Source organism: Macrotis lagotis, chromosome X (genome assembly GCF_037893015.1).
Source record: "Macrotis lagotis isolate mMagLag1 chromosome X, bilby.v1.9.chrom.fasta, whole genome shotgun sequence".
Classification (NCBI taxonomy): domain Eukaryota; kingdom Metazoa; phylum Chordata; class Mammalia; order Peramelemorphia; family Peramelidae; genus Macrotis; species Macrotis lagotis.
In genome coordinates this window covers 74770920-74915098 of record NC_133666.1, presented here as the reverse complement: position 1 = coordinate 74915098, position 144179 = coordinate 74770920, and the positions used below count along the sequence as shown (strand labels likewise).

At 43.3% G+C, this 144179-nt stretch overlaps 3 protein-coding genes and 1 pseudogene across 5 annotated transcripts; 1 reads left to right on the top strand and 3 right to left on the bottom strand.

Annotated features, from left to right (window-relative positions):
- The first annotated feature begins 30792 nt into the window (after positions 1-30792).
- On the top strand, positions 30793-42505 carry ERCC6L (ERCC excision repair 6 like, spindle assembly checkpoint helicase). Its single transcript, XM_074200458.1, has 2 exons — positions 30793-30926; positions 36822-42505. Exons 1-2 carry the CDS (start codon positions 30817-30819, stop codon positions 40363-40365), a joined length of 3654 nt encoding a protein of 1217 aa, XP_074056559.1. The 5' UTR covers positions 30793-30816; the 3' UTR covers positions 40366-42505.
- A 2454-nt stretch (positions 42506-44959) lies between these two features.
- Positions 44960-46173, bottom strand: LOC141498703 (U1 small nuclear ribonucleoprotein C-like; annotated as a pseudogene).
- A 2926-nt stretch (positions 46174-49099) lies between these two features.
- On the bottom strand, positions 49100-58005 carry PIN4 (peptidylprolyl cis/trans isomerase, NIMA-interacting 4). The gene is made up of 4 exons (XM_074200779.1): positions 57807-58005; positions 55181-55254; positions 49770-49889; positions 49100-49280 (listed from the first exon to the last, which is right to left on the bottom strand). The coding sequence occupies exons 1-4, from the start codon at positions 57847-57849 to the stop codon at positions 49122-49124; spliced, it is 396 nt and encodes a 131-aa protein (XP_074056880.1). The 5' UTR covers positions 57850-58005; the 3' UTR covers positions 49100-49121.
- Positions 58006-62956: 4951 nt separating this feature from the next.
- Positions 62957-143081, bottom strand: NHSL2 (NHS like 2). 3 transcript variants are annotated; one of them, XM_074201675.1, is made up of 8 exons: positions 142490-143081; positions 89804-89959; positions 85861-85994; positions 85166-85361; positions 77702-77782; positions 73960-76119; positions 73335-73467; positions 62957-70421 (listed from the first exon to the last, which is right to left on the bottom strand). In XM_074201675.1, exons 1-8 carry the CDS (start codon positions 142530-142532, stop codon positions 70103-70105), a joined length of 3222 nt encoding a protein of 1073 aa, XP_074057776.1. In that variant the 5' UTR covers positions 142533-143081; the 3' UTR covers positions 62957-70102. The 3 variants fall into 3 exon arrangements, with proteins under 3 accessions (XP_074057776.1, XP_074057775.1, XP_074057777.1); XM_074201674.1 differs by having other exon boundaries at positions 77702-77833; positions 142490-143080; XM_074201676.1 differs by lacking the exon at positions 77702-77782.
- Positions 143082-144179: the final 1098 nt, after the last annotated feature.

Sequence of the window (144179 nt, the reverse complement as noted above, 5' to 3'; positions counted from 1 at the left end):
AATTTTCTCTGGCCCTACCAGATCAATCCTCAAAACTGTCTGGTATTGGCTAAGAAATAGAGTGGTAGACCAGTGGAACAGACTAGGTGCAATAGCAGGAAGTGATAATATAGATAAACTCAAAGAGTCCAGCTATTGGGATAAAAACTCTCTCTTCGATAAAAACTGTTAAGAAAATTGGAAGTTAGTATGGCAGAAAATTGGATTAGATCAACACCTCACACCCTATGCCAAGATAAGATCAAAATGGATACAGGATTTACACATAAAAAATTATTATAAGCAAGCTAGGAAATCAAGGAGTAGTTTACCTGTCAGATCTATGGAAAGGGGAGCAGTTTATGACCAAGGAAGAGATGGAGAACATCACCAAACACAAACTAGAGGATTTTGATTACATTAAATTAAAAAGCTTTTGCACAGACAAACCCACTGTAACCAAGATCAAAAGAAATGTAGTAAACTGGGAAACAATCTTTACAACTACTGTTTCTGACAAAGGACTCATTTCTAAAACATACAGAGAACCGAGTCATGTTTTTAAAAAAGTCATTCCCCAGTTGACAAGTGGTCAAAGGATATGCAAAGGCAATTTACAGATGAGGAAATCAAAGCAATCCATGAAAAATTGCTCTAAATCATTACTTATTAGAGAAATGCAAATTAAAGCTTCTCCGAGGTACCACCTCACACCTCTCAGACTGGCCAATATGACCAGAAAGGATAATTATCAATGTTGGAAGGGTTGTGGGAAATCTTGGACTCTAATACATTGCTGTTGGAGCTGTGAACTCAAACAACCTTTCTTGAGAGAAATTTGGAACTATGCCCAAAGGGTAACAAAAATGGGCATACTCTTTGATCCAGCAATACCACTACTGGCTCTATACCCTGAAGAGATGATGAAAAATGGTACAAACATCACTTGTAAAAAAGTATTCACAGAAGTCCTATTTGTGGTGGCAAAGAATTAGAAATTAAGTAAATGTGCTTCCATTGGGGAATGGCTTAGCAAACTGTGGTCTATGTATGTCATAGAACACTATTGTTCTATTAAAAACCAGGAGGGATGGGGATTCAGGGAAGTCTGCAGGGATTTGTATGAACTGATGCTGAGTGAGATGAGCAGAACCAGAAAAACACTGTATACCCTAACAGCAACATGGGGGTGATGATCAACCTGGATGGACTTGCTCCTTCCATCAGTGCAACAACCAGGGACAATTTGGGGGTATCTGCGATATAGAATACCATCTGTATCCAGAGAAAGAATTGTGGAGTTTAAAGAAGACCAAGGACTATTAGCTTTAATTTAGAAAAAAATACCTGATATCTTATTATGTAGTATCATGGGAACAATGTAAACACTGGCAAATTGCCTTCTGTGGGGGGTTGGGGGGAGTGAAGTAAGATTAAGGGAAAAATTGTAAAACTCAAAATAAATAAAATCTTTAAGATGAAAAAAATAAAAAATAAAAAAATAAAAAATAAACATGTAGATCATAACATTTAAAAAAACCCCTTTTCTGGAGTTTTTATTGCCTACAAATATGCCCATGTGACCCCTATCCTGAGGGGGAAAAAGATGAACTAGCTCACCAAAGGGGTCATGATGAAGAAGAGACAAGAGTATAGCTAGTGTAGAGGTGATAGCCTGGGAATGAACTAAGGGATTTAGAGGATGTGAGAACCAAGAAGAGGTAGAGGGAGACGTGAAATAACAATCCATTTTAGTCACATACAGGAATTTCAGAGTTCATGCACATGGAAGTATTAGGGTTAGCATTTGGATGGCAAGGCAAAGAGGATGACTATCTTTGTGTGTGGCTAAAGTGGGATGGAGGAATGGGTCATGGGAGGAGAGGAAGCTCAGGAACTGGGAGATTAAGGTGTTTGAAGGATTATTAGAACAGATATTGAAGTCCCCTACTGTGAGGACTGGAGTTGAAAGAGAAAGAAGAAAAGAAAAATGAAAAACAACCCATGAGGCATTCTGGATTGGATTCCTCATTCTCTCTCCCTGCCCCGCCCCCCCCCATCTCCAGTGTGTTGTCAAGGCCTTCCCACTTCACCTTTGCAGCATCTTTCACCTGACACTACCCCCACCCTGGGGGAGAACCTCATCACCTCACTCCTGAGATACCTGTTGCGGGCATTACTGCCTATCTCAAGTATCTCCCCAGTCCAATCCACCCTCCAGTTGGTAACCAAAGAGATTTTCCTAAAACACAGGGTGGATCATGTCGCATTCATTAACCTCCAGGTTCAAATACAACATTTTGTTTGGCATTCACAAAGTCCTCCATAACCTAATCCCCTCCTACTTTCCCAGTTTTCTTTTTACCTTACTCTCTGACACAAACTCTAACACTCACCTGGTTGTTCCACAAACAAGATACTCCATTTCTCCGTTCCAGACATTCTCTCTGGCTGTCTCCCTTTATAGGATTACTCTTCCTCCTCATCTCCAGACTTTGTTGGCTTCCTTTAAATCCCAACTAAAATCTCATTTATACTACAAAGCCTTTTCCACTTCCTAACTCAGTCTTCCCTTTTAAAATTATTTCCTATATACCTGTATATAGCATATTGCCCACATTGGTTTCCTTATCTTTTGCATTAGATTGTAAGCTTCTTGAGAGCAGGGACCCCATTTTGCCTTGTTTTCTATCTTTTCCACCACCCCCCCACTATCACTTAGCACATAGTGAATGCCTACCAAATATTTAATCACTGACTGAGAGTCAGGCATGGAACACATTGAGAAAAGAAGGGAAATGTGCTGGATGTCAGTAAACAATAGATATGACAATTTTGATTGGGTAGTAGCTATGGATTGAGTGAACTTTAAAGGAGGAGAGGTTGTTAGGTGATAGGGGTAAAGGGAAAACCTAAAAGTGTTCATGGGAACAAAGGAGGAATGATGGTGATGATATTTGTCCATCGTTCCCAAAGAAGACCATGAAATCAAGGTGTTGCCATGACATGCACATGAATTGGATTTAAGTGGAAAAGGGGGATGGAGAAGGGGTGTAGTGCTAAGTCACCAGCCTCACTTTCTCCTCCAGAGCCAGCTAGGTCCAGTGGCCAGATCAGGATGATCAGGAAATGGCCCTGGATGTGAGGCAGTCAGGGTAAAGTGATTTGTCTTAGGACACAGAGCTAGTAAATGTCTGAGGCCAAATTTGAACTTGGGGGGCAACCAGGTGGCAGAGTGGATACAGCACTGGCCTTGGAGTCAGGAGTCCCTGAGTTCAAATCCGGCCTCAGACACTTAATAATTGCCTAGCTGTGTGGCCTTGGGCAAGTCATTTAACCCCACTGCGTTAAATAAATAAGAATTTTTAAAAAAGAAAGACAAATTTGAACTTGGATCTTCCTGACTCCAGGGCTGGTGCTCTACCCACTGCACCACCTAGCTACCATGAGTGAACAACAACCCTAACCTCAAACCATGGAAGAATCAAAACTGACTGAGCAACAACAATCTGAGTGCTAGACTCCCCTATGACCATCAATGCTACCATATTCTAACAGTCTCTTCTTACTGTGTTTTACTGATTTATCCAACTTAAGCCTTAGTCTCTTTCTTTTTGCATCTTCCTGGATTGTACTGATTAAGAGACCAGAAAGGTATCTAGATAGAATCTAGTGGGCAAAAATACATTCCTAGTTATTAGAAAATCAGAAGAGAGAGAGAAGGCTTTCTAGATAGATTCAAAGAAGTGGCATCACTTATGGGGGCACTGGAAAGAGACAGGAAGCTTCAGTAGAGCTCTCTCTATCTTGGTGTGTTTCTTCCAGGCAGGGGGAATGAGGGCTGAACCTTTTGGCAGAAAGTCTAGTGGTGGTGAATGAATGAATAAAAAAAGCAAATCCTTGCTAGGATAAGTCAAAGATTACTAGGTACAAAGTACTGTACTAAAACTTGGGAAGATCAGCCAGTCCCGACTCTTAAGAAGCTCATATTACAAAGGGTCCCTATGATACAGTAACAAAGCAAATGGGAATACTTCTTGAATGTCATTTCAAATCAGTTCCTGTATCTCTACTTGTGCGGGGGTCCAGCCTCTGCAGGGTCCTTGGAACTTGACAGGAGGGATAGAGTCGGCAAAATGAGTTGAGTCAACAAGTGGGTAAAGGCAGGAGCAGGTTGACTGACTGTCAGCTGCTTAGATTTATTTTTATAGTCTTAGAATCATATGAAACAAGCAAATTAAAATCATTTCCTTGGTTACAAAAGTATACAATTTTCATCATTAATCACATAGTTCATATGGTTACAAGTTTGATCATGTAGTGGTTACAAGTGTGATTATCAATCATGTAATTAATTTTCTTGTCCCTGCTCATACCGTGATGACCTCAACCTGCCTGTTGCCTAGTTTGTTGCTGCATAGTAAAGTTATTGATTAAACAGAACTTTCCTTAGAATAATCTTTGATATAATTTGTTTGATGGAATGCTTTTATGTTTTTGTACCGCATATGTAATGTTTTCGATATGCTCCCTTAACAACCTATAGTGAGGGTAGCTATGCTTGTCCACCTGTCTGTTGACTCCTTCAATAACTAATTTTCCTTTCAGCCCTTGTTGGTAGACGCTATGGTTTCTATGACTTTTTATTCTTTGCCAATAAACTAATGCTGTTAGAGTTCACATATTGGTTACCTATACTAACTATTCTCTCACCATCTTTATCATATATTCCTGTGTATGATAAGGGGGGCAAAACTGTTAATTTCCCTGGAATTCTATCTGACCCATCTTGTATCTGGTTTCCCTATATATATTCTGACATCTCCCTGGAACTCCCAGTGCTGTGTCTTCCAAAGATTTCATAATGCTGAAGCCTTTTGTATGTCTCAGGGATAGGCAGTCCTGTTAAATTTAGACAGAGTTCACAATCTGTTTTATTCAAGGAATTTCTCTGAAATCCTTCCTTTATAGTCATTCCACTATTAGGATGAGTAAGTTTTGCAATCAATAATAGACCTATAAATATGGGTATACATGGAATCCCTATATATATTGAAGAAGGAAATGTTGTTCCATCAGGCAGTGTGACTGCCCTGAATCTTCTTGCCTCGACTGTGTCAAACAGCTTAGAGATCCTGGCTCCCAACATACTTGACAATCAAGGAGCTCTGATGGCAAAAATGTTATTTTCTTGATCCTCAGGAGCTGTGTCCATAGACCCTGCCAGGCTGCATCTTTCCAGGGTTTGCTTCCCAGGAGGATAGTTGAGAGCACAGGCCTGGAAGCCTGGCTCTTACCAAGGCTCTTGGGCTCAGAGGTCTGGGCTGTCTCTCTGGGAAGAGATAGAGCTCAAAGGGATGGTGGTAGTGGTAGCCTGACCTGATCTGTATATGTTACCTCTTTTTTCTGCCCCACAATGCCTGGTTGCTTCAGCTAGCCTGGCTTGCTTGCCCTATGTATGGCAGTTGGTAGGGTTGGCTGACCCCCTTCTCTGCCAGAGTTGTCTCCCTGAATGAATGCTGTGAGGACTGGGGCTGGAAATGGGGCTGATATTCTCTTGATATTCTAGACTTTTTTTTTCTCCTCCAAATAAATTTTATTACTATTTTAATGGGCTAATAAAGAATAATGACATGATAGTTTAGTTAGAAAAAAACAGAAAATCAGTTAAAAAAGAAAAGAAAAACTAATTGGAACAACTGAACTTCAACATTTTTGTAGGTTACAAAATAAACTCACAAAACTCAAGAGAATTTCTATTTCTAATAACAAACTTCAAGGGAGAATAATGGAAAAGGTAATTATAAAAATAGTAATTACAAAATGCACAAAATATTTGAAAGTCAATTTCCCAAATCATCCTCAATACTTGAATAGAATCAACTACAAAATTAAAGAACCTTCCTTAAAGAAAAAAAAAAGAGCTAGAGGGAATATTCAATATTTATGGCTGGGCAATGCCAACATAATGAAAATGACAGCACTACCAGAGTTTGTTTACAGTTTTAATGCTATACCAAATAAACTACCAAAGGAATAATATGCTAAGCCCATAAAAATAAAAATAAAACTCATTTAGAGGAACAAAAGATTAAGAAAATCAAGAGAAATAATTCAAAAAAGATAGAAATGAAGAGGGGGGAAAACATTTCCAGACTTTATATTATAAAGCAGTATCAACAAAACCACACACAGACAGAAAAGTAGACCAGCTAGACAAGGAAGAATCAGAAAGAATGGAACTCAATGACCAAATATTGAATAAACACAAAAGTATAAATTACCTAGGAAAAGGAAAAAAAGTTGGAATAAAAACTAGAACTCAATATGGCTTAGATCAACAGCTTATATCATGTTCCACAATAAATTCTAAATGAATATGTGACCTGAATGCTAAAGATTCTACTATAAAAACTTGAAAGAGAAATAGATCATATACCTTTCACATCTATGAATAGATGCTCTCTTAACTAAAGGATAGGTGCAATTACAAAAGTTAAAAGAAATAATTTTGATTACCTGAAACTGAAAAGCTTCTACACCAAGAAAATTAATGTATCTAGGAAAAAAGGAGAAGCATTAAAATTGGAAAATATCTTGATATAAAATTTCTTAGATAAGGATTGGGTATTTGCTGAGTCCGGTGGAGGGAACTCAGGCCGACATCAATATGATGCATAAGCTGGTTCGTAACCAATTACATAAGCGTTTTAGCAAGCATTTTTTTCACATGCATATCCTTGTGTATGTCTTAGGTGATTGTTTTGAGAACCAAACAGTGATTTGATAAACAGAGTGCAGAAGGTAATTATCTCAGAATGCGCTATCTATCTGAGCCTGGGAATACACCTCGTTAGCTCAGACATGCAGCTACTCCCTTATCTAAGCTCTGAAGTACATCTTGCTCCTTAAAGCACATAACTATTTCTGTGTTAACCCTTCAAAGCTCTTAGCCTGGAACATATAGAACACAACATCTCCCCCTTTTCGTTTAAAGGCCTGGGAGAGCATGTTTTCTAGAGATCTCTGACAACACAAAAGGATGCATGGTCCAAACAACAAGAATATAACAAGTATAAAGCAAATTACAATTATAGGTTTTACAATTGCCAAAAGCCAAGCAGGTAATCCTAAAGATTTTAACCAATCCTTAAAGAAATCTTCACGTACAGTTATTTTATCAAGATTTTCTTGTAATTTTTTGATTTTAGCATAGACTGAAGCACTATTATCTGAAATATTAAAGCAACACATGCCTTCAAATTCCTCACAACCATGATTATGTAATAAAAGCAAGAAATCTATTGCTGCTCTATTTTGTAGCGTAACCTTGCGAATGCTCTGTACATCCGTAATTATATCTATTAAAGTCATGGACGTAATGTCAGCCTGAGCTTTTGCCCAACATGCAAGTTTTTTCATGGTATTATAGTTAATAGATGCCATTACCCTGGTGTGAAAAAGGATGTGGCTACTGTTTCTGATACTGATAGAAATTTAACATTTTTATTACAGTTGGATGCCAGAGGAATGCTCCTTGTTTTCCTAGGGCTTCTGGAGAAATTAAGGTATGGTGTGGACACTAGTGCTAATTGGCCTAAGTAACAAGATCCTCCTATAGGATGCCATGGGATAGAGCTGTATACCTTATCTTCACATATCAAGAATACTCCAGGGGGTAATGAGTTCGCTCCCTCAATTTGTACTTCAAGGGGCCCCTGTTCTGTTTTTGATAAATTCCAATAATGAGAATGCCCTGATACATTAGTGAATCGTTCCCACTTAGGGGAATCCCAAGGCGCGTTTTCTATATAATACTCTAAACCTCCAAATATAAAAGCTCCTGTAGCATTATAAAGTTGTGGGGAGCTCACAAGACTACAATGTGGGAGATGAGTGATATTCTCTTTTATTCCAGGGGGAACGCTCCACAAGAGATTTATTTCCTGTGGTTTCTGTGTAGTTAGTTTATTTAAAGCCTTTAATATAGCTCTTAATCTACAACTATTTTTCAGGGATGGCCAGGTATAATTTTGCTGCTTATCACACACACATGCACAAGAACCATACTGCTGAAAACTCCTACATGTTCCCCTTAACTGTCCATAGTACCCTTTCAGTCTCTGATGTTCTCTGGGTCCAGGGGGATCCCTATGAAGCATGTCTTGAAGGGATCACCAGCTGATTTCAGGGAGATACACATTTGATGCTGTAGATACTTAGGAATCAGATGAGTCACAAGAGCCGTAGCGGGCAAAATGCAAGTGCCAGCAGAAGAAGTATCATTTTTCAGGTGAGGTTTTACCCACTTCGCAGGAACCCACTGTGGTTTCGATGAACCTGAAACAACACACGCATACCCTCGTCCCCAGGTTAGTAACCAATAGGAATTGTCCCACTGGGAAGTCTTAGGATCAAAAACAGAGACAGAAATGTCAACATCGGCAAAGTGTGCCGTGTTCTTTGAAAAGTGAAAGTAAAGAGGTTTGTTATCTGAGAAAGAGTGCTTAGGGTTAAGCCAGTTCAAAACATAAATCACTTTGCTCACTATGTTATGCGGTGATCCCCCAACCTCCCCCTTTTCTTTTAAAAACAAGGCTAAGTAGTTCTTAACATCCTGATGAGCCCTGTCAGCGGTGGTCGTGCCAGGCAGACTGAGGCGAATGAGACGCGGACATGAAGTGGGGTGGGAGGGGGTTAAATCCTCCTCCCGCCTCTGCCAGCCTAGGGATGATTCACGGCGGCTGCTGAGTCAAGTCCTCATTAAGCAGGAGAGTCGTTGTACTGCAGTCAGGGCAGGAGGCAACAATCATTCTCGTCTGTGTCAGGGGCAGGTTGAAGGTTTTCGCCAAAGCCTTGGCTGAGATGAGCAGGATGCTGGAGGGGGAGGGAGCGGAGGCATGGCAGCCTGATTAACGGAGCTCCGAAGGGCTGGGCAAAGCAGGCGGGGCTCTGTGCTCCAGCTGGAGCACCCAACTGCTGGAGGGAGGAGGGGGAGAACAGGATTGGCTTTCCTCCCCTCCGTCCACCCCCGCCCAGGAAGTGGAATGCAGGCGGCCCTGGGCTGCTGATCTGAAAAGCCAGCGAGAGACAAAGGTGGCAGCGGGAAGGCTCTGGGGTGGCCCACCCGCCTGCCCTCTTCCCAGCCAGGCGGCAGAGGGGATTAACACTTTTTCTGCTAGAGGAGGCACATCTGAACTTCCTCCAATAGCGGTCCTTTCAGCATCAGTCACAGCGGGGCAAGCCCACAAACTTTCAATGTCATCATAGACAATTTTGCACAGTGTGCCATACAGTTCTGCCAGTCTATGGGCTTCCTTGTTCTTAGTTTGGACTGCTTCCCATAAGCTTTTTCCCAGCTTATCCCATTTTTCCAAGGAGAAGAGTTCTTCAGTCTTAGTAATTATGCCCTCGTCTCTTCCCCAGTGTAATACCCTGGAAATTTCTGATCTCTTAACAGGCAGGTCATATTTTTTCGATAAGTCCTCTAAGGTATTGAGCGCGATGCGCTCCGTGGCTGATGCAGCCATTCCCATCCCAAATTCCCTGACTCACAGGTCAGTCGTGGCCAATTAAATCCACTTTTCTTCTAGTGCCGAGTGAGGGGGTATTTAGCACTTCCCTACCAACTCATACCGGGATGTCTTCTCCCCATTCGACTCACTTCCATCAGGTCGGGGTCACCAGATGTTGAGTCCGGCGGAGGGAACTCAGGCCGACATCAATATGATGCATAAGCTGGTTCATTTATTGATTACAGGATACATACTTTTATACTCTACATTTACGTAACCAATTACATAAGCGTTTTAGCAAGCATTTTTTTCACATGCATATCCTTGTGTATGTCTTAGGTGATTGTTTTGAGAACCAAACAGTGATTTGATAAACAGAGTGCAGAAGGTAATTATCTCAGAATGCGCTATCTATCTGAGCCTGGGAATACACCTCGTTAGCTCAGACATGCAGCTACTCCCTTATCTAAGCTCTGAAGTACATCTTGCTCATTAAAGCACATAACTATTTCTGTGTTAACCTTTCAAAGCTCTTAGCCTGGAACATATAGAACACAATGGGTATTTAAGATCTAAAGACAACAGATATATAAGGTGTCCCAAAAGGCTTAGTGTCATTTTAAGCTTTAACTTTCTTTTCCTATTCCCATGCATTTTATTTATTCTAACAGCCCCAAGTTTCATCAGACCACTGCCCAAGGCTCCCACGACACAAAAAGTGTTAAGAAGCTCTGTGCTAAACTTTAACTTCTAAAGTATAAAAGTTAGAAACTTTATAAAATATTTAAAAATTTAATTAAGTTTCTTTATTGTTTTTCAGGCTTATGAATTCTAAATAATAAAATTTAAATTTTTATAAGATGTGGTAGGTCCCCTATAATCATATATTTTGTGTAAAGGGAAAGGCAGGGCAGCTTGATTGTACAGCATGGGAGACACTGACACAGGACCACCCAACATGGCATGCCCTCATTGGAGAGGGAGCTGCACTCTATGAGGGAGGCAGAATTGAAGCAGCTCAAAGGAAATGACATATGTAAGTTTAGAGTACCCACCCCAGCTGTTCACATGGACTATTTGTGCCCAATCTGTGGTAGAGTATTCGGAGCTGGTATTGGTCTCATCAACCACAATTGGACACTGTGATTTGTATCAAATATAGTGATTTTATATGCCCAAAGGGCAATAAAAATTTGCATACCATTTGATTCAGCAATACCACTACTGGGTCTGTACCCTGAAGAAATGATGAAAAAGGGTAAAAACATCACTTGTACAAAAATATTCATAGCATCCCTGTTTGTGGTGGCAAAGAATTAGAAATTAAGTAAATGTCCTTCAATTGGGGAATAGCTTAGCAAACTGTGGTATATATGTGTGATGCAACATTATTGTTCTATTAGAAACCAGGAGGGATGTGAATTCAAGGAAGCCTGGAAGGATTTGCATGAAATGATGCTGAGTGAGATGAGTAGAAGCAGAATAACACTGTACAGCCTAACAGCAGCATGGTGGCGATGATCTACCTTGATGGACTCACTCATTCCATCAGTGCAACTATCAGGGACAATTTTGGGGTATCTGCGATGTAGAATACCATCTGTATCCAGAGAAAGAATTGTGGAGTTTGAAAAAAGACCAAAGACTATTACTTTTAATTTAAAAAAACCATTATCTTATTATGTAATTTTGCTATCTCTCATACTTTATTTTTCTTCTTTAAGGATATGATTTCTTTCTCGTCACATTCAACTTAGATCAATGTATACCATGGAAACAATGGAAAGACTAACAGACTGCCTTCTGTGGGGGATGGGGGAGGGAAGCAAGATAAGGGGAAAAATCGTAAAATTCAAAATTAATTAATTAACTAAATAAAAAAACATAGTGATTTTGATCTTTAATGATGAAGGGCAAGAACCAGAACATTTTGTGTATATCAATTTCTGGTAACTTTCTCAGCCCAGTGTATCAGAAAACAAGGTCCTCTTGTTTGGCCACATTGGTCATCCAAATACTGTACTGATGCTCTACCCAGTGTGACGATAATGTTATGGTGCCTTGATGACATGGGAAAGAACTACATTTAAAAAGTTCCGGGTCTAGGGGTGGCAAGGTGGCACAGTGGATAGAGTACCAGCCCTGGAGTCAAGAAGACCTGAGTTCAATTCCTGCCTCAGACAATAATTACCTTGCTGTGTGGCCTTGGGCAAGCCACTTTTAACCCCATTGCCTTACAAAAATTTAAAAAAGAGGTCCAAAGTCTTTCACTGTATCCAGATATCCAGACCAACACTGAAAATGCTGTTTCCTATACTGTCAGGCCACTGGGTTAAAGACAGGTCTGGAAGAGGCAGTGAGAAGGATGTTTACATGATATTCCCCTCTCTTTATTTTTATTTTTTTTAATTTTTATTAAATATATTATTTGAGTTTTACAGTTTTCCCCCAATCTTGCTTCCCTCCCCCCACCCCCACCACACAGATAGCACTCCGTCAGTCTTTACGTTGTTTCCATGTTGTACCTTGATCCAAATTGGGTGTGATGAGAGAGAAATCATATCCTTAAAGAGAACAGAATTCTCAGAGGTAACCAGATCAAACCATAAGACATCTGGGTTTTTTTTTTTCCGAATTAAAGGGAATAGTCCTTGTACTTTGTTCAAACTCCACAGCTCCTTATCTGGATATAGATGGTACTCTCCTTTGCAGACAACCAAAAATTGTTCCCAATTGTTGCGCTGATGGAATGAGCAAGTCCTTCAAGGTTGAACATCACTCCCATGTTGCTGTTAAGGTGTACAGTATTTTTCTGGTTCTGCTCATCTCACTCAGCGTCAGTTCATGCAAATCCCTCCAGGTTTCCCTGAAATCCTGTCCCTCCTGATTTCTAATAGAACAATAGTATTCCATGATAATCATATACCACAGTTTGCTAAACCATTCCCCAATTGAAGGACATTTACTGGATTTCCAATTCTTTGCCACCACAAACAGGGCTGCTATAAATATTTTCGTACAAGTAATGTTTTTACCCTTTTTCCTCATCTCTTCAGGGTATAGACCCAGTAGTGGTATTGCTGGGTCAAAGGGTATGCACATTTTTGTTGCCCTTTGGGCATAGTTCCAAATAGCTCTCCAGAAGGGTTGGATGAGTTCACAGCTCCACCAACAGTGTAATAGTGTCCCAGATTTCCCACATCCCTTCCAACAATGATCATTATCCTTCCTGGTCATACTGGCCAATCTGAGAGGTGTGAGGTGGTACCTCAGGGAAGCTTTAATTTGCATTTCTCTAATAATTAATGATTTAGAGCATTTTTTCATATGGCTATGGATTGCTTTGATCTCCTCATCTGTAAATTGCCTTTGCATATCCTTTGACCATTTGTCAATTGGGGAATGGCTTTTTGTTTTAAAAATATGACTCAGTTCTCTGTATATTTTAGAAATGAGTCCTTTGTCAGAATCATTAGTTATAAAGATTGTTTCCCAATTTACTACTTTTCTTTTGATTTTAATCAAAATGTAATCACATTGGTTTTACCTGTGCAAAAACTTTTTAATTTAATGTAATCAAAATCATCTAATTGGTTTTTAGTGATGTTCTCCAACTCTTCCTTAGTCATAAACTGTTCCCCTTTCCATAGATCTGACAGGTAGACTAGTCCTTGATCTTCTAATTTGCTTATAGTATTGTTTTTTATGTCTATGTCCTGTAACCATTTGGATCTTATCTTGGTAAAGGGTTGAGGTGTTGGTCTAATCTAAGTTTCTTCCATACTAACTTCCAATTATCCCAGCAGTTTTTATCAAAGAGGGAGTTTTTATCCCAATAGCCAGACTCTTTGGGTTTATCAAACAGCAGATTACTATAATCATCTCCTGCTTTTACACCTAGTCTATTCCACTGGTCCACCACTCTATTTCTTAGTCAATACCAAACAGTTTTGATGACTGATGCTTTATAATATAATTTTAGACCTGGTAGTGCTAAGCCACCTTCGTTTGCATTTTTTTTTCATTAAGCTCCTGGCAATTCTTGACTTTTTATTTCTCCATATGAATTTACTTACAATTTTTTCTAGCTCATTAAAGTAATTTTTTGGAATTTTGATTGGCAGGGCACTAAACAGATAGTTTAGCTTTGGTAGAATTGTCATTTTTATTATATTAGCTCTACCTATCCATGAGCAGTTGATATTTGCCCAGTTATTTAAATCTGATTTAATTTGTGTGAGAAGTGTTTTATAATTGTTTTCAAAAAGATTCTGAAGTCTGTCTTGGCAAATAGACTCCCAAGTATTTTACACTGTCTGAGGTTACTTTGAATGGAATTTCTCTTTCTAGCTCTTCCTGCTGTTTCTTGCTAGTCATATATAGGAAAGTTGAGGATTCATGGGGGTTTATTTTGTAACCTGTAACTTTGCTAAAATTGCTAATTGTTTCCAGTAGTTTTTTAGATGATTTCTTGGGATTCTCTAGGTAGACCATCATGTCATCTGTGAATAGTGAGAGTTTTGTCTCTTCCTTCCCAATTCTAATTCCTTTAATTTCTTTTTCTTTTCTAATTGCTGATGCTAACATTTCTAATACAATATTGAATAGTAGTGGTGATAATGGGCACCCTTGTTTAACCCCTGATCTTATTGGGAATGCCTCTAGCCTCTCCCCATTGAGTATAATGCTTGTTGATCGTTTCAGATAGATACTGCTCATTATTTTAAGGAATAGTCCATTTATTCCTACACTCTCTAGTGTTTTTAATAGGAATGGATGCTGTATTTTGTCAAAAGCTTTTTCAGCATCTATTGATATGATTATATGGTTTCTGATAGGTTTGTTATTGATATAATTGAGTATACTAACAGTTTTCCTAATATTGAACCAACCCTGCATTCCTGGAATAAATCCTACTTGATCATAATGTATTATCCTAGTGATGACTTGTTGTAGTCATTTTGCTAAGATTTTATTTAGGATTTTTGCATCTATATTCATGAGGGAAATAGGTCTATAATTTTCTTTCTCTGTTTTAACTCTTCCTGGTTTAGGTAGCAGTACCATATTGGTTTCATAGAAAGAGTTAGGCAGAGTTCCATCTTTCCCTATTTTTCCAAAGAGTTTATATAGGATTGGAACCAATTGTTACTTAAATGTTTGGTAGAATTCACTTGTGAATCCATCAGGTCCTGGAGATTTTTTTTAGGGAGTTCACTAATGGCTTGTTGAATTTCTTTTTCTGAGATAGGGTTGTTCAGGTATTTAATCTCTTCTTCATTTCACCTGGGCAACTTATATTTTTGTAAATATTCATCCATTTCACTTAGATTATCAAATTTATTGGCATAAAGTTGGGCAAAATAATTGTGAATTATTACTTTAATTTCGTCCTCATTGGTGGTGAGTTCACCTTTTTCATTTATGATACTAGCAATTTGGTTTTCTTCTTTCTTTTTTTTAATCAAATTGACCAGAGGTTTATCAATTTTATTGGTTTTTTCATAATACCAACTTTTGGTTTTATTTATTAATTCAATAGTTTTTTGCTTTCAATTTTATTAATTTCTCCTTTGATTTTTAAAATTTCTAATTTGGTATTTGATTGGGGATTTTTGATTTGTTCTTTCTCTAATTTTTTTAGTTGCATGTTTAGTTCATTGATTTCCTCTTTCTCCAATTTATTCATATAAGCATTTAGAGCTATAATATATCCCCTGAGAGTTGCTTTGAATGAATCCCATAGGTTTTGGTATGTTGTTTCATTATTATCATTATCTAGGATAAAATGGTTAATTCTTTCTATAATTTGTTTTTTGGTCCACTCATTTTTTAAGATGAGGTTATTCAGTTCCCAATTTGCTCTGGGTCTATATCTCCTTGGCCCATTATTGCATATGACTTTTATTGCATTGTGATCTGAGAAAGATGTATTCACTATTTCTGCCTTTCTGCAGTTGATCATTAGGTTTTTATGTCCTAGTACATGGTCAATTTTTGTATAAGTTCCATGTACTGCAGAGAAAAAGGTATATTCCTTCCTATCCCCATTCAGTTTCCTCCATAAGTCTACCATATCTAATTTTTCTAACAATCTATTTACCTCCCTAATTTCTTTCTTGTTTGTTTTATGATTTGATTTATCTAGATCTGATAGCGGGAGGTTGAGGTCTCCCACTAGTAGAGTTTTGCTGTCTATGTCTTCCTGTAATTCTTTCAGCTTCTCCTCTAAGAATTTGGGTGCTGTCCCACTGGGTGCATATATATTCAATATTGAAATGACTTTATTGTCTATAGTACCTTTTAGGAGGATAAAGTTTCCTTCCTTATCTCTTTTAACGCTATCTATTTTTGCTGCTGCTTTGTCTGAGATAAGGATTGCTACCCCTGCTTTTTTTACTTCAGCTGAAGCAAAATATATTTTGCTCCAACCTTTTACCTGTACTCTATATGTATCTCTCTGCTTCAAATGAGTTTCTTGTAAGAGCATATTGTAGGATTCTGGTTTTTAATCCACTCTGCTATTTGCTTACTTTTTAAGGGAGAGTTCATCCCATTCACATTCAAGGTTATGATTACTAATTCTTTATTGCCTTCTGTGCTATCTTCCCTCTGTTTGTATTTTTCCCCCTTTCCCCCCTTTTATCCATATTCCCCAGTATTTTGTTTTTGAATACCACCCCCTTCAGTGTGTTTGCCCTCCTATATCACTCCCTCCCCTTTCTTTCCCCTTTCCCTGTTCCCTTCCCTTCCTTTTGTTATTTCCCCTTATTTCCTCCACTCCCCTTCCCTTTCTCTGTCCCCCCTTCCCTTTTCCCCTTTTACTTCTTGAAAGGTTAGATGTTTTATAAGTTAACTGAGTATGTGTAGGTTGACTTTAAGCCAAGTCTGATGAGAAGAAGATTCAGGTGTTTCTCTTCTACTCCCTTCTTCCCCACTATTACCATAGGTTTTTTGTACCTCTTAGTGTAATGAGATTTGTCCCATTCAATCCCCTCCCTCCTCCTGTCTCTTTCCTGTCCCCCTTTTTAGGGAGGTAGTGTATTTTTTTTAGATCATTCCAAGTCATAGAAAATTCTGAGTGTCTGACCCTTCTAGTTCAGTATATTCTGTTGAATGGAGTCCAAATTCCTGAGAGTTATTAGAGTCTTTCTCCCCGGTGGAGTTAAAGCCAGTTACATCCTATTAGATATCAGTCTCATGGATAGGTCATGGATGTCCAGCATTTCTGGCTAGGTATATTCTCTCTGTTAGAGTTACATTTCTCAGGATTCTCAGGATTTATGAGAGTCTCTACCCCCCCCCCCCCCATGCTGGGATATAGCCAGTTTCAACTTGCTGGATTGCATTTTTTTCCTTTTACCACCCCCCCTTTTTTTTTTTTTACTTTTTCATGTGTCTCTTGAACCTCCTGTTTGATATCCAAATTTTCTGTTTAGCTCTGGTCTTTTCATCAGAAATTTTTGGAATTCTTCCATTTTGTTAAATGTCCATCTTTTTCCCTGGAAGAGAAGGCTCAGCTTTGCAGGAAAGTAGATTCTTGGCTGCATTCCAAGCTCCCGTGCTCTTCGAAATATCTCATTCTAGGCCCTTCGATCCCTTAAAGTTGATGCAGCCAGGTCCTGTGTGATCCTTACTGTGGCTCCTTGATATTTAAATTGTTTCTTTCTGGCTGCTTGCAGGATTTTCTCTTTTATCTGATAGTTCTGGAGTTTGGCCACAACGTTCCTTGGTGTTTTCCTTTTAGGATCTTTTTCTGGTGGGGATCGATGTACTCTTTCAATAACTACTTTGCCCTCCGATTCCATGATGTCAGGGCAGTTTTCCATCACTAGATCCTGCCGGTACTCAGCCAAGGCTGCTGCGGGAGACAAATCCTGAGGTAGATTTTCCTCTCCTGGCTTTTCTTTCTGGGTTTCCTGGTTCAGATTTCTTTTAAGAGGTTTGTTTCATGTGATAGATGGGGAAGAGATCAGGAGACTTTAGAACTGTGCCTGTCTTCTCTCCGCCATCTTGGCCAGAAAGCCTTCCCCTCTCTTTAATCAACATGACATATATGTCATCATTCACTTGATGTCATGGTCTTCTTAGATTATAAAGGACTACAATCAGTCAATCATTAAACTTTGTAAAAACATTCATGAGCTGCTACTCAGTTACAGAAAGGATTATGTTTGTAAACATAGTTGTAAGGTTATCAAAAAGAAGAAAGTTTTAATGCATATGAAACTGTTTTAATATTATCCCACAAGACCATATTATTTTAATACTTAAAAAAATTTTTTTTTGTAAGACAATGGGGCTAAGTGACTTGCCCAAGGCCACATGGCTAGGTAATAATTATGTGTCTGAGGCCGAATTTGAACTCAGGTACTCCTGACTCCAGGGCCGGTGCTCTATCTACTGAGCCACCTAGCCTAGTTCAGGTTATTTTTCTACCTCATAAGCCAGTGTTTCAACATAGTAAAACCTGGCGTTTTACCTCTAAAATTTCTGTGTTGTAGTTATATTTTTCTGGCAACAATAACCTACCACATGGACTCAAAGAGGAGATATTACTCTCATAAGCCACTTTTCCTGCCTCCCTTCCTCCCCTCCTTCCTTCCAAAATATTTATAGCAGTGCTTTTTGTGACAGCAAAGAACTGGAATTAAAGCAAATGCTCAGTCATGAGGGAAAAGCTTTATAAACTGTGGTATATGATTACAATAGAACATTTCTGTTCTGTAAAAAATGGGAGGCATTAAAAACAACCAAACAACCACTACAAAACAACCATAAGTGAATGTTGAAAAGTTACAAAGAATATATGTGCCTGGCCCCAAAGAGCAAAGAAGATATTTGCAGAGGTGGAAGTTCTAGAGGTGTGAGCTATTATATATAATTTCAGACTTTTTCAATGTAGTGTTCTGTTTTCCTATTTTCTCATCTTATTAATTTAAAAATATTCTTTGGGGGGGTGGTTAGATGGCACAGTGTAAGCAGAATATTCCTTCTTAAGAGTTAATATTCCTAGTAAAGTCCTCTCAGGGTTAAAAATCATTAAAACAAAGACAGACTGTTACTCTTAGACTATTCTTAGAAGAAAGAGGGAGAAAGACCTTGCATTCCCAGTCAGACACCCTCCTGATTTTGTTAGGGGGCAGAAATAGTGGAATACTTCCAGAGAAGAGACCTTGCTTTCTTAGTTAGCCACCTATTTGATGATAGACTGGGAGAACAGTAGACTGCCTTCTCTTGTTTGATGATAATTACTAAACTAAGAAGATAGTAGAGTTTCTTAGAAGACCTTGCATACTCAGACATTAATTCATTTAGATACACAACAAAAGTCCACTAGAAATCTTCTGATATCCTCACCATCTGGATGGTGAGGTAATATTCTATGAAAACATTTTATTCTTCTCTTTGTTACCAGGTAGATTTTTCATGTAATTATGAAAACCTTAACCAAAACTTCCAACCAATCAGGTTGAAAGAGAGGGGGCTAGGGAGGGGGAAATAGAGCTAGGCCATATAATCTTGCTTGACTGTCAATTTGGGGCAGTTCCTTGATCTTCACTATCTTTATAAGACTTGGGAAGTGCTCTTTTCTGAAGAAAAGCCAAAATAAACTCTTTTTTTTTTGCTCAGAGGAGTCTCTATTTTTTTTTTTAGGTTGTACTCCTGACTCTAGGGCTGGTGCTTTATCCACTACTCCACCTAGCCACTCCTCTATATTTTTTTAGTGGATTTTTATCCCACACAAGTGGATAGAGCACTGACTCTGGAGTAAGGAGGACCTGAGTTCAAATCCAGTCTCAGACACTTAAATACTTACTTAGCCATGTGACCATGGGCAGGTCATTAACCCCATTGCCTTGCAAAAATCCAAAAAACAAAACAAAATATTCTTTGGGAACAAGATATAGAGAGCATTACAAAAAAATGTAAAAGCCTCATTTTTTAAATACATAGAGAACTGAGTCAATTTTTTTATAAGTCATTCCTCAATTGATAATGGACAAAGGATATGAATAGGTTTTCAGCAACCCTGAGAGACCATTCACAACCAGCAGAAAAATCATGGAATCTGAATGTATACTATGTTCATTTTTAAAAAAACTTCTCTTATGCTTTTTCTTCCTATCTCATGGTTTTCTTTCTCCTTAGTTCTAATTCTTCAAACACAAAATAACTAATGTGTGAATATGTGAAACACAAATGTACATGTACAACTTCTACCGGACTGCCACCTTGGGAAGGGGAGAGGGAAGAGCCGGTGGTAGAAAAATGTGTAACTCATAAATTTGCAAATGTTGAAAAATTACCATAGAATACAATAGAAAAATGAAATAAGATTTCAATTAAAACAAAAAAGAATACAAGTCATTCATCAAATGATAAATGGTCAAAGGATATGAACAATTTTTAACAAAGAAATCAAAGCTATCTAGAGTCATATGAAAAAATGCTCTAAATAACTACTGATTAGAGAACTGTATATTTAAACAACTCTGAAGTACCACCTCATACCTATCAGATTGATAGTATGACAAAAAGTAAAATGATAAATGTTGGAGGGAATGTGGGAAAACTGGGACACTAATACACTATTTGTGGAGTTGTGAACCAATCCAACCATTCTGGAAAGTAATTTGGAACTATGCCCAAAGAGATATAAAACTGTGCACACTCTTTGATCCAACAATACCACTGCTAGATCTGTATCCCAAAGAGATAAAAATGGGAAAAGAATCTGTAAAAAATATTTAGAGAAGCTCTTTTTGTGGTGGCTAAAAGTTATGCTATATGGTTATAATGGAATATTGTTGTGCTCCAAGAAATGACAAGCAGGATAATTTTAGAAAAACCTGGAAGGACTCACATAAACTGATACAAAGTGAAGTAAGCAGAACAACAAGAACATTGTATACAGTAACAGCAATATTGTATGATAAAGAGTGAATGATTTAGCTATTCTCAGCAATACAGTAATCCAAGATAATCCCATACTCATGATGAAAAGTGGTATCTACTTCCTGAGAAAAAACTGATGTCTGAATATATACTGAAGCATACTAATTCTCTCTGTCTCTCTGTCTCTGTCTCTCTCTCTCTTATGCGCTCACGCGCACACGCGCACACACACACACACACACACACACACCTTCTTATATAAAATGACTAATATAGAAATGCTTTATATGATTGCACATGAATAACTTATATCAATCATATTGCTCATGATCTCGGTGGGGGGAGGAAAGGAACAGATGAATAGAATTTTGAACTCAAAACTTTAAAAAATTGTTTTTACATGTAATTGGGGGAAATATTATTTTAAAAATATTCTTGGGGACAGAGCCAAAGACAGAGAAAAGGCAGGGATTCACCTGAGCTCTTGCAAATTCCTTTTCAAACAAGTTTAAAATAATACCTTCAAATGAATCCTGGAGAGGCAGAACCCACAAAAGGACAGAGTAAAACATTTTCAAAAGGTTGACAGGAAAGGTTTGCTGCACCAGGTAGAAAGTGAAGTATAATCCAGTGTAGGCAGCACCCAGATAAGCCAGCAGCAGGCCTTGGGGGCACCTTAATTGGCAACAATGCACAGACTAAGTGGATCAGACAACTAGTCAGTAGATAACCGGGTCCCTTTGTTGGCACTGGGTGCAGGATTCTGTTGCATTGCCCTTAAAGCAGTTCTTGGTTGCAGTTTCAAGGTAAGGAGGAGCACTAGTATACAAGAACTTGCAACCTCAGGGGAATGGGAACTTTGGTCATAGTTTCAAACAGTAAAAAGTGCTTGTAGTTTCTCACAGACAAAAGCACAGACCAGGAGAGAAGTGAACACATTCTCCTTAGATTATATCACTTTAGAAGAATTATAAATTTACAACCTCCAAGAACTAGCTCTGAAAACAACTACCCCCAAACCCTGAACCTTGAGGCTGTGAGAGGAGGGCATAGCTTTATCATAAAGTTAAAAGTCAAGAAAGAAGCTAGAAAAATGATAAAAAAAAAACAACAAAAAGAACCTGACCATAGAAAGTTACTATGGTGACAAGGAAGATCAAAACACAAACTTAGAAGACCACAAAGTCCAAACTGCTACATTCAAAGTCTGAAAGAAAAATGTGAATTGATTTTAGGCTACAAAAAAGAAAAGGGATTTTTAAAAAATCAAATAAGAGAGGTAAAGGAAAAATTAGGAAAAGAGATGAGAGTGATGCAAGAGAGTCATGAAAAAGTCAATAATTTGGTAAAGGAGCCAAAAAAATATTGAACATAATATTTTCAAAAACAGAATAAGTAAAATGGTAAACAAGGTAAAAAAATTCACTGAAGGGAAGAATTCCTTAGAAAGTAAAACTGACCACATGGAAAAAGATATGCAAAAATTCAATGAAGAAAATAACTCCTTAAAAAGTAGAATTGGCCAAATAGAAAGAGATACAAAAACTGTCTGAAGAAAATGAGTCCTTAAAAATTAAAACTGGGCAAATGGAAGCTAATGACTCTTTGTGATATCAAGAAAAAAATACAACAAAATCAAAAAGAGAAAAAATAGAAGAAAATGTCAAGCATCTCATTGAGGAGGAAAAAACTGACCTTGAAAATATATTAAGGGAGAGATAATGTAAGAATTATTATACTTCCTAAAATGATCAAATAAAGAATCTAGACATCATCTTTCAAGAAATTATCATAGTAGATAAAGCACCGGCCCTGGAGTCAGGAGTACCTGGGTTCAAATACCATCTCAGACACTTAATAATTACCTAGCTGTGTGGCCTTGGGCAAGTCACTTAACCCTACTGCCTTGCAAAAACCTAAAAAATAATTATCAAGGAAAATTGCCCTGATATTCTCAAACAGGTGGGTTAAACAAATTGAACGAATCCATTCATTACCTCCTGAAAGAGATTCCCAAAAGAAAACTTCCAGAAATATTACAGCCAAATTCCAAACTTCCATGTCAAGGGGAAATTATTGCAAGCAACCAAAAAGAAATAATTCAAATTTTGTGGAGCCACAGTCAGGTTAACACAAGATTTAGCAGTTTCAACATCAAAAGATTAGAGGACTTAGAATGTCTTCCAGAAGACAAGGGAGCTGTGTTTCCAATTCAAAATCACCTATCTAGCAAAATCAAATATATTCCTTTGGGGAGGGGGAACATTTAATGAAATTGAGGGTTTTCAATTGTACTGATAAAAAGAGTAGAGCTGACTAGAAAATTTGGCTTTCAAATATAATACTCAAGAGAAGCATAAAAAATAAACATGAAAGAGAAATCTCAAGGGGTTCAATAAGGTTAAACTGCTTACATTCCTACATGGGAATATGATACTGGTACCTGCTAAAAAATTTTATCATTATTAGGGAAGTTAGGAGTTTACATAGACAGCTGGCATGGGAATGAGTTAAATATGATGGAATGATATCTGAAAGAAAAATTAAATGGTGAGAAAGAGGAATGCCTTGGGAAAAGGAGAAAGGAAGAGGCAGAATATGGTAAATAACCACCTCACCTAAAAGAGCCAGGAAATTAAAGGGGATGTGTGGGATAAGAATACACTTTAAAAAAATATAGAGACTCTTCTGAACAAAAGGAAAGTTTATTTTGGCTTTTCTCAAGAAAAGGGCACCCCCAAGTCTCACAAAGGTAGTAAAGATCAAGGAGCTGCCCCGAGGTGACAGTCAAGCAAGATTATATAGCATGATTCCCCCGTCCCTAACCCCCTCTCTTCTAACCCGATTGCTTAAGGTTTTCGGAGTTAGAATCTTTACGTGGAAAAATCTACCCAGCAACAAAGAGAAGAATAAAAGGTTTTCATAAAATATTACCTTACCATCCAGATGGTGGGGGTATCAGAAGAAGATTTCTAATGATCGTCTGTTAAATGAATTAATGTCTGAATATTCAAGGTCTTCATAGCACTTATCAAACAAGAGAAGGCAGGTTACTGTTCTCAAAAATTCATTATCAAATAGGTGGCTAACTAAGACTGCAAGTTCTCTTCTCTGGAAGTATTCCACTATTTCCCTCCCTAACAGAATCAATGCAAGGTCTTTCTGGAAATAGTCCACTGTTTCACTCCCTAGAAGAAACAGGAGGGTGTCTGACTGGGAATGAAAGGCCTCTCTCCCTCTTCTAAGAATAGTCTAAGAGGAATAGTCTGTCTTTGTTTTAACGATTTTTAACCATGAGAGGATTTCACTAAGAATATTAACTCTTAGAGCAGCTAGGTGGCTCAGTGGATAAAACACCTGCCCTGGAGTCAAATCCGGTCTCAGACACTTAATAATTATATTAACTCTTTTTTTTTGAGGTTTTTGCAAGGCAAACGGGGCTAAGTGACTTGACCAAGGCCACACGGCTAGGTAATTATTAAGTGTCTGAGACCAGATTTGAACCCAGGTACTCCTGACTCCAGGGCCGTGCTTTAATCCACTTACGCCACCTAGCCGCCCCAAGAATATTAACTCTTAAGAGGGAATATTCCACTAGGGGAAAAGGGGGAAGTGGGAGGAAGTGGAGGAGGGAGCACTTGAACCGTACTCTCATCAGAATTGGATCAAAGAAGGAATAACATATACATTCAGTTGGATATAAAAATCTATGTTACCCTACAGAAAATTAGGAGGAGAAGGGGATAAGAGAAGGGATTGGGATGATAAAAAGGGCAGATTGGGGAATGTAGTAGTCAGAAGCAAAACTTGAGGATAAACAGAATGAAAGGAGAGAGAGAGAGAGAGAGAGAGAGAGAGAGAGAGAGAGAGAGAGAGAGAGAGAGAGAGAGAGAGAAACAGACACACAAAGAGAGGAAGGGAGAAAGAGACAAGTAAAAATGGAGAAGAAGAGACAAATAAAAGGATAATGACAGACAGAGATATATAGAGGAAGCATGAGATAGAGAAAAAGACAGCAGGGGATCTGGAAAAGAAAAAATAGATACAGATAGAAGGAAGCAGAAAGAGACAAGTGGATATAGAGAGGAAGATAAAAGAGGAAGAAGCAGAGAGACACAGAGAGAGAGAGAGCAGAGAGAGACAGAGTGAGAGCAATAAACAAGGAGAAAATAGGAGGGAGAAAAATACATAGTAATCATAAATATTTATAGTAAGTTTCTCTGATAAAGGCTTCATTTCTCAAATATATAGAAACTGAGTCAAATTTGTAAGAATACAAGTGATTCTCCAATTGATAAATGGTCAAAAGATATGAACAGGCAGTTTTTAGAGAAAGAAATCAAAGCTATCTACAGTCATATGAAAAATAAATCACTATTGATTAGAGAAAATCATGCATACATACATGCATACACTTTAACCAAGCAACACCACTACTAGCTATGTATCCCCAAAAAATAAAGAAGGAAAAGGAAAAGGACCTATGTGTAGAAAATTATTTATAGCAGTTCTTTATATGGTAGCAAAGATTTGGAAATTGAGGGAAAGTTCATTAATCAGGGAATGATTGAACAAGGCATTGTGTATGATTGATTGAATACTGTTGTGACTTCAGAAATGATAAGTAGGACGTGCTCAGAAAAAACGTGGAAAGACTTACATGAACTGATGCAAAGTGAAATGAGCAAAACCAGATCATTGCACACAGTAACAACAATATTGTATGATGATCAACTGTGAATGACTTAGCTATTCTTATCAATACAATGATCTAAGACAATTCCAAAGGACTTTCCTATGAAAAATTCTATCTAGCTCCAAAGAGAACTAGTAGAGTCTGAATGCAATTCAAAGCGTACTTTTTTATATTTTTTGGTTTTTTGTTTGTTTTCTTTTTTCTTGCTTTCTAAAAATACCTTTGTCATAAGGAATAGCTTTCTTAGGGTAGGAAAATGGAGGAATATAAGGTAAAATTTGTGATATTAAAACAAAAAATACCAATAAAGATCTATTTTTTTAAAATTATACAGATGGCAGAAGGAAGTTCAGAAGAGGACACTAATGAGCCAAGTTGGGCATTAAGTTAGTGCCATGTTCCATTTAATATATGTTTTTTAAAAACTCCACTTAGCAGAAGTTCACAGTTTTATGTCCAAGTCTCCTTGGTATTCTTTACATAATTAAACATTCATATTTACCGATGTTAAGGTCACAATAAAAATGGAATTTTAGATAATTACAAGGAAACTGAAAAGTAATCAATTAATGAATGGGTTAAAGAGGATCTCAAAAGAAGGCAGCAGAAAATTTATATGATGATAATTACAATACCACATGAGTGGCATATTCCCTCTTAAGAGTTAATATTCCTAGTAAAGTCCTTTCAGGATTAAAAATCATTAAAACAAAGACGACTATTACTCTTAGACTTTTCTTAGAAGAAAGAGGGAGAGAGAACTTGTATTCTAAGCCAGGCACCCTCCCGATTCTGTTAGGGGAGGAAATGGACTATTTCCAGAGAGACCTTGCATTTTTAGTTAGTTACCTATTTGATGATAAAAACTATCTTAATTGGGAAAACAGTAGACTGTTCCCATGGAAAAAACCTTGCATTCCAACGAAGCTCCTAAGACTCCTCTTGTTTGATGATAAGTACACTGTTACTTCAATAAGATAGTTATAATCCTGAAGGTTATGCTCACCATCTGGATAGTGAGGTCATATTTTATGAAAACCTTTCATCCTTTTCTTTGTTGCTGGGGTAGATTTTCACAAGTAAAATGAAACTCTTAAGACTAACCAATAAGTTGGCAGAGAGGGATTATAGGGAGGAGGAGGGGATCATGTTAGGCTATATAGTCTTGCTTGACTGTCAATTTGGGGCAGCTCCTTGATCTTCACTACCTTTGTGAGATTTGGAGTGTGCCCTTTTCTTGAGAAAAGCCAAAATAAAGTGGGTTTCTTTTTGCTCAGAGGAGTCTCTATATTTTTAAAGTGGATTTTTATCCTACACACACATAACAAAACCTATGAATTACAATACCACATAATGAACCCTGTCAGATACAACCAAAGTTGTACTGAGAGACAAATTTATATTAAGTACCATTAACATGAAAGAAAAGGGAAAAAATAAATCAAGTAAAATATTGATGGACTAGAAAGATACTACAAAGCAGTAATACAAAGGAATACAAGGAAATAAAGTTAGAGAAGAAGTAAAAGAAATAAAGGAGAGAACACTTCAATTGATAAAATGAAGAGTTTGGTTTTTTTAAGTCTAAAAAAATTGAGCCATTATCAAATTTAACACCCCCCTCTAAAAAAAAGCAGGGTACAAATCACTATAATCACAAATTTAAAAGGAGAGATCACATCAAACACAAAAAATCAATAATATTGGAGGATATCATACACAGTGATTATCTAATAAATTAGAGAATTTATATAGATCCTTATTTACAAACATAAATATTGCTCAAACTGACAGAAAATTACTAATGGAAATAGAACAATCTTGGAGGAAGAAATAAGTTAAGTCATCAAATAGTTATTTAAACAACAAAAAAATCATGCAGCCCTAAAGAGATTGATTTCAGAATTCTTCAAAAGTTTTCAAGACCAAATAATCTTTTATAAATTATTTATAAATATAGAGAAATATGGATCATTATCTGATTCCTTTTATGAAGGAAACATGATGTTGATTTTAAAACCAGAGAAAGATAACATTAAAAAAGATTTACAGATCAATTTCTCTAATGAATATAGATGCAAAACTACTAGCATCCCATCAAGACAGCCACTCTGTAACTAAATAAAATCTTAGCCCAGAGAAGATTGGAATGTAGTAGAAAAGGCTTTATTATGACCAAGAAAAGTCAAGCACAGAAGCCTGTTTAAACATCAGAAAAACTATTATCATAATAAAACACTGAATTCTCAAACTAAAAAAAAAGTATAACAATGGATGCAGAAATAATTTTTAACAAATCCAACATTTATTCATGATAGAAAAAACTACTAAAGAGAATAGGTTATTTTACCTCAACACAATACAAAGTATATAAGCAGCCAAGAACCAACATAATAAGCAACAGAAATATTTCATTCTTGTTCAAAATAAGGACAAAGAAAGGTTGCCAACTTTTATCTGATATAGTACTGGAAACTCCATTTCCGTCTTTGTGGGTAGGAAGGTTTGAGGATAATCAGTCTGTCAACAAGCATTACATTAATCTATGCAGTGTCAGGCACTGTGCTAAAAACTAGGGATACAAAAAGAGGCAAAAGACAGTCCCAGCCCTCAAGGAGCTCCCAATCAAATGACAGAAACAACAGAAAAATAGCTATGCATACGCAAAATACATGCAAGATAAATTGGACTAGCTAGGTGATCACTCACACCCTTGTTCTCCTATCTTCATGACAGGTAATGGTGAAATGATGTCTATTACTACAAGAGATATTTGAAGTCCAGGGATTAATTCTTTTCATTAAAATCAGGGTTAGAATAAAAGTCACTCTCTCTGGTCAGCTTCAGGAAGTGACACTAGACCTGCCTTACGCCCAGAGGGTAAAAGTTTGCTTAATCTTGGCCAACTCACTTTTTCCTCCTGTAGAATATTTATTACACAAAAGCTATTCATGGGAGAGCAAGCAAACACACTTTATCAAAGCAAGGCATTTCAGATTAGTACTGTGGAAATTACAAAGGTTGACTTAGATCATAGATGACACATGTATTAGAGGGTTTTGTGAGCTGGGAGATGAAAACCCATCTCAACAAAAGAGAATAATTTTACCTACATCAACTTACAGAAATCTCTGGGCATCGAGGGCCATATTGCTGTTTCAGCTTTCCTCCGTGTGCTGCATAGGAATCTCTCATTCCAAGGCTTCGTTTTGCCTCCTCTTTCCTTGTCTCTGTGTCTCTTTCAGAATTCTCTCAATAAATAAGGACTCACATCTTATCTGTATGGAAAGTCATAGGGCTGTTCTTTAGGGGACCAATAAGTATACCCAAGATGTGGCTACATGAAAATGGAAAAAATGAAGGGAACAATTAGTTTAGGCACATGTATTTCCCATTGACTTCCAGTTGTGGGAATGTAAGGGACAAGTATAAAGATAAACTTAAATATAAAAACATGAGCAAATTAAAATATTTATATTGTGGAGGGGATATGAAATGTTTTCAAAATATTATTAGGTACAAAATGGATGTTCTTAATTAAATGGAAATTTAAAGCCTGTACAACAAAACCAATATAATTTTTAAAAAGTAATGGATTCATGGAAACATTTATAGCAAAAATGATCTGAAACTTGCAAGGAAGTATTAAGAGTCAAGGTGATAGATAATCCTAACCACAATGGTCAAAGGATAGGATTTGAAAATTTCAAATCAAGAAACCCAATGTATTGACAATCGCTTGAAAAAATGTTTTTTTTTTCCACTAAAAATCAAAGAGATGCAAATTTAAATAACAGAGATCCTTCCTTATAGTCACTTGAGGGGAAGTAATTTAAAATAATAAAACTCAATATTTGCAAGGGTGTGGAGAAACAAGTAGGCTAATGTAATTTTTTTTGGAGAGCAATTTGGCAGTGCAGAGGAAATGTTATAAAAGTAATCATATCCTGTGATCCACATGGTAGGAATATATCCCAAAGTATTATCAAAAAAGAAAAAGGAGCTATTTGTACAAAAATTTTCGTAGTCTACTATAGTTGTTCAGTTGTGTCTGACTCTTCATGACTTTTTTTTTTTTTTTTGGTAGATACTGGAGTGGTCTGCAACTGATTTCATCCTGATATTATTCTAGTTTTAAGTCAATAATCTTGTTTGCTCTACCAGATAGGGAGAACAAAGTTTGGTTTCACAGGCCTACTCTTATATTGGATTTTAAAGATCCTAACTTATCAGGAAGTTAACCTTCCAGGTCATTGTAACATATGTGTCCTGGCTCAGTTTAACACTGGACCCTAATTGTACAGAACCAATGTAAAAATGCAGATTTCATGTGATTTGAATGATTGTTGTTGATGGTGGTTGTTTTAGTAGATGGGGGGCAGGGGTGGGAGTTCAGGCAGCCAGAGGCAATGTGATATGAGGACCTGTTCAAATAAAATGCAGGAAATAGAGGCCTAGCTGCCCAGATCTAGTGTTTTGGGTATCATTGCCAAGAAAAGTTTTAACACATGCAGAGTGCTTGTGGCTGTTTGTGAGAGGATCAGCAAAGTGGCAGCAGGAGGAGGGCTTGAAGTAAAGAATGAGAAGAAATGATGGAAGTGATTTTTTTCATTGTGAAGGCCAGAAATTGGACTTGGGAAGTAGGAATTTGGGATAATGGGAGAATCTTAAAGGGCAGGGGAAAACTAAAGGAGAAGGGATGAAGCCGAGGGAGGGTTTTGAGGTCTCAAGCAAGAACTGAAGGAGTGTGTGTGTGTGGGGGAGGGCGTACAATGACTGGTGTAAGATTTCCTGACAGAAAGGCTGCTTCCTCCTAGCTGTTCCTTAAGGTTTTGGAGTTCTCCTTTTTGGCTTCATTTGGGCCCATGTGTGTAATCATCTTTTCTTCCTTTTTGTGATGAGAGTTCAGGGTTGTGTGTCTCTTGTATCTTTGTACATTCGACCGGCACAAGCCGCGCTTTTTCGGGGGTCGGGTCAGCTAGAGGAAGGCCAAGGATGTCAGTGGATGCCCAATGGGTCCAAGAAGTTGGGTCGGGCCAGGTGGCCAATTCTTTTCATTTTCCCTGAGGTAACTTCGGTGACCTGACTCCTAGGAGGCTCTGCTGTCCACAGAAAGGCGGGCCAGGAGTCAGCAAGCCTCGGTTTCCAGAGTTCCAATTCTGCCTCAGACACTGACTAACCAGGGGCCTGGGTAATGCACTTCACTGCTGGCCTCAGTTTCCTCATCTCTAAAGTGAGCTGGAGAAGGAAATGCCCACCCACTGCAGTATCTTTGCCCAGAGAACCCCTTAGTTCTCGCTTAAAATGACTGACCAGTGGCCCAAGGGCCCACCGTCTGGGCCCTCGAAGGCCGTACTCCCCCCTTCCCTCTGCAGGCTCTCTGGTCTCCGTGCTGCGGCGGTCGGGCCCTAGGTCAGTCAGACCCAGGGAGGCGGCCCTGCGGGGTGGGGGGCGCCCCCAGGCTCCGCCAGGCGCTGGGGGAGGGGGGGAAGAGGAGGGGCAGAGGGCGAGGGCCGGCCTGCTATTGGTCCAGAGACTTCTCCGTCCCGCTCATGCGCCTGCGCCACTCCGGAAGAGGGACGATTCAAAAGAAGCGGCTTCGTCCCGCCTTTTCTCCTAGTCGTCGCCGTGGCGTTAGCCATGGTGGAACCACAGACCCAGGTCGGGGCCGGGGCGGAGGCCGGGGCCGGGGCCGGGGCCGGGGCGGAGGCCGGGGCCGAGGCCGAGATGGACATCGGGATGGAGACCGAGGCGGCGATGGCGGACTCGGCACCCCCTGCCCCAGGCAATGCGGCGGAGCAGCCACTAAGCCCGGGCCAAGCAGCCAGTTACCGGAGGTAGTGCGCGGGCCTGCGGGGAGGGGGCTGGCCTGCCCTTGGAGTGACCCCTCGGGAGGGGGAGGGGAGCGGAGCACCTGGCCCGCTGACAGGTTTTGGAGAGAGGGTGCAAAGGCCCGGGGCCAGCGGCGCCCAGAGAAGTGCGCTTGCGCACTGCTTGCTGCCTGCTGGCCGGGGGCGGGGGCAGTGGAAGGGGCTTGTTCTCTGCCTTCCCGGCTCTACTCACATCCGGGGCTGAGCGGACGGACTGGGAGAGGAGGACAACGGGGTTTCTAGCGGTTGGTTCGTTTGACTTTAGGCGTCCCCTGCCCCTGCCCCTACAATGGCGCCCGCTTCAGCCCCCAGGGCCTGGCCTGCGATCCCTTTTCACCTTCTGGGCAGGGAGGAAAGTCAGTTATTGACCCGCAGAGTCAGCTGAAAAGCCAGTCTGCATGCAGTTAGTGTTTCCTGTGTACAAATCACGGCGCTAAACAACCCTGCCTTCTGATGGGGGCTGTCATTCGAGAAATAACCATGGATGAAGTGCCAGCCAGGTTCCTGGCATGGTGCCAAGCACTGCAAAGACAGCTTCACGCGCTTCCCAACCGAGGGACAGAGCTGGCTTTGCTATACAGGCATAAATCATTGTTAGGAAAGCATCGTTGAAACCAAGAGGGGTTGGGAAAGGCTTCCAGTAGAAGATGGGCCTTAGAAGAAGTCAGGGAGGGAAAGGACTACCAGAGAAAATGCCCCAGGTCGGCGAGCTGGAGATGAGAAGAATCAGGCATGTCGAGTAGAGATGGAAAAATTTCCCAGGGGAAAATTGGGAGGCCAGTGGAGCTGCATTGCTAGAATGCAGGAGGGAAGTAAACTGTAAGGAGACTGGGAAACTTGGAGGGGGCCCAGGTGATAAAGGCCTTTAAATGCCAACAGTGGACTAGATGTTTCAGTCTTGAGATCTTGGGAGCCACAGCAGTTAAACTGTTGAAGAGGCGAGTGTGTGAGAGATGCATGTGCTCAGACCTTGACAGCTAAGTAAAGGATGGACTGGGGCTAGGGCAGAGACTTGAGAGACAGCTTGATGGCTAGAATGCTAAGCCTGGAGGCAGGAAGATCAGTGCTAATTAAGCCCTGGACACGAGCAATGCACCAACAGTGACTGTGGGAAAGTCATTCAAACGATGCCTAGTTCCCCAAATGTAAAATGGCAATAATAACATCTACCTTCCATGACTAAAGGAGATCATTTTAAAGCGCTTCTATTTTTTTCTTTTTTTGTTTTTGCAAAGCAATGGGGTGAAGTGGCTTGCCCAAGGTCACACAGCTAGGTCATTATTAAATGTCTGAGGCCGGATTTGAACTCCAGTCCTCCTGACTCCAGGACGGGTGCTCTACCCACTCTATCACCTAACTACCGTTTTAAAAACACTTCTCAATACAGGGCACCTAATAAGTATGTCATGAATATTAGGAATTATTAAGTTTTAAACAATATTTTTCTTTATTCTTATTTATGAAATAAAGCAAACATTTCCACCACATAGTAGGATTGAACAAATTATTGCATATGAAACCATGACTCTGTTCCTTGCTGTATCTTTTAACTACAAACTAGAGCTATCATGGATTTTTAAAAAAGTTGTTCTACTCCACCCCACTTGTCCCATGACTGTCATTACATATAAATAATGTAGAATCTTTCTCTGCACACATCTCTCTCAGGATGCACATAGCCTCTTTCCAAGTCCTATATGCTTGATTTGAGTGTTTATAATAGTCTATTATTATTATTTTAGCTATTATTATTAATGAGGGAGGAAGGTCACTTTAGAAGCCTGTTATACTCCCTAAGAACCTGGATGTGGATAAGGGCTATCTGAAAGATTAGGATGGGAGAGACACTGACTCATCTATAATTCACTTTCTAAGAATTGTCAATTCCACTCTGTCTCTGTCTCTGAAATGCATTCCATTCTCTTCACTCATTGGCTACTCCAGAGCCTCCTATTTCATGTTGCCTAGAAAGTTGTGGCAGGTCATCACAAAAGAAGTTCATCTCTTCTCCTCCTTCAATCCATCCTCCACAAGTCTGACCCCACCCCTCACTCCTCTGCTCCAAAATCTTGCCTTTATAATAAACTAGAAGTCCCTCAGCCTAGCATTTCATACCTTCCAATCTCCCCTTTATTCCTCTTCATACAGTAGCCATCCAACTTGACCCACCAGCTATTCCCTAAACTCAGTTCTACGTCTCACCTCCTGTCTGTATCTCTCATGCCCAGCATGACCTCGCTCCTCACCACAGTCTCAGAGAATCTTGAGCTTCCTTCAAAGCTCATCTCTGGAACCACTTCCTATGGAAAGACTTTCTTGATTTTTCTCACCACCCACAGATACCTTTGATTGTCTTTATTTTCTTATATCTATGTTCAAAATCAATCACAGCAAAGTCCTAAAGTCAGAAAGACTGCTCTTCCTGAGTTCAAATCTAGCCTTTGACACTCACTAGCTTCTGACCCTGGGCAAGTCAATTCAACCTGTTTACCTCAGTTTCCTCATCTGTCAAATGAGCCAGAGAAGAAAATAGCAAACCACTCCAGTATCTTTACCACAAAAAACCCAAAAGAAGTCACAGAGAGTTGAACAATCCTGAAAAATGACTAAACACATTTAAAGAATAGCAGTGAATATCCTTGCAATGTTTAAAGTCTCTGTTCTGTTAGAGCAGGAGTGGGGATGTTCAGCCTGGGGGCTGAAATAATTTTGTCTGGTGCTGCCACAGCAACCCCAGCCAGGACTCAAAATTCAATAAATCATGGAGTTTTTCAGAGGTGAATTAATTGACCAAATATAGTTGGCTAATTTTTAAGTAAGTTGAAAATTTGTGTGGTCTATGAATGATGTTATAAATATCTAAATGGCCCTTGGCAGAACCCACCCTTGTGTTAGAGCTTTGCAGTTTAATAAATCAGAAATATATACACTGGGTTTTCTTGGTTTCCCAGACAGTATCTTAATATGATTTTCAAAAATAATAATTCAAATCATTCATCATTTTAAGTTTGTTTTTCCTCCACTACTTGAAAATAATGGTTCTTTTCAGTTATTGTTCAGTCATGTCTGACTCTGTGACCCTATAGACAGACCCCACTGTCCATGACATGATACTGGCAAGGATACTGGAATGGTTTGGCATTTCCTTCTCTGGGGGAGGTGTTAGGACAAGACAAATACACAGATCCCCACCAAGTAGCCAGAGCTGGGTTTCAGTCATTACACAGGGTTACTTGGCTCTGAATTTCCCTAGAAATGCTAGTTTAGCTTTTTGGGTTTTTTTTTAGGTTTTTGCAAGGCAAACAGGGTTAAGTGGCTTGCCCAAGGCCACACAGCTAGGTAATTATTAAGTGTCTGAGGTTGGATTTGAACCCAGGTACTCCTGACTCCAGGGCTGGTGCTTTATCCACTACGCCACCTAGCTGCCCCCTAGTTTAGCTTTTAAAAGCTGGTTGCAGGGGCCTCGGAGGAGGAAGAGGAAGTGATGCTCGTGGTTGGCTTACCAGCAATGACTAAATACTTCCCTCTTGTCCCATATAACTGTTGTCCTGGTCTCCTGATAACTCCTTACTTTTCCCAGAAAACAGCAATTTCCCCAAAAGGATCCAAGAGAAGGGAAATCAGCTGTAAGATTTTAGGGGAGGAAGGAACAGAGTCTAGAAAATTCTGATTCACATCCCCTCCCCCCATGACCTTTTCTTTGTTAGAGCATACATGGCACTATGTGGCTCTCTGGTGCAGTTAATTTAGTATTTCATTTTTTCCCTAGTTAAATGTAAAAACAATTTTTAGCCTTCATTTTAAAACTCTGAGGTCCAAATTCTTGCTCTCTCCCCATCCTCACTCCCTCCCCTCATTGAGAAAGCAAGCGATTTGATATAGGTCATGCATGTGTAATCATGTAAAACATTTCTATCGTGTTGTGAAAGAAAATACCCCCCAAAAAAATCCCTCAAAGAATAAAGTTTAAAAAAGTATGCTTTAATCTGTATTCTAGGGGCGGTTAGGTGGCGCAGTGGATAAAGCACCGGCCCTGGAGTCAGGAGTACTTGGGTTCAAATCCGGTCTCAGACACTTAATAATGACCTAGCTGTGTGGCCTTAGGCAAGCCACTTAACTCCATTTGCCTTGCAACCCCCCCCCCCAAAAAAAAAAATCTGTGTTCTATCCATTCTTTCTCTGGCGATGGAGAGCATTTTTCCTCTTAAGTCTTTCAAAGTTGTGTTGGATCACTGTATTACTGAGAATAAGTCATTCATAGCTGATTTTCTAACAATGTTACTTCTAACAATGTTGCTTCTCACTTTGGGGGCCACTGCAAATGGATCACTCTCAGCACTGCCCCTTCCTCAAGTGTTGTCTTCCTCTTGAAGGATGGGCAAGGATGCCCAATGGATTTGGGGCAAGAGCTGAACTCTAAGTTAGTAAGGCTCCCCCACCTCCATTTTGAGGAAAGTTCCAAATGAGTATGATTCATTCTCTGGACTCTACCACCATGCAAGTGAGATGCTGCTCCTTTTCACACTCAATTAGGCCCTTAAAATGACTCTGGGAAGTGGGGGATCTTGTTATCACCATTTTACAGATGAGGAAACTGATGCTCAAAAAAATTGACTGATTTGATTAGGGTGTTGGAGTCAGAAAGGTATGGGAAGCACTCAAAGAGCTGTACCAGCAACAGCTGTTTCAGCCCCAGTGGTAGGAAATGAACACATGCTAGTTACTGGGTCCACATTCTAACAAAAATGCCTCAAATCTGTCATCTAGAGTCAGGAGACTTTCACTCCTTTTCCATATCTACAAATGAACAAAGAAAGGCAACAAACCTTAATCAGCCAATGGCATCAGTACTGGTCTGATCCTGGAACACTGGCCTTTCAAAAAGCTTTGAAGAAAATTTCTGGACTCCCCATCAGTATTAGCTCTCGGCCTCTTGCTCTGCATGGAGGATTTGAGGTATTTTGTTAGAATGTGGACTCAGTAACTGTCATGTGTTCCATTTCCTACCACAAGGGCTTGAAACAGCTGTGGCTAGTTATGACCCCTTGAGTGCTTTGTGGAATCATCTTACATTGGCATCTTGTGCTGGTCTCTTCCATTCTGAATTTAGGGTATTAAAAGCCCAGTTTGTATTTAAAAATTAATTGTAGCTTGTAACAGAATCAGGACTGCTCACTCCTGTATCACTCCTGTATCCTATACACAGAATTGCTAACTGCCTACTGGACATCCCATCCTATAGGATCTCAAACTCAGGTCCCAAAGCAAACTCCTGGTCTTTCCTCTTTGGAACTTTTCTATTTCTGTTGCATCCTACCTTCCTTCTAGTCACTCAGGTTCACAACCTTTAAGATCTTGACTCCTCCATTCTCCCTAATCCCACAATTAATCTGTTGCTAAATCTTAATTCTACCTCCACAGTGTCTCCTACATCTTGCCTCTTCTATTCATTCCAGTTCAGATCCTCATCATTTTTTCCCTAGACTATTTCAATCAACTCCTAGTTAGTCTCCTTAGCTCCACTTTCTCCCTTTTCCAATCTATCTTCCACCTAGCTGCCAAAATGATACCCCACCCCCCAGTAACCTTCAGGTAGCTCCCTGTTTCAATAGGATCAACTCTTAACTCTTCTGTTGGTCACTGAAACCCCTTCACAATCTGACTGCAATTTACCTTTTCAAGTCTTATCCATTGTTCCTTTTCACACAATAATCCACATCTCTCATTCTCGCCTTGCATATGTACATACCCCTTTGCTTCCCTTCTGAACTGGAAATTCATTTGACAGGATGGTTTCATTTTTGTCTTTGTCCCTCCAATGCTCAGCATATAGCAAGTGATTTTCTTTTTTTACATTTATAGATATGTAAAAGAAGCAAAAGAAGCTACCAAGAAAGGAAATCTAGAAGAAGCTCTTAAACTTTTCTATTTAGCAAAAGATATTTTCCCCAATGACAAGGTTCTGAGCCGAATCCAGATACTACATGAAGCCCTGGAAGAGCTATCAGTGGAAGGAGATGATGAATTTGTCGACGTGTGTAACAGTGGCCTGATGCTGTATCGAGAACTGCACGATCGACTTTTTGAGCATCAGAAAGAAGGTGTGGCCTTTCTCTACAACTTGTATAAAGAAGGAAGGAAAGGTGGCATATTAGCAGATGATATGGGATTGGGGAAGACTATTCAGATTATTGCTTTCCTTTCTGCTATGTTTGATGCTGAGCTTGTGAGGTATGTCCTCCTGATCATGCCTACCAGCCTTATCAGCACATGGACCAAAGAATTTGCTAAGTGGACCCCAGGAATGAGAATTACAACCTTTCATGGTTCTAGCAAGGGTGAACGTACCAGAAATCTAAATAGGATCCAGAGGAAAAATGGGGTAGCTGTTACAACATACCAAATGTTGATCAATAATTGGCAGCAACTTTCCCAACTGGATGGAAAAGAGTTTGTCTGGGACTATCTTATACTTGATGAAGCCCATAAAATTAAAAGCTCTTCTACTAAGTCATCAATCGCTGCTCGGGCTATCCCTGTGAAAAATCGCATCCTCCTTACAGGAACTCCAATTCAGAATAACTTGTATGAGTTGTGGTCCCTCTTTGATTTTGCTTGTCAAGGATCCTTACTAGGAACATCTAAAACCTTTAAAATGGAGTATGAAAATCCTATTACTAGGGCCAGGGAGAAAGATGCTACTTCAGGAGAGAAAGCCCTGGGGCTGAAGATATCTGAAAACTTAATGATGCTTATAAAACCCTATTTTCTCAGGAGAACTAAAGAAGATGTGCAGAAGAAAAGTGCCAATAATCTCCAGAATGATATTCCTGAAAAGAATCCAGGGGGTGACATTGTCTGTGAAATCCCTTCCCTTTCGAGGAAAAATGAGTTAATTATTTGGGTGCATTTAGTACCTTTGCAAGAAGAAATATATAGGAAATTTTTGTCCCTAAATCACATCAAACAGTTGTTAACCGAAACACGTTCACCTTTGGCTGAGTTGACTGTCTTAAAGAAGTTATGTGATCACCCGAGGTTACTGTCTGCACGGGCTTACAGTTTGTTGGGTCTCAAAGAAGGTAGCTTCTCTGGTGAAGATGAAACTCAAGGGGCTCATTCAGACATCCGGATTGATCAAGTACCTCATGAATCCCTAATGCAAGAATCAGGGAAAGTGATATTCCTTATGGCTTTGCTTAAGAGATTACAAGATGAAGGACATCAAACTTTGGTATTTTCCCAATCCAGAAAACTTCTAGATATCTTAGAACACCTTTTAAAGAAAGAGAATTTCAAGATTTTGCGTATTGATGGAACTGTTACTCATCTTTCAGAAAGACAAAGGCGAATTGACTTATTTCAACAGAGTCGAGGTGTCTCTGTTTTTCTCCTTACTTCCCAAGTAGGTGGAATAGGTCTCACTTTAACTGCAGCTACTCGAGTGGTCATTTTTGATCCGAGTTGGAATCCTGCAACTGATGCACAAGCTGTAGATAGAGTTTACAGAATTGGACAAAAAGAAAATGTTGTGGTTTACAGGTTGATCACCTGTGGTACAGTGGAGGAAAAAATCTATAGAAGACAGGTTTTCAAGAACTCACTAATAAGACAAACAACTGGGGATCAAAAAAATCCTGTTAGATATTTTAGCAAGCAAGAATTAAGAGAGCTCTTTACAATTGGGGATTTTCGTAGTTCTGCAACACAGTTGCAACTGCATTCCTTGCATGCTGGTCACAGAAAGACTGATGTGAAACTAGAAGAACATATTGCTTACCTGCACACTCTGGGAATAGCAGGAATCTCTGACCACGATTTGATGTTCACACATGATATGTCTTTTCATGAAGAGTCTGAGGTAGGGGAATCTCAGTATATTCAAGAAAGGGTTCAAAAGGCTCAACTCCTAGTTGAGTTAGAGTCTCAGAATAACAAACTATTACTGAACAACGGAGGAAACAGAGTTGAGGAAACCTGGCTGAAAGAACCTTTATCTTCCAAACCAAAGAAAAAATGCTCAGAATTTAATATTATACATCATCCTTCACCACCTATAGTTGTTGATCTTACTCAAGAAGACTCTCTCAATTCTGGAATAGCAAGTTTAAGCATTGTTGAAGAGAGTGAAGCATACAATCTCTCTGCCATGAATGTAGATGTTGCTGTAAAACAATCTGATGTTGACATATCAGAACAAAAAATTGATGATGAATTTATAACTTCTTTTTCCAACGAAGAGTGCCATGAAATGGAAATATCAAAGACCAATAATCCTGACCACAGTTGTCAAGTTTTAGCAGATACCACTCAGGAAAGTGTAAAGCAGTTATTAGCTCATGAAACAACAAAAGCTGATCATGAGCCAAGTCCAGATCAACTAACAAATTCTGAGATTTTAGTGGAATCTTCCATCTTGCCTTTTAGTCCGGAAAAGTCTATGGAATTGGGTACTTCTTTTGTCAGCCTAGCAGGTAATTTGTCAGCAGGCCCAAATGCATTGGACAATTCTAGAGCAAATGGGGACAAATTAGGAAAAGAATCCTTAGATTCTTCACTGCAGGATGTTGGTGATTTTAATCTTTTCTTGGAAGATTCTCTAGAGAGTGGACAGAATCTTTCCAAGCAGTGTTTGGAACCCACTGAACGGGAAAATAGCATGTGGGATTTAGCAACTAATCCTAGAGAGCAGAGTAGCTTTGGGCATCTACAGCTTGAGAATCTGTCTGATCAAGGAAGTGAAACAGAAGATGAAATAGTTCCTGTGAAAATGAGATATAAGATGAGGATCATATCAGATGATGAAGATGATTCTGTGACAGAAGGAATGTCACCCCCTTTTCCAAACCCATTACTGACTCAGTTTAGCTCAACTCCCAAAAGCAATAAATCCAAATCTGAAATGATTTTACCTGAAACATGTAGTGATGAAAATAATTCTGCAATTTCTAGAAGATCCCTGGCTTCAAGGAGATCACTTATTAATGTGATTTTAGACCATGTTGAAGATATGGAAGAAGATGCCAGTGAACAAAAAAGTATGGACAAGTGTTTAGAAGAAGCACAAACAGCAGAGTATAGTCAAGAGTCTGAACATTCAGAAGAGGAACCTGCTAAAGAAACCTCACTGTCCCAAAGTGAGCCCTGCTCTTTGTCTGAGCCTGGCTCAGGTTTACTCCAGAGTGCATCTGGTGAAGGTTCACAAGAGACTACTGCACACAATCCAGGCTCAGCTCCTGTGACAGATGAGTATGAGGCTCTAGTCAGATGTGGAAAGGAACTGAAAGAGAGTGGGAAAATACAGGAAGCACTCAACTGTTTACTTAAAGCCCTTGATATAAAAAGTACTGATCCACAAGTCATGCTCTTGACTTTAAATTTATATAAGCAACTTAATCAAACTTGAGAGTATGTTTTGTTTGCTTGGACTTTAAAATCCATTGAAGGGTTAGCAACTGCTTCCTTTCCTAATTCAGTTTCTCCTAATTTAAGGTGATGTTTTGAAAAAAGGATAGGATCTAACATATTTAGGATGACAATTCACATAACATTTTATGTTCTTATGTTTTTTTGTGAACACTAGTATCATCTGTTATTCCTTTCAAGACTGAAGTTGGGGGAGGGGTAAGATTTTTGGCTATTTTCTTATTGTTTTACTACTGGGACAGTCCATAGGGGACATTATTGTTTTTTTAAAAGGTTCCTTTTAAGCTTACTAGCCAGTTGATCCTGGAAAAATTAAAGTGAATTTAATTTGAATTAAATGTGTTCTTTCTGAAATTGATGATAATGGTAAGTGCATATGGAAGCAACTTCTCAGTGGCTTGCTGAACTTGAAAAGCCTGTAATTCTAAATGGGACTAGGCACTGCTACTGCTTCACTCAGTTTTGATTTGCTCAGTTTATCCAGAGGCATATATATGCACCCAGTGGGACAGCACCCAAATTCTTAGAGGAGAAGCTGAAAGAACTACAGGAAGACATAGATAGCAAAACTCTACTAGTGGGAGACCTCAACCTCCCGCTATCAGATCTAGATAAATCGAATCATAAAGCAAACAAGAAATTAGGGAGGTAAATAGATTGTTAGAAAAATTAGATATGGTAGACTTATGGAGGAAACTGAATGGGGATAGGAAGGAATATACCTTTTTCTCTGCAGTACATGGAACTTATACAAAAATTGACCATGTACTAGGACATAAAAACCTAATGATCAACTGCAGAAAGGCAGACGTAGTGAATACATTTTTCTCAGATCACAGTGCAATAAAAATCATATGTAATAATGGGCCAAGGAGATATAGACCCAGAACAAACTGGAAACTGAATAACCTCATTTTTTTTAGCTTTTTGCAAGGCAAATGGGGTTAAGTGGCTTGCCCAAGGCCACGCAGCTAGGTAATTATTAAGTGTCTGAGACCAGATCTGAATCCTGACTCCAGGGCCAGTGCTTTATCCACTGTGCCACCTAGCCGCCCTGAATAACCTCACTTTAAAAAAAATGAGTGGACCAATTTATCCAGAGGCTCAAAAGAGCTAACATGTAAAGCACTGTGCAGGTGGTTTCAAAAGTCATGGTACATTTCTGTTAAACCTAAAAGTTTCAAGCTTAAAAGTGAACTAAGGCCTAGTATAAATGTTAACTTGAAACCATCAGTAAGGTTTGGAGCTTTCTTAATATCAGCACTTTCTATACCCAGTCACTTCCCCAACTTTTCTCAGAATACATCCAACTGGAGATTGACCAGGGTTCATCTATTCTACCTACTACAGCCTATTCTGCTGATCATGAAGCCTTCACATTCCTCCTTCCCTGCTTCCTCACAACCACAAAAGCCAGTCTTAGGCTCAAAGGGGAAGGGACCTCAGAGTTGAATTCAACCCCCTCATTTAACAAGCCAAGTAAGGTTCAATGACTTGTTAATTGTCTGAGGCAGGTTTTGAATCCAGGTTGTCTTGACTCCCCTAGTTCAGTACTTTGCCCATTATATGACCCCACTCCTTGTGTCTCTATTAGGAAGAGGTATTTTGTCCTTGTTAATCTTAGGTTCTTTCCTCTTCCACTGGCTTTAGACTATGGCTAAAAGTAAACACTTTCATTTGCATATAATTGGAATTAATATTCTAAGGTCATCCCTGAGCTCCACAATACAGGACCTATTGTATCTGGCTACCCTATTGTGAACTACAGAAATGGCCTCTGAGGTTGCTTCCAACTCTTGAGAGTCTGAAGGTAGCTGTTTGTTACCAGAGATGACATATATATGAACAGTGTTGTTAAACACACACACAGACACTCTACATTTCAAACTTTGAAAGACCATGGTTGGGGAGGGAAGGAACAGTGGTAAAAAAAAATGGGGAATTCAAAAGCTTGAAAAAGGGTGAATGTTGAAAAACTACCTTTGCATGTAATTGTGTATGTGGGGGGGGAAGAACATGGAATCCAACTCATCTAAACTAGTGATGAGGCTCTTCCACTGTTGGAAGCTTTGGAGGTATCGCCTGTCTGCAGGTGGGGACTAAGATTTGGGGAGGCACAGCAATGACTATATTCCAGCCTTTGGTCAACAAGGGAGAATGTTGTGAGGTAATCCGATGGAAGTCCTTCCATTTAGCATTCATCGGCCCCTTTAACAAGCCCTCGATCTTCCTTACCTCATTGGTGGGAGGAGGTGGCTACCTGCTGTGTTCGCTGCCAAGTCTGGCTCTGACTCATCTTTAGGTCCCTCCTGGGGATGCTGTGAACACAGAGGAGGCTTGGTCATACTCTACAGTTGTAAAGTGTGAGATGGTTAAAAAGAGAAAATACAATTGCTGCCCTTGAGTTTACAGTTTCAATTGCATTGGACAAGCATTTAATAAGAAAATGTAACATTTCTATCACACTAGGTGCCAGGCACTGCTAAGCACCATACAGTGATCTCATTTGAGCTTCATGACAGTCCTGTGAGCTAGCTGCTCCTGATATCCCCATTTTACAGAAGAGGAAACTGAGGCAGAGGTGAAGTGACTGCCACAGTGACTTTCACCATCTCTTTAACATCCATGGCACGCAGCTAGAAAGTGTCTGAGGCCATATTTGTCCTTGGGTATTCCTGGTGCCAGGCCACTATGCCACCTGGCTCCCACTACAGGCAAAGACAGGTGCTAGGTCCTGAAGACACAAAGACAAAAAAAGAAAGAACAACAGTCCCTGTCTTCAAAGAATTTACATTCTACCCCAACAAGTAAATAGATAATTAAGTACACTATTCATTTGAGGAGTGAGCACACTAATAAACCATGGGGATCAGGAAAGATGAAGGAAGCAGCACTCCAAGAGGGAAAGCATTCCTGGGAGGAATGACAACCTGGGCAAGGGCACAGGTGGAAGATGGGATAATGAACTTGGGGATTAATGAGGATGATTTTGGCAGGAACTTAGGAGTGCACAAGGGGAACAACATCAGGGTTGGGGATTCAAGGGTAGAGGACAACAAAGGGTTAAATAGGACCAAGGTTGCAAAGGAAGAAAAGTGAGGCAGGAGCAATAGACTAGAAGTGCAAAAGGATGAGGACCTGGAGGATGCTAGGGAGTTGTCAGAATGGAGGCATCCTGGAGGAAGGGTACTATATAGTTGATGGTGAAATCAAAGGTGTGAAGGCCCTGTGTCCGGAGGTACAGATCCTAAGAGCTGAGGTTAATGAGCTAGTACAGCACAGTGAGGATCCTGACATTCCCAGGAATGAGCAGAGTTGGAATATAGAGGAAGACCAAGCCTTGGCTGGCCTTAGGAGAATGATTTAAGGGTGGGTGATGGCTGACTTCACAAGGATATAACTAATTAAGAGTGACCATAATAATTGCTGCAGCTACAAGAGGACCTGGAAGTGGCACTGATCAAGTAGAGTAGGCTTCCTTCTTCAGGCCCAAGATGTTCAAGGGCATTGAATACTAGAAAGTGGTATGGGGTGGAGTAAATTGCAGGGTGGGGTGTCTGCGATGGGGGGGGAGGTTTTCTTACATTCAGGAAGATGGGGGCGGCTAGGTGGTGCAGTGGATAGAGCACTGGCCCTGGAGTCAGGAGGACCTGAGTTTAAATCCGGCCTCAGTCACTTCATAATTACCCGTGTGACCTTGTTAACTCCATTGCCTTAAATAATTTTTTTTTAAAGTTCAGGAAGATGGCTGGGAGAGGGCTGACATGGATAGGAATGAAAGAGTGAAGATCAATAGAAGGGAGAAAGGAGTTTTCATCTTGCTAGCCTAGGACTAAATCACAGAGATTATGAGAGAAGAGGGGAGTTTGCTAACCAGAGAACAGAAGGACCAGTTTACTGGAGCTCACTCTGTGAGGGAGGTGCTGTTATTAACCACATTTTATAGCTGAGGAAACTGAGGCAGGGAGTTAATGAAGTGACTTGCCCAGGATCACATAGGTCATGATTGTCTGAGGCCATATTTTTTTTCTTAAATGCTAAAATGGTCAATACTTTTATTTTTATATACAATACAAATATAAGCTGCATTTCTGCCCCACTCTTCCTTTTAAATGGTTTCTTCATTGTCAGGAAGTGGGAAGTCTTCCGTATTTGGAAACTACCCCTGGGGCAGTTTGCAAAAACCCCCCAAAACTGCAAGCTATTGACAATCATGATAAAAAGCTCTAAAAATAGAATGCAAATTAAAACGATTCTGAAGCTTCACTTTACACTGATCAGATTTGATAAAAATGACAAAAGATGAAAATGGTCAATGTCGGAGGGACTGGCAAGGTAGGCACACGAATGCACTTTTGGTGGAGCTGTGAATTTGTCCAACAGTTCTGAAAATGGTTTGGAATTACTCTTAAGTCACTAAAACACACAGATCTTTGACTCGGTGATACCACCATGGGCACAGAACCCGAGGAGGGCAAAGACAGAGGGAAAGGTCCCATATATACAAAAATATTTATAGGAGTACTTTTTTTTTTGCAAGGCAAACAGGGTTAAGTGGCTTGCCCAAGGCCACACAGCTAGGTAATTATTAAGTGTCTGAGACTGGATTTGAACCCAGGTACTCCTGACTCCAAGGCCGGTGCCTTATCCACTACTCTACCTAGCCACCCCTAGGAGTACTTTTTGTAGTAGCAAAGAACTGCAAGCAACAATACTCATCAATTGAGAAACAGCAAATGAACATACAGGATATGAAAGCAATGGGATATGGTGTGCTCTAAGAAATGAAGACGTCAAGACCTTGTATGTACTAATGGTAGAGGGAAAGGAAGCAGGAACAAGGAAACAATTTACACAATCACCACAATATAAAAGAGCACAACACTTGAGACTTCAAAACTCTGATCAATGCTTATGCAGCTGTGACTTCAGAGAACTGGTAAAATGTTTCCTCTCCTTTGGCAGAGGTGTTAAATTATAGGTAAAGAACAAGGAATAATTTTTAGACATGTCCAATGTGTAGATTTTTCACTGTGCTTATTTATCACAGGGGTGGGATACTGAGGGGAGAGGAGGACATAGTGGGGGGAAGGGGAATCATGGGAAAGTGATGGTAATGTAAGTGTCAGCGTTTTAAAAGGGGAAGAGGCAAAAAAACCCAAAACCCATGTCAGATGGAGCACCATGATGTTGTAGTGAAATAGAACAAAGAATAGAAAATTGAGGAATGGGTTTCATCACGTTTTTTCTATTTTATCTGTCTGGTCTAGGCATTGCTGGGTACGTAGGCACCATCATAGGATGAGGAAGGGGCCTCATCATTGGAGGACCAGGCATCATGCCAGGAGGAGGGGGGGCCCCATCATTCTAGGGTGAAGTGGTGGGATCATAGGCCCTCCTAGTGGAGGAGCAGAGAAGAGGTTGGGAGGAATTCTTCCTTGCTGAAATGCAGTGGTTGTTTTAGCAATCAGGCTCCGGGCTTGTTCTGCCATCCATTTTTGGTAAATCTCTCACATTTTCTTTGTGCTTCCTCCCACTGCTGTGTGTCTTCCTTACAGATGGAGAATCATGAAGGAGATAGGTAGCACAATAATCACAATAAAACTTGGGGGGCTGGCTAGGTTCCTCCCCCTCTTCACATATGAGGTTAACCCTGGAATGCTCTGATAGATAAAAGAGGACCTAGCTCTTCAGATAGATACTCAACAGGGATCCTAAAAAGATGAACTGTACCCCGCAAGCAGAAGCCTGGGAACACCACGCCACCTGCTGGAAACACCGAGTCCATCCACCTGGGAGGGACAGGGGAGGCAAGAGAAGGGGGGGTGGGGAGACACAGATCCGACAGACAAGGAGAGAGCAACCTTGCCTAGCTCACCCTTAATGGGAAGGGCACCAACTGAGGGCTTTCCTTCCCTCACAGCTAACTCCTGAGGCCACATTCGAACCCAGCTCTCCTTGCACTGCAGTGTCCTCTGTCCATTGACAGATGGCTGCATTAGTGTTTCTCAGACACTAGGGAAAAAAAGGGAGATAGGATCACTTTATTGTGGGGGAATGGAATGGAATGGAATGGAAGAGACAAGGTTGCTGGGCCTAGTAGTAGGTTCAACTTTCCAGATTCTTCCTCAGGTTCTTAGTGGGTAAAGAAGACCTGAGGTGCATTGGGGGTTAAATGTTGTTGCAGTGACTTCAGTACAAATAGCCAAGTCCAGGCAGTAACTAACCCTTTGAGCTGAGATGATACCTTATTGTTTCAGAGCCTGTTTCTCTGGGAACAGCACCTAAAAACATCTCCACTGTCAACCAGCACCCCAGTCCAGATAACTTAGAATGACTTCAGCATGGGTCCCTCTCCCTCCCAATTCATCTCTCACCTAGTCAGACCACTTCACTTCCCTGCTCAAAACTCTCCTGTGGCTCTACTGCCAAACAACTTAGCCTGCTATGCAAGGCCTTCCACATGCTAACAACCAGTCTAAACTTGTCTAATCCATTATATTCTCTTGAATCAAAGCATTTCTCCCCAGGTCAAAGCTCTGCCTAATGATATCTTTTTCTTCCTTTAAGGCCCAGCTCAGATGCCACTTCCTACATGAAGCTTTTTTAGATCACACTCTCCTCCCATTTCCCTAGAACCTTTGTCTGGATTGTCCCATTCTACAGCCTATGTTCAAATCTTAGTTCCTCACCCTGACCTAGCCCTCATGATGTTAAGTTTCTTGGGATCACAAGGTTTACCACTCAAAAGGCCCCTAAGAGATTATCTTGTCCAGTGTCCTCATTTTGCAACAGAGGAAATAAAGATTAAATGCCTTGCCTAAGGTCACCCAGGTGGAAAGTATCAGAATTGGGCCAGGAATCAAGGTCCTCTGACCCCAAATCTCATGCTTACCTCACTTAAACTCACTGGTGCCCCTGAATCACACCAAGTTAAAGTGGGGGGGGGGCTGAATTCACTTGGGAGCCACCAAGAGATGGATTCTCACCCAAGGGTTTGAGGGTAGACAATGTCATTTCATAAATCCCTGTGACTCCCCTTCACCTCCAGCATTGAATGGAAAACCCTATTTGTCATTCAAAATCCTCCAAAAGTCAGTCCCTTCCTCCCTTTCTATGCTCTGTGATCCAGTCAACACCTTGAAAAAGATACTCCATCTCCTGGCTTCCTTCCTGTCTACTTTCCCAGCTTCTGCAAGTTTTTTCTGATCCTTGGTACTGCTAGGGCCCTCTCTCTAGTGAGGACAATTTCTCCTATATATCTTAATAACACAAGGTTGTTTGCATGTTGACCCCTCCATTAGACTTGGGGTTCCTTGAGGGCAGGGACTGCACTCTGTCCTTCATTTCCCTCCCAGTACTTAGCACCAGGCCTAGCCCACAGAAGGTGCTTAATTAATGCTGGTTGAAGTTAGAAAGGGAGAGTGCTCCTCCACTGGCACCCGGAGAATGTTGGGAGAAAGTAAGAAAGAACTGGAGTATATGCACACACACTGGATGGAATCTATGTAGCAAATTTATGGGGAGACATGAATGAACAAGAGATGCAAAGGATGGCAAGTCTATTTTCTGCATTGTTGGAGGGATCTTCCAAACCAATCAGACCAGAAATTGTTTCCTGGGCTGCCAAATAATTTTCCTAGGGGCCTTCTCTCTACTTAGGTGGCATCTATTGGTGACACCCAAAAGGATTTAAGAATCAGGTCCTTGTATTGGGTGTGTTTAAGGGGAATGTTATAGCTAGAGATAACCAAGGTACTGGGAGGCAGGGAACAAGAGTAGGCAACAAGAGCAGCTCCAAACTGACAACTGCAAAGGGAGCCCCCCCCCCCCCCTCCCCAGAAGGGGCAAGAAAAACCTGTCTTGGGAATAACAATCCTTAGGCCAGAGCAGGAAGAAAGAGACTACAATGGTCTGACCCAGCAGCAGCTCACTTTGGAGATCAGAGGGATCTTCAGGAGCAACTCTGGGATCTGAGCTGATCCAGTATTTTAGAGGGAGGGAAGGAAGAAGGGAGTCTTGCTTAGGAAGGCTTTGTTGAAAGCAACAAGCAAGAAGGTGTAAGCTACTGGACATAAAAGAAGGTTCTGGAGAAGAAGCAAGACAAGAATGAGGGGCACACCAAGAAAAAGAAGAGCCTTGGTTTGGGAACAGATGGTATAATATACTAGGTAGCCTGTTCTTCTGAAAGTAGGTACATTTGCTAAACTGGGCCTGCCCCAAAGCTTTTCCAACCAGTAAAACCTCCAAGGCAGTAATAGGAAGTAATGTTCTACCGGTATTGCCTTCCAGAAGCAGGGGGGTCATCTTTATACCACCATGGAAGAGGGGGAAGAAGGAACAAGCATTTTTAGAGTTTATTATTATAATATTATATTATAATATAAATATTTGAAGTTCTTCCAATACCTGGTAGATAGGTGCTGTTATTATCCCCATTTTACAGTTGAGCAAATTGAGGCACACTGGGCTAAAGTGACTTGCCCAGGGTCACACAGATAGCAAGTGTGAGGTTAGATATAGGTTCAAGGCTTCCTGACTCCAAGCCCAGGGCAATAAGCACTGTGAGGCATTAGAGAAGAACATTCGTGCTTCAAGAAACATCTGGATGTATCTTCTTAACCACTCTGATTCGAAGCAATGAAGCAGAGTTCACTAGATACATGGGCTACTCAGCACCTCTGAAAGAAATCACATGTCTGAAACACATAAAATTACATCAACTCATTTATCAGTTTATTTTCTCCCTTCAACCATGATAATGTGGTACCCAAATTTGGTTTTCACTGGAGGATCTGTGTATACAGGCTTGTCCAGACCACTGATAGGTAAGGCAAATGCTGCTTCTTGGAACGGGCCTACCATGGAGCCTCTTGTCATCCAGCCCAAATCTCCCTGGAAAAAAAATCGATTATACACAATTAAGTTGGTGGGGTGTCCACTGTACATTTGTCATCTTTCTCAAAGAAAAATCTTGAGACCATGAAGGCTCGAGAAGGAAGATTTGGGTCACAAGAGAAAGTGGTAATTCCTGATTAAAGCCTGTAGCTCTAAATAACTCCATGTCAGCATCAGAAGAAGCAGAAGGCCCAGTTCAATGGGTCCTCAGGAGTGACCACAATTCAAACAAAGCTTCAGAGTAGCTAGGAAGAAATGGAAAGAGGAGTCTGGCATCTTTAAAGCCAGTTTTCACTTTCCCCCCACTGGGCATTAAGTTGGAAGTAAGGGATAACTTAAAAAGTATAGTCACTTCTTTAGCTGGTCACTTTCCACTCCCTTAATTCTGGCTCTTCTTGGCTGAGATTTTGAACTAGACTCATTCTGTCACCAGATGATGTGTTAATGGGCATCCTGTGCTAAGAGTAGATGGGGAGAAATAGGTACCCCCTGCCGGGCTTTATCTTCACTATACTGGGAAGCAACTTCATTGAATTTCATGCCAGACTTCAGTTTCTCCATGGCCTCCATGATTCTGCCATGCTTTTCACACAGAATATGCCGGACCTAAAAGACAACAAGAGGAAACCCACATTACTTCCTATTACTTCAAACCCTTCCTCAAAGTACAAGAATCAATTGCTATCCTTGTTTATGATGTGGTAACTGAAAAAACATAGCTATGAGCAACAGGTGAATTCTTAACCAAACAGGCAGAAAGGTGACTAGAGAAAACAAAACAGAACATTGTGATTGTATGAAATTGTAAGGCTTCTTGCACAAATGAAAATGCATCAAGGGAAGGAAATCTTTGCATGGCATATCTAGAGTAAGAGCTTGGTATCCAAGATATATACAGACATTTAAAGAAAATATAAAAGTTCCCAAAGCCATTCCTCAAGAGCAAAGTAGTTAAAGGACTAAATATCCCAAAAGAAGAATCTTAAACTCTTATTAGTCACACTTATGAAAGAATGCTATAGATCATTAATAATAAGAAATGCAAATTAAAATAACCTGAAACCCAGAACACTGACAAAAATAACAAAAGATGGGAATAGTCAGTGTTGGGGGGAAGCACACAAAGGTAGACTGCCATACAGTTAGAAGAGCTGTGAAATGCTTCATGACTTGTCTATGAATTGGCCCAATCCTTCTGGAAAGTAATCTGGTTTGCTGCTAGGCATATACTCCAAGGAGGTCAGTGACTAAGAAAAAAAAAAAAGAAAAGTTCTCATGGACATCCATATCAATAGCAGCCCTTTTGTGGTAGCTAAGAACTGGAAACAAACTCAATGCCCCCCAACTGAGGAACAACTGAAAAAAATGGAATTCCATTACTGCGCTACATAAGAAATGATGAGTGATGAATGTAGAAAAGTATAGGAAGGCTTCTACAAACTGATGCAGAGTGAAGCAAAGTCAAGAAACAATATACTATTGCCACAAGGGAAATGGAAAAAACAACAAAAGGATCAAAGGTGAATATTGTAAAACTAAGATAGCCATGTCTGAACCTATAGACTATGGATATGGAGAGCTATACATCACATCAAACCTTTCTATATGCTATTTTTGAATTTTCCCCTCTTCTTTTTTTTTATTCTTTATAATAAAAGATGTTTCTCCTAAGATTTGAGCTGGTTTTCGCCATGTGAACTAGTTAATTTAAAAGTAAAATTTAAGAGACTTTAGTATAGTTTGTATTGAGTCTGGTTACTGGCAGAATTTAGCAAAAATATCTAAGAATTGTTTAAGTCTCGTACACCTTAATTTTATATTTCTGATAAAAAATTATTATCTTAGCCTCTAATAGTTATAAATCTGAATGTTTTCTCAGTGTGTAAAAATGTCTATCTAAATATTGCATATGGGGCGACTAGGTGGTGAAGTGGATAAAGCACCGGCCCTGGAGTCAGGAGTACCTGGGTTCAAATCCGCTCTCAGACACTTAATAATTACCTAGCTGTGTGGCCTTGGGCAAGCCACTTAACCTCATTTGCCTTGTAAAAACCTAAGAAAAAAATGTCAATCTGCAAAGTCAAGGCCTTTCTCCTACATCTAAATGTTGACTTGGCCTGTGTCAACACTCCCTAATTTTTGTTTGTTTGTTTCTGTAAGGCAATGGGGTTAAGTGACTTGCCCGAAGTCACATAGCTAATTAAATATAAATTATCTGAGGTCACATTTGAACTCAGGTCCTCCTGACTTCAGGGCCAGTACTCTATCCACTGTGCCACCTAGCTACCCTTAATTTTTTTTAACCATACTTTGATTTGTCGTTTTAATCAGATTAAGTGATTTATGGGAGGCATGACTTCCCAAGAATAAAAGGAGAATGGAAGAATTGTAAAATTGAAAATTAATTTTAATTCTATTTTTAAGACTTAGTTGGACTAGCCTGGTTTTAATAGCTAAATCCAATCTTCTTACCTTTACAACTTCATCCTTCCCCTACATTCAAGAACTCTGCCTAAAAGCTAAGCTTTTATATTATAATCACCCCCACTTAGGTCTCAATTCTATTGTGAATTGAATTTCCATGCTGAACTGTCTACCTACTATCCACTTATCCTTGTAACTTTACCCACCCCACACTTGTCGAATTCAAGTTTATTCAATCAAAACCATAGCAAACTATTCCCTTTCTGGGAACCTTTGTCTTCGGATTCAAATCATATGTCTTGGCTACGGTTGAGGGGGTTTCAGAAGGGGAGGTCCAAATGATGTAACCTAAGTCTGACTGTCACAGACAGCCAATTAGAAGAAAACTCATATAGGTTGCTCAAGATTTTGCTCCAACTTCTTATTGTTATAAAAGACCCTGTTGTCAGCCCTCACCAATTTATCGATTACTGATTATGTTGGGGGCAGGAGATAAGAATAAGGGATGGTTCTCTGGAAGGGAAAGGGGAAAGAGGACTGGGAAATATAGGTGATGAACAAACAAAAGATACTGATAAAAAAATTTTTTTAAAGGAAATTAAAATGCCCTGTTGAGTCAAGTCAGAGTCCCACTCTCTACAAAAGGAAAACCTGCCCAAACCCTAAGCTATGTGGAGGAAAAGAAAACCTTGCTATTGACGCTGGGAGAATGGACTTGCAGAGGGGGTTTGCAAGGCTAGATGAGGGTTCCTTATCAGTGAAGAAATCACCAGGCCCTTTGGCTCAGAAAGGTTAAAAAAAAGGCAAACATTTTTAATTCACAGGTTACTGCAAAAAGTTACAAGTTAGTTCACAAAGTGCTTTATCAAGGTAAAGAAAGTAAATTAAGAAGACAGTAAAATTTAAGCAAAGAAGAAACAGCTTTAAGCTGTGTTAGTGAGAACATTAAGGAGAGCTAAGGAGGAATAAAAAAGAAAAGCCATGAGATGGGTGGCTGGGATGGGATCAGTATGGATCCAGCAGCATGGAGAAGGTGGGCAGAACTTTTATAGGGAGTCTAGTCTACCATCTGGGCAGGGAGGAGTCAGGGGGAGGGAGTCAAGGAGTGACCCCATCCTGAGGTGACTGAAGTCAAGCATACACACCTTGGCAAGCTATGGAGAAGGGTGGAGAAGACAGGTGGAGAAGGGATGGGGGAAGGGGCTCAGGTTGCTTTCTATTATCTTAGTGAATTTACATTTCAGAAGAGGGTTAGACTGAACAATGGGGAGGAAGTTAGAGGTCCACACAAAATTCCAGACAAGCACAGATAAATAGCTCCTTAATATTACAGGAAAAGCTTAAAGTATTTTACTAATATTTCTCCATCATCAAGGTGAGGTCTCAATCCCTAGAGTAGGGGGGGGATGCTGGGAGTGTAATGTGAGAGTAAACCACCCTAAATGGGGAAGGAAGGGAATAAGCATTGACTCGGAACCTACTTTTTGCCAGGCACTGTGCTAAGCACAAAGATGACCTCACTGGGTCCTCAAAATGACCCTTTAAGATTGTGTTATAATTACCCCCATTTTATGGTTGAAGAAACTGAGAGAGCGGTTAAGTTAACTTGTTCGGGAGTCACACAGCTAGAAAGAATCTGAGATGATTAGATTTGAACTCAGGAATTCCTGACTCTGAGCCCGGTGCTCTGTAAACTGTATTGTATGTACCCTAACTGCCTCTAATGCCAACACAAAAGCTTCTAGACATGTCCAGAAAAGCCATTGGCAAGAGGAAGAGGCTTTGCCGACATTACTGATCACATAGGATGGAGAAAGACTAGGCCTCCAACACCTTTCCTCTGACTGTTCTCATTAATAGGCCCTAAATGAATTCAACCTTTTGACATTCTCCCATTTTTCACTTTGGTATGTTGTAGCTACACTTTTTTACCCATCGGGTAGCAAGGAGACAAAGATCAGTCAGTCGGGGAAACTATAAATTTTGTAAAAGTGAACACATAAGGAGCAGTTAGGTGGTACAGTAGATCAAACACTGGCCCTGGAGTCAGGAGTACCTGAGTTCAAATCTAGCCTCGGACACTTAATAATTACCTAGCCGTGTGACCCTGAGCAAGTCACTTAACCCCACTGCCTTGCAAAAAACAAACAAAACAAAAAAGTGAACACTTAATAGGCTTCTTTAACTGTCAAGTTCCTAAACCAGTGCTTTCATGTCCTGAAGAACTTTCTAGATAGCCAGCCAATTAATACATTTTGTTAAGTTTTAAATTTCTGTGGTTTTCAAAGATGCCTTTTGTTTTTCCTTCACATTCACTCTAAACCCATTCCTCTCCCCCTCCCCTACCCAGAGCCATTCTCCTACTAAATAAGCCTAAAAGAAGGAGAAAAAGCAGATCAGTAAAACTAACTTATCTACTAAGTCAATGGTCAGCTTGTGCCTCTGCACAGCCTTGGGAGGAGGTTTGCTCAGACTTGCTTGTCAAGCCCATTTTTTTTCTTTCCATCTGCATCACTATGCTCACTTTGTGTACTGCTTTTTCGATTCTGCTGACTTCACTTGACCTCAGTTCCTATCAATCTGCCCATACTTCTCTCATCCTTTCTTTTTGAAAATACAGTGTGATTGATATTTAGTTTTCCTATGGCCATCATGTTCTCCGGTATTAGAGGGTTATCCTATGCTACTCGCCAAAGTCTAAATTCTGAAATCTGTAAATAAGGGCTATAAGTTTGGAATTTCTATTTCTCCTATTGTTAATTGTTCTAACAATCCCACAGGAAGCCAGATGATTAGAAATTGGGAAATCTATCAGCTGTCTTTGTGAGAACCACATAGGGTTACAAGATAACAATGTAAGGATGGCATATTTGTGAGCAAATGTGTAACCAGATTCACTGGTCTCCAGAAGCTTTAATGATTTCCTTGTCTTTTTTTATCTATAAATACTGCTTTCTCCCTTTGTTATGTGTGATTATTATCACAATGGCCACCTTACAGTAATCCTAGGTAAATCCTAGAGAAAAAAACTTGATGTTTCACTTACAGCGCTATCATTTTATTTTAACCATAAATTATTAAGTTTAATGCTACATACCCGATAACATTTTTTTAAAGAAAAAAAGTGGAAAAAATCAGCAAAAGAACTGATCAATGTGTCAAAAAAGTCTGAAATTCTTTGCTACCACAAAAAGTGCTGCTATGAACATTTTGTGTATGTGTGGACTTTTTGTCTGGCCTAGCTTCTTAGCATGATTCTGGATTTCATTCGAGTGGTTGGACTAATTTATAACTCCACCAACACACCAACAGTGCATAGCAGTGTCCTGTCTTTGTGAGTAAGTTCAATACATTTGAAATGAACCTGTTAATTATGGAGTGTTTCTTTTTCTTTTTTTTTTTAGATGGAGTGTTTCTTAAGCTCTAATAAAGAGCTTTGTTAGAAGACAAAAGATGAGATAAAGGTAACTCACCTTTACAGAAGTTCCACCACCTTTGGGACCCTGAGCCTTCTTATTTGCATCCTCACTCCCAGAAGCTGCTCCCCCTTTACCAAAGAGAGAAGGACACTTATTTAGATCATGTCATGTTATTTCTGACAGACCCCCCCACCCCCGCCAAGTTTGTGGGTTTGTGAAAGCAGAGACTGGTAGGGGTACACACACCTTTAAACACTGTCAATCAGAAACAACAATAGAAAATTAAAAAGCACCAATCCAATTTTTTAAAAGTAGATTTTCTTTTCCTGAAGTCAAAATTGCCCTAGAAAATCACTGTACCCCATTTGCTTCTCCCTATCTTCCAACTCCAAACAAAATAGATCAATTTCATTAATACAGTGCACAAAATTAGGTCATTACATGCATCTTTGCTTATGTGACAGAAGATCCATAGCTCAGCAGTTTAGGCAGGTACTTTGAATGGCCAATATTAAGAAGAATAACAAATTGAAGAGGCAACTAGAAATATGACAAAAGATTTTTAAGTTACAGTTTCCGGAAAGTAAGAAGGGAAAATTTGATTTGAATCATTAGTTAGGAAAATTCTATTTTTTCTCTGCAAAATAATAATAACAATAATAATAATAATAACAACTAGTATTTATACAGCACTTTAAAGTTTAGACCTCACTACTCATCCTGGTAGGTAGGTGCAATTATTACCTATACTTGACAGACTCAAGTGTCTGACTTCAGATTTAATGTTCTCTCAACTGCATTCCTGCATCATTATTTCCCTAATGTAGATTCTTCACAACTTTAACATTAAATGTAAGATTCAATTTTTAGATTTTTTTTTCAAGGCAATGGGGTTAAGTGGCTTGCCCAAGGCCACAGGCTAGGTAATTATTAAGTGTCTGAGGTTGGATTTGAACCCAGATATTCCTGACTCCAAGGCTGGTGCTCTATTCACTGTACCACCTAGCCGCCGTAAGATTCAATTTTTAAAAAAGTTTATTGATGCCTTGGTTTTTACATTGCAGCCATTTCTGAATATTCCCTTTAGTCCCACACACCCAAACTCACAGCCACAAAATGGGCCTTCTTTTGAAAAAAGACAGAGCTGGACAAACTCAACAACATAGGGACCATGATTACTAGCATATATAACACTTTATCCCCAGTCCCTGGACATCTCCAAACAAAGAACAGCAATTTCTTTTAAAAGATTATTTTGAAGTCATGGAACGAAAGTCACTTCTAACACACCAAGTTAACATGAAATTCTTAGAACTAGAATATGCTTGGGCACATTTTTTCTGCCACAGCAAATGTATAACTTAAAAAAGGATGAACATGCAAATTCTACATATTTTTACTGCAAATGCAGTATCTACAAATATTAATAATTAAATAAACCTCCAAAATGATGTATATAACCTTACATGAAATTTTCAGCATTTTACAAAGTAGAATCCACTGAATTACTAGACACCAATGATCACTCCTATTTCCTGCCAAGGTAGATTTGCACCATTTTTCAAGTCAATCTGGAATTATTTTCTCTTTGCTTTAAAATACACATACCTGATTTAGCTGCAGTTTTGGATCTGCTAATCTTATCTTTCCTCACTCTGTAGCCATATCTTCATATCTCCCTGCATTTTTGCTCTTTATCATTTTCATGGCACTCAGCATTTCCTTACATTAACATGCCAGTTTATTGAGGCATTCTTCCATGATGGGTTTTTGTATTATTTCCAATCATTTCCCTATAATAGCGAAGGTAAGACTACCTTTGGACAGACAAGTCCCGTGTTCCTTTTCATTATCTTTTTAGGTTAAAGTCCCGACAACAGAATCACTGGATAAATGGGAGTAAAGTTTATAATTCTTCTTGCACTTGGCCATACCGTCCTTCCCGATGTTCCCACTAAGCTACAGTCGGACCGAGGGTGTATTGCAGGAGGAACATTCTTTTTAGTAGAACAGTCTTGTGTTAGACCTTCTATGTCCACACGATGGGGCTTTACGCTCGGTAGGTTGGATTGTTTTAAAGCCCCCCCCCCCCCCCCCCCCCCCAGCCTCAGGCTTTCCCAAGACCACTTTGTGGTTTCTATCAACTCTGCCTGATGTCACCGGAGCCAATCTGGCTTCTCGTCCGCACCGAACGTGCTGCCTGTTCGGAGGAGCTGGTGGAGGCTGCCTTTACTGGTACTTAACAATTCAGTCAGAACTGAAAGGACCCTAAGGGATGCTTGACTTCTCCCTCGTGGTGGTTCATGGCCATCTCCACCGTCTCCTGCGGACTCCAGAGCAGCAGAGGGCAGGCCTCAGCGGAACGGGCGGGCGGGAGGAGGGGTTGGGGTGCCGAAGGTTCTCCCCCCTAAGTGATAGTCGCAGGGGTGCAGAGTTGGGGGGAACCTCCCCCCCGCCGAGCCATGACAGAGGCTGGGGACATGGGAAGCAGGGCGCGCCCCCTTCCAGGGAGCTGCTGGAGGGAGGAGGTGTAACAGTCTCCGCCGCACCCCCAGCCCGTGCAAGGAGAGGCGGCGGGGGAGCAGAGTTAAGAAAAGGAAGGAACGTGCCGGGCCGCGAGCGTTAGGCCTCTGAGCACTTGGCTCCGAGACGCTCGGGGAGGATGCCCCGATGGCCCTACCTTTCGCTCCCTTGCCGGAGGCACTCTTCCCCTTAGGCGCCATCTCATCACGTTCCGGGAGCCTTCTCTTTCGGACTTCCGAGTCTCCGATTGCGGCATGCAGGTGAAGGCTCTGCAGGGTGTCTTGTGCTATGCCTGAAGAGAGCAATCAGCACAAGACCGTCACCCTGGTTCGACAGCAATCAGGCAAGAGCTAAGAAAGCCACGGCGGAAGGGGTCCTTCGATGGGCCTGACCAATGACATAGAGGCTGGGAAGGTTGGGGCGGGCTGCGAGAGAGTTCGGGTCAGCACCTTTTCGCTCCACCTTCCCTGGCGTTTCTCTTCCGGGGCGCGGGAAGCCGGGGCGGCTGGAGGCGGGGCGGCGAGTTCTCCCGGGGCCGCCCTTCGCGGCCCGGCGGAAGCTGCTCGGGTCGCCTCCGGCAGGAGCTGGCTTTCGCTTTATTTTAAGCGGCTTTCCCCCTCCAGGTCTTGCCTGACTTATATGTAGCATGGTAGGGAGGGGGCGGGAGGGAGAGGAAAATCATGTTGACGAGTCCGCAAAAACGGCAGCTCCAACTCCTCATTGGCTGCAAGCTAGGCCCAGAAGGACGTTTAGGAGCCCCCGAGAAGAGGCCCCCGGAAGGGGAGGGACTCGTCAGCCAGGGAGCAAATGGCCAAGGTGGGCTTTGAAGCCGGGCTCCGAGAGTCGAGCCTTTGCTCCCCCGGCTTGGATCATGCCCCTCAGCAAGATGTCCGGTAGCTTTAGGGAAAGCTTTCTAGACATCGCTCCCTGTGGGCCGGAGGGGCGCCCAGGGGAGCGTCTCCTTCTATGGCTAAGGATGATGGCTGGCCGTTTTACTGGCGAGGGTCCCATTCCAGCCGAGGGCCTTTATATAGAAGCCCCTCTTTTAGTGCTTAGTCGGCCAGCTCGCGTGGATCCTACTGTTCACCAGGCGCCGAGCGAAGCACTGAAAAAAAAGAAGCATAAGACAGTATCCCTCAAGCTCACCGTCTTACCGGGGAAGCAAACCACTGTGTCTAATAACTGTCTAATCTGGAACGGGGGGAGGGGGGGTTCTGGGCAAGGAGAAAAATAGCGTAACTTTTTTTTTCTGTAGTAAAAGAGGAAGTATTTTAATGCAGAGAAATAGTAGATTGCTTTTCTGCATTGTTACTTTCCTTTTTGTATCAGCACTGACTCAGAAGCAAAGACCCTCATTAGTAAGACGCGGACCTGATAAGAGCCCCCTGTCCAATGAACCACCCCTATATGGCTTAGATACTAAGATACCCATATCTCTGCAGATTTCCCATCCATATGTTTTGTGCTATATGGAATACACATTTGTGTGTGTCTGTGTGTGTTGGCAAGGCAATGGAGTTAAGAGGCTTGCCCAAGGCCACACAGCTAGGTCATTATGAAGTGTCTGAGGTCGGATTTGAACCCAGGTCCTCCTGACTCCAGGGCCAGTGCTTCATCCACAGCATCACCTAACCGCCCCCACATTTTGTTACCTAAGTGAAAGTCACCAGTGCTAGCATCTTAAAGTTCAAACTGACTCATCCAAGGAAGGGATATGGAGGCTTCATGCCATTCTTTGGGTCACCTGGAAACCACCAATCAAACTGCAACCCTAAATGATGCCCCTGAATTAGAATGAACACTTCCGGATGCGCACAGGACACTGGATGCATATGTATGGATATGGCCCTAACCCTTCCCTGAGTCCTCGAAGAACAAAACAGCAAAACATGCTTCTCTTTAAAAATCCCTAGCTTATGTCTTTAGAGTACCTTTTTCCATTAAAGATGGGCCAAGTTGTAAAATCCTTGCCACTGTATCAAAACTTCTTTTTCCTTTCTCATCTTCCTAACCCTAAACTTTCATAAGAAAGTTAGCTATAGAGGCAGCTAGGTGGCACAGCAGGTACAGCACCAGTCCTGGACTCAGGAGGATTTGAGTTCAAATGTGACCTTAAACATTTAATACTTATTTTACCCCATGGCCTTACAACCCCCCCCCTCCAAAAAAAGCCAAATTGATCTACTTTATTACTTAATCACTTGCAGTAACTTTTTTTTTACATTTTCTCCAAGTTAATGGGGTTAAGTGGCTTGCCCAAGGCCACACAGGTCATTATGAAGTGTCTGAGGCCAGATTGGAACTCAGGGACTCCTGACTCCAGGGTTGGTGCTCTATCCACTGCACCACCTAGCCACCCCACTTGCAGTAACTATTAAAAAAGTTTTTTATTCTTCCATTCCTGAGTCACAGAGCTGGGTGAATTTTTTACTAATTGGTGAACCCCACACATCCCACCACAGCTGCTTTTGCAAGCCCTAAGCACTGCTAACCTCCTAGGTACCCATCAACAGAAACAAGCTATGTAGAAGATAAAGAGGAAATAATTAGGAGAAGGTATTGGAATTAAGAGGAATTGGGAAAGGTTTCCTGTAGAAGACAGAATTTTAGCTGGGACTTAAAAGAAGCCAGGGGGTCAGCAAGTAGAAATGAGGAAGGAGAGCATTCCATGAATGGGAGAAAGACAGTAAAAAGTTCAAGAGATTGTGCCCATGTATTGAAGGCTGGTTGGCATTACTGGATCAAAGAATACATGTAGAAGGGAGAAGAAGGAAGATGGAAGAAGACTAGAATAAAGTAGGAGGGACAGATAATGAAAGGCCATAAGCACCAATAGCAGCATTTTGCATTTGCTCCTAAAAAAAGATAGGGAACTACTGGAGTTTATTGAATGTGGGGTTTGGCATGTCAGACCTGTGTTTTAGATCACTTTGGTGGCTAGATGGAAGATGGACTGGAGCGAGAGGGACACAATAGGGATACTAACCAGCAGGCTATTGCAGGTGCCCAGGTATAAGGTTAAGAGGGCCTGGAGTTCAAGGTTCCATGGAACACCAGTTTGACTCATTTTTGAAATCTTACGGGGAAAGATGTATACCACATGTTATTCATTTATTTTTGTTTTTTAGGTTTTTGCAAGGCAAATGGGGTTAAGTGGCTTGCCCAAGGCAACACAGCTAGGTAATTATTAAGTGTCTGAGACCAGATTTAAATCCAGGTACTCCTGACTCCAAGGCCTGTGCTTTATCCACTATGCCACCTAGCCGCCCCCATGTTATTTATTCCTCAGCAGAGTGGCACCCCCTAAGTTTCTTTTTGCTATGAGAGAAAGGGTTGCTACTTTTTTGTACACCTGAGTCCTTTTCCTCTTCCTTTTTGGAGTTTCTAAATCTTTTATGCCTTGATTATTTGCTCTTTATATTATTGTAATTGGTTTCATCTCCAGGTAAAAGTACCCTTTTTTCCTATAGAAGAATGCTTAAGAATGAGAAATGTTCCAGCTAGTGGAGATTTCTTTTCAGAAAACAGAAAAGATAACAGAACTTAAGGGCTGTCTGTATCTGCTCATTGGTTAAGGAAAGAAAAAGATTTCTTCCCTAATCTGAGAACTCTGAGTTTACTGAATTACCTCTATGTTCTGCATAACTAGTTCCCCAGAACAGCAGGAGAAAGAACAAAGGTGAATCCATGACACTAACTGCCCTGTACTTTGAAGAAAGAAATGAGCCCCTGAGCTTCCATTAAGTCCTCTGATGAAGAAAGGAGGGCTTCGCTTGTACATGGACTTATCTTCCTACTTATAAATAAGCTTCATTCTTTGAGTTTGTGCCCCTAGACTTAGAATAGCATCTGGCACACAGTAGTTGCTTCATAAACGCTTGTTGATTTGATTTTAAGAGTACTGAATTAGGAGTCTTAGGAACTGAGTCAGAATCCTGCTTCATTTTAAACCAGCTTTTGATGTGGAATCTATTAAAGAGCTTATTAACATTAAACCTACTTTTTCTAAGCAGCACAGTGTTGGATGTGGGGTTTTGTGATTCATTCTGTGACACTTGCATTTTCTTGAGAAAGTTTGGTCCATTCACATTCATGATTACAATCGTTCAATTCTTTCATCAAAAAGGAACATACAGTTTCATATTCATATATTGAATAGGTGGCCCAGTGGATAGAGCACTGGCCCTGGAGTCAGGAGTACTTGAGTTCAAATCCCACCTCAGATACTTAATAATTACTTAGCTGTGTGGCCTTTGGCAAGCCACTTAACCCCACTGCCTTGCAAAAACCTAACAAAAAAGAAAAAAATAGAGCTGGAAAGGACCTTAAGATCCCTTTGAAGAGCAACTAGGTGGCACAGTGCATAGAGCACCAGCCCTGAAGTCAGGAGGACCTGAGTTCAATTCTGGCCTCAGACACTTCATAATTGCCTAGCTGTGTGACCTTGGGTACTTAACCCCACTGCCTTAAATAAATAAAAAAAATTTAATTTAAAAAAGATCCTTTAAGACCTTATTACAGATAGTGCAACTACAGTGGGCTGGCCATGTTGTTCTACTGTCAAATGTACACTTGCCAAAAACACTATTCTATGGAAAACTCACCAGGACAAGCATTCATAGGGAGGGACAGAAGAAGTGGACACCCTGAAGGTCTCACTTAAGAACTTTAGAACTGATTATACAGCATAGGAAATCCTGGCATAGGACCACCCAGTATGGCATGCTGTCATCAGAGAGGGTGCTGGGCTCTAAGAGAAAGGCAGAATTGAAGCAGTTCAAAGGAAATGTAAGAGTCATAAGTTTAGAGTCAGTACCCCAGGTGTTCCCATGGACTATTTGTGCCTAACCTGTAGTAGAGCATCCGGAGCTCATACTGGGTTGATCAACCATAGTCGGACACATTGAAATGCTGATGTCATTTTGGTCTTCTTCTGCAAGAAAGGACAAGAACCACCAAACCAATCCTTAAGTCCTTAATGAGAATTTACTCCAACTTTTCACATTTCAAAGGAGGGATCTGGGGCTGAGAGAGTTTAAGTAATTTGCCCAGTCACACAAGCAGAGGTGGGATTTGAACCAGGGCTTCTTTTATTTCCAGTACTCTTTCTGCTGTACCATGTTTTGAGGAATGTTCTTTGTGAATGGTAAAGCTGTCTTTGTGAGTTATGGTATAAGCTCCTTACTACCCAGACAGTGGGTCAATGGGAATACCCCCTGAAGGACTGAGTTCACTCCATGGAGCCAGTGATGAGGTCATGAAAATAGCTTTCCATAGAAATATTTCCCCTTGAAAGCTTTGGAGGGCATAGAAAAAAGGAGCCTGAGACATACAAGAAGAGAATATCACTTTTACTATCAGCCAGAAGAAACATGATTAGACAATTTATAATGTAAAATTGGTCAGGAAACACAAATGGCTTACATTCACTACCACATGGTTGATATCAGTTTGGGATGGTGAGGACAGTGAGCACAGTGCATGCCTAACATTTGATGGACTTAGAGACTGAAAAGCAGAGGGAGCAAAATGAAGTCCAATCTCTAGAGTGCAGCAAAGTTCCAGCCAGTAAAGGCAGTTGTTACTGAGAACTCTGTGGGGAGTGGCACTTGTAATATCCTTGAGATCAGGCTTCATTTCCTTTGGGGCCTTGTAGCCCAGGGCCTAGCCTGGTGCCTGACCCACAGCAAGGACTTTCATGTTTATTGAATTGCAACCAAGGTTGCAATTGAATTTGACCATTTGATAATTGCTTTAACTAAGGCAGAAGGTTGCAACCAAATACACTCTTGTTTGTTGCTCCCAAGGATTAGGCATCGAAATGAAGATAAGAATGGAGAGATCTTTCCTGCTAAACAAGCTGACACCATTAAAACAAGAGTTACCACGTGAGCTTAAAAAATTGTTTGACCTCAGTGTCCTCCTCTGTGAGACAAGGAGGTCCCATTCTGCTCAATGACCTTTGACACTGTAAATAGATGTTTGTTTCTCCTAGACTGGAGTACTTTTGATGAAGCAGCACATGGTCAAGCATGCTTGATTATGGAATTGACAATTTGCCAAGCTGGTCCCAGGGCAATCCACTAGATGACATGTGTCTCTGTGGTCTGATCTGCTTGATGTAATATCAGAAATAATGCCATCTTGGTTTGGGGGTACTTGGTAGATGGCTTAGGACTTCACTATGATGCCAACCAAAGTAACAGCCAAAGGTGGAGCCAATATCCCAGACATGTAGGGTTGTCTAGTCCTCTCATGTGCCCTATTTAGGAATTCCCTAAACATTTCTGTCAGATGTTCCCATATCTTCTGTTTGAATCTCTCCCAAAATTAAGAGCTCACTACTCCAGAAAGTCCTTTTTTATACTATGCAAAGTCACATTCTTCTTTCAAGTAACTTTTATTCACTATTCCTTGTTCTGGTCTGTGGAGCTAAACCAAATTCATCTCCTCCTGCCTCTCCAGGACAGCCCATAAGAAATGTGATGGCAGGAACCATGTCCCATCAGACATGAAATACTTTTTCTCTGGGCTCAAGTGCCCAGTTGCTTCAGCCAGTTTTCATATAAAAGTTGTAACTAGCAATTTTGAAACTGGAAACCATTGATGGAAGGCTAGGAGCAAGGATAGGGTTGGATTGGTACAAGGTGGAAGAAGCTCACCTGGAATACAGTTGTTGGGAGGAAGTGTGCCATTAAACATCTTCCTATCTTAGCTAATAATTCTGATGAAGAGATGCTAGGTTCATTTTTTTCTACACTTCACATCAAACATCTCTAAATTTCCATTCCTTAGGGCAAGGACCTAGTTGCCCAGCCCTAGTTATCATTCTATATGATTTGCTGCTCTCTGGTTACCCTGATCACAGTCCCAGTGAGAAGGAAGTACAAAGGTCCAAGGGAGCTATCATTTGACTGACATCAGTGTTGCATAAAGAAAGCTTTTACATCAAATCAAGAATTAATTTCATTTGTACACACACAAAGAAAAATCTAGCTAACACAGTCTTCCTGTCTTGGATATCTGGAAATAATCTCAACCTAATTGGAAAGCAATGAAGCTTAAAGTCTGTAGGCTGCAAGCACCTTAAAGCTTAAGACTCTGAAGAAGGGATTGGGAATCATTTGAATCCTCCCTTCTCTGCTTCCAGCTGTATTAGTGTTCCACTTCCATCTTCACCCTTATCCACTCCTCATTCTAGCAGAGAAATGGGCTCCTTTCTAGAAAAGCTGATTAACTACAGGATTCCCTTCTCTTCATTGTGGGGCCCCCTATTCCTGCAGTGAGTCAGCTCCAAGTCCAGTAGCCTAAGGAACCTTGACTTTTAGTGTTTCATGTATTTCATGGGGACCAATGAGCACTCCATTGGGATCCTCACAATGGCCACACAATATGAGGAAGGTCCCTAGCATACTGAATGGACCTCTTGTAAGTGAACTGAATGGGAAGACATGGATAAATATTGCACAGGGTAGGCAGGCTTGGACGGGTTGTGATCTAGTATTGGAGGGAGGACCCACATCTATGGGGTCATTGATCCATTGGAGAGTTGAAGTATGGACATTCTAGACTCTCTATATGCTAAAGTCCTCTACTGAAGCCTCATGGCAGCTTGTAGCTGCCTCTGGGTTCTTAAAGGCAGTACTAGGCCCAAACTCTGAGAGGGCCAAGCAAGCTGTAAAAGGCTCTAGACTGAGCATAGCTAAGGGCTATGTCTTTATTGTATATGGCCAGCCAGTATAGCTAATTGTGGAGAGAACAGCAAAGAGCTGGCTAGAGGTGGGGGAGAAAAATGGAGTTTTTGGGTCTCAGCAACTCACAGAAGACCACCTGGATCTAATGAGGCACAGAGAGGTTGCCACTTACACTGTATTTACATTGATGACCTTGTGGTCACTTTGATCATTCTGGGCCCCAGAAATCTTTTGTCTACTTGAGATTTCTCACAATCTCCCTGATCAATACTGGTACCATTGACCTTGTTCTCCAAAAAGAAAATAAGATTACAAATCTCACACACTCACACACATACATTCTCTCTCTCTTTGGCAAACTCTTCTATTTCTTACAGATTTGGATGTTCAAAGAAAAACACTTTTTGCCAAACTTTTGCCCAGGCAGCCTTTGTCTCTGAGTCAAAGTCCCTTCACCAACATCTTACCACATACAGGCAAAGATAGGGAGGAAGCTGGGTTTGGGGGTGGGTTTCTCCACCTGTTATCTTGAAGACAATGTGAAAGAAAAAAAACAAATGCAAGGACTGCCAATAGCAACTCCAAAGGATGTGGGGAGGTGCTTATGTTGGGATGGGGAAACTCCAGGGAAAATGGAGGCATGGATGGAACAATCCCACCCTCCCTTCCTGAGACCTTTCACAAATGTTTTAAATGCTCCTGTCACCTGAATCAATGACACAATATAAACAGAATGACACTCCTGAACTTTTGGGCATCACTGTTGAGAATTCCTGGATAGCCAAGGCATTACCTTCCTGACCCTTTCTCCAGAGCAGGTTTGATAAAGACAAAGAGGGAGATTATGAGTGTAGTGATCACCTGGGAAGAGGTTGAGAAGAAAACAAGGCAAACACAACACTCAGCCTTTCTCAGATTCCAGTGACGTTGGCTTTGCTCATGCCTGGAGAAGAGTAGGTTCACTAAAATATGTGTTGGATGGAATGGAACCTCTTAAGATTCATAGAATCCCGGATTTCAAGCTAGTTGGGACCAGAGAGACCATCTAGTCCAATTCCCTCATGAGATAGATGAGGGCTTAAGGGTCAGAGGCTAGATTTAACCTTTGACTCCCAAACTAGGCCTTTGACCCTTTGACTCTTGGACTCCCAAGCTAGGCCTCTGTTCCCTACACTGGCCTATAGAATGAAAACTCCATGAGGTCAATACCTTTATATTTTACTTTTATCTTTTTATCTTCAATCCTAACACACATTATTTATCAAATCAACTTGGGCTAACTGCCTAGACCATTGCTTTGACAGAATCAAGCAACATTTCCTGATAAGACTGAAGGTTCACTAAATATAAACATAGGCAATGAACTGAGAACCAGGACCAGAAGATGCCCTTGCTGCCCAGAGAATGTTTGATCCATCACTGAATTTTTAAATGGAGGACAAGCACCTCTGAGACCACAACAGGCTTCTGGAATGGGCAGAGCTGGAAGAGACCTTGGAGATCATCAAGGCCAAAGGAGGAAACTTAGGGCCAGAGAAGGGAAAGGGCTGGTACAAGGTCACATGGGTAGTTTCAGGCACAGACTTGGGATTGAAGGCAAGTCTCCCCATGCCAATCCCAGAGATCTTTGCACCACACTATCTACTTTGCATTGCCATTGATGGGAAGGCAAATCATATCTAGCTATGAAAATGAGCACATATAACAGCAAAAGGAAATCAGAGGGCAAACACTTTGCCTGTTGACTGTGAGCAATTTTTTCCATTGACTAGTTAATTTATAAGGGGGGGTTACAAATAGACAGTTTAGAACAATGGATACAATCATATCAACACTGATTTAGCATACAAATTCATACATGTATTTCCACAATGTAGTACAAGGCCATAAACAGTTGTGTACACATGAATGCTTCCCTGAACATGTTGACACTCAAAACTTGTGTCCTAACCACAGGAAAAAAAGCCTTTGGGGCAGGAGGAATATGGTACATAAGCAGAGCAGTAATGAAGACAAAGTCAGTTGAGTGGGGTTGAGGGTGGGCACAGTAGTCAGTGCAGTATACAGTCCATCCAGGGGGGAGTACCTCTAGCAGAGGAGTCTGGCCTCAGCTCTCCAAGGGCCTCTAGTGGAGGGAAGGCAGGTCCTGAGAGAAGGGTGACATGGTGGTGATCCTCTGAGGACAATGACCCCACCATACAGCAATGGGGGCTGGAGAGGACCACTACACAAGGTTCAGGAACAGTGGTCACCAAGGAGAGGAAGCAACCCCTCCTCTGGATGTGAGCACACCAGGGTCACCCTGACCTAGTTCTGGTTCTTTGCATGAGGCAGAAGAACTCAGCCTAGGCCTCAGATCTGCCACTAATTAGAAGCTGCACTTATTGGATCCTTTTTTATTTCCTCCTCTATAAAATGGGGGTGGAGGAGGGATAATCCTATTTGCACTTCCTCCCAGGGTGCTATGAGGCACTAATGAAATAACAGATGTGAGCCCCAGTGCCCCTCCCCCCAAATGGAAGTTGCTGAATGACTGTTCCAATAAAGAAAGAGAGCAAGAGCTTAGAGCTAACTCAACCCCTTCATTTCTCAGAGAAGAGAAGGCTTTGAAAAGCTGGCATTCTAAGCCAGGGCCCCTCACTACTAGCCCAGAATGTTGGATGAAATGTGAGACCCAAGGATAATGGAGGGTTTTAATCCCACCAGTATATCTGTGTTCCTTGGGTGCCTCCAAGTTGAGGTGAGGACCTAGTCATTCACACAGTTGGAGCTTGGGGCTGGAGAAAGAGGGAAGCTATTGGAAACTTGCCAAATCCACAGCCAGTTTTCTCCAATTACTGAACAAGCCTCACTGGAGAGATACTAGGGGGAAGGGAGAAGTCAGGTCTGCCCAGGTCAGAGGCCATACAGGGTATCCTAGGTGTACTTTTTATTGGGGTTGGGAATCACTGATCCACCCTCATCAAGCCACAAATATCTTTGTTCTGGGTCTATGTGGGGGGCACCCTTATCTACCAAGTCAGCCCTGTGTCTTCTAGAATTAGTTCTGTTCCCTCTCCCTTGACTGGGGCAAAGGTAGGCAGGCCTAGCATCTCCCTAGAACAGGGAGGGTAGTGAGGGGAGCTTTTCAACTGGGTTGTGTAGCCAAGGCTTTGGGATCTTTAGGGGGAGCAGGTTTGGCTCTCCACCATTGGGGAGCTTCCTTTTGTTCAATGATAGCATAGTGCTCTCATGGCAGGCAAGGTCCCATAGGTGGGGGATCCAGTGTGAGCTTTTCTGTTACTACATGGTATCCCATCAGACAAGTGTTGTGGCCCATTCATCTGCCATGGAATAGCAGGAGAGTTGCAACTCCCAGGAAGCTATTTAGAAGTCGTAGTACTTTTGCCGAATGATTTTCCATAGGGAAGGTGATAGACACCCCCCCCCACTAGATCATTCTCCAGATGATGCTCCTTGCCCTTGTCTTCTTGTTTCTTCTCCAGCTTACATGCCTAACTATCCTATCCCCATTTCACCATTGGTCATCACCAACAGAAACAGAAACAGATCTGTTCATAACTAGGGCAAGGTAACTGAGGCTTTTGCTAGGATGCCAGAATCCCGAGGCTGCTGACAGCACTTGTAGTCCCTTAGCAGAGTGGAAATGAGGGAGTATAATACCTAATTAGCAAAAATCCTTGACTAAAACAGGAGTGCTCCCTTTAAATCGGTATTATGTTGTTTTAATATCCCTCTCCCTAATACTATTTTTTTCTGAGCAGCATCTCCTTTATCTTTTGTAAAAGATCACAATAGGAACTGAATTGTGTTGGGCAGGTGGAATGATGTCTTATCCTCATTTAGATTAATGTCCCTTCACCTCCTTCCTTCCACCTCTATTCTTTTAATTTTATGTAAATGAAAGTGGATGCAGCATTAGTAGGGACTTCCAGTGCACTTACTGGATTTCGGCACAGGTCCTTGCTGTCCCTTGTTGTCACTGGGGACAAACATTTGAAATGGTAGAGAGCCCTCCTACAGAGGTGCTTTGAATGAACCAATGATTGCCACTTTGGACAAAGCAACCCAAATAGAAATGACCCTATTTGGCTGTCTTAGCCAAAGCCAAAAATTAAAGATTTGTTTGGACTCATCACCCTGATCTCCGTATAGAAAAGCAATCCAAAAAAGATAGGACACTGAAGGAAAGAATAGCAACATCCACATTTTGCATCATTGAACCCACAAACTCTATTGGGGAGAATTCATATGGTGGTCAAAAAGAAGTCAATCCTTTTGGCATCTCCACACTAAAGAGGGGAGTGTTAGAGCAGGACAGGTGAATGGAGGGAATCCCACCACCTACCACTTACAGCCAGGCTGGAAAGCCTCATCAATGTAGCCTTACCCCAAATTAGCTCCACGACAAAAAAACGAGCCTAGCAGGAGAAGAGCTAACTTAGCATTTCCATGAATTTCCAACATGGTGCCTGTGCCCTTGGTCAAAAGACAGAAACACTAGGGGGACCATCAGTGGTCAATAATGACAGAATTGTAAGAATCAAACCTTAAATCTTGGAAGTTCACTGAAACTCTTGTTAATCTGAGCCCAAGATGAAGAAGTCTGGATACATTCCCCCTGAAGTCCACATAGTCCAGATTCTGTGTTAATGTTATGTCACCATCAATGTATGGTCTGTCAAGTTTTTATCTTTCTTGTGGTTGCCTTTTGGAAGTCTTTCCCAGCTTCCCATCCCCCAAACCATCCTGGAAGTGTTTAGGTACCAGACCCATTGGTGTTGTCTTGGTCCCCTGCAAACTCTGTGACGACTCTTCGAGCCAGGGGATTGGTGGTCTTGAGCAGCTCTGCTGCTGATGGCCGGGAACCCAGGCTACTCTTACTCCCCTTCTTTTGGAGTAGAGCCTTGAAGTCTTCATTTCTGCTGGTGGTTCTAGTACTGCTGCTGCAACTGCTTGGGATAGCAGCCTCACTGGTTGGTGAGGCAACTGGGTTCTTGGCTGTCGAATGGGAACTCAATCTGCTGCTGGCAAAGGTTTCTCCGGGCTCCTTCCAGCCAAGCAGCTTCCTCTTGGACCTAAAGAAGAGAAGTGAGGTTGGTGAGAAGTCACTGAAGAAGCCTGGGCTATTTCCGCTGTCTGGAATGTTTGAGAGACCTCAGAGAATTCTGGGCATCCTTTTCCTGATCTCCCTAGTTACTAGCTTTCCCCTTAATATCTTATGTTATCTTATATTATCATAATCTCACTTTGACCCTTATACCAATTCATTTTACAGATAAGGACAATGAAGTTCAGAGAAGCCTCTGTGACTTGTCCAAACATAGGGATCTAAGGCAGGATTTGAGCCCAGATTTTCCCGATTCCAGGTCTAGATTATACCATCTATCTTACGGATGATGAGAACAGATGGGAATCATGCTATGGGAACCACTCCAGGCTGGGCCATGGAATTCTCCATCTTTGGCTAAGTCAGTCTCCCACATCTTGCAAAAACCCAGTGGATCTGAAATGTGAGACACCAGCTTGGGCCCACAGTTTACTGAGTACATGAGTTTCTCTTGTTTGTCCTGTCTTTCTTATTTCTCTGCTTCCTTGCTATTCTTATTTCTGCTTAGCAGTTGATAGAGATAAATGTGGTCCCAAGACTGGGCAGGGGGAGGCAGTAGAATGGGAAGCAGGAATGATCTAGCCTCCCTAACGTAGCTGAAATTGACCAATTTGATGGTATTGTCTCAAGAGGATGGCAAAAGTGTCCCTTGAGTTCAGCCCCTGACCCCCCCAGGCTCAGATGGGGTCATGCAGAGGTATGTTGGGGAGGCTATAGCTACCCTATGGAATGTCACTCTCCCAGACTAGGGATACCTTCTCAGTTTTCCTTAATAACTCATACATCTGTCATCTCCACCCTTCCTGTTTATCTCCTGGAATTATCATTACTGCTTTCTTTTATTTTTTTAGAAAATAATATTTTATCTTTTTCCCTGATTATACATGAAAACAATTTTTAACATTCATTTTCTTAAAGTTCTGAATAACCAAATTTTTTATCCCTCCCTCCCTGAGACAGTAAGCAATAGGCTAGACATGTGCAATCACGTAAAAAATTTCCACATCTTCATGTTGTGGAAGAAAATTTGAACCAAAAAAAGGAAAGAAGGAAAGAAAATGAAAACTAGTATCCTTCAGTCTATATTCAGATACCTTCTCTGCAGGAGAGCATCTCCTGTTTTCAGGGACTGTGCCCAGGGTGATCTTGTCCTTTTGGGCCCTAGCAGTAGTTTGGGTCAAAAGGTACAGTTGGCAATGACTCCAAGATCCCTTTCTGGAATTACAACCATGAGTCTATTGTCTCAAAAATATAAGGGAGAGATGGAAAACGCCGTCCACATCCAGAGAAAGAACTATGACATCTGAATGCAGATTGAAGAAAATTACTTTCACTTTTTCTTGTTTTTTCTTTCTTGTGGTTTTTCCCTTTGGTTCTGTTTCTTCTTTCACAACATGACTAAGGTGGAAATCTGTTTAACATGATTGTTTATGTTGAACCTAGATCAGATTGGTTGCTGTCTTGGGGAGGGAGGGAGAAAAATATGGAATTCAAAATCTTACAGAAATGAATGTTGAAAACCATCTTTACATGCCATTGGAATAATGAAATAGAGTGTAAAAGAAATATAAGGGAGGGGGATATATCTCCTCCATCTCAATGTTATCAATGCAAGGACATTGTAAAGCTTTAGAGGTAAAAATGATAACTGATACCCTGGGCTCTTTTTACAAGGCTTGAAGAAATTTGATTGGGTCAAGAAAGGATCAGCTGATTGGCTAATCAAACAAACCCAGCTGCCTCTGAGGTCTTGGAAGAATAGTTGGAAAAAACTTAGCAGTGGGCCAGTTCAGTAGGTGCTGGAGATTTCTTCTCAGAGACTAGGCTCCACCTCTGACCCTGGAGAGGTGCAACACTCACTCATGGTTGAATTTTCTTGGTTTGACCTCCAAAGGGGCAGAGGAACTACATTTGGTTAGCCAATCAACTGGTCCCATCTTGACCTGATCAAAGAGGCCTATAGCTGATAAAGAGATCCCAAGGTACAGAAACCTTCTTGTTTATACCTTTCCAACTTCATGGTGTCCTTACACTGGTGACATCAGTTGAGGTGGGTGGGTATAGAAACACCATTCACCCCACCACACACACACACACACACACACACACACACACACACACAGATACTAAGAAAGTTTGGGTTGTAGGTCCCAACTGTATCTTCTGATGATCGCCTCTCACTGACTCTTTTTGGGCAACTAGCTCACACAGCTGTATCCCCTCTGCTACCATTTCCTTCCAGTCTCTTGCCATTCCTCTAAGCCAGAAGAGCAAAGTGACTGCTCAAATGAATTGAATGGAGCTGTCCAAAGTCCATGCTTGGCATTGAAGACTTTTCCGCCCTCGGCTCCAAAGGGCTTTGCTGGCTTTCCTTCCATTTTTTCTTTCTCCTGCCTTTCCATTTCCATTTCCTAGCCACCTTCTTCATGAAGCTATTTCCCCTCTCACTGGCTCTCCAGAAAGCAATGGGACCTTCTGAGGCCCAGGACTGTTTGACATTGCCTATATATCTCTCTTGTCCAGCACTGCCCCCAGCACACAGTAGGAGTTTAATAAATATGGGTTGGCTGTGTTGGACTTACAGAGGCTGGGCAAACTACAAGTTTCAGTATTTTTAGATGTGCATACCCATACTGCAAGAAATCACTGTGGGGCAGCTGGGTGGTACAGTAGACAGAGCACCAGCCCAGGAGTCAGGAGGACCTGAGTTCAAATCCAACCTCAGACACTTCATAATTGCCTAGCTATATGACCCTGAGCAAGTCATTTAATCCTATTGTCTTGAAAAAACCAAACAAACAAAAAAGCAAGCAAACAAGCAAGCAGCTGTTGTAACAGCTGGATAGTGGCTATATGCCTTTAAATAAAAATTGGCCCTAACCTGTGGATGACTGTAAATAAGTCTTCAGTTGTGCGAGCCGTCACAAATACATCGTCATCATCTTCTGCTATGGATTCTGCTGTCTTGTCACTTGCAAAATGAGTTTCTTCAGGGCTCTGTTCCATGAAACTTCCTAAGGTAAAGAGAGAAACTGAGTCAGGGCATGGACCCAAATGTGTCCTTGAAGTTCTGTCTCTCAGAAGAGACTGTGTGGGATTATCTCAGCCCTCCCCTGTCCACAGTGCCCTCCTCCCACTATGGCCTCAACTGAGAATATAATTTTCATAGTCTGTCTATGACAGGGGCAAACAGGGAGGTCAATTTCTATTTTTCAAAAGCCCTTGTGATGGACTAATTGGTGTACATGTTGTTCTCCCCAGTAGGATATTACCTCATCAAGAGCAAGGGATCTTTGTATCCTTTCTCCAGAACCCTAATACTGAGCACAGAGGAAGTACTGGCCCTAGAGATTCAAGAGTAAACCTTGGGCATCTTCCTGTCACTGGCAGATGAGGATTAAGGTGGCCCCATAGAGTGACTCCACCCCACCTGGACTGATTGCTCACTCTGGGACCAACTTGCCCTTAGTGGCAGCTCAGCCTGGGAAATCACAAGACTTACTGACCTGGAAGGTTTGCCTCAATTCCACTGTTAGCCGGTGGCTTAAAGAGTTCTTCCTTGGCATTTGGGGACTGTGAGTCATCAGGGCTCAGCTGAGAGTTGACATCTTCATCCAAGGTGATGATAGGACTGGGAGCCAGCTTTGGTTCACCTGTGTTGGCCCCTGGCTGTGGTAGGTGCAGCACACTAGGCTTCTTCGGCACAGGAGGGGGGACCTTACTTCTCCTTCTCTCCACCTCCCCTACACTCTGGACACTGACCCTCTCTGGCACGGACCTCATCTTAGGGCGCTCCTCTTCCAGGGTCCCTGCCACTGGGCTCTGGCTAGTTGGGGTTCTGAGAACCTTTGGTTTGCGCACAACCATATAGATATCTTGAGGGGAGGGCCTGGCCTGGCTGCTCATAGTCTCAGGATTTAGGATCAAGGCCAAGGAAGTTGGTAGAGGCTCCTTGGGAACCAGATTCTGGGGCCTTTTGGCCACTGGAGGCTTTTCGGCCACCGGGGGCTTTTCGGCCACTGGAGGCTTTACCTTTCTCTCAGGCAGAGTGAAGACTTCCAGGCTGGGCTCCTCAGCTGGATCTGGGCTCTCAACATCATCTTCTGGTTCTGATTTGCTGATGGACCTCAGTCGAACAGAGCGCAGGTCAGACTGGGTGACCACAGGCATAATTGGCTGGTTGGAGCTAGTCTTCTGGGCCAACTTGGCTCCAAAGGTTGAGTCCGAGTGATGCCGGCTCACCTTGGTTTTACCCCGGAGGGAGATCTTCATGCCCAATGTGTCCAGGTGGGCCGGAGGGGTCAATGGGAGGTCAAATGACATCTGGGACTTGGGGCTCTTCTCCATTGGTGATGTTGGAGGCAAGGATGACTTCCTCTCTGGAACTACTGGCCGTACCCGTCCACTGCTGCTCGGGTGAGGTAAATGACCTAGAGTCATGGATGCGATGGGAACAGTGGGTGTTGGTGTCTCGGACTGACTCGAGTACCCACTGGAAGGTGACATCAGTCCCGTTGGCCTTCCTGGGGATGATACTTCCCGGGCTTCTGCCTCGGTGGAAAGTTGGGAAGGCGTGGTGGCTCTGGAAGTGGAAGGAGAAGCCAGAGACTCAGAGCTGCCCCTCACTTGCACACACTCAATCACCGTGGTCCCAGTGGCAGTGCTTGAGCTGGAAAGAGATCGGTATGGGTCACCAGACTTCCAGTCAGTGAGATACCAGTGGTGGGAGAAGTGTGTGCCTTCTGTCTCCCTTAGAGTAGGCACAGCTGGGTGGCCCTGAGCATCTGTGGAGGAAAACTGATGTCCCTGGTGTTCAAGGGGAAGGCAAAGGCTTCTAGGCCTCTGGTCCTTGGGCAAGCTGAGCCCAGCTTCTGGCTGAAGGATAGCCTCATCTTTGACCAGGGAGACACTGCGCATCGGTGGCAAAGGCTTCTTTTTGGCCTTTTTGAGGGAGATACTCTTGGACCTTCTTGGTCTGGGCTCAGCTCCAACGGAGGAGACATTGTCTGTGCTGGCACTGCCTTCTGAGCTGGCACTGGGGTAGGCCAGGGTACCAGTTTCACTACCCTGCTGGTCCTCTCCACAGCCCCCATCCACTGAGCACACAGAGCCCGAGTCTGTTGGCACAGACAGTGACCTCTCTCGGAATCTACAGGCACTTGGGTCTGACTCTAGCCTTGGGCAAGGCTCCCCTGCCCCCGGTTTGCTGCTAGGAAGGGGACCCCCTTTGTAGTCTTTCTCTGGCTCTTGGCTTCTTGGAGTGGGGGACTCAGGGCAGCAAGCCTGGTCATCCTGAGCAACCAAAATTGAGCCAGCCTCTTCCAAGTTCCCAGGGCTAAGGACATTGAGAGACCCCTGAGAATTGCAGGTAGAAGGGTATTTCCCATTTTCTTTGACATGACTGCTCTCTCCAGGGGCAGGACTAGTCGGGCTCATGTAATTAAAGCAGCTTCCTTTCCATGGAGGAGAGAATGTTGAATCCTTTGTTCCATTGCAGGAAGAGGGGACACTATACACCATTCCCATGCCCTCCATGCTGGGTAAAGCTGGGCCACTCTGTGATAGGTGAGGCTCTCCTAGGTCACTGGGAGTCTTTCTCAATGCCGGGGAAATCAACTTTGGGGAACATGCTTCATGGCCAGAGTGTACTTGCCCGTTGCTCCGACCTGGAGAAGAGAGATCAACAAAAAACGTTAATTCCATCATTGAAGATAGATTCCCCTGGAACCTCACTGGCTGTTGACTAACACAAATTCCTCCTGAGACCTTGAAGGTAGAGTCTCTGGCAACAATAATGGGACTTCCACAGCTTGACCCTTTCAGAGATGAAGACTGGGACAGTCAGTGACCTACCACAGGGACTGAATAGCAGGATTCTGTCTAAAACTCTCAGTCCCTTGAGTTCTTTTCAAGGCCAGTCACTTGCTTCATTGCAAGGACATAACCAAGGTCAGCTAAAAAGCCTTGGATTGACCCAAATGAGCAGATGGGAAGTAACATCCTAAACAAACAGTACAATGGGCAAGAAAGCTAATCTGGGAGTTACTTCTTGGAGACCCATGCCAAGGACTTACTGTATTTTCCAAGTCAAGATAAGAGTTTACAATATAGGACCTGGGGAAGAGTGGGAAACAGACCAAATGCTTCAAAAACCCCAAAGTCTTTCAAGATCAGGGAAGTCTCTCTCTTATATTCATTGGATTAATGGATGCCTCCAGAATAAAGAGGGAAATGAAATGGGGAAAGAAAACCTAGTGTCCCCCTCTCTCAGGGTCTAGCCATAGGCACCATGCCAGGAACTCCTGCTAATTAGCTCCTGCTAATTCATCCCTAGGGAGATTCCCCCAATCTCATAATTTTTTTGTCATAGAAATATGGATTTACAGTTGAGAGAAATTGATGAGGAAGCATATCCATAACACTTCCAAGTGCAACTGGATCCAGATTAAAATGTAATTGGGGGCAGCTAGGTGGTACAGTGGACAGAGCACTGGCCTTGGAGTCAGGAGTCCCTGAGTTCAAATCCGGCCTCAGATACTTCATAATTACCTAGCTGTGTGACCTTGGGCAAGTCACGTAATCCCATTGCCTTGCAAAAACTAAAAAAAAAATAATTGGGAAATATTTGACAAAATAAATAAAAGCCCAATAAAATAGATAATAAATATGTGGCCAGACTTCTATTGAAGTGTGACTCCACTGGTGTAGATCAGCTCTGTCATGTGACAGAATCAGCCATTGAGACAGGCCCAGGGAAGCCACGGAGGCTTACACAGGTCTTAGTGAGCACCAAAGCTAGGTCCTCTAACTCCAAATCTAGGCCTCTTTCCATGTCATCATGACATCTCTGCCATCTGTAGACATCATTTTTCAAATCAAGTGGAAAGAAATGAGACCATCTTGATTTTAGATCAAGTTAGTTCAATTCCCTCAAAGCATTCTCATATTTGATCCAGGGGGTTTCCAGGAGGAATTGTTGATGAAGTTGCCCCCTCCAAGGGCTGGCCAGCTGCTCCCAGAAATCTGGGGACCCTGGTCCCTGTCCTGAGGTATGTTTGCTGCGGTAGATGAGAGACCCTGCCTGCTTCCACCTTTGGCCTCTTCAAGAGCTGTCAATACCCCATTTCTCACTTGGCCTGCTCCCCATTCTAGTCTCCCAGGTCCAGGGAGTGTGGCATGGGAAGAGGGGCCAAAGGCAAGGGAGGTTCCGTAGGGGTGCTTGGTGTACAGTGTCACTGGGGAGATCACCTTGGTCTCGCAAGGAGAGGTGAGGGAAGCCAATAATTGTCCGTCGCCGCCTCAGGGTAGACTTGGGGTTCACTGCTGTCTCTGTATTAAACAAGGAATGTCTCAAACTCGCATGTTTATCAAACTGCTGTCCTGTAGCCAAAAGAAACATACTGGATACATCTTGGTTTCCTTCAAAAGCACAATGGAAATCAAATGGAGGCAGAGCAGAGATAGGAGTGGCAATAGGCATGAGCCGGCATCAGAGAAGGTTGTATCCTTCCTCCCCCTTCCTAAACTGTCACTTTGTCATCCCCCTCCCCACCTCATGCATACCACTGCCCCTTGACTTCATTGGCTGCACCCTGGTTTCTTTCTGGTGGTCCCAGGGGGTAGTTGAGATTGAGCTGGCTCTTGACCTTGCCCAGAATGCAAAGTGATGCCACTCTTTCTTTGTGAACTTCAACAGAGGGGAAAAAAGCCATTATGGCTAAACTCTCTGGAGTGACCCTGTCAAGGCAGCTGTCCTGCCCCACAAGGCAGCTCAAGTTTCTATACTAAATCTACTGTGCTTAGGGTTTTATGCATCTTAATTGCTCTTTAGTGAGGACCCTCTATTGCCCATTCCCTTAGACTAGGATTTTCCAGTGTTTCTGTCTTTGCCATGCTGAGGGATGCTGGGAAGTGGACTGCCTGGGCTTGAGCAAAGGGGATGGGGTTCTCCTCATTCACTGCTTCTCAGGTAGGCAGCCAGGCAACTGCTACTTCTCTACTACCATCACTACTACCTCCATCCTCTACTCTTCAGGCCATGCATTAGGCAGACAACAAGCCTTTCTTGAGCACTGGTTGTTAGGCCCTGGGCGAAGCCCTGGAGATATAAAGAAAGGCAAAAGGCAGTCATTGCCCTCCAGGAGTTCCCAGTCTAAAGGTGGTGGTGGGGGGGGACAACGCGTAAATTACTAGATCAAAACAAGTTCTCCAGAGGGTAAATGAGAGAAGAGGCCCTGAGATTAAGGGGACTGGGAAAGAAGGCTGAGTCTTGGAGGATACAAGGCAAATTAGGAGGAGGGAGAGATGAAGAGTGACATGGGGGGGTACTGCCAATGGAGTACAGCAGTGGTGACCCGGAGGGGCAGCGGTGTATGGAGGGATCAGGTTATGAAGAGCTTGGAAAAATCCAGGATTTTTGCCTTAGCAAAAAAAGAGAATATAGAAATCCAGGGCATTATGATCAATCCAGGCCCCCCTTTGCAGAAGATGATACAGACAAGAAAGGGGTTCAAGCCCATTGGACAAGGAAAGCCAAGAAGATTCACAGAACAATGGACTTGCCTGATGTCTTATAAGTCAAATTAAATGGCAAAGGAAGGGGGAGGGACAAAATGGCCTGTACATATCCACTGCAAGCTAGTTACAGGACCAGCAAGAAACTTCAAGAAAAGAGCCAGCATTAAAACGGACTCCTAGCTGGCACATAGATGGTTCTAGAAGGGAATCACTTCTGCTAAAAGGCTCTCAAGGCCATTTGCCAGTTCTGTTTTATGGGGAGAAAAGAAGATGGCCACTGCTCAAGGGGAGAAGGCTCATGTGGATGTTACAGTTCTGGTGTGTTTGATGGAAAAAAAATCTGAAATCAGCCTTATTATTTTACAGAGATACCTTATGGCATGAAACTCACTGAAGTGACTGGTTTAGCGGGATCTACTCAGGACTGCTGAGTTCTGTAGCTAGATGAAGAATTTATCTGATGGTACAGGAAAATAGCTAAGGGCCTAAGTTGCTTTGCTAAGCAAACTTCAGTTGCAAGGAGTCTCTTTGGATAGCAGAAAAGCTGAATTCCAGCCACTTCCTTTTTGGGGGGGGATTATATTATATGAGACCAGGGTACCTTCCAACTCTTGAAATTCTCTGATTTTGTGATCTTGCTGCCTTTCCACCTAGTGCAATTCAGAAAAAAAGGCTCAATAGGGGATGGGGTGGTACTGGGGGGTTCAGCCACTTTCTAAAATAATAGTTCAAGGAGAGCTAAAGGCTTCCTCCCTTCCCTTCTACCTCCCTTTTAAATGCTATTACTTCTGCTTGTCTGAAACTGGACTCTTGGAAGAGATGGAATTCTGGATCATCAAAACATTCCAATAGTGCCTGGTTTACATTTGACTGGACTGGCTCTTGTCCAATGCTGGGCTTGGAGAAGAGAGCCCCTTTCTTAGATCAGGGAATCACAGGTCCGTCTGGGCCAGTCCCTTCTTGACATTGAAGACACAACATGGTGAACATGTGCCCCACCCAACTCTGTACCAATGCTGTTAGGGAGAGGCAGATCCCAATCATCAGTCACTATCATAAGGGAAAATGCTCCCACCCACTCCTAATTCTTCCCTCTGAGGCCACATGGAATATGTCTAAGTTCTCTTCCCCACACAATCCTTCCAATATTTGCCAGCAGTGATAACATGCCCTCCCTTATGTCAAACCTCAGATTCTTCAACTGATGTTCCCATGGCATGCTCACTAGGCCCTTCATCATCCTGGTTGCCCCCCCACCCCCCACTGGGTGCTCATTAAGAGTGTTGTCCAGAATTTGGACACTATTCTAGATAGGGTCTGACTAGGCCATGGTTCCAGAGCATCAGCAACACCTTCAGCCTAGAGGTGATACCTCACTCAATCTCATCTGAGATTATTTCCTCTTTGGGAGAAACTGAGGAGTGCCCAGTTATGAGAACTAAATCTGGAATCTCTTATCTCATGTTGGTTCTAATCTTCCATTTAATTCTATTTCCTAAGCTTCTACTCTCCAGCCACAGTTCCCGAATTCTCCACCTTTCCCTTTGTACTGCTCTTCAACATCACAATGACCTCTAGTTGCTCAGGTCTTATTTCTAGTCTCCCAGCTTCCCATTCTCTGTGTGGCTTTACTTGCTTTCTTGTCCAGGCTGAACTCCACAGTTGACTACATCACTGTTTCTGTCTCGAATACCTTAGACGTCTTTACCCTCTTGATGCTTATTTATAACCCCATACCAAGTCCCAAGCTTGAATCACCTTGATTATAGAGTGCCACCATTACCCAGGTTCAATATCTCCAAAGAATCTTGGATTCCTCTCTCCCACTCCCATCTAGTTGGTTGCCAAATCCCCACACATCTTTCCTTGGCAATATCTCTTGCCTCCAATGCCTCTTCACCACTGCTCTAGTCCAAGAACTCATTACATCATTCCTAAACTACTGAAGTGACATTCTCATTGAGGCCTCTGTCTCCAGGCCCACCCGGCTCCCATTCATCTTACACACATCGCTAGATCCTTCTCACTGAGTCACTGCTTGGATCTCATCATTTTCTGGCTTAAAACTCTTCAGCAAATGATTCCTCACCACCTACAGAATAAACAACATCTCACACTTCACTATAACCTTTTGAGCATTTCTCCCTCCCACCACTCACCTACAGGAACCTGCCACTCTAGCCAACCTGCACCATTCACCTTTTGCCCAAAATAACTAGGGCTTTCCTGCTACCACCCTCTTACTTATTCAGGTTCCTTTGCCTGGAATGCCCTCCTTTCCATTTCTGCCTCTTAAAATCCAAGCCATCCTTCAAGTCTCAGCTCAGATGCTCCCTTGTCCATAAGATCTTCTCTGGTACCTCTAGCCAGAGGTGAGCAGTCCCAGGCCTGAATCCTCAAACCACTGTCTACTTCTCATATGAGGCTTTCTCCATTCTCTGTTGTGATGGTTCTCTGTGTATTTTTCTTGCCTGCCCTACCAGGTTCCAGACTATATCTCATAAAGACCTGTAACAATTTAAATGCCTAGCACTGAACTGTGCACTCACAATGGAGAATATCTGCTAAATTAGTCATTAATGAAAGAAATGATAGCAATATTCCATCCTGCTCGAGACTTAGACTCCTAGTAGTGAGTCTGTAAGACAGTGCTAGAGGTATGTAGACAAAACTACCTCTGGGAGGGGTAGTACATGAGTAGGCAGGAAAACCAAACTCAGGGCTGAAAATTGAATAAAAGTTCATTGAATTTAGGGGCAATGTAGTCTGAAAATGTCAGAGCAAACATGAACCATGGATTGAAGGAGCCTCAAGGGGTTAAGAAGGATTTGTCTCTAGAGAGAAGCTCCAGGGACTGAGGGCCACTCATTGAACATAGAATGTCACAAGAATCCTGAAAGGCAAAAGGTAGATACCCTAAGATACTCTGTGTGAATTCACTTTACTTATAAACCTGAGGGTGTTGGGCCATGGCAAGTCAGTGTCCAAAGTTCAAGAATCTCAATAAAAATCATGAGAGCAAGTAGTACTTGACCTCAAACTCAATTACAAAGAATTAATGGTTAAAATGACATGGTTCTGTTTAAACATTAGAAGAGTTGTGATCAGTGGAATAGATTTAAGCAACACCCAGGAGCAATTGCCATTGAACACTGTTGCAGCAACTACATGGAGCATTGTTCAATAAACCCAAGAAGACAACTATTCAGATCAGGACCCCTTGGCTACAGAAGAACTGCTGAGAACACTAGAAAGTAGTTTAGCAGGAATTGCGTTAATGCCAACATTTCACAACATGGGCCACAATAAATTTCGGATGGATATTCAGATTAGCTATAAAAGGTTATATCATAAAAGAATTAAAAGATGCTACCTTGTATAGGTGGATGGGGAGTTAGGAGGAGAATTCTTAAATAATTATAATAATTGTTATAATTAAATAAATGATTTTATAAAGTTATAAAAATTTTGAAAGGCATAAAATCAATGCAACTAAAATAAGAAATGAAATTGTCAATCAGGAAAAAACTCTTTGCAACAAATATCTCTGATAAAGATTTGATATCTAAGCTGTATAGAGAATTGATACAAATATATAGGAACAAGAGTCTTCAGCTTGATAGATAATTGGTTAAAGTGTATGCTAAAGCAGTTTCAGAAGAAGTATAAATTAATCATTTAATGAAAAAAATGGTAAATGCTAGAAGGACTGTGGGAAGAAAGGCACACTAATACACTGTTGGGAAACCAATTTGGAAGTGGATCCCCAAAGTTGTTGAACTATCAGGCACTTTCTACAAGGGGGCCAAAAGTCAGAGAGAAAAATCCCATATATATACAGATATACATATAGGGCCACTTTTGGTGGCAAAGAACTAGAAACAAAGCAGGTACATAGTGATTGGAGAATGACTGAACAAACTGGTTATGAATATAATGGGATATTATTGTGCCCTAGGAAATTTAAGAATATAGGGAAATTTGGAAAGGCCTGTACAAATTAATGTATGCATTAATTCAGAAGAGCCAGAACAGTTTATAGACCCTCTAAAATATAGTGTTATGCAAAGGAAAACACCATGGAAAAATACCAGAACTATGAGCAATCACGACTTCATAGGACTGATGGTGAAGCATCCCTCCTGGGAATGGATAAAGGCAAAGCAACAAGTCTCTATACCAACTGTTTGGATGCACGGATTCCAAACCCTGGCATCTCAGAGTCTGAAGGACCCTCCAAGGCTAGTTAGTATCACCTGGATCTGAAGAACAATCTCCACTGTTAACACATCTGACATGAACATCCAGCCTCTGCTTGCAGGCCCTTAAGAAGGGAAAAGTCACCCCCTTTTGAGGCAGGTCTTCCCACTCTGGGACAAGCAAGTGCCTCTTAGAGCAACATCAAATGAGTCTCCTTGTGGCTACTCCATATGGCGGCTACTCCATATGGCTCCTGGTTCTGCTCTCTCAGGCTTAACAGAACAAATCTATTCCTTCTTCTACCTAACGTCCCATTTCCCCATGACTTCTCCAATTCCTTCTACTCTAGGTATTCCTAAAGCATGAACTCAAGGCTCTTCACCATCCTGCTCCCCCATTCCTCTATATTCATTCCATCTCCTCACTGTCCTTCCTAAACTGTGGCCCCAAGAATTGAACCCTATATCCTATATGTGGTTGACCAGGGCAGAGCACAGAAGGCCAGCGGCCCAGTTCCCTGATTCTTGATGTTGCAAAGATAACATTGGCTTCCTTGGCCATTATGTAAAGTGAGCTTGGAGCCTCCTAAAGCCACCGGCTCCCTCCCCATTGCTCTAGCATCCTACTCTCTTCTGCTTTTGCAGGAAATTTTTTGGAAACCAAGTCTGTCCTTCTATTCACTGAAATGAAGAACTGCTTGCTATAGTTGGCAGTGGTTAGAAGCACCACTCTCAATTTGTTTCTTAATATTCACCTTCCAGCAAACAAAAACAGATGAGTCGAACATAGCATTAGGAGAACCAAGGTGGTATCTGAAAATGCCGACTGTCTAGTTCAGAATAGTGACTATATGTGTTGGAGAAAGATCATAGTAGCAGAATGATGTGACTTCGTGGGAGAAAACAAGGGACAATATTACAGATGGCAAGATCCCAGTTTGGAAAGAAAGCCTGTAAACATTACCTCGTCCGTCTCCATCAAGCCAGGTTGTTTGGGTTCTCCTGAGGGTATCCACACTCTCTAGTTCTTTCCTGATTTCTCTATGTCACCAGCCACCAACAAATCTGGGTGAATATTTGAACCAGCCCCATGTTCAGAGAGAATTACTTTTTCTCTGTCCCTGCGGTCTCATACAAATCCTCACCCAGAGAGTGCCCCTGGCTTTGCCCTCAGAATGGAACTGGCCTTGCAGCTCTGATAACCCTAGACCAATAGGCACTAGGGGAGGGACTGAGCTTCACTTGGCCCCCAACCTGACCATAGAATCACAAGATCTCATGGTAGGAAGAAGCCAACTCAGAATGAGGCCATGATGTGATATGGCAGCCTAAAAAGCAACAGTGTCAGTTCAGGTTGCAACAAAAGGCCCAGTGTCCAGGACTACAGCAGTTACCCTGCAGTTCTGAGGGTCATATTCAGAGGAGGGAGACTAAAGAAAGAAGGAAGAAAGGGAGAGAAAAAGGAAGGAAGGAAGGAAAGAAGGAAAGAAAGAAAGAAAGAAAGAAAGAAAGAAAGAAAGAAAGAAAGAAAGAAAGAAAGAAAGAAAAAGAAAGGAAGGATGGAAGGAAGGAAATAAGGAAGGAAGGATGAAGAAAGTGAAATCTGGCTGTAGTCTATCTCTATCACTTGGCTTTACAAGGTGGTCAGTGTTCTCCTCCCATAGTCCAAGATCTGCTTCCCCATGGAAGATTTCATTGAAAACAAATTCCAGAATTCCCTAATTTGAAGCTACTTTCTATTCTCCAAGGAGGACACAGATTCTTAAATTGCTTGCGAGGTTTTGGCAGCAAACTTCTGTCTATTTGGCCGCTGGCTGACCTGGAATGGTGTGGCAGTGCATTCAGGTCATTGGGATGGCAGCAGAATTACCCTTCAGCTCCTGGCTGTCAAGTCTAAGGAATATCAGTTGAGAAGGTGCCACCCCCTCCCCTGCTGACTCAGTCACACTGGGTGGGTCCCTAGGGTTAAGACAGAGGGATCCCCAGGAAACTCTACCAGAGACATTGATGGGCACGATGCTGCCTTGGGTGGAACAGGATGGATGCCACCTCTTCTCCTCCAGGATGGGTAGAGGGAAGGGTCTGCTCCAGGTGTTTGGCTTGTCTGGAGAGGCAGGCAGGCTCAGGGAAGACTCAGGGGGCCTCACACCCTGAGTGGTGGTCTTGTCTCCGTTCCCTCTTCGGCTTGTGGGCTATTAAGAAAAAGGCCAATGGAAACAGGGTAATGGCAGGTCTATGGGGCTGACTGGGGAAGGAAATGGTCCCCAGAAGGTGGCTGATTAGTTGTGCTTTGGGGAATCACTAAAGTGAAAGAAGGATGGGAGAACTATCTATTGTGGAATCTCAAAAGCTATAAAATCTAATCTTATTTTATAGATGAGGAAGCTTAGGTGAAGAAAGGGGCAGCGACTTGCCCAGGATCACACAGTTGGGATTTGAACCCAGGTCTTTTTGATACCAAGTCCTTCCCAATATTCCTATACCACTATGGTGCCTCTCAATGAGTCCTTGGCAGCTGAATGGGCCCTTTCACTGGGAGCCTCCTCATGGGCATAGGACAGAAGGATAAGAGCAGAGGGCTCTCTGTTCCTTCCTGATAGGCCAGAAGAACAGAGGTGGCTCTTCTCTGCCATGGGGGGGATAGGAGGGGCTAACCATGGTCCTGGTCAGTGAAAGAAGGCTGAAACTCACCATCAACACCAACTCCAAGCGCTTGGCTGACTGAGGCCTTGAGCTGAGGGCAGGCTCTGGGGGGTCGTCAGCGGCTGGAGTGCGGAAGGTATGTCCAGAAATCCTGGCTTCCAAGTACTGTTGCTCATATTCTTCTGCAAAAGACAAGGTGTGAGGACAAGCACATGGGAGTTAGACCCAAGGAGCAGGGCTGTGCCCAGCTTGGCTCTTGGAAAGTGTTATCTTGGTGTTCCTAGATTCTAGTTCCAGCTCTGCCATTTCTTGGCTGTAGGAGGGACCCTTGGAAAGGTCCCTGCCTCTCTCTTGGAGCCTCAGTTTCTTCAGCTACAAAATGGAGGGAAGTTGGATTAAATAGGCTCTGATGTCACTTCCAGCTCTGAATTTCCAGCTCTGAATTTCAGAGCCTGTGATCCAATTTCTGCATCCCTTTCCTCTGAAAGGAGAGGAATCATCCTGCTCTAAACATCGACTGGGCAACTTTGCCTCCTTGTTTCCTCTAGCTCAAACTTGAGCTGGGGAGGGAGCCATGAATGGCACCTGGGGGAAATGGCCTAAAGGTCACCTTTGACTCCTAGGACAGCTTGTCATGAGGAGACAGAGACCCTAGGATATTGTGAAAGGGAGGGAGGAAGGTCACTCCCTTCTATCCAATAGTCTTCTATTTCAACTAATTCTCATTACTTTGACTTACTCAGTGCTAAGCTATTGTTGTGAAGTAGCAGTTCTGTCCCTGGTCTCTGGGTGAGGTGTCCTGAGGCACAGGTCCGTCACCAGGCTCAAACAAACAGCCAATAAGCACTTGGCTCCATCATGGCCCATCATGGGGTACATCCTTCCATCTTTAAAATTCACTTCAAAGGGGCAGCTAGGTGGTGTAGTGGATAAAGCACCAGCCCTGTAGTCATGAGTACCTGGGTTCAAATCCGGTCTCAGACACTTAATAATTACCTAGCTGTGTGGCCTTGGACAAGCCACTTAACCCCGTTTGCCTTGCCAAAAAAACCCCTAAAATTCACTTCAGTAGCTGGGCCACTCCATGCTGACCCATTCTCTCACTTGAGGGTGCCATGGTATGATTCTATCATTGTATGCCATTAAGGCCAAAGAGTTGGAGAAGAGCCTCCTGTCAACAAGGGGGTCCTGATCATGGCTTCTGTGGGTGCCCAGGAGACCCATGAAGGTCAGAACTATTTTGGGAAGGATATTGCAGCCTCAGAGAAGCCCCAGTCAGGAGAAGCCTCAAGGAGAATGGGGAAGAAAAGGGTCAGTTCTGGGGATCACTTGGGATTCAAAGGTGACATATACAAAGGTCCTGACTGGGGATAGGGGTTGGGGGAGAGGGTTCCTAACATCTGGAAAATGCCTGGCTGCATTTATGCCTGGCTTTAGGAAGAGGAACCCCAGTGCTTGGCCAGTGGCCAAAGGAAAAATGGCAGCCATGGAAGCCCCTGGGGGTTTCATGCTCTCAGGCTCAGAGATTTCAAGCAGGAATAGACTCTAGAGGGAATTTACTCTGCTGCTGCAGCTGTTGTTGTTTCTGTTCAGTCACATCCAATTCTTTGTGACCCCGTTTGGGGTTTTCTTAGCATAGAACCTGGAATGCTTTGCCATTTCCTTCTACAGTGCACATTGGGACAAATAGGGTGAAGTGACTTGCCCAGAGTCACATGGCTAGCAAATGACTGAGGTCGCATTTGAACTCAGGTCTTTCTGATTCCAGGCCCAGAGCTCTATTCACTGGGCCGCTGAGTTGCCTCATTTACTTGAGACCCCTCATTTTCTAGAGGAGAAAACTAAGGCTCAGAAAGGAGAAAGGACTAACTCCAAGTCACATGGATAGTAGGGTAGCAGAAACCCAGGTCCACCAACTAGACAAATTGTAGGCTTTTTCTACTGTGTCTTACCCTGGGAAGCACTGCCCTTGAACAGGTGTAGCCCCATGCTACTGGGGATGGGATGGGCTTGTGTCATCCCCTAGATGAAACCAAGTCATCCATGTTGACATCCCTTGGGGAAGGTGGGGTAGCAAATTTGGCTTTTCATTCTTTGTGCCAATAGGTCCTCTCACTTTTTAAAAAACATTTATTTATTTAAGGCAATGGGGTTAAGTGACTTGCCCAAGGTCACAGAGCTAGGCAATTATGAAGTGTCTGAGGTTAAATTTGAACTCAGGTCCTCCTGACTCCAGGGCTAGTGCTCTATCCACTGTGCCACCTAACTGCTCCCAGTCCTCTCACTTTTGAGCATTTAACATTCACCACCCTGCAGTCCCTTTAATAAGATTTCATGGCACTTACCGTGAATCAGTCAGGTCCATTACTGACATTTTGGGAAAAACACAGGTAGAATACCAGTCCCCATCATGGAGCAACTTATGGTTTAGGCGGGGAAACAAGATAGACACACAAGAATGACCAAATCAACCCAAGAACAATGACAAAGCATGAGGGGGTCATAACAGGGAGTAGAGACTCTCCATATATGGATAAACAGACGTATACAGAAACACAGATGTTTGCATATGTGTGTGTGTGTGTAAGGGATGAAAAGCAAAGCTGGTTGGAGGGGAAGTGGGGGAGTCACTGGAGACTTCTTGGAGGAGGGGAGATCAGCTTGACCTGGAAGAAAGAAGGGTGGATGGTCCAAGGAGGAAGTCATTTTAGACTAGAAGAAGAAAGAATATATGCAAGAGAAAGTGAGGTGTCCCTGCCGACTGGGATGGAAAAGGTCCCATTAGGGACTAGGAAGACAGAAAGCTGGGTCAGTTGACAGAATTTCACCTTGATCTGATAGTTCCTGCTTCCTGAGACAGCAGCAGTGTGTGGAGGGTGGCCTGAAAGCAAAGAGGAGGAAGCACTGACTGTTCGAAGGTCTTTGGGGACAAAGTTGGAGAAAGGAAAAGCAGTAGCAGCATCTCAATGTTGATCCCTATGGGCTGAAAGTGGGCAGGGGCCACATCTCCTTGAGGCCTAGGTCTAGGTCTCCCAGAATAGCCGTGTTACAGGAGGATGGGAGTAGTGCTGTGCCTTGGAAAATGAGGATTCCAGACAGGGTTGCCATAGCAACAAGGACCCCAGAAGAGGAGGGGAGAAGGGAGGCAGCAGCAATAATGAGTACTGTTCATGAGTATCAATGTGGTGGCATCTTGAGTGGGTGCTGGGAACAAGCCAGAGTTGGGCGTCAGGTGCTTGGCAGCAATCTGGGGGTTTGGAGGTTGGGGGCGTGTTCAGTGCAGTCCAGGAGAAGGCAGCAGAGCTAAGAACAGGGTGGGAGACCTCCCCCCAGCCTGGAATCATCCTGACTTCTAGCTTTCCCACACTGAGCCAGTGAGGCAGGGACTGCCAGCATCATTCTATCCAATTTGGCGATATGGAAACTGGCTCAGAGTTCGATGATTTTCTCTAGGTACTGACTGGGGTCAGGATTAGAGCCCAGATCCCTCCTGACTAGTCTGGGTCTATGGAAGTCTGAGGTGTCTCTTGTTCCCCATGCTAGCCAAGCCTGCTCAGATTTGGCAGGCCAGAAATGCTGACAGCCTTCTTTGCCCCAAACCTGCACAAGCTCTCCACATTGCCTCTTAGCCAGGCCAGGAGCATGTGTGGGGCATGAGGACAGAAGAGTTCAGGGCTGGGCAGAATCCTAAGGCAGAGGTCATGGCCTCAGGTGGCCTCTACCAGCACTTCACTGAGGGTCTTACCAGACATCACCTTGCCCCCACACCTACATCTGAAGGAGCAAAGCACTGCCAATTATCTAGCTTTTTGGAAGATGAAGCGTGGACACCAGCCACCGACCACACCTCTCAACAACGGTGCTGCTGCCCCCAAACACTGAGGCCACGGTGCTTGGAACTTGGCCTGGTGACTGAATCCATGGGATGAGCTGCCTCTGCTTCCTCCCTCATGGGGCCCTCCCCCCTGGGCCCTTCCCCTTGCAGCAGTACCTTGCAGCAAGCTCTGAAGATTAAGCTGAGCTTCCTGATGCAGCTCCTCCACACCTGGGGGCCGGCTGGAGGAGAGGAACACATTCACTGGCTGTTGCCATGACGACTTGGGGTGGGTAGCTGTTTTCTTATTCTCCAGACCCAAGTTGGAGGCAGCTAGGGAAGAAGAGCACCAAGTGAGCCTTGGAGATGCTGAGCCAAGGATGTGGGGAGGCCACGTGATGAGCAGAATGCCATCGCGATGAGCATGGTCACCTGGAATACTTCGGGAGGCTCCAGCATTGGTCTGAAAGCTTCCCAGAATGCAGGGCAAGGCCAAGTGCTTCTCAGCAGGCACAAGGAAGGCCTGGCTTGGCCTCTTCATCCTAAAGAGCCAAAGAGAGAGAACCCAGCTCCCTTTCCTCAGCTTCCACTGCCTAATTCAGTAGCCTCTTTGGAACAAGAAGAGAAACATTTTTTTCCATCCCCTCATCCATCTATTCTCTTATTCTGAGCACAACTGGGAATTTTGCTACCTAAGACCGGTACCAAGCATTGGGCCTGGGAAAAGTGAAACAAAACATAACCTTAATTGGGGCAATTGGGGGAGATAGACATACCACCACATCAGCTAGCAAGCAGTGAAGCCACTTCTAGAGAGGGGGAAGAGCTCCCTCAAGCTTATCATTTGGTAGTTTCCTATTTTCATCAATTAGTCTTGATAACTGAGCCCTCTAAATTCAGCAGCTCTGCAGTGAATGCCCAGTAGCCCCACCCTAGTTATGGTTCTGCTCTGTCCTTCACTCATGTAGCAGTACGTTCAGTGCCAGTGAGCTGGGCACAAAGAATGATGCCTCTCACCGAGCTAACAGCCCAGCAGGGAAGAAAAAACAGACATAAATAACCTTCGTTTCAACTAGAACATTCTAAGTGGGTTAGAGAAGTGGTCACAAAGTACCTGGAACATTTTGGCAGGGGATGGGTGGGAGGAAAAAAAGCTATTTTTGACTAGGAGAAGACCAGCACCTCCACCCCAGCCTCCTAATGCCTTACTCACTATAAAAGCTGCAAAATAGCCCACCAAGGGAGAGAGGACAAGTTGGCTATGACTAGATGGACCAGTCAGGGCTTGGGAGGGTGGCTGCATATAACATCAATGTCCTGAACTTCTGGATAAAAATGTGGTTCTCATAAACAAAGATCTGCTCAGTATTACCTTGCATACGAGAAGCATTTTCATAGTGACAAGTACACTTATCTAATAAACATACACACAGAATAACTCATTTCCAGAAACACACAACAGAGGCCAGATATTGTCATGAAAAGAGCATGGAGTTGGAGTCCTGGAATCACCACCCCCTTCCCTAGACCTAGAGGTCTTCAAACAAACTCTGGGATGTTGAAGAAGAGATTCTGGCTGAGGTTTGGGCTGAATTCAACAGCATTAAAGTCCCTGCCCACTGAGTTTCTGGGATCCTCTACTCATCTTTCTATTCTTTGTAGTCATTGATTCATCCATCTGTTCATTCATTTTTTTATTTTATTTTTTTAGGTTTTTGCAAGGCAAATGGGGTTAAGTGGCTTGCCTAAGGCCACACAGCTAGGCAATTATTAAGTGTCTGAGGTTGGATTTGAACTCAGGTACTCCTGACTCCAGGGCCAGTGCTCTATCCACTACGCCACCTAGCTGCCCCCATCTGTTCATTCTTTTATTCATCTACGCAACAAATATTGAGTATCATGCTTCTGACTTCCAGTTAGCATGACAGTGGGAAAGGCCATAGAGGAGCCAACTCTCCTACATATTCAGCAGTGATCTCAAATAGGCACTAGATTGAAAAATGATCAAGAAATCCAAAAGAAGCATCAGTAAAGCTCTTTCAACAAGACTAAGATCACCCCAAAAGAGAACTAGAAACTAAGTGCTCAAAGAAGAATCTTCCCAAGAAAGCTGACATATGTTCAAGTGAATGGGCCTGCAGCAAAGGACCAGGGTGAGCCTGGGTGGGATAAGGGAAATGGGACTGAAGGCAGCACCCCTGAATAGGGACAGCCAACTGCAGAGCTCTGACCAGGGTCAATGAAGTCTGCCTGTGTTCTGAGCAAAGATACATCAAGGGAAGGGGAAGGCAGTGGAAAGACACTCCATTTCAGGTTTAACCTGTCCATGAGTGCTGAAGGGGAACTAGCCTAGCTCTGGCCAGAATCTTAAATTAAAAACTGAGAATGGAGATATGGTTAAACACAAGAAGATTCTAGACAGTATGAAGAGTATTATGGAACAAGAGATGCCCAAGAGGTAAACACAGAAGAAAAAAGTAAGAACACCACAAATACAAGCAATGTCTCAGGAGAAAAACTGGGTTGACCAGGATTACAAGAATTCTTGGGAAAAAATTAAGCAGGAGATTTTTAAAAACTAAAATGATAGGTAAAATAAAAGCTCTGGAGGAAAGAACTAGAAAGAGAATAACGAACTGAGAACAGAAGGTAGAAAACATGTCCTTGAAAGTTAGAATGGATCAAAGACAACTCAAAGACTGAAAAAAAAATAGAAGAAATGTTTAAAGTTATATATTCTCAAAAACAACTGACCTGGAAAACAAGTCAAGGAGTGACAATTTAAGAGACTCCCAGAAACCATGACCAAAAAGCAAAAGAATATAAATTTTCACAAAATCATACATGAAAACTGCCCAAATTCACCAGAGGGCAAAGGAGAAATAGAAAGAATATGGCAGTCACTTCATGAAAGGAGCCCCCCCCCCAATGAAAATTCCCAGGAATGTCAAAGTCATAGCTTCCAAGTAAAAGGAAAAAAATACTATACGCAGCTAGAAAGAAATAATTCAAATACCAAGGAACTAGTCAACATCACTAGATTTGGCAGCAGAGACTTATGGGAGAGATCTTGCAACATGATATTTCAAAAGGCAAAAAAGATAAAGGTTTACAACCAAGAACAATTTACCTGCATGCAATCCTACAGGTGAAAAAGAATCTTAATGGAAGAGATGGGATGAAGAGAAATTCTTAATTATAAATACAGGAGTTAAGAGAAACCTAGAGGGATGGCTAGGTGGCATAGTGGATAAAGCACCAGCCCTGGAGTCAGGAGTACCTGGGTTCAAATCCGGTCTCAGACACTTAATAATTACCTAGCTGTGTGGCCTTGGGCAAGCCACTTAACTCCATTTGCCTTGCAAAAAAACCTAAAAAAAAGAGAAACCTAGAAAAACAAATACATTGAAATAACTGAAAGTCATATCCAGGAAAAGAGCTTAGACTTTATTTTTAAAGAAATTCTCCAAGAAAATTGCCCTGATATCCTAGAAGCAGAGGGCAAAATAGAACTTGAAAATATCTACCGATCACCTCTTGAAAGAGATCCCCAAAGAAAAACTCCCAGGAATATTATAGCCAAATCACAGAACTCCTAAGTCAAGGAGAAAATATTACAAGTAGCCAGAAATAAACAATTCAAATATCATGAAGCTACAGCCAGGATTACACAGGATTTGGCAGTGTCTACATCAAGGGCTCATAGGGCTTGAAATATAATATTCCAGAAGACAAAAGGCTTGGATTACAACTGAGAATCAATCATTCAGCAAAAATGAACATCCTCTTTCAGGGGAAAAGATGGACATTTAACAAAATTGGTAACTTTCAGACTTTCCTGTTGAAATGACCAGAGCTGAACAGGAAATTTGATCTCCAATGTACAGGACTCAGGTGAAGCATGGAGAGGGTGGACAGGAAAGCCAAATGATGAAGGATTTAATGATAATGTTGAATTGCTTGTATTCCTGAATGGGAAGAATATACTGATAACTCATATGAAACTTCTCATTTATTAGGGCAGTTAGAAGGAGCCTATATAGACAGGACACAGGAGGGAGCTGAATATGAAGGTATAGAACATTATAAATATGGAGTTAATGTGTAAGAAAGGAATGTATCAAGAGAAGGAGAAATTAGAAGTAGAATGGGCTAAGATATTTCACCTAAAATAGGCAAGAAAAAGCTTTTGCAAAGGAGTGGAAGAGGGGAAGGCAAGGGGGAATGAGTGAGCCTTCATTCTCATCAGAAGTGACTCAGAGAGGAAATAACATACACACTTGATAGGGTAAGGAAATCTATCTTACCCTAGAGGGAAACAGAAGAGGAAAGAGATAGGAGAAAGAGGACAAGATGAGGAGTAAGTGATAGAAGAGAGGGAAGATCATGGGAGAGATAGTCAGATGCAACACACTTTTGAAGAGGTACAAAGTAAAAGAAGAGAGAGAATAGAATAAATGGGGGTGGGGAGGAACAGGATGGAGAGAAATACAACTAGCAATAGCAATGTGGGAAAAATACTGAAGCAACTTCTCTGATGGACTTCTGATAAAGAATGTGATCCATCCCAGAGACAGAGCCGAAGGTATCTGAACACAGATAGAAGTATATTTTTTCCCCTTCATTTTATTTTTCTTGATGTTTCTTTATCTTTGTGGGGGGGAGGGGATTATGTTCACTTTTACAACAAGACTACTGTTGTAATGTGGAAACAAATAAACAAACAAATAAATAAATAAAATGTGAAAAAAGGCAAAAGAAATAACTGGAAGTGTCTAAACCAGAGGTGTCAAACTCTCTAACCTCTAAACTCTCTAACAGATTCACAAGTAATTGGGAAATGGTAAATAAAGGAAATAAACAGACCATACAACATATATGATGTTCATTTGTTGTTTTCTTTTTTTCTCTTTTCTCTGCCTATCAGTTCCTTATATTTCTTCTGCCTCCCTCTTCTATCCTTCTCAACTCTTTTCTCCCATCCTCTCCTGTCTTTCCCTACCCTTCTAGGTTTCCTCAACTGTATAGAAGCTGTCATACTGTTTAGCTGTTCCAGTATCCAGCATCTAACACAGGACATTGCTCATACTAATATTTAAATGATGGTCAGGTCCATAGATCCCAGTTATGAGAGCAAGAATTCACTATTCAACAAAAGCTATTGGAAAAACTGGAAAGTAGTTGGGTAGAAACTAAGTATAGACCAACATCTCACAGCACCAAGGTAAGTTCAAAATGGGTACATGATTTAGATGTAAAGTGTGAAATCATAATGGAGCATTGATAGGAAAAGAATTCATGATGAGAGAGAGGGGGTGAGGGGAGAGAGACAGGGAGAGAAACAGAGGTAGAAAAAGAGAAGTTCAGATGAGATAAAATGAATAATTTTGATTACATAAAATAAAGGTTTTTTTGCAAGCAGTGGGGTTAAGTGACTTGCCCCAGGTCACCCAGGTAGGTGATTATTAAGTGTCTGAAGTCTGATTTGAACTCAGATCCTCCTGACTCCAGGGCTGGTGCTCTATCCACTGCGCCACCTACTTGCCCTGCCCAAGGAAATCTAATAAAGTTAAAATGAAAAGAAAAACAATAAACTGGTGGGAGGAATCTATAGTAAGTTATTTTGATAAAAGTCTTATTTCTAAGATTGAGTCATATTTACAAGAAAAGAACCATTCTTAATTGATTCTCACAACAATCAAGCAAACAGAGAATGATATAAATACATGTAATCAACAACTTGGTGGAGTAGATACTAATATCTTCATTTTATAGATGGGGTAAAAGGATGAGAAAGCTTAAGGAGATAGCTGCTCAAGCCCAAAGGGCAACAAAAATGTGCATACCCTTTGATCCAGCAATACCACTATTAGGTCTATACCCTGAAGAGATGATGAAAAAGGGTAAAAATATCACTTGTACAAAAATATTCATAGCACCTGTTTGTGGTGGCAAAGAACTGGAAATCAAGTACAAGTCCCTCAATTGGGGAATGACTTAGCAAACCGTGGTATATGTATGTCATGGAACACTATTGTTCTGACAATTATTTTTTTTTATTCTCATTTTGTACAAATGTTTTTTTACATTAATAAAATATTCTCATTTACAAGTAAACAAAATACCCCTCCCCCCATGAATATAGATAGACTTGCTTGGGCAAAAAAAGTAAAGGGGAGAGAAAAAAAATTAAAATTAAAAAAATAATAGTAATAATTGTAGGTATGGCCAGGTGGCGCAATGGACGAAGCACCAGCCCTGGAACCTTGAGCACCTGAGTCCATATCCAGCCTTGTAAACCCAATAATCACCCAGCCATGTGACATGCAAGCCACCCGATCCCCACTGCTCTGCAAAAACCAAAAAGAAGAAAAAAAAGACCTAAAATAAAATAAAATAGTAATAATAGTAGGGGTGGCTGGGTGGCAGACAGAGCATTGGCCCTTAAGCAAGGAGCACCTGGGTCCAAATCTGGCCCCAGACACCCAAAGATCACCCTGCTATGTGGCCCCAGGCACTCCACCCAGCCCCACTTGCCCTGCACCCTCCCCCAAATAATAATAACAAAAAATGTGCTTCAGTCTTTGTTCCAACACCAACAACTCTGTCATGGGTAGATCACATTCTTTATGATAAGTCAATCACAAAAGTTACTTCCATATTTTTCCACCGTTGCCATTGCTGATTGCAACTCCCTCCTTTCTTATTTCTCCACTACCATGTACTATATTTTCTCTCTCCTTTCACTCTGACTCTGCTGTAGGGTCACTGAGTGGCACAGCAGACAGATCCCTGGTCCTGGGGCCAAGAAGCCCTGAGCCCCCATACCACCCCTTAGGCCCAGAATCCAATTGGCCCTATGGTCCTGGGCAGGCCTTCCAATCCCAGCCCCTTGCAAGAAGTAAAAAAGAAAATGTGTTATATCTGACCACTCTCCCACCATGGTCCATCCTCTCCTCCTTTATTCACATCCCCACCCCTTCCCCCTGCTCCCCACTCTTTCTTACTCCAGATGTCTATACCCCATTGAGTATATTTGCTGTTTCCTCTCCTAGCTATCTCTGATGAGAGCAAAGGTTCCTTCATTCCCCCTTGCCTCCCCCCTTCCATATCATTGCAATAGCTCATTGTAATAAAAAAAAATCTTATTATGTGAAATATCTTGGACTATTCCCCCTCTCCTTTTTCTTTCTCCCATTACATTCCCCTTTTTTTTTCTATTGACTCCATTTTTACACCATATTTTATCTTCGAATTCAGCTTTCTCCTGTGCTTCAACTATAAAAGCTCCCACTACCTGCTCTATTAACTGAGAAGGTTCATATGAATATTATCAGTATCATTTTTCTATACATCCTCATTAAGTCCCTCATATTTCCCCCCCTCTACTCCAATCTCCATGCTTCACCTGAGTCCTGTATCTGAAGATCAAACCTTCTGTTCAGCTCTGGCCATTCCAAAAGGAACATTTGAAATTCCCCTGGTTCATTGAAAGTCCATCTTTTTCCCTGGAAGAGGACATTCAGTCTTGCTGGGTAGTTCATTCTTGGCTGCATTCTAAGCTCTTTTGCCTTCCAGTATATTGTATTCCAAGCCCTACGAGCTTCCAATGTAGTTGGCTGCTAAGTCCTGTGTGATCCTGACTGCAGCTCCATGATATTTGAACTGTGTTCTTGTGGCTGCTTGTAAAATATTTTCTCTTTGACTTGGGAGTTCTGGAACTTGGCTATAATATTCCTGGGGGTTGGTTTTTTGGGATCTCTTTCTCGGGGGGGATCGGTGGACTCTCTCCATTTCTATTTTGCCCTCTGCTTCTAGAATATCAGGGCAATTTTCCTGTAGTAATTCTCTGAAAATGATGTCAAGGCTCTTTTCCTGATCATGACTTTCAGGTATTCCAATAATTTTTAAATTATCTTTCCTAAGTCTGTTTTCCATATCACTTGTTTTTTCAATGAGATATTTCATATTTTCTTCTAATTTTTCATTTTTTTGGTTTTGAACTATTGATTCCTGATTTCTGGTAAAGTCATCAATCTCCCTGCATTCTATTCTTTGTCTGAAGGATTTGTTCTCCTCAGAGAGTTTTCTTATCTCTTTTTCCATCTGGTCAATTTTGCTTTTTAAAGCATTCTTCTTCTCAATAACTTTTTTGAATTGTTTTATCCATTTGACCTAAGCTGTTTTTTAGCATGCTATTTTCTTCAGCATTTTTTTGGATTTCCTTGACTAAGCTGCTGACTTCATTTTCATGTTTTTCCTGCATCTCTCTCCTTTCTTTTCCCAGTTTTTCTTCCAACTCCCTCTGTCATAGCCTGAGCCCAATTTCTGTTTTTCTTGGAGTCTTTAGATGCAGGAGCTCGTGCTTCCTCATCTTCCGACTGAGTATTTTGATCCTTCTTGGGCTCATTTGCAAAATATTTCTCAATAGTCTTCCTCTTATTTCTCTGCTTGCTCATTTTCCCAGCCTGGTCCTGGTTTTGGGGTGCTTCCTGAGCTTTTGGGACATTCCCACAAGGGTCTCAGTGTGTGAGGCTCTATCCTCCCTCCTGGTCTGTGAATGACCATAAGCGCCCCCCTCTGCCACAGGGCCAAGGTGGTGGGGCCCTGTTGTTCTATGGGGGGTATCAGGATCTGAATATGGTCAGAGCCCCAGAGTCCTGTTCCAGGGGCAGAGGACAGAGCTGGGCAGTCTCTCTCTCTTCACTCCCCTCCCTCAGCTCAATGGGCTCGTGCCCTGGGGGCTCCTGCTTACGGGCTCCGCCTGCTTCTGTTTCTAGGTCTGGGCTGCTGAAAGACCGTTGCTCTCTGTGTGCCCTGAGGGCTGGGCTCCAGGTGCTCACTCTGGCAGAGGTCCCCCACTGTTCCCCCACTTTGTGCCCGGTGCTCCCCGGGGTGCAGCTCAGGAGACTCCCCCGCTGCTGTGAACTGTGGCTCCCAGCACCCTGGGGCTGCCTCCGGGAGGCTGAAGTTCTTTCGCTCTGGCAGGCCACCCCTCGGCGGGCTGCCCCTCCGACCCTCCGACCCTGGGGAGCAGAGCCTTTCTGCTCTTTTCCAGGTTACCTTGAGTAGGAGAACTGCCTCAATGGGTCCCTTTGTGGGTTCTGTCTCTCGAAAGTTTAGTTAGAGTCCTTAGCTTATGAGTTTTATCAGAGAGCTCCTAAGACTTGATCTCTTCTTGTTGCCATCTTGGTTCCGTCCTCCCCCCCATTTGTTGTTTTCTAAGTCAATATGCAGTCATTTCTATTTGAGTTTGATCTAAAAGACAGTAAAATGCTTATATTTTTACCAGGAGACAAGTCTTTTTTTTTTTTCCCCAAGGCAATGGGGTTAAGTGGCTTGCCCAAGGCCGCACGGCTAGGTAATTATTAAGTGTTTGAGGTTGGATTTGAATCAAGGTACTCCTGACTCCAAGGCTGGTGCTTTATCCACTGTGCCACCTAGCCTCCCCCAGGAGACAAGTCTTAAAAATTCTTTTGCCTTCAAGGGTCACAGAAGAAATTAAAGAAGATAAACAGAGGGATTATGGGTGGTTTTGTTCATTGTTTATGGTTTTAAGAAAGAAAAGAAAGGGAAGGAAAAATGGAGTGCACTGGGGAAGAAATCAAGAAGAAGGCTATTTGGAAGGAGCATACAAAGAGGGAGGAAGGGGTGGGAAGAGTGGGCATTACATGAACCTCACTTTTCTCAGAACTGAACAAAAGAAGTTTGAACACACATACACAAAACATTTGGTTAAAGTCAACAGGGATTAGGGAGGGTAGGGGAAAGGGGGGAGAGGGGCTTAAGAGGAAGGCAGAGTCACCAGCAAAACAAACTTTAACTTTGACATGTAGGAATAAGTGGATCTTTCCTTACTCTGATGAAGAGTATTTAAAATAAAGAGTTAGCATTATCTAGAATGGAGAAACATGAGAGATCTTTCCAATAAGATCAGGGGTAAAAAATAAAACAAAACAAAACAACCCCACATCTCAAACTTGTCCACAATGGAGTTCACTGATTTTCACAGGATCACACAGCTGGCAAATATCAGGGACACGATTCAAAGCCTACCTAATCTCTATTGACTCCAAGTCTGGCATGCTGGCCATAAAGTGGAGAGGACCATTTTCCCCACTCTTAGGTGATATGGTGCCAGAGGTACTAGCAAGTCATAAAAAATGACAAATGGAAGGAATAAACAGGGGCCAAGAAGCAACAAAATGGTCACTTTTAGAGACTATATGATGGTCAAGCTGGAGAACCCTAGAGAACCAACTAATTAATTGAAACAATAACTTCAGGAAAATAGCAGATACCAAATAAAACTACATAGATCAACTTCTCTGTAAGTTGCCAGCAAAATCCAACAGGAAGAGCTAGAAAAGGGATACATTCAAAATAACGACAACATTCAAGATTTGAGGATTTTCTACCAAAACTCACATGGAAACTATATGACTATAACTACAAAACACCCTTCACAGCAATGTGAACAAATCTAAAGAAGGATGGAAATATGAATTACTCATGTGAGGCCTTAAAGGAAAGAAAACTTGAATTAAGTTTCTTTTCTGGGGGCAGCTAGGTGGCACAGTGGATAGAGCATCGGGCCTGGAGTCAGGAGGACATGAGTTCAAAATCCGACCTCAGACACTAAATAATTACCTGGCTGTGTGGCCTTGGGCAAGCCACTTAACCCCATTGCCTTGCAAAAAACCTAAAAAAAAAAAGTTCTTTCCCTGATGCATATTGGCTGTGTGACCCTGGGCAAGTCACTTGTTTCTGTGCTCTAGTCAACTCTCTAAGATTCTAAGTTTCAGAGGGCAGTCAGTAAGCATTCATTAGGTACCTCCTATGTTTCCTTGTACTGCTAGAGACAGTGAAATCATGGGTCCAGTCCTGATTAACTGCTCAATGTTCATGTTTATTAAGAGGAGGAAGAGAGGGGAAGGAAATAAAAAGGCATTTATACAGAACCAACTGTGTATTGGACACTGTCCTAAATGCTTTTTTGCAATTCTACATCTTAATGTGTCTTTCTTTTTGGAGGCAATTGGGATTAAGTGACTTGTTCAGGGTCACACAGCTAATAAGTAAAAGAATCTGGATTCGAACTCAGGTCCTCCTGATTCCAGGTTCAGAGCTCCCTCTGCCGTACTCTCAGCTGAGCTACTTTCTTATAAATTTAGAATAATACACTGAGTTCAGAATAACAAATCTTTTTTTAAGGCTTCATGGTCTTTGGCATCAAAATGCTTATTGACTAGTAGGAGAGATAGTGAATCTGAAAAATGCCGGGCATGCTGAACCTGACTCAGTTTGCAAGAGAAGGACAAGTAGCTGATCTACAAATTCCCTCCCATGGGGGGAATCACCTACTTGGGTGGCTGGGGGGTGGGGCACTAGGAGAAGCTTCATGGAGAAAGGGCCTTGAAGGATGGAGATCTGCTAAGTAGCCATAGGGTTAGGAGATCCTGATTTCCAGCAAATGGCTAGTTCCTCATTGGGAAGAAAGAGTCCCTGTCTTAATACCTGTTTCTCAGGACTGATGAAAGCTGAGTCAGTCTCCTAGAACATACCTTTCTACTTCTATTGTGCCCTTGACCTGCTAACACAGAATGGAAATACAGTTAATAATACAAATAATAATAACGCCTAGGAGATCCATTTTGCACTTCTAAGGATACCCCCTCAATTGGGAGTCCAAGGGTCTGGGGGGGCATCTTCCCAGTTCTGCTACCAACTCATAGGGTGAACTTCATCATGTCTCCTCCCATGGGCCTTACTTTACTCTTTGGTAAAACAAAGGAGTTGAACTGAATGTCAGAGAGGAAGCCCAGTGGAGATGTGCCAGGCGCCAGAGCTCTGGTTTCAAAGAGCTTTTTCTTGAGGGCATCATCTGGGCCTGGGGTGGGCATCCCTAGCCTAAGAAGGCTGGTAAGAGGTGGGAACGCCATAAAATTTCTCTTTGAATGTTTCACTCTATTTTTTCTGACAGCTTGGTTTTTACAAAGTCCCCTTTGGAACTCAAGTTAGGGTTAGCTCAAAACAAATCAAATTGTTCAGAGGGCCCCTGAGCAACACAGCGTAAGGTGGGGTGGGCTTTGAGGAAGGAACAAGCTGAGATTGGAAAAGTATGCTATGGCCACTAGGTGGTGCTGTGCAACGCCAAGCTGGGAGTTAACCTGGTTAGTCAAGTGCTCTGGTTAATGCATGCAGTCAGCAATCGGATCCAACCCACATTTGCAGAGCAAGCTGTGATTTTCCCTTAGGGTTCATATTTGGGTGACACTTTGGAGATAATAACTGCTGCCATTTCGAGAGTGATTTCAAATGAGCAAAGCTCTTGAAGCCCCACAAGAACCTTCCTACTACAGATACTGTTATTCCCATTTTTATGAAGGAGGCAACTCAGAAATCTGGGGGCCATCCCTTGCTCAGGGTATAACACTAGTGTCAGAGGGGAGATCTGAGCCCAGACCTCCTCTGACTCCAGGTACACTGAGTTAGTTGTTTTTATTCCAGTTCTGTTTCTGGGTTTGGAGTCAGGAGAATCAGGTTTGCTTCCAATCCCAGCCCTTTGATACCAACCAGTTGTGTGATTATGGACCAGCCAACTGTACCTCTAGAATAATCTGAACCAATTAACTAGCAATGGTATAAATCCCCTGAAAACAATTCTTTGAGGTACATAGCACAGGCATGAGGCAAAGTAAACTTTGTACAGTTAGTAACTGATATTTTCCCACAGATATATGTCTATATTTATATAAAATATGTTGCACCCATTACATCATTTGAGGCTTGTATCCACCCTTAGTCGATATGAAAACTATTAGTAGACATCATAGAGATCATTACCTGCTCTGGCAGAGAAGGAGCAAAATCAATATGTTACAAATCATTTAGGAACTTCATGCATTATAAGGAGAAGAGCCGGTGATGGGAACAGGCAGGCCAAGGAAGCTGGACTCATATTGGCCCAGGATGGAAGGATGGGGGGTGACTCCAGCAAATAGAGGAGGAGAATCTTGTCAGAGGACAGGAGAAAACCAAGTGGTTCCAGAGGGGAGTCCAGGCTCTAAGAATACCCTCCTTGGTCTCTTGATGGATGTGGCCCATCCTCTCTATCACACATAGGCATTCTGGGAAGGCCCCAAGGGGCTTAGGGTTCTGCATGGAGGAAAACTGGTCCTTTGGGGCCCTTTGTTGAACCAGCTACAATCCATTTCCATTTTTAAATGAATTCCTTTTCTGTAGTAAAGGATACCACCTCTTCAAACTGTGGAATGGGGACAGTTTCTAAATGAAGTCAGTTGCCTTAGGGAACCAGTTAAGAAGGTTGTTAATTAACTACTAAGCTTAAACATGGAAATCAAAGTCCTACAAGCTTTGACTCAGCCTCATTCTAAGTTTAAAGTCAAATGTCCAAAAGCGACTGATGGGAGACAATGCCGGGCAACACAGGTAGCCAGTGTGGTACAATGCAAAGAGGATTGGATCTGATGGTCAAATAGCTGAATTTGAATCTCAGTTCTGCTATGCACTCCCTGTGTGACCTTGGGCAAAGTCTAATCCCTTTGTGGACTGCCTCAGTTTCCTCCTCTGTCAAATAAGGCATTGTGTTATGTATAGTGGAGAATATCTCCACCTGTCATGATGAAGACCAGGGTTTAATTCCCCACAATCACCCAGAGGAAGCTAGGTAGTCCAGTAGATAGAGCACTAGCCTTGGAGTCAGGAGGACCCAAGTTTAAACACTTCCTAGCTGTGTGACCTTGGACAAATCACTTCACCCTGACTGCCTCGCATCCAGGATCACCTCCAGTGGTCCCGATTCCTATCTGGCCACTAGACACAGATGGCTCTGGAGGAGAAAGTGAGGCTGCTGACAGCACAGCCCCCAATCCAATTCATGTGATTGTCATGGTACCACCTCCCTGATGTCATGGTCTTTTTCAAAAACGAAGGACAGACATGATCATCATTATCATGTATTCAGCGATCTCTAAAGTCTCTTCCAGCTCTAAACTCCCTTCCTTCTCTCCCATGAGCCTTCTCAGATATTACAGAAAGGGATGGTAACCTGAGCAGATGCTAGGAATGTGGCCAAGAGTGAAGAGAACCAGTCACAAGGCAAGATTCTGGCCAAGCTGGAACCAATGCTTCAGAGGCCCCGCCTAGCTCTAAGACGCCATGATTTGGTCCAACTCAAGGAGAAGGTGGCCCCTCGGATCTTGAAGTCTGAAGGCTACTCCACTCACTTCCCCACCATGCCCGTCCTTGGCAAGTCCATAACATTATATCCCCTGGCAATGGGGTGAGTTGGGTAGGCCCCCCCCAAATTGGTCAACCTGATTTCAGGCTGCTCTGGGCCTAGACCCTAAAAGCTAGGTCTCTTCAGATAGAGCAACTCCAATAGGGCCGATCCCCAAAGCTTGATCCATTCTGGGTCTTTCTGTCAGTTGCACATGAAGAACAGCTCTCTTCTTAGCTTGCTTCATCAATTAAAGGCTGAGGCTTCCTGAAATCCCACCAGCTCTGCCTGAATTCATATCTGTCTGCCTAGTGTCCTCTCAATGCTTGCTGTTGTTCAATTGTTCCTTGGTATCTGACTCTTCACAATCCCCTCCACCAGAGGGTGCCAATAGTGGCCACGGGGTTTTCTTCAGTGGTTTGCCATTTCCTTCTCTAGTGGACTAAAGCAAGCAGGCAAAGTGATTTGTCCACGGTCACACAGCTAGAAAGTGTCTGATGCTGAATTTTGACTCAGGTCTTCCTGACTCCAGGCTTAGTTCTCAATCCACTGAAACGTTTAGCCACCCCAAATTCCCCCTCAGTACTCAAACTCAGTGGCAAAAGCTGTGGCCTCTAAGGTAACAGGATAATGGTTCAGAGGGAGGGATGGAGGCCAATAGGACAGGAGCACTATATGTATCCCAAACATGTGTCTCCAAGGCAAGCTCCTCAAATGAGGTATCCTCTCGGCCTCCAGCTAGCACTTCCTGCATCCTGTGCAGACTGGGGGATACTGAATGGCTCTGATAGGAAGTCTGAATTCTCCCCAGGGGCTCCAGATGCTCAGGTTACAGAGAAACTTGCTCCAGACAAAGGGTTCAAGGCCAGGAGAAAACAACTTCCTGCCTGCTGAGGAAAGCCTAGATTCTTTTGGGAGGAGGATAGAGGCATCTGACCCAAGGGACTCATGGCCTGCAGTGAGGAGGAGTCCAGGGCTTCCTGTTTGCTCAGCTAAGTCTCAGGCCCAGACCTTGGCAATGTGTAAGAGGCCCTGGCCCTCCTGGTTTCAGGGCTCAGCCTGAAGGGTCAGCTCCCACCCAAGGCCACTTTTCCTAGTAGTTTTCCCAAAAAGGCAGAACCAAGACAGCATCCAGTGAGGAGAAGGGACCTGTCCTGACCCCTCAGAGGGAGATGCTTTGGCCAATACACTTTGGGATTCCTTCAACTGCCTGCTAAAAGCAACCCATGCCAGAGGGGGAGTTAGAGCTGGAGGAAGGGAGGGGCAGGTGAAGAATAGCAATCTGAGTCTAAGACAGCAAGAATCAAAAATGTGTGAATTCTGGTTCTGCTGATACATGACCTTGGGGGTGTCCCTTTTCTCCTGTCATTTGTGGGATTAGACCCTAAGACCTCTAAGGTCCCTTCCACCTCTAATTCTAAGATTGCAGGGTATCTGTGGTCTAAAGGGGGAAAATGTACCTGGTGAAGCCCACTGATGCCTTATAAAAAATCATTATTTACTCCTGGCTCAGTCTGGAAAGGCATGATGGAACAGAAAGTCAAAACCAGATTCCCTTCCTAACCCGGCCCAACATCACAGAGAAGAATCAATGTCTATTGAAGCAGAAGGTCAGATAGGCCAAGGTGGCCCTGAAGGACTGGAGTCCTGGGACTTGGAGTTCAATTGTGGTAATGGCAGCAGCAGATGGCTGTAAAGAATAAAGGAAAGGAGGAAGGAAGGGAGAGAGGAAAGAAGGAAGGAAGGGAGGGAGGGAAGAGGGAAGGAAATAAACATTTATTAAGTGCCTACTATGTTCTAGGTTTCCAAATATTATCTTATTGGATCTTCACAACCCTGTTTTACAATTGAGGAAACTGAGCCAGACAGAGGTGAAGTGACTTGCCTGGAGTCATCTAGCTGGAAAGCATCTGAGGCTGCATTAGAACCCAGGTCTTCATGCCTCCAGACCTGGCACTCTGTCCTCTGCAGGACTACCTACTTGCCTCGAGAGTCTAGGCTAACTGACTCTTCTTGGTACCCTCTCTGTTCTCCACAGTTGTCTCTTAGACTGAGCCTGAAATAGCCTCTTCTCTAAAGAGGAGCACTGCTATTGCTCCAGAGCTAACTCACCCAACGCCCATACTGTCCATGAACTGGAGCCAGTAGTAATCCTGGAAGACAATACAAAGGGAGGAGGTGGAGCAGGGGAGAACAGGGCTTGGTAGAACAAGTATGAATACAAACATACAAATCTGTCTCCAAAAAGCATCCCTGCCATTGAAAGATGGTGTGCCCTTGGTCAAGGCCTTTTTATTCTCTTGGCCTCAGTTTCCTCCACTGTAAAATGAAGGAGCTAGACTAGGAGGCCATTGAGACCCTTTCCAGTTCTGCCATTCTGAGAACCTCTTCTTTCTTAAGTAGACCGTTCTTTCCTGTCCAACCAGAAAATGCCGTCTCTAGCTAATCTCCAGTGTCTTTACTGGTCTACTCTAGGTCCATGTTCGGTTCAGTTGATCGACCCTGATCTAAGAACATTCTTTTAGCTGAGGCTCCATTGGCTCAACCATTTCTCCCCAAACCAATGCTGGTTGGCACAACCCCCACTGCTTGGCAGAAAATGGCCCAAATGACCATTTCCAACTGGTACCCCCAAGCCAATAGAAGCATGGACATTTGGACAAAATGCCTCTCAATCTTCCCACTGTCAGTCACACTGAAAGTAACTCACCCCCAAACCACTGAATGACAGTAGGTCTACAGTGGCAGTAGGTCTACAAACCTCGTTTAAAAAAGCAGTAGGACTGGGTTTTTCCAAGGGTCACCTCTTCTTCACCAAGGCCCAAACCAAGTTACTCTCAGAAAGGCAGAGACCAGCTCTGAAGATTAAGGAACCTGGAACCAAATTCCACTCTAGATACTTGCTAGCTGTGTAACCTTGAATAAGTCCTTTCACTTCCCTGGACCTCAGTTTCCTTCTTTGTCAATTGAAAGTACTGAAGATGGCTCATCTGGAATGCTGCTGCAGTGAAGTTGAGTATGACACTGTGATCCTGGGGAGACCAGAGTCCCAGCTGGTAAAAGAGATATCTGAAGCCTTAACAAGCAGCTGTAGTTCTCCAATAATGCCAATAGCTGCCAGCTCTCTAGTGCCTTTGGGGATCAGAAAGTGCTTTCCTTGTAAAAGTCGTGGGAGGTTGGAGCAGAGGCACACTTACCCCCCTTTTTACAAGTAAAGAACATCTGCGTAGGACTCCATTTCCAACAAAGCCTGGGCTGTTTGTGAAGCCTAGCAGGGTGGTGCTACCAGGCATGGAGGTGCCACCAGGCAAGGAGGTCCCAGCAGGCAAGGAGGTCCCAGCAGGCAAGGAAGTGCCACCAGGCAAGGAGGTCCCACCAGGCAAGGAAGTGCCACCAGGCAAGGAAGTGCCACCAGGCAAGGAGGTGCCACTGTGCAAGGAGGTGCCGCCGTATAAGGAGGTGCCACCATGCAAGGAGGTACCACTGTACAAGGAGGCTCTGTGAGGCAGGAGGTTAAAAGAACAGGGCTGCAAAGGGAGTGAGGGGCAAGACAAAAGGAATGAATCGAGGGCTGCAGCTCTGGTTGGAGAGAGGCAGAGACAGAGACAGAGACAGAGTGAAAGTTCTCAGCTATCTTCAGCCTACCCAGAAGAACTCCCCAAAAAGACCCCAAGAAGAAAGGCCAGCCATTTCTAAAAGTCTGCCCCTCAGGTTGGGTAAAGAAAATGTTTTTACTATCAGAGTTTTTCTTGTTATGCTAAATCATGTACTAATTAAACTTTTTTTTTTTTTTACTGGCCTTAGGTGTTGGAAATGTCCAGCAATAAACAGATCCATTTGGTCGAGGGTGGAACCATAGTTTGAATAGTTACCAACGCTAAGTAACCTTGAGGAACCTGGTCAGAGGTAGGGAAGGAGAGAGGGAGGATCTACACAAACAGCAGAAAGCCCCAGCACAGTGAGAGCAAGAGAGGTCATGTTTTACTCTTAGTAAGGAAGGAATCTGGTACTCTAAATGAGCCTGGAAAATCATAGAACTTTGAGCTAGACGCACCTTATGGATCATTTAGTCCAAATCTCTTGTTTTCCAAAAGTAGAAACTGAGGACCAAAGAAAGGAAAGATTTATCCAAGGTCATAAGGGTAGTAAGCAAAAGAACAAGGATTGCATTTGGGGCACCTGACTCTAAGTTTTCATATTGCAAGGGTCTGGGTCTCAGCAGGAAGGAGAGAGCAAAGAACCAGATATTGTGGAGTTGAATACTTGGCAGTTGCATGCCTATAGGAAAGTCATTTTAACTTTTGTGAGCCTCAGTTTCTTCACCTATTAAATGGGATAATAATCCTTGTAGCATCAACCTCAGAGGGTTGAGATGAGGCTCAAATTAATTTACAAAAAGTGCCTTATGAACTTGAAAGTGATGGAGAAATGTCAGTTATTATTATTTCTAAAGCAAAGGAAGAAGTAACTCTGGGTATATAGAGAAATATAGATATGGTAACTATATACATATATAGACAGAGAGGTCCTCCTATAGATTCTGTGCGCATGTGTGGTAGAAAATGACATGGAGGTCAAAACAGGTCACCAGCTGAACATGAGTCAGCAAGAAAAAGCTACTGTTTAGAAAGCAAGCCAGGATATTGGGGTTCCCAGGAAGAACTACACCAAAAAGGAAATGAGAAGCTCTCTGATCATATCGAGACTGCTCAGCCTCAAGAACTCTCTAAAGTCAGGGGTTAAACAGGGTCACAGGAGATTTCCAAGACGTGGGGGTCTGGGGCAGGCACCAACTTCAGGATGAAGGTAATTGGAAGTTGTTCAGAATAGCTGCAAGAGGACTAGACTCAAGATCCAAGTAGGGAAGAGTCCTTCCCTCAGGCCTCCAGGTACCTGAAGGAGGAAGAGGTCAAGAGATCCTAAGGTAGCTGGGGCAAGGGATAGAGATGGGAATTCTGTGAATTCTAAACTGATACAAGTGGCGCATGTGAGACAGCTATGTCTGGTTGATGTAGGGACTCCAGGTATGGCCTTGGGAAGGGGAAAGGAAATTTTTGTCCTTAATTGAGGACTGAGGACTCCTATTGTTCCAGGTCCCATGACCTCATTTGAGTTAAAAACTTCTATTTTGGGGGGCAGATAGGTGGTACAGTGGATAGCGCACCGGCCCTGGAGTCAAGGAGGACCTGAGTTCAAATCCGACCTCAGACACTTAATAAAGACCTAGCTGTGTGGCCTTGGGCAAGCCACTTAACCCCATTGTCTTGCAAAAACCTAAACAAAACAAAACAAAAAAAAACCTTCTATTTGAGGGGTGCTATAGTGCATAGAGCACTGAACCTGGAGTCAGGAGGATCTGCATTCAAATTTTAAGTCAGACACTTACAACCTGTGTGACCCTGAACAGACAAAGTCACCTAAGCCCATTGTCTTCAAAAGACCCCCAAACCTTCTATCTGGGTTAACAGATCCCTTGCAAGCACAAGAAGTGTCAAAGTTGTCGTTTGCTAGTTAACCAACACTTAGGGCTTGGTTACCTCATTTCAGCCTGAGCCTGCCCCCATCCACTTACCCACCAGAGATTCAAACCCACTCAGAACTGCGGGTGAGCTAGCCTGAGTAGGGATGAGATGATGTCTCCTCACAATGCACTCTCTTAAATTGAGACAATCAACAAAAGAACAGAACCAGCCAGATTCGTTGTATTTGCTGATTTCTGGGATGTGAACACACCCCCACCCCCATCCAAACAAATTAGCTCTCTCTGAGCCTCTGTGAGCTGGTTCCAGAACACCCTTGTCTCTGAGTCTCAGAAGGTTTAAGTGACTTTGCCAAGGTCTTGCAGTTAATGTCAGGGGCAAAATTTCTGACTGAATTCTAGGCATAGAACATGGATTGTCAAAGCCAGAAAAGCTCTTAGAAAAGATGATGCCACATAGCTGTAAGGACCCTTGGAACAAAGAAAAGTCAATTTTAGAACTGGAAAAAATATTCAAAACAGAATAAAGACTGTCAGAGCAGGGAGGGCTCTTAGAACACAGAATAGAGCATGTCTCAAAGACATTTGAGGGAATGTCAGAGTTAGGAGGGTCTTTAGACTGCAGAATGTCAGAGCTGGAAGGACCCTTCAGATAGACAACACAGAATGTGTGGAGCATTCTTTCCATGAGCATATTGGCTCCCACCAACCAGTCAGGTTGTCAAACACCGCAAACATGGGAAGGCCAGCGAAGTGAGTCAACCAATCATGGGTGGTCAGGAAGTCTGATCTGCTTCAGAATTAAGGCTGGAGACTTCACTTCCTCAGTATCACCAGCTAATTGGACCTGGGGTAAAGGGGGTGTTATGATCGACCCTAAAGTTTAGGAAATAGGGGGATTATACAATTAACTGTCCCAGAGGCAAATGCAGCTTTTCCAAGTGAGAGCTTCCAAAGAGGGGTACTTTCAGGGTGAGTCTGGACACAGGAAGGTCGTTCCAAAACTGAGTTGAACTTAGATTGAGTTTTCTGAACCCAAATGTCCTGAAACTCCAAGGGGAGAGAAAGTGACAGGCACAGGGAAGGAAGGGGCTATTGTGGAATAAGGACAGGGACTTGTATATAGTCTTTGAAATATTACTCAGACCTACTGAATGTCAGAGACACTAGGCCCAAACTGGAAGGGGCCTTAGGACATGGACAACATAATATCAGAGCTCAAAGAAAATTTACAATACAGAACATATTATGTTAGACCTTGAGTGGGCCTTAGAACATAGAACATCTCAGATCTAGGACAACCCTGGGAGATCTTTTATAGACGACGCCATCCACATCCATAGGAAAACACAAACAAAAAACAAAAACAAGAAATCACAGAATCTGAATGGACACTGTATTCACTTTTGAAAAACTTCTCTCATGCTTTTCTTTCCTATTCCATGGTTTTCTTTCTTTTCCCTTAGTCTGAATTCCTGAGACATAAAATGACTAATAAGAAAACATGATAAACACAAGTGTAAATGGACAACTTTTACCAGACTGTTTGCCGCCAAAGGGAGGGGGGAGTGGAAAGGGAAGGTTGGAGAAAAATGTATAACTTATAAATATGCAAGTGAATGGATGTTGAAAAACTTTTATAACATGTAACTGGAAAAATAAAATAAAATATCAATTTGAAAAAAAGAACACAGAACATCAGGCCTGTAGGAGACTTTAGAACATAACATCAGAGCTTAGAGGGATCCAGAAGGCAAGGGGAAAAGGGAATAAGCATCTCTCTAGACTCTACCATGTTCCAGACACTACAGATGTAATTCATTTTATCCTCACAACAACCCTGAGAAGCAGGTGCTATTATTATCATCATTTTAAAGATAAGGAAACTGAGGCAAACAAGGGTTAAGGTAATTTGACCAGGGTCACACAGCTAGGGGGAGTTTGAACTCAGGTCTTCCAGTCCTCAGGCCTAGACCTGTGCACTGTGGCACCACCTAAGTGCTGCCAAAACATGCACCGGAGAATGTTTGAAGTGAAAGGTCCCTCACAATTTGAATTTTGGAGCTGCTCTAGGCCCTTGGTACACAAGACCAAAGAGCTGGGCTTTCAGGACAGAAGCTGATTATTCTACTTTATTTTTTAGGGCCCAGCCCTGAGAACTTAATGAATGTCTGCCTTTCTGTCAATAAACACTGATTAAGCACCTACTATGAGTCAGGCCCAGTGCTGAGCATGGGGATAGAGGAAAAAAGGCAAAGGCCAGCAACTGCCCTCAGGGAGCTCCCAATCTAACAGGAGAGACAATATGCCAACAAGTCACATCCAGGATCAACAGGAAATAAGGAGCAGAGGGAAGGCCCTAGAATGAGGAGGGAGTAGGGAAGGAAATACTAGGTTAAAGTGCTTTATAAATATTTTCTCATTTGAACCTCGCATGAACCCTGCAAAGGAGGTGGTGTTCTTATCCACATTTTACAGTTGAGGAAACTGAGGCAAATAGAAGTGAAGTGACTTGCCCTAGATCACACAGCTAGGAAGTGTCTGAAGCTGGATGGTGACATGGTGATGGGGAACCACTGGAGTTTATTGAGTGGGGTAAAGGGGGTGTTATGATCGACCCTGAAGTTTAGGAAATCACTTTGGTGACCGAATGGAGGATGGACTGGAGTGAGGAGAGGGCTGATGCAGGCTGTCCCCCTCCCCCAGCAGCTACTGCAGTGATTCAGGCCAATCCAAAGGCCTTTTCTCAGTCCTCATTCTCCTTGATCTCTTGATGACCTTTGACACTGCTGATCACTCTCTCCCTCTCAATCTTCTCTTCTCTCTAAGTTTCAGTGGCTCTGCTCCCTCCCGGTTGTCCTCCTCCCTCTCTGAGTGCTCCTCCTCTGTCTCCTTTGCTTGATCCTCCTCCAGATTTTGCCTTCAAATCACAGGTGTCCCTCAGAGCCCTGCCCTGGACCCTCTGTTCTTTTCCCTATAGATTCCTTCACATAGTGACTTCTTCAGCTTCTATGGGTGGAAGTCTCATCTGTGTACAGATGACCTCCAGATCTAGATGTCCAGCCTCAGCCTCAATCCTTTATCATCAGCTGCCCACCAGTGACTATCAAAGTGACTATCCTGGGGGCATCACAAGCTGTACAAAACAGAACTTCTTATTTCCACCCACTGGACTCACCCATCTTCCCAACTTGCTGATTTCTGGCAAAGTGTCCTTCTATTCTCCAGTGTCCATCACCTTACTATCATCCTGGACTCCTCACTTTTCCTCACTCCACATAACAATCACTTATTAAAAGTCTTGCTGTTTCTACCTCCTGTACATCTCCTGTATCCAACCCCTTCTCTCCATTCACCCAGCTATGGCCTAGTCTTAGTTCAGGCTCTCATCACCTCTCACCTCAATTGTTGCAACAGCTTACTGAGTGGTCTCCCACTCTTGTATTTCTCCCTACTCTGGTCCCTCCATCTGGTCCATCATTATTGCCAGTGATTTTCCTTAAGCATAGATCTATGTTCCTCCCTTAACTCAATAAACTTCAGTGGTTCTCTATTACCTCAGGGATAAAATAGAAATGTTTCTGTTTAGCTTTTAAACAACTTGGCCCCAAACTATCCTATGCAGGGCTGTGGGATGCTATGGCCCTTCTCACACTCTCATCCAACCCCCAGTTGACCTTCCCTCTGCTCCTCCTATCTCTGTATCTGCTTCCTCACTTCTGCCTCAGATTCCCTCTCTTTCCATAAGAAGTAGTGGAAGCATCACTTTCTATGTGAAGTCCACAACTGGCATTGCTCTCTCTCTCTCCCAAAATGCTTTGTATTTTTCTGCTTTATAGTTATCCTCCACCTTCATTCTGTGTATATATTTATGTGTTTCATTTGGATTGCTTTGCCTAAACCTAGCAAAACCTAGTCTACCCCAGATGGCCAAACGAATCTCTATTCTCCCAAAGCCTATGAGGCACTACCGGCCATCTAGGCAGGCTGTGTAGGCCACCCAGTTCTTGGACTGCTAGACTTGTTGCATCTTGGTCTGGAATCCAGCCCAAATTGACCTTTTGCAATACCCACTCATGGCTCTGGTTTGGCCACTTGGAGCTTACCCCCTTATATCCCCTCTGAGCTCTTGCATATTGACTCCTGCTCCTTCCCCATCCTGATTGCTCTCCTCTGGATCCTCTAGCTTCTCAATGTCCTTCAAGCACTATCCTAGAAATTAGGCTCAGAGCCCTTAAGTGACTTGTCCAAAGAGCTTGTTAAAGATGAGCCAGTACCAGCCGCCCAGCCTACTGCTACCATCCCTGCTGCTAAGGGCAGCAAGGAGGACAAAGGATGGCTTGGAAAAAGATAGAAAGAAAAGGAATAACAGCCAGCAGTACACACATTCAATTCCTGGTCATTTGGTTGCTGTGGGATTTTTTGTGTTTGTTTTTGACAAAAGCCATAAGACATTTCAAGGAGTCTGAAGAAAAACACAGAGCAATGTGGAGCGATTCATCAACCCATGCACTTGAGGTCTTGGGGGAGCATGGAAGAATGCTCTCCCAAAATGGCCCTCAGATTTGCCAAGCTTTTTTCTTCCCTTTCTGTTCCTCCCATCCTGATCCTCCCAGCTCCTGCTCAAGGTCCTGGATAACCTCTTTCACTGTGCTCCTTTGAGCCTGTGCTTGGAGTCCCTAGTTACCCATGGTGGAGGTGTGCAGAAGTCGGCCTATCTTTAGTTTCCTGGCAGGAGGTGGGGCAGAGGAGCCAGAGTCAGAGCCAGGTCCAGGAAGACTTCCATGTGGGCATCCCCACACCCAAGCCCTGTCTTTACTGAGTCTCAAGAAGCCTGGGGTCAGTCCACAAAACAAGGGAGAACCCTTGAGGCCTCTGCCACCAATGATGAAGATAGGATTTACTAGCAGCTGCCACAGGCTATCCTTGCCTCTTCCTTCCCTTACCTCTTACTTCCCAGGGGCCTTATACTCCAGGTCTGCAGAAATGGGGGCAGGATTTGAGGGGAAAATGAGAGCTCAGTGTGTTTTTCTGGACTCTCAAAGCTCTAGGGTCATCCTCCACTCCCCTCACCCCACCCTCAAGCAGCCTTCTCAGCTAAGTTACTTTATAATTCCTGTTGCCATAACAACAAGACTTAATAGGGACTGGCGTTTTTTTCTTAAAATAATTTGACTTGTTTCCATATCAACAGGGAATTATTTTGGTTTTGATTTAATACATTGAGGGGACTGGGCAAATACCTGGCAGTATATCCCTTGGTTTAGAGATAGCTTGTGGATCTCAGTGCACTGGGGCCTGGGGCCTTGGAGATCAGGCCTACTGAGGTCACGTCAGGGATGCATGTTAGAGCTGGGGGCAAGATAGTGGGGCCCCAGGAAGCACTGTGCACTGTCCAGGTAAGCCTAGGTGGACCTGTCAATGGTGCCACTTAAAGGTTTGCCAGTGTTTGTAATGTCCTTTGTTAGAGTCCCCGCTTGGGTCCTTCTGACCTATGTGACTGTGGGCAGGGTGCTTCCCTCCCTCTTGACCTGTTTCCTCAACTATGGTGAGTAGAGCTGGGCCCTTCCACAATTGCTCATCCTTGTTTTACACACAAGGAAATTGAAGCCCAGGGTCACATGGCTTCCAAGTGCCAGAGACAGGATTCAAAGACAGGTCCTTCGGACTGCAAGTCCCAAACATTTTCCACTTTCCATGACACTGCCTCTCTTTAGACTATTAGGAAGGCAGGTCTCAGCTTAGTTCTGCCAGCACATGTAGCAGATTTGGCTGACTAGACTTCCCCTCCCCTCCCCTTCCCTCCCCTGTGAAGGAGAGCAATCCTCAGAGACCCTCAACCTGAAACAATGATAGGAAGGGATTAGAAAGACAAACCAGAATTTGGGGTCCAGAAGAGGAGCAAAGATATACTCTACATCCTCCTGTATTCTAAGGGGAAAGAGGCTCCATGAAAGCAGGAGCTGGAGGGCCTCACTTTGGGTCTTGGCTCTGTCCCTTCCCATCCAGTGATCTAGAACAAGTCTCTTTGTTCTCTCTGGGCCTAAAATTCTTCACCTGTCCCACCACTACCCATGAAGTGGGTAGTCTCCAAGGGTCTTTCTAGAGCTGGCATCCCAGGTTAAAAAATCTCTCTCCACAGTAGGCTAAAGTCAGAATTCATCAAACCTGGGGTGAAGGTACCACCTTGAGAGCTATGGGATGGCCCCAGGTTCTGGAGTGAGTTGCTTACTTCTCAGAATTCCAGGCAACCCAAAGACCTCCCTGGGCCATAATTAGCATAGCTTCAATGGTACTTTGCACCAGGTTGCTTCTTTCATGGGCCAGCAGGGCGCCTTTCATGTGGTCCCTTATCCTCCTACCTCACCTCTACCAGCCACTCCCTGGTGACAGACACTGTCCTCTGTTCTTGCCCCCTCTTGCCCCTTGCCCCTTTCCCTACCAGCCACCTCCCACTAGGTTTCAGCCCTGATCAGAATAGTTCTAGCTCTGGTTGAGGCCTCAAAGCTAAATATCAATTAAAGTATGTAACTCAAACATGATGTGAGCATCATCACATTGATAATAGGAACAAGGGAATAGAAAGTTGAACAAGACTTTTGGAAGCATCCAGTCCAATCCCCCATTTTAGAGGGCAGAAACTTGAAACTCAGAGGAAAGGAAATGATTCACCCAAGGTCATACAGAAAAATAAGTCCTCAGATACCAAACCTAGGCTGGCAATATGCCACTCTGTCCAAGTCTCATCTAATTCTAAGGGTCAGGCAGTCCTGAGAAGCCCAAACAGACTCAGCTCATTTCTTAGCTGGCTGATACAAGTGGCCAAGAATGAAACCAAGAGGCCAAACCAAAGGCTGGTCCAGGTCACCTTATTCCTGCAGAATGTAGACCAGCCTGGACACCTCCCTGGGGCAGTTGGCCTAAAGCAAGTTGACTGCTCACCGCTACAGGCAGCTTCCCTGAGGGAGCTTATCACTGAAGTCTTCAACCTTTTGGCTCCCTGACAACCAATCTTCAAATATACCCCTGGTAAGAGAAATTCAAGCCCTATGCGATTTGGTGTGAGAATGCAAATCAGAGAGCCAAAGGATGTCAGAGATGGAAGGGACCTTAACACAGGAAAAGTTTGAGCCAGACAAGGCCTCGCTTAGAACATAGAACATAGAACACTGGAGCTGGGAAGGACTTCAGAACATGGAAAGTCAGCACTGAAACATAGAACATAGAACATAGATGTCACAGCCAAAAGGGACTTTAAATCTAGAACATGAAATGTCAGAGTGGAAGGAACCTTAGAACATACACAGATCACAAAATACCAGAGCCAGAAGGGGATTTAGAACATAAGGAAGAACCTTAAAAATAAAATGTTAGTGTGTGAAGGGTTCTTGGAATTTAGAGATCATAGGATTTCAGAGGTGGGAGACACCTTAGAACATAGACCTTCAGAGCTAGAAGGGACCAAAGAAAAGAGAATATTAGCATTTGAAGGTTGCTTAGAAGATAGAACATAGAATCATGGGGGGGGGGGAGGCCTTAGACCATCAAATATTAGAAATGAAAGGAAGCTTAGAAAACAGATCATAGACTGTTAGAGCCATAAAGGCCCTTTGAACCTAGAATCAAAATTGTGAGGTGGAAGGGATCCCAGCAGTTGGGTAGCCCAACACATATACTACAAGGACCTGTGCAACAAGTAGACATCCAGTGTCTGTTTGAAGGCCTCCAACGTAGACCGTGACAGGAAGTTCATCCTGACATTACTCCTGTGTGCTCTTGGGCTCTTGGTCCTCTGCAGCAAAACTGACCCATCTAATCCCTACACCATAGGCTGTCCTTCAAAACTTCTTTAGGCTAAATATGCCTAGTTTCTTCAACAGATCTAGGTTCCTGGACTCTAAGCTCATTCTCTTTCTGTTTGCCCTCCCTTGGATACTCCAACTTGTCCATGTGCTTCTTTTTTGGTTTGTTTTTGGTTTTTGTAAGGCAGTAGGGTTAAGTGACTTGCCCAAGGTCACACATCTAGTAAGTATCAAGTGTATGAGGTCGAATTTGAACTCAGGCCCTCCAAACTACAAAACCAGTGTTCTATCCACTGCGCCACCTAGCTGCCCCTCCACATGTTTCTTAAATTGTATTGCCCAGAAACTGACAGGAATCCTCCACATGAGATCAGATGAGTTCAGAGTAAGTTCAGCATGAGCTCCAGCTTCAGTTCAGCCCAAGGCCATGACCAGGGAAATAGTTATTGACTGATATTGAGCTTTGAACCCACTAAGACCCCAGATCTTTTTCAGAACCACTGCCCCCTCCCTGATCTTGTACTTGTTCCACATTGGTACAGTGGGGCCAAAAGCACAGTGTGTCCATTTATCCCTAACAATTTCTGCCTCATTAGCTTCAGTCTTTTCTAATCCTCCCTGTCATCCCGTGTGTTTGTTAGTTGTCCTAGCTTGATGTCATCAGCACATTGGATGGGAACAGAAAGTGTCAGAGAGACTTTAGAACACTGAGAACACCAAAGCTGGCAGGGATGTTCAAAAAAAGAATGTAAAATGTCAGTGCTGGACGAGATCCCCCAAACTTCTAATTCACCTCCTAGCTTTACTGATGGGGAAACAAGCTCAGAGAGGGTTGGGACTCATGCCCAGGGTCACACTTCGTTTAGGGGCAGGGCCTGGACCTGAGTCCAAATTTTCTGACTCCCCTCTCACCCCTCCTCCTAGTCCAGTCTTCTTTCCACTCAAATGCATATCAAGTTGGAACAGTTTAAATCTCCCAATATTCACACTTTACATCAAGACACCAAATTCTATACTGTACAGTCTAGCAGCTCGGTCGGTGACTATGGGCTTCAGGGAGGGAAGGACATATCGATGTCCCACTGACTTTGGCTGCATAAGGAAGACAAGGACTCATTTCTGTGTATTAAATCTTTGTCGATGGATCTTTTGGCTGAATTCCTCAAGTCCCCATGTGTTCCCCTTCCCCTCCTCAGCATACAGCCTCTTTTCTTTTCTTTTCTTTTCTTTTTTTTTTTGCTTCAGTCCTGATTCTTTATGACTTCAATTGGAGGCTTTTGGGTAAAGGTAAGAGAACAATTTGCCATTTCTTTTTCCATCTCATTTTATAGATGAGGAAACTGAGACCACAGTAACACAGGATCATACAGCTAGGAAGTCTTTGAGACCAGATTTGAATTCACAAAGATGAGCCTTTCAGACTCTGACCCAGTACTCTATCCACTACAACATGTAGCTGCCTTCAGCCTCTGGTAGCAAATAATGCAATCTTCCCCCCCCCACCTTCCCCCTCAAACAGGCAGGTCACCACAAGAAGGAAGGGGAGGAGGGGACATTTCCCCTCTCCTCCCACCCCTAGTTTCAATAGTTAAGTGTGGCATGGACTTTGCTTTGGCAACAGCACAACAAAGAGCAGAAGTCCCTAGCACAGCCCAGAGGTTGGCCCTGAGACCTGGGAGGTGCCTGGATGAAGGCTGAGGCTGAGGCTGCTGTGCCCACCCTAAGGAAACTGGGACCTGACCTTCTGGGGGGGAGCCAAGGAAAGGTAAGGGGAAGCAAGGAGAGCCATTAAACTTCATTCTATCTCCAGAAAACAGTAAGCTCTTGGAGGACAAGTCTTGTTGGTCTTGTGTGGTAGGTGCCTAAAATGGCAGGGAAGTGATCACACACCAAACGTTGCTCTTTTGGGGAGAAAGTGGAGGGACCATCGAGGCAAAATACTGCATACATTGTCAGACTTGGATTCATTACATCATTTGGTTTTTGTGTTTTTCCTCCTTGCCTGGGAGTATGTTGTATATATTTTCAGTAATAGCTATATGCAAAAACAAAGGCAGCAGCGCATATTTTTAAAAAATAAAGACCAATGTTTGCTGAATGAGTATGGAGCTTCTGCTGGGTGATCTGGAACCCTCAGGGTATGCCCAGCCAGCCCCAGTGAAGTTGTCCCAGAATGAAGCAAGCTTCTCCAAATAATGACAGTGAGTGAGACAAGAGCCTGGAGGGTCAGAGAAGGAAGGCAAATGGAAATTGCTTCTCTGCTCCACCTTCTCTTCCCTAATACCTAGAAGGCTTGCAAAGACTAGTTTGGGAACCAACTTGTACTATTGGACACTTTCAAATTAAGCTTTCCTCTTTTGCTTCCAAATTTCCCACATCTTTACTTTCCTTCATTCCTGTCTCAGAGGAACACACATTTCTCTAGCACCTATATGTGTTAGACACTATTAAGCCCTTTTACAAATATCTCACCATCTTCCCAGCAACCTTGGGAGGTAAGTGCTATTATTATTATTATTATCATCAAAAAGCCTTTCCTAAGCACCTATTAAGTATGAGGAAGTGCTAGGGATACAAAGAAAGGCCAAAGACAATCCCTACTCTGAAGGAGTTTCCAATATAATGAGGAGGAAACATGCAAACAATTAGATACCAAGACACATAGGATAAATTGGAGATAACCACACTTCATAGTAGAGGAAATGAGGAAAAACTTCCTCTTCAAAGGTGACATTTTAGCTGAGACCCAAAGGAAGCTAGAGAAGGGGAGGAGTGAGCGAATTCCAGAAAGGAGAGTCCAGAGTTCTTTCACTGCTTTGGGTTCATTTGAACACACATCATGAGTTGTCCCATCTTGGTGTCAATATATCTGAGGTAGGCATCAGAAATGAAATGGGAATTTTGGGAGAGTTTTGCAGAAGCTACAGATTACCTGAGAAAGCCAGGAGACAACACAGAGCCTATGACCAAATACTTAAACCAAATTTTACAGTAAGGTGCTGTAAATACCCCATTAAAAAAAGAAAAAAATTCAGACTTCTTCTGGTACAAAGGGAGGGTCTAAAAATGTTACATGGATTTTCCAACTCAAGGGTGTGCTGTGCTCCTAACCCCTGTGATATGGAAGGGATAAGGATACATTGGTCTGTGTAGCTGCCCTGGACAAAGATGAGGGGCAGAAAGACAAATGAGAACGAGCCTGAGTGCCTCTCCAAACCTCACTATTCAATGGGCAGTGCCACTAGAAGCAAGAAGAGCAGGGAAGGTTCTTAAATGTTCTGTTATGATACTTGACTCATTGTTCCAGTGTTTAAAGAATCTTCTTTGGATTCCAATTTTGTCATCTAATGTTTTAGCAATCTGTTCATGCTATCTGAAAATGTGACCTGTACTCTCTTTCTGCCTTTGTTTAAGTCACTTGCTCCAAACCTGGGCAAGCCCAGAGCCCTGGGATGTTCCATCAGTCCTTTTGCAGGCCAGTATTGAGTCATTCATCACTGCTCCTTGGCAAGTCCCAAAGAAGTGACTCTGTCTGCAGACTTCCCTGTTTCTTTGAATGGTCTGGACCATTCTGCTCACAGGTAGCCAGGCCCTAAACCTCAATCCCATTTGAATCCTTCTCATCTGTACTCTTCTATTCCTACTTCCATCCCTAGTCTAAACTATGGTGACAGCCAACTAAAAGGTCCTTGTTGTAGTGGAAAGAGCAAGGCATTAGGAATTAGAGGACAGAGTTCAAATCTTTTTAAGTGACTTTTCTGCCTTGGGTCTGCCCAGCATACAAAGGAAAAATATCCTTGAGGCTTTGGTAGAACCTCTGTAAAATGAGGGGATTGGACTCCATGTGCTCAAAGGTCCCTTCCAGCTCCAGCCCTAAGATTTCAGGACTTTCATTCATTCAACAGCTGAGCATTGTTCACTTTCAATCAATTGGCAAATCTTTTCAAGTACCTGACCTCAAGAAACTTCATATCCTGCTGGAAGGATACCACCTGTTCAGAGCCAAGTCAACATATGAAAAAGAAACTCAAAGAGATTTGAGGAGGGGCAGGAATCAAAAGGTTTCCCAAAGAGAGGGCTGATGACCAGAACACTGGAGGAGAATGGGAATTCCCAGAAGCAGAGATAGATAGGAAAGCATTTCTGGCATGGCAGACACCAGGGAATCTCAGTTGGATGACCTAGCACGGAGGCGAGATGGAAGATTTCAACAATCCCCACCGCATCGGGGCTTCCTACAGTCACCTCAACGTTCTGGGCTGTAAAAGTCATCTCAACCTGCCTGAGTATCAATTTTCTTATCTTGAAAATCGAGCAGTAACAATCTCCTATATGGGATATTCAAAGGACATAATAGATGGCAAGTGAACTGTAAGTCTTCCAATCCTCTGGAAATGTCAGCTTCTCTCATTATTATTCTCCCTCTATCATATCCTTTCTGCTCAGTCACTGGGACCTCACCTCCTCAAGGTCTCTTGCACCCATCATTGGTAACAGCTCATTGACAGCCAGGCTGAAAAAGCAGCTCTTTGCCCCACACCAAAGACAAAATTCCTGCCTGGCTGCTCAATGGATTGCTCTGAGCTGGCCTGGTCTGGCCTACTGAGTAATGAATGAGCTTGAGGTTTCCTTAGGACTCCACTGACAGCTCAACTGCTTCCTTAGTGTGGCTGGGAAGAGGACAAAGTAGGAAATACCCCTCTTACACTCCTTCCTGCCTCACCTTTCCCTGACCCTGCAGCAAACTCTGGAGTGAGTTTTACCTCCCACTTCCTTTGGAAGCTACATAGCCTGTGCACTTGAATCCTGATTTCTTTCCCAGCATACCTTTCCATTTGCCCTCTCCCATTCTTCCCCCACCCCAGTTTTAAAATGGAATCCTAGCCGGTGGGGGACCTCAGGCACCTTCTAGTCCAACCCCTACTTGAATATGAATTCCTTTGCCAAGATTGCCAACAAGGGCCTTCCCCATCCCTCTTACTGGTTCCTACCTTTTTCAGTCACATGACTGCCCTGACATTCCCCTTCCCTTCTGCTGCACCTAGATGTGGGCCACCCTCCTTCCAACTCAGCCAGCTTGTCTGGGTTTTGCTCATCGGGGTTGGTGCCCCAGGGGCTGGAATGGAAACCAAGGCAAGGACACAGCTACTCAGCCCCCAGCCACTCAACTGCAAGCCCAGGGCTCCCCTTGATCGAGAGTTTTGTGGTGACCAAGCCCCTGGCTTGCTTCTCACTAGATCTCTCCCAACAGACCCAGTCCCACAAAGATGATATCTTCATTTTATAGGTGAGGAAACAGGCCTGGAGAGGGGAAGGGCTTTATTAAATGTCTGCTAGGAAGTGGCAGAACTGGTACTCACCCTCTTGCCCACACTGCCTCTCCATATCTCTCAGTCACTAAAATTTCCCTGGCTATGAGAGTTCAGGGCTATCTAAAGTATCTAAAGCATACCCATCTATGCCTGCCTTACCAGTCTCCAGGACCTTGCAGGCCATCAGCAGGAGTCCCCTCATCTACACCTCTCTCAACTTGAAGACCTTTAGTGAGGGGGAACTCCCTAGCTCACAGGGCAGCCCAGTCCATCCCTTGCTCCTTTGCCTGTTGCTCCTTCTTCCCTGGAGTCCAGGCCCCTCACCCCCCCACTGTCAGGGTCCACCTGTGCTCACCATCGTGATCCTTCTTCTGCTAACACCACTGTAGCTCCTGGGCTAAGAAGTGCTTCTCTTCCTCTGCCTGGCTGGGAGAACCCACTGTGACCACAAGACAAGATCTCCCTGCTAAGTGAGAGGCTGGGCTGGGCTGAGCTGTCAGTTCCTCCCACCACACCCTCCTGGAGGCCCCAGGGCCCAGGGCTTTCCTCAGATCTCAGCTGTTGCCACACCACTTTGACTCTGAAAAGGGAAGTGAAGATATGGGCCCTGAGCAGAAGTGCTGAGGACAAAGGAAGGGACTAGTCCTCTCAAAAGCATCAAGGGGTACCCAGGGAACATTGCCCTAACCTGCCACTGGCTCCCCCAACAAGGTATTCTTCACCTGCCTTTGGGAGTTCTTGGAATGCTAGAGCTAGAAGGGACCTCAGAGAGCTTCTGGACCAAACTCTTCATCTGAGTTTTCCTCAGTCAGAAAATAGAGCTTTGCACCATTGCTGCGAAGTCCAAACGTGAACCTGTTTGTAAAGTGTCCTGCCAAGCTGATAGGGTTCTATCAGGAGGGTATCACTAGAGGACTGGTGTCATCAAGAACTAGGTCAGGCAGGACATCAGGGTCTCAGGATAGGTCACCATACTGTCCCTTCAAGACAGCAATGCCCTCACAACCACCAACAATTGAAAGGTCGGTCAGTCCTGGACAACAAAGGGAGCAGTTTCCCTCCTTCTGGGAAAATGCTAGAATAGGTGACTTGTTTGTCATGGGCTGCATAGTAATATGTAAGGGAGAAAATAGAAAGCCCAAGATGTCATATTCAAACAAGAAGATGGCTTCAACTTGAGAAAGGGCAAGAATCCAGTGCACTTAAAATTGATGACTGAATTGCATCGTGACAGAGTGGAAAGTTTTCCTTGACTTTGTGGTCCTCTCTGACAGCATGCCCAATTTGCCCAGCAGGGTCAGAATGCCCAGTGACACTATGTAATCTTACAGGGGACCAGAAGAGAAAATGAGGCCATCCTGGCTCGGGCCTCTAGGTATGGCTCCAGGCCCCACACAGGAGCCAAGTGCTTTGTCCTCTTCACGGGACCACAGGATTAGAGCTGCAAAGGACCTTGAAGATGACTGTGTCCAACACCCTTATTTCACAGATGACAAAATTGTAACCCAAGAAAAGGCTGTTGTCCAAAGAAAATCACAGACTATAAGTGACAGAGAGATATGCTTTAAGCCCTCCAAGGACTTGTTTCCCCATTGTGCAAAATGGGGATAATCATCTTTGCCATGCTTACATTCTCATTGGGCTTTTGTGGGGCTCCAATGAGAAAAAGGGGATTGTTCTCTATTTGTAGAAACAGCAGAAAGATCAAATTGGATTTAAGTGAGGTAGAGTTGCTCAAAATCAACCGCCTCACTCTCTCTTCTAAAGTCATCCGATCCAACATGGCAAGGCAAAGTCAAGACAACTGGGGATCACTCCAGATGCAGAGGATGACCTTGGCATCTTCGATGTCTAACCAAGCTCTAAGGTTTGACAGCACCTGCTTCAGCTGGCCCGTTGGAACAAGCTGTTCTCCTCCACCCATTCCACCAGTGGAAGACTTCCCATGCTTGGGGGAGACAGCCCCCACTACTCACCAGCCCTCAACCTGGTTTAGCCCACCTGCTGAAACGATTTACCAGGGTGTGGCTGCTGTGCACGCTACAGCTTCTTGGAGCCACAGGTAAAAGTGGACATCAAAGGTGGAAAGCCCTGAAGAGGGCTCGGCAGCCCTCACACCAAGACACTATTCTTCCTTGAACACACCCTATGAGGAAGGCAGAATTGAAGCAGCTCAAAGGAAATGTGACATCTGTAAAGTTTAGAGTAGCCACCCTGGGTGTTCACAGGGATTATTTGTGCCCAATCCATGGTAGAGCATCCTTAGTTCATACTGGTCTGAGCAGCTAGAGTCAGACACACTGTCATTTATCTCAAATATAGTGATGACATTTTAGTCTTCTTCAATAGCAAAGGACAAGGGGCGGCTAGGTGGCGTAGTGGATGAAGCACTGGCCCTGGAGTCAGGAGTACCTGGGTTCAAATCCAGTCTCAGACACTTAGTAATTACCTAGCTGTGCGGCCTTGGGCAAGCCACTTAACCCAATTTGCCTTGCAACCCCCCCCCCCCCAAATAGCAAAGGACAAGAACCAAATAAGATCAAAAGAAGGAGGTTGCTGCACTCATTGAGGAAGACCTAGGTTCAAACCTTGCCTACACACAGACTAGCTGATAACTTCTCAGGACCTCAGGCAAACTCAATGGGACTGGTGTGCTAAGTCAAAGACAACATGATCCATTAGGGGAGGGAGGGAATTGTCCTTCAAGGACTTTCCCACAGTGATGAAATGGTGCAGGTCCTTATGGACACTTGTTATAAGGAAGGTTCTGACTCCCTGGCCTTTCTCTCCTTCCTCTCTCTTAATTATTAAGACTTTGAAGGTGAATGATTAATTGTCAGAGAAGAGTTTAAGGAAGGACCTCCTCTTAAATACAAGAGGATGTCATATTGGTCTCTAAAAGAGCTAAAGTAATGAATTTCCAATCTTGGAATCCCTGACCTCCAAGGGAGCTATTTCCTGGCTGGGAGCTAGAGCCCTTCTTGGCCCCAGTGTAGGTGATGTTTCGTTCCACTGGGGCCTGCCTGCCCCACTCCTTGCTCAAGAGGGCCCCACCTGATCTCAGGGGAGTCCAAAGAAGCACCACCAAAAGAAAATTTTACAGTCTTCAAGGATGTGTTTGCAACAATTTCTACAAGCACCATCTTTAAGCAGCTAAAATGAAGTGTTTTTCAGAGTCCTGACTGTTTAACCCTTTGAAAAGAAAGATTGACCTTTTAATGAGAAGTTTGCATATGTCAGAAAGCTGGAATAAAATGTCTTTAGCTCAGCCTTTCCTCACGAGAAAAGCTCTTGTTAGCAGCTGTAAAGGGGGGGGGGGGTGGCCTGAAGGAGTTCAGAAAGCTGTCGGGTCTGACAATCGATGCTTTGTGTTCTAGGATGGAGCGTTTCATGTTCTAAAGCTCTCCATCTGGAATTCTTAACCTGGACTCCACAAGGCTTTATGCATAGATATCAAAGGGGGTTTTGAACTGAGATGTAAAAAAATTGATTTCAACAGAATTGGTTTCTTTTGAAATCCTGTATATTTTGTTGTATGCATTCGATTCCCCTAAACTGAAAAAGGGCTTCTTCTTCAGCAGACTGTTGCCCCCCCCCAGACTCCACAACAAAAATGGTGAAGAAGCTCCATTCCATCCACACAGCTGACCTCAAGATCCTTTCCATGTTCTAAGGATTATCCTGGCTCTGCTATTCTATGCTCTATGTTCTAAGGTCCTTCCCAGCTCTTTCTCTCTCTATCCTAAGGTTCCTCATGGGCCTGGAATTCTAGTTCTAAGGTTCTGGTAAAATCTAATTAGTATGCTTGGTAAATATACAGTCCAGAATGAATGCCTTAAGGCATATGCTCCCACAGAAAAGGCCATGAAAAACAGAGCCTCCAGTTCTGCCTTGCTGAAGGGCGACATCAGTTCCCCAAGCACATGGGAAGCCAGAGCAGCATTGGCATGCATCACATGAAATGACAGACAGTCCATCTGCTGGTGGCTTTCCTTGCTTCCACAACTATGTGTCTGAGTCACCGAGTTAGAGTTCCGAGTGAGATCACGAGTCCAATCACCTAGTTTTACCCCAGGGAGGGGACCCAGTTTTGGCTTCCCTAGCACCCCACATGGATCCAAGTGAGAATCACTGAAGTTTGGTCACCAAGGAGTGATAGCCCAAACAGTTGTCATTTACCTCCTTGAGGTATTCCTACAATACCCAACCAATTTGATAGAGGGCAAGGACCCCAGTAAAATATGACCTCAGGCCACTCACAGCTCCCTTTTCTCTAATTTCTCTAATCCCTCATACCAATATTCCCTTGCAGTCAAAAGTGGTTTCACAGACACTGTCTCATTTGAACCTCACAACACATGGCCCTATGATGTTAGATAATACAAGGATTCTTATCCTCATTCTGCAGATGAGGAGGAAACTGAGCTAGTAAGATGAGCTTACAGCTCACTCTGAGAGTTATCTATGGAACTTTTTAAAAAAACTTCAATTCAACAAACAAGTATTTTTGGTTCATTTAAAAAGAATTACTGTCATCTTTTGGTCTTCTATCACCTTTATTTCAGAATCCATCTCTCTGTCCTCCCCTACGCAGAAAACCATCTCTTATGACAAAGAAAGAGAAAAACTAACCCCCATAGCAAGGAAATCTAACAGTGAATCAGTATTCCTACCCAGAATCCCTCTCTTGTGCACATAAATGTTCTCATCTCTTTTCAGGGCCAAGCTTGGCCATTACACAAAATTACATCATAGTATTTGGCAAATAGACACTCTACTAGTTATGCTACCTCTCTGAGCTTCATTTTTCTCATCTGCAAAATGGGTATATAGGCCTTAGGGAATTCATGGAATTGTACGTTGATTAGAGAGCCTCTGGTCCAATTCACTCAGTTTCCAGAGCTCACATCCTCCAAGTCCCAAGCTGGGCTGTTTCTTTGGTCTCATGCTTGGAGGAAAGTCTACTGGAACCCTTTAGCTGCTGTATAAATGTAGACAATAATGTCAATATTCTGTCAAGTTGGTTTACCTCCAGAGCCAGTTTGGATGCGGTCTTTTCCATCGAACAAAGTCTAAGGCTGAGGATTCTCTATGATTCCTCTGGTCACATTGGGTGCCACCCAGGTTGCACTCAGAACCCTCCCCAGGACCTTTTTTGACCTCTAAATTGGAAGTCCCCTCTGCTCTTGTGGACTCTCCATCTGACTAGGGGGGCAACCCAGATCAACCATGACTCCATTCCTTTCTCTGGACTTTCTTCCCTATACCCCTAGGCTGGGTACCTTCATGTCTCCACCCATTTCCCCTTTTAGCTTCCTTTTCTGTACTGTCTTTCCCCACTAGAATATAAGCTTCTGGGGGTGGGCAGGGTCTGTCTTTTCTGCTGGTATTTGGCATCATGCCTGTACTTAATAAATACTTGATTTGACGGCCAGGGTCCAGGATTTTTCTGCTCAGATAGGGTGGTTACACATCTGACCATGACTAGAAATGGGAGAAGGAAAGCTGATGAGAAGTAGCCTGAGCTCTGTGTCCTCTGGGAACAAAGCTTGGAGAGGCCTAGTCCCTGTCCATGATACATTGGCTCAACCTTTACCTGGGTATGCCAGGCTGGTAGATGCTGCAGAACACATGGCTTATAAATGTGACAGAGGCAGATCAGCATGGCATTCTCACTTCCCAGCACTGATGCCCTTCAGTAACCCCCCCCATCTGTTTCCAACAAGCCTGCCCTGATAAGGTCCTGCTGTTCCCATTACGTCACCTAATCAAGGAATGGGAACTGGCAAGAGGCACTTGTGATAAGGACTGAGTTCCTAAAACGACCTGGCATTGCCTCTGCTTCAGTACAGTCTGGCCTAGCAGCTCCAGGGATGGCTGCTGACAAATCCTCCCTGGCTAGGCCCTATAGCCATCCTAGGAAGAAGGGACAAAGAAAATAGAGTAAAGGAAAGAAGATGGGTTTGGTGATGAGTCAAAGCCATGAAGGGGGCACATAGAGAGAGACTTGGAGTGCGGTGATCAGAAAAACAGCAGTTGTTCAGAGTACAGTCCTAACCCAAAGATGGGAGAAGGCAAGGCAAAGAATTTCTCTTCAAGACCAGTTCAAGGGGCAACTGTGAATGGGCTACATGCTATAGCTGAGAATAGGCTAGAGGATCACTGAAGTCCCTTCCAACTCTGGCCTTCTCTGGCACTCCACAACTGACCTAGCAGGCCAGACCAAGAAGAAAAGGGAGGGGGCAGGAGGGTAATAATCAGAGGCCTCAAATTCTAAGATCTTTGCTCTTCATGGTGTGGGTCCTTCCTCCAGTGTTGTAGATCATGACCACCAGCCCTTCCTTGTGGACTGCCATTCACCACAGGTTCAAGCTGGTGCTGACCCTCCCTGAACCTGCCACACAGATCCTTAGGGAATGGATACACAGTTCTTCACTGGCTGCATTGGTACAACTTTCCAGAACTTGGGCTCACATCTGAACTGTGTGATAGGCCCCATATTCAGATACCGGGAATAATGAAGTTAACCCTAGCAATCAATTCCAACAAGGCCAAAACAGCCCAGTTCTGCTCTCTCATTACCTCTCCGAGCTGATATTGCAAAAGTGAAATTGACAGGTTTTGGCATCATAGTGGATATGGGGTGGGTGGTGAGGAGTCCAGGATGACTCCTAGGTTGTGATCCTGAGGGACTAGGAGGATGGTGTTGCTTTCAACAGCAGTAGAGAAGGTAGGAGATAGAGAGGGTTTAGGGAGAATGATGAGTTCCATTTTAGATATATTGAGTTGAAAATGTCTACTAAACATTCAGTTTGAGATGTCAGAAAGATAGTTGGAGATGCAGGACTCAAGGTCAGCAGAAAGCTTAGAGTTGGACAGGTAAATCATCAACATAAAGATGGTAATTAAATCAATGGAAGCTGATGAGATCAAGTGAAACAATCTAGTGGGAGAAGAGAAGAAGGCCTGGGGACAGAGCCCTCTAGGACACCCAAGTTAGAAGATGAGATGCAGAGGAGGATCCAGCAAAGGAGATAGAAAAAGAGTGGTCAGATGAGAAGGAAGAGAACAAGGAGAGAGTGATGATTCAAAAACCTAGAGAAGAGAGTATCAAGGATCACCACTGTCCAAGGCTGCACAGAGGTCAAGAAGAATTAGGGTCAGGGACTGAGAAAAGGCCTCCAGATTTGGCAACTCAGAGAGTTTCTGTGGTATGATGGGGTCAGAAGATGAATTCATAAGGGGTTCAGAAGCATCTAGTGTGGACAGTTTTTAATGGGTGTAGCCACAAAGGGCAGAAGAAATATAGCATGATAGTCAGTGGGGATGGAAAGATCAAGTGAGGGTTTTTTCAGGATGGAGAGATATAGATACAAAGGAAAGGAACCAGGACAGAGAAAGAAATTGAAGAGGAGTGAAACAATGTGAATGACAGAGGGGGTGACCTGCAGAAGGAGCCAGGCTGGAAGGGGATCACGTGAACAACCAGAAGGGTTGGCCTTGGTAAGGAATAAGGTCATCTCTTCATGTGAGACAAGGGTGAAGGAAAGATGGTTACAGAAGGCACCTGAGTGATAAGAGATGAGGAATAGGGGAGAAAGGGGAGCTCACAGTGAATGGCCTCCATTTTTTTCTGTAAAATATGAGGAAAGGTTCTCCACAGAGAGAGCAGGAGGGAGAGCAAACCGTGAGGAGAGAGGAAAATGTTTGGAAGAGCCTCGGTGGAGAGTGGGAGAGTGAGGCAATAAAGCAGAGAGAGATGAATTGCTTAGTGGTTGTGAGGGCCCAGTTGAGATTTGTAGCATAAATTTGTAGTCAACTCAGAACAGTTGCTTGATTTTCTTCACCTTTATTCAGTGGCACATGTGAATGGTTGATGATGGAAGTAAGACAAAGCTGAGGCTTAATTGTTGATCTGAGAAGGGGACCTGAGAGTCAAGAGAGGAAGACAGGGTAGAGTTGAACTGGTTCACCAAGGAGTCAAGATGATGACTGGAGGAGAGAGTGGTTAGTGTAGGTGACATGCCCTAGGAGAGAATTGAAGGATCAAGGGATCAGAAGTCTAGGTGTGGAGGTAGAGTGAGGTTTGAAAGAGACGGCAGAGGGAGAAATGGAATGCCAATAGATGGTGGTTGGATAGGGGGAGTTCAGAATTCTTGAACATGGAGGTGGCACATTTCTGGATGATCTGGATGATTGAGGATATATATCCATCTTTGTGTATAGCTGAGGTAGGATGGAAGAGTAACTCAGTGTTAAGAGCATTGGAGGAAGCGGCTGCATCCTAGCATGAAGATTGTGAGCCATGTTCAAAACTCATTGAGGAAGAAGGAAGGGGAGTGACCTGGAGGTCTGCAGACCAGGATTTTGATTGGGTGGTAGAGATGAATGATATGGAACTCAAAGGAGGAGAGATTACTGAGTGATGGGGTAGAAGGAGAGCCTTGGAAATAACAGTGGGGAGGAAGGTGGAGTCCAATTCTCCCACCTTGAGGAAAATTAGTGAACTCACCTTCATGTAATCCACACTCCAAGGTGGGTCTCCTGGGGCCTTTCTGGGGGACCTCCTACTCTTGGAGGTCAGGTGCTGAGGTGCTTTTAACTCGGTCTCTCTGTTACATGAAAGGGGTCTAATATGGATCTGGTGAACTCAATTGGATCTGCTGTTCCCATGCAGAGAGGGAGGAGGCAAGTCTTTCTGCCAAACCACTCTCATCTAAAATGCCTTTGGAATGAGGATAACCTTGGATTTGGCCTGTAAAGTAACACTTTTTCCCAAGGTCCCACCCACCAGGTTGCAAAGGTACAGTGAGGTGCATCTGTGAGGTTAGTTTTTGTGTTCCCCAGCTGAGCAAAAGAGCAAGAAGAAATTCCCAATCAAGGTTGGGAGGTATTGACCTTTGCTGGTGACTAAAATGCACACTTCTGGGGGTAAACTCTGAACTCCGACCTTGCTCTCAGAATTCCTCTCCACCTGTCAGGTTTCCTTCTTCCCAGAGTTGCCCAGAAACTTCTAATTGCCAATGACTTTGTGCCAAACCCAGACAGGTACACCAAAGCAGGATTGCTGGAGTCTTTAGAAAGTAACCATTCATTTGAAAAAACATTGGGGGCGGGTTTTAGTAGACTGAGAAGCTGAATGTAAGGCAAAGCTTCTCTTAAAGGGGGAATTGGCTAGCTGGAGGGATGGGTTCTTCCTCACCGGAACTCTTCAAGCACATCACTTGTCTGGTAGAGTGGGCAAAAAATTCTTATTCCTGCCTAAATTTGGAATCAAATTCTGGAGTCAAATCCTGTCCCAGAAGCTTACTGTGTGACTCTGGGCAAGTTCTTTCACTTCTCAGTGCCTCAGTTTCCTCATCTGTAAAATAAGACCTTTATAAAGTCCCTTCTTTCTTCAAATCAATGATCTTAAGATCCTAGATAAGCATTTGAGGTCCTTTCTAGCTCTGAAACTCGGGAGGATTCTGTGATGGTATCAAATTCTTGTACACTGCAAACCCTTCTCAACAAGACTCATTGTCCCTAAAAAGAAATCAGCCTAGCTATCCACACAGGAAAAACCAAGTGAACAAACAATGGCTATGACCCAGATTATAGCATGTTGGAAAGGAAAGCCACTGAGTTAATCCATCAACAAACACATAGCAGATGGACTGTGTGGATGGACAATGAATTGGGCTTGGAATCCAAATGGAAAAGATGGGGTGAGCTTATATTTGAGGAACTGGACAGCACTTTTAAAATAAAGAAGAGCAGTTACTGGCATCTTTTTGTTACATCCTTTTCATTTCTGAATATATCCCTTCCCCTTCCCCTTCCCCTCTCCAGCAAGTTGTCCCTTGTAACAAAGACTTAACATGAAAGAAGGGAGGGGAAAAGTCAATTAGCAAAGGAACTTGGTGAAGCAAAGGCAGGATGGGGGGAAATCTTTCCAAATTAATGGAGAGGAGCATTCTAGTCAGGTATGGGGGATAGCTGGTGCCCAAGTGCAGATCTTGGTCAGGAGTGTCACGTTTAGAGAATGTCATGTGCAATCTGTTCAATGTCTCAAAGATTCCCAAATTTGACTGCCAGCATTCATTCTACTGGGATGAAAGATGGCTGTAAATCAGGAAAGATACAGAGTTCCAAAGACCCCAAACTCTAGGTGGTTCCAAGGGCAATGGAAAGACAGATGTATGTTATCAATGAGGACTTAAGCATGAGAAATAGCAGAAAACATCGTGGTCAGAGGACTTGGTTCAAACCTTGACTCTGCTACTCTGCTTCTGTGTGAGCTGGGATAAGCCATTTTCCCTTTCTGGGCCTCAGTTTCTTCATATGCAAAATGAAGAGCTTGGACTAAATGACCAGTGAGGATCCTTTTGACTCTAGATCTTAAACTCTTAAGGATGGCCAGGAAAAGAAATGTGCTGGTTACATGGCAAGGACAAGGGATGCCAGATGGACAGCCTCCTGGAAGCACCATTGCCCAAAGATTGGACCACTTCCATTCCAGAAACATTTCTTGTGCCAGGCCCTAACTAGGTGATGGATTCAAAGCATAATCAGGGCTCCTGTGAGAGCTCATCCAGGCCTTCTTGACCAGGGATCTCTCAAAGCTAGAAGAAAGCCTAGCGACAGCAATGAGCCAGCAGACCAATCAAATAATTATTAGGCATCTACTATATATTCCAGACTAGAAAGAATCCACAGTTTAGGTCAGATCATGTCCCTACTCTCAAAGAGATTATGGCCTAAAAGAAGGGAAGATAATAATCGAGATAAGGACTCTGAAGAATGGCCCAAGGAAGGACACTCTATCCAAGCTAGAAATCTGGAAGACAGCACCCAGAGGGCTCAGGGATGGAAAGAAAGGCTGAGCCTGCTGAAGTGACATGACCCTAGCTAGCATGACAAAGGAAGCCAGCTTCAGTGAGGACAGTGCTACCAGACTCCCAGGTTGGACAGGAGTTTCTCTTGAGCTCTAGTCATTTCAGATCAGGGTTTGATCCAAAACCTTTTTAAGCCCGTGGTTTCTCCTACTCCCCAAGCCCAAGTTCCTCACCCACCAAAGGGGAAAATAAGGCCAATAAAAACTTGACTACACTGTGAGTTTTTCATAAATATTTGTTAACTCTTCAGCCAACTGGCCACCATATTGGGCCCTATGCCCAGGAATGTGAGGAAATAATGGGGTTGCCTGTAGGCCTCTCAAGACCCCAACAGAAGAGAGCCCAGCTGGGCCTGGTCATGATGACAGGAGGCACAGCATGTCACACCCCTTGAGACCGTGGACAAAAATAAACACATGCCCAGGTGCCACTACAAACGGAGAACGCTTGGAGTTGGGGCCAGGAGGTGTACAGCTAGGGTCGATGATGCAACCCAGTGCCAGTACTAGACAGTGCTCAGGCTGGATACTGGAGAAACTCACAGCCAGGTCCTCAATTTCACACAGCTCTTGGCTGTCCTGCTTGGATGATTTCACTGCAAGCTTCCTGCCCAGAGAAGGGCTCACTGCCCACTTCCCTCCTCTCTTCTCAGTGCTGGCCCCTGTTATGAGAAGGGCTTCTCATGTTTGCCTAGGGCTTAAAGGTTCACCAAGTGTCTTCCTCCTAACAACCCTGAGAGGGAGAGAAGTTTGAGGACAAGCTCTACTTTACAAAGCAAAGAAACTGGGATTCCAAGAAGCACCAAGAGACCTGAGTTTAAGCCTGGTCTCTGCTGCTATCCCTGGGCATCTGACTTTACCTCTCTAGGCCTCACTTTATCTTTCTGTCCAATGACCTCTAAGGTTCCTTCTAGATCTAACTCTATGCTCCAATCATTCAAATCCAAATCTCAATCTCTTTATTGTGACACACCTCTCTGTTATAGCTATTTGTAGTCACCCTAGATATTAATCATCCCTGGTTTGTCATTGCTTATTGTTGTCCAGAGCTATGATTTCATAGGTATGGAGGCTTCCCAGCATAGAAACCACTTATCTGTATTCTGGAATTCTGAATCTTTGCTGCCTGTGGGCACTGGAAGGTAAAGGGACTCCCTCCAAGATCAGACAACAAATAGTCACACAACAAAGGGTCCAGACTTGAGTCCAGTTCTTCCTAACTCTCTTCTAGTCTCCTTTTCACATCTATAACTATGTCATTCTTCTCCTCACAAGCTTCAGATTCCTCACTGCCTCCAGGAGAAACTCCAAACTCCCAAGCCCAGCATTCAAGATTCTCTGCAAGCTACCCCAGGCTGCTCTTCCCATCCCCTTTTCATGTCTCCACTGTGGGATCTTATATCTCTGGTCAGATTGCTCTGCTTACGATATAAAACCATCCTTGTCTTGAAATAACTTAAAAAATCAGCAGAAAACAAAAACAAGCTACAGTCTTTTGTGCTTTGCAATTGTCCTGAAGATCATTTGGTGATAAATCTATTCAAGAGCTGGGTTCTTTTTAAAGGTTCATAAAATTGTTAAACTGTTAGCAAAATCTAATTTTAAATAGAAGCAAGGAATCCCTATCATTGAAATTAGAAATGAGAAAAGAGAGCTCACAACAAAGGCCAAAGAAATCCTACAGATGATCCAAGTTTACCATGCACAGCTCTGCACTAAGAAAGAGGAGATGCTAAAAGAAATAGTTCATTATCCGCTAAAGATAAAATACCCAACCAAAGAAAATAGGAAGCAGACAAGCTACAAGACTGAGCTCAAAAGGCAAAAGTAGAGAGGCCGTTCGAGAGCTGGCCTGCAAAGGCAGGTCATTACACAAGTGAATCTTACCGAGCTTTGAAAGAACCTGCCCAACTCTCAAAACCAAACAAAGCCAAAGCTAAGGAAAAAAACTACACACCTCTGCTGTGATACTGCCAATATGGCTAGTGAACAGATAATGCCTAAATATCACATACAATGACTTGGAAATAGACTCCAACAATAAAGCTCCAAATCATCCTTCACAACCAAGTAGGCATTCTAATTGGAATGCCAGAACAGGAGAATTCCAGGAAAATAATCAAGATCATAAATCATGTCAATGAGAGAAAAATGAGGCAACATGATCATATCTTTGGGTGCAGAGAAGGCCTTTGAAAAATAGAGCATTCATTTATGCTCAGAAGACATTAAAGTATTAGACATGTCTTTCCCTAATATGATTAAAAAGAAAACCATGAGTTAGTGTTCTAGAGAACAGAGAAAAATTGCAATTAAAGCCAAGTATAAAAAATAGGCACATCTGCTCTTACCACTCAAGTCAATAGAAAAATGAACAAAGGTAACACGCTTTGGTAAAGGCCACAAGAAAAACCAAAAATCATTTTCATTGCAAGAATAAAGGGAAACTGGGCCAGCTAGGTGGTGCAGTGGATAGAGCACCAGCCCTGGAGTCAGGAGGACCTGAGTTCAAATCCGGCCTCAGATACTTCATGATTACCTAGCTGTGTGACCCTGGGTAAGTCACTTAACCCCACTGACTTAAATAAATAAAAATTTTAAAAATAGAATAAAGGGAAACTGATAGGAGAAATTCCCCTTAGGAGAAGCAGGGTAACCTGGTGGAAAGAGTTCAGCATTTAGAGTCAGAGGAGCTGGGTTAAAATTCCAGACTGCTTCTTCCTGCTGCAGGAAGCAACAAGCAGTTGAATGACTTTGGGCTTCAGAGTCTCAGTTTCTCATCTATAAAAGGCAGAGATGGACTAACGGACCTTTGAGGTCTCTTCCAGCTCAAAATCGATTCTCTTACTATAATGAAAAGAATCCAACAAATATTTGGGCACTAACCTCTAAAGGCCTCCTTCAAGATTACCCTATAATAATGTTTACAGAAATCTAGGAAAAACTAAGCAAATGGGAGGGCTCCCCTGGTTCATGGTTAAGTTAAGTAAATACAATCAAAAGGTCAGTTATTCCCAAACTCATTTACTGAGAAACCAATTTTAATTTAATGATGATAAATTTAATGAGACACCAATCCAAATTTGTATGGAAAAGTCAACTGGTAAAAATATTAATCATAAAAAGAAAACCAGGAAAGGATGACTTAGCACTGCCAGGTTTTCAAATGAATATCAAATCATCATTATAAATATAAGTGCACTGGCCTGTACTTGAGAAAGAATAGTGACAGAGATCAATGGAACAGAATAGAAAACACAGAAAGAGAATCCAAGGTACATAAAAAAGTCAGTGCTTGAAACAATGAGAATGAACTTATGACTTGATTTCATTAAAAACTTGGGAATATTGGATGGTTGATCAGCAAGAAATGGATTGGGAGCCATTCTTCATATCATATACCACAATAAGCTCTAATTGAATCATTAATCTAGATAGAAACAAATTGCAAAATAATTGAGGGAAAAAAGGAATTACAGATCATCCCAACTCTGAAATAGACTACCCTGTAAAATAGAATTAGAAAGGACTAGTTGCAAGTTCCACATACTGGAGGTCTTCAGGGACAGCCTGAGAATGACTCGTCAGGGATGTTGTAGTGACAGATTCTTACTTGTTAAATTAGGTGATAAACCCTCAAGTACCTTCCAGAACTGAAATGCCATGATAATGGATGAATGAACAATGAATCAATGAATGGATGAATGAATGAATGTTGATATGTTCAAGAAGAGAAGGAAGTCCTCTTTTGTTGTTACAGGCACAAGTCAATCAATCAATAGATATTTCCTGAGCACTCCTAATATGCCCAATAATATGCCTAATATGCTAGGTGTTGAGGAAGGGGAGTTTAGTCTAGTTCAGGGGCTAAAACTTATATGAAATTGTGTCATACTGGCTGATTTTGGTTCAAAGTACAGGAAAATTTCGTAACAGTAAAAGTTACTCAAAAATGAAATGGGTGACCACTGGAGGTGGTGAGTTTTCCATCTCTGAAGATCTTTGATAGGAGACTGTATGATCATTTCCAGGGTTGCTCTGTACTAGTGTTTCCCAAATTGTGCCGTAAGGGATTCCGCCACACCTGGTTTGTTGTTGTTTTGTAAATGAACCTAATGTTTGTTAATAGGGACTAAAAGTAACTTCAGATGATTTTGCTCAGAGTTCTGCCAAAGATTTGAAGTGTTCTACCATCATGGAAAAGTTTAAGAACCACTGTTCTAGACCACTGACTGTAGGAGGGATTGTGGGACTGGAGGAAATTAGAGAAGGTTTCAGGGGAGAGGTGGCATCTGAACTAGAAGGAAAAGTAGGACTGGAATATAGAGGAAAGAGTCATTGGCTAGAGTAGGTGCTTAATAAAGGGTTTCTCTAACCTGTGGTTTTACAGTCATGTCTGACTCTCTATGACCCCATATGGGGTTTCCTTGGTAAAGATACTGGAGTGGTTTGGTGTTTCCTTCTCCGGGTCATTTTTACAGATGGAGAAACTGAGACAAATAGGGTGAAGTGACTTGTCCTGGTTCACTCTAGTAGTGGGAGATCAGCTCTGAACTCAGGAGAGTTTTCCTGCCCCTAATCTGATCACAATAGCTAGCATTTAAATAGTGCTTTGAGATTTGTGAGGCTCTCTACAGATATTACTTGATTTTCACAACAACCCCGGGAGTTATATGCTACATAGAGACCATCATTTTACTAAAAACATAGAAAACTGGAAGGAAAGAAAGAAGGAATGGAGGAAGAGATGAAGGAAAGAAGGGAGGGAGAGGAAGGAAGAGAGGGAAGAGGGAAGGAAGAAAGGGAGGGGGGAGGGAAGGAGAGAGGGAGAAAGAGGAAGGAAGGGAGGAAGAGAGGGAGGGAGGGAAGGAGGAATGAAGGATGGAAAGGAGGGAGGGAGGGAAGGGGTGGGTCATGGGTGCACTAATGGTAGCATTGAAAGGCACCCTGAAAGGCCAACCAGTACAGCCCTTCGTTAGGTAGAAGAGGAAACTAAGGTGCAGGGAGAAGAGATTTAACTGAGGTCACACAGAGAGTTCATGTCTTGGAAGAGTGAGTCTCCTGATGCTTACTGTCCTGTTCTCTAAACTCTGCCCTACAGCTGCTCACTTGATGAAAATTAGCCTGGAGCACTCCATTAGCTCCAGTTGCCCGGCTGGGAACCCAGTAGGAGACTCCATTTTGCAAAGAAATGCTTAACTTTTGCTGCCCCTCCTCTGCAGTGGTAGACAGCAAGTGTGAGTAGATTTGATCTCATGCTTTAGAAACTGTTGGAATTGCATGGCTCTCAGAAACAAGGGGCCAGCTCATAATTATACAGCATTTTCCTTTGACCCAGCCCTTTCTCCTCTCAGTGCCTCAATTTCTTCCTCCATTATAGGAGGTGCTTGAACCACATAGGCTTGAAATTCCCTTCCAGGCACCTGCAGAGGCAATGCAGCTGCACTTATCTTCCCCATTTCACAAATAAAGAAACCAAGGCTCACTGAGATAGTCACTTATTTATGGTCACACAAACTAATAAATCATAACTCTTACTTATGCCTTCTGTCTCTGAGTTTTTCCCACAAAAAGGATATTATTAATCAGTTTTGAAAACTCCCAGGACATAGGGAGAAAGCTGAGCTCCTCAGTGGTTTGATTCTCCAACAAGTGAATGGGGTTTTTTCAGATTCTTTTCCCCTTGGGTTGCTAAATATGGACCATTCCCAGAGGAGCACAAAGAAAGAGGCAGAGGTGAGAATGGCAATGGCCTGTTGAGGAGATACATGAGAGCAAGCAACAAAAACTTCTCACCAAGTATTTATTAGGCATCCAATGTGCTGAGGCTACAGGGACAAAAGCAAAGGAGCCTCTACCCTGAAGAAGCTTCCAATGTGATGGTGGAAAAGAGAGAGAAGGCAAGCTGCAGAAATCCACATGTAGACAAAATAGAAACCGGTATAAGAGACTTGGGGGGCAGGGGACCCAGGGAGTCACTAACAGCTGGAGGATCAGGAAGTTGGTACTTGAGTGGAATCTTGAAAGAGAAGTGGGGAAGGTGAGGAGGGAGGCTGTTCAGGCACATAGCTTGAGATGGAGGGCTGTGTAGGATGCTCCAGTTTAGCATGCCAGTGTGGTCAGAAAGACTGGAAAGATGGAAAGGGACCACTTTGGAAAGGCCTTAAAATGCCAAGAAGAAGAGGTGGCTCCAGAGGGGGCTTCTTTGGATAGCTACACAGGGGAATTCCTGCTTTCTCCAGTGAGCCACAGGGAGTACCAACACTGTCCTGTTGAGGAAAACTGGGCTGGCAAAGAATACTAGAGCCAAAGAATCTGGGTTCAAGTCTTGGCCTGACTTACCAATTGCCTTCTCTGAGTCTTTTCTTTTCTTTTCTTCTCTAAGTAGAGGGGTTTGGATCTAATGGTCCCTAAGGACCTCATACAGCTTGAGATTTTACCAAAGGGACACCATACACCAGGTGTCATATCAGTCTTTTACTAAGCAAACACTATTGCACCAAGGGCATCATGACTTAAGGCCAATGTTAAAATTCCACCACATAAAATAGTAGGACATTACCATTCTCACCTCTGCCTCTTTCTTTGTGTTCCTCTGGGAAAATGGTCCATATTTAGCAACTCAAGGGGATCTCTTGGATAGGGGCCTAACTGGCCATCATGGTACCCCCAATACTCCTCAAATCAATGTTTTAAGAGAAATCCAACTGTGGAGGGAGAAAGGGAGACAAGGAGGGAGCAGGATGGAACCTGGCTGGGGTGGAGTTTCCTTGGTATATGGCTGAGGGATGGGGGGGGAGGGAAGAGGGAGGGAGAGGGAAGTGCACGATCTGGTAGCTTCCTATTTTAAATAATCATCTTTGCCAACCTCATGTTAAGTTCAGTTACTTCTACCTGCTGCAGGGATCAAAATATTGTCAGCAACTTCTAATTTTCAGCATCCTGGGACAAAGGTCCGTCTTCCTTGTCTAGTTCTGGCTTAGATTAAAGGTATTTCACATATTGATTTTCCCATTTGAAGTGGTCTGGGTTTAGGCTTCTCTATGGGTCCCATTCTCCTCATGTCCTTCTAATTTTGCCTTGCTTGAGTCTCTGTACAAAGGATCTAAGGTTCCTAGTTTCAGGAGTATTTGTTGCTGGACCAAAAGCAATAAAGACAAGCTTGCTAACAACTGAGGCCAAGCAAATTTGTAAGGGAGAAACAGAGATGAAGAGAGAGACAGTCACACACAGAGAGATGGAGGGAGAGACCCAGAGTCAGCAGACATTGTGATCAAGGCCTTTTTTTCCTTTCTGAATTTGTACAGCTGGAAACAGCTGGATACTTGTTTTGCAGCAGCCCACTAGCGCCAGACTCAGCACTCCAGCTGTTGCAAAGGAAATCCTGGAGAGAAACTGGATTTTAAGGGAGACTAAGGAAGGGGTAGAAACTGACAGATCCCTGGGGAGAGAAGGTGAAGGGCATTTGATTTTTCCCATAGGCTTCTCAGGCAGCTGGGGGAAGAAGGGTTCAGTCTTCTGCTTCACTGAGGCCATAAGCCCCAAAGAGAAGTAGGGGAGGGGGGCAATGGGAAAGAATCCCTAGTCTGCCTGCCCCCCCCACCCCCACCCCCGCCTGCAACTTTAGCTTTTCCCCGTTTGCTTCTGCCAAGGAATCGGCCACAGGTCCAGTCTTTAGAGACACCCAGGGTGAATGGGGCCCACCTTTGGTTCCACCCTCCTGTTCTCTAAGCTGGGGGGCGGGGGATATTTTGCTTTTAGCTAAGCTGCACTCCAACCTGGCCATTTTTTGTCTGTGGGACCCTGGGGAGGTCACCTAGCTGCTCTGAGGCATGCTTTCCTTCTCCAAAATGGAGGTGGTTAGACTAGTGATGCACGGCAAGTAGCATGGAAATGTGAGCTCACCTCATTCCTGACTGAAAAGTGGAGATTCCTGTCTGGATGGTCCCTGGGAGGCCAGATGAGGCCACACACTTTGAAATTCCTGAACAGCTTACCTAACTGACAGCCAGGGTTCTCAATGTTCCCACAATCCCTAGGGGCATGTGAGAGGGTGGCTCCCCTCCTCCAGACTGTCTGTTAGCAGAGGACAGCCACCTCAGCTCCAGCATGCCCAGGGCCCCCATAGTGGTAGCAGCAGCAGTAAGGAGAGGGGGAGGGAAGGACGAGGGCCCCAGGACCCCAGAGTCCCAACCTAAAACATGGGGAACTCTAGATCGTCTCTTTTCAGACACTAGAAAGGAGATAAAGCAGTAGAAGAAAGCAGGGAAGCCATAGAGTCAGCTCTTTTCTCCTCACTGAAGATATAACCTGGGTAGGGGAAGGGGGGCTCTGAAGCCTTCCCTGACACACAGGAGGGACTCAGAGAGACCCCCAAGTCCAATAGCACATAGGGCAGACACCAACAAGGTCCTTGTCTTTGGGGATCTTAGCTCATGGTAAGCAGGGCCCCAAGGAACAAAGACCTCCAGGTCCGTCTCCTGAGACCCCTAGCTGAGCCAAGTAGGCTCTTGGGGAATGGTAGGGTCGTGCACAGGACCTACAACATCTCCCTCAGATGGGTAGCCAAGCTCTGCCAGGACCCTTCAGGGCTGGGGAGCTCATTCTACACCAGAGCCATTACCGGGGCTTGGTTCCAAAGGGAGAGCACTGATGGTTAGGAAGGTCTTCCTAATATTAAGCCAGTATCTGCCTCCCTGCAAACCTCTCCCGTCTGTCCTATTTCTGCCCTCTGGAGGCAGAGGAAGACTAACCCACCACCTGAACCACATGGCGGCCAGTCACCCCTCCCAATACACATCCATAATCTTTTCTACTTCAGACTAACCACCTCCAGTTTTCTCAACTGATCTCACATCACATGGGAAGGGTTTCCAGTCCACTAACCCCCCAATTGCCCCACAATCTCATTTGGAAGCAGACCCAAGGATTTAACACCCCACCAAGTTGTGGCTTCTCACAACTGAAAATGTTTGTGTTTCTCTCCCCCCCACCATCACCCATTTCTCAAGTACCTATGGGTCCTAGAGTCCCTCCCCCACCTCATCCTTGTCAGGGAATCCTGGGGATCTTGGGGATACTGCAGCCTCTTTGGACACACCAAAGCGTGGGACATAGTGCTACTTTCCACTCCGTTTCTCCAATGAACTCACCTGCCCTGCTCCAGGAAGGGGTGAAAAACTCTGCTTTTTCCATCACAGAGGTGTAGGTGCCCAAAGATCCACATGAAAACAACCCCAAGTCCTCCCTGGCCAGCTGGACAGAGCCAGAGCAGGAAGACGGGAGGAAAATGGAGCCACCAAGTGCCTCAACTGGTCTGGTCTCAGTCTCTCTCTCTCTCTCTCTCTCTCTCTCTGAGTTCTCTTCCCCAGCCCCCCTGAAGTTGGGTCAATTTGGCATATCTTCTTTGCTGTGGACAGCCCCAGAGGGCAGCTGAGGTTTCTGTGCCAATGGCGGAAATGTTGCTTTGGGGTAGGGGCTTGGTTGCTTGGCTTTCCTTCTGCTGCCACTCCCGGGCCCACCAGCAGGGCTGATGTCAGGAGACCCAGGCACACGGAGAAACCAATGTCCACTCCCACTCTTGCTCCACACAGAGAGGAAATGAGCAGGAACTGGCTGTTTGAGTCAGCTCCCTGGTCTATTGTCACTGCCCAGGCCCCCTTCCTTCCCATGGTCCCCAGGGGGCAGGGAGGGAAAGGAGGAGGGTGAAGAGAGAAAGGCAGTTCCTTTAAGTTCCCCCCTCCCTCCTTCCCTCCCTCCTCCTCTTTTTCCTCTTTTTCTGTCTGTCTGTGTCTTTCCCTCCCCTTCCACCCCCACACAACCTGGAACAAGTCTGTGATTTCTGACCCTGGTCACTGACTGCAGCCAAGAACATGGCAGGAGAGCTGGGCCCTGCTGTTGACCAAGCAGGAGGAAGAAGCTAAAGGTTGGGTAGACTGCCTTGCCAGGGCATAGGAAGAATAACTGGCTTAGCTTGAAGTGAGGGCCCAGAGCCCAGGCCAAGTAGAGCAGACTGCTGGGAGGAGCTCAGTTCAATCCCAGAGGGAGGAACTGTCCCCTCAAGGGCCTACAATGCTCTGGGTGAGAACTCTGTCGCTGTCTGATTTGGTTCAAATATGTCCTGGGGTAGGGGGGATATGGCCATCCAGAAGGCCATCCTAAACCAGTATATTCCAAATTTCATTTTCAGTCAGCCCCTCTAAAGTCACGTCATCCCCAAAATAAGCAGAGAGGAACAAATGACTGTCAAGGGGAACCTTTTCCTGGTGGCTGAGACCATCAAAAGAGAAGGAGAAACAGCACCAACTTATGTCTTTTCTTCCTTTCCTGTCCTAGAAGAAAGGCAAAGAGAAAGGGTTTCCTGTAGTCCCCTGCCCGGTGACTCTCATTCAGTCAACTTTTACAATAAGCCTCAGACCTAGGGAGGTCCTGCCTGGAAATGTTCAAAGTCAGAGGAAGTGAAGGAAGGCTTTCCTGGGAGTAGAGCCCAAATAATGATCCACAAGGATAGATTGGGCTCCATTTAATAGGAACAGGATGTCTAACTTGGAACAAAATGCTTGTATTTCTTAATATTTTGCTCACCATTGGATCTCTTTCTTGCTATTTATCAATGATGGTGAATATGAGAGGCTGTGTGACATAGTGGTTCTGAAGCTAGGAAGCTTCCCTGGCTCCTCTGCTGCCTCCAGGTCTCCTTTACTCTGAAAAATCCTCACTCCACCCATCCATCCCCACTAGCTCTCATCGCATATGCTTCCTCTGTTTGTCATTAGTTAGAGCTCTTGAGTTTAATGCTTCTATCTCCTTTCTCTCCTCTTAATAACTACAGCCCTGTCTTCT

Coding starts and splice junctions, on each gene's coding strand:
- ERCC6L (XM_074200458.1), top strand. CDS start 30,817: ATGGACATCGGGATGGAGACCGAGGCGGCGATGGCGGACTCGGCACCC. Junction 30,927..36,821: donor CAAGCAGCCAGTTACCGGAG/GTAGTGCGCGGG, acceptor TTACATTTATAG/ATATGTAAAAGAAGCAAAAG.
- NHSL2 (XM_074201674.1), bottom strand. CDS start 142,532: ATGGAAAAAGCAGAGTTTTTCACCCCTTCCTGGAGCAGGGCAG. Junction 85,362..85,860: donor GCTTGGAGTTGGTGTTGATG/GTGAGTTTCAGC, acceptor TTTTCTTAATAG/CCCACAAGCCGAAGAGGGAA. Junction 76,120..77,701: donor CCTCTCCTTGCGAGACCAAG/GTGATCTCCCCA, acceptor TCTCTTCTCCAG/GTCGGAGCAACGGGCAAGTA.
- PIN4 (XM_074200779.1), bottom strand. CDS start 57,849: ATGGCGCCTAAGGGGAAGAGTGCCTCCGGCAAGGGAGCGAAAG. Junction 49,890..55,180: donor GTGGTGGAACTTCTGTAAAG/GTGAGTTACCTT, acceptor GTTGTCTTTTAG/GTCCGGCATATTCTGTGTGA. Junction 49,281..49,769: donor AAGATAAAGCCCGGCAGGGG/GTACCTATTTCT, acceptor TTTTTTTTCCAG/GGAGATTTGGGCTGGATGAC.